The sequence below is a fragment of the Martes martes genome, assembly GCF_963455335.1.
Source record: "Martes martes genome assembly, chromosome: 5".
NCBI lineage: Eukaryota > Metazoa > Chordata > Mammalia > Carnivora > Mustelidae > Martes > Martes martes.
Window position 1 is genome coordinate 36,206,667 of NC_137892.1, and position 144,179 is coordinate 36,350,845.

Sequence of the window (144,179 nt, forward strand, 5' to 3'; positions counted from 1 at the left end):
TTTTTTATATGCACAGTGCCTGGCACACCTTCAGAAAGAAAGGAGAAATAAAGGGAGGGAGGCAGAGAGGGCTCCCTTAGAAACCTGCTTTTGCATCACATTAAGAATTAACCTGAGACATTTGTGCTAAGTCTCTGCGATTTACAAAATGCAAATATACACTTGAGTCTGTAGAATAATATGTCATAGATTGGAAGGTATAATTTCAACAGGGGAAACCTGGTTTGAAATACTAAATGTGTCTCATACCTCATTACCATTAAAGCTATGTGTGTCTGTCTTATAGGCCTCATGGCATGAGTTTTATTAGAGCTGTTTCCTCATAGACATGGCAAAAATTGAGATGCTGAAGGTATGATAGAAAAGGAGCACCATTTACTACTCTGCTAGGTGACTAACATAGCATTGGGTAGAGTTTGTCTTTACTTACAAAGCTTTAAAGGGTTTCAGTTATATGTTACTAAGTCTGTTCTCTGTACTATATAATATCAGAACAGTTTTAACAAGGATCATAACAACTATCACTTAGTGTAGGACCTCAAGGAACAGACACTTTGCTAAGCCTTTTTTTTTTTAATTGTCATACTCAGTGTGTTACAATAGGCTTCCATGGTAGTATTGTTATGTCTGCTTTGAAGACAAGGAAATAAATGTTAAATAACTTTGTAAGGAGTGGATCCAAGATTTCAACTCTAGACCATTAGCCTCAAAATTCCTTCTCTTTCCACTACCCCTACATTTATATTAAAAACCATTATCTTCACTGAAGTTAATAAGTGGCCAATACCATAAATAGTATTTGGTATAGTGTACATGTGAGTTCCCACATTTATTTAGAGAGAACTACCACTGAAGTTCTCCTATGAAAGTCCAATCCTGAGAACTCATTTCTTCTTTCTTTATCAAAGTCAACTGATATTTTTATAACTTCTGTAAGACTATCTAAGATGCCCAAATTTGAGGACTCTAAGAGCAAATGTTGGATCTCGTAATTTCAGGACAGGATTGGTTCATTTATCCCACACTTAGTATGTGGATCTGATACAGGGGGATCTGTCAGATGTAATATGACCTACAGATAGCCTTGACCTTTATGAGCTCACAGTGATGCTCTCCTTTAAAATCCAATGAAACGAAATGCAATAATGTTACTGGGGTGGGGAGAATGAAGGGAAGAAATGACACTAATCATTGGGAGGTCCTGAATTGCTAGGTCTTAAAACTGTTGAACTACTAAATTCAGTACCAGATTATCTTAGGGCAGGTAAAAATATTGATCTCTCCTACAACCGACACTTAGGCCACCTCTTTCAAAGTAAATGTCAAAATATCATTCTGTTATGAATTTCTAGACAGAAATTGAAGCTCGCTGATGCACTTTAAATTCCATCAAAGGATTAAAAAAGAGAAGAAATATAAAAGAAGCTCGAATGTGGTTGGGTACTCTTAGATATGGTTAATGCATCTAAATTCTGTTTGCAAACACTCTTGATATTGAATAACAAAGAGAAATTAAGATGTGGTATTTTGAAGCATGCTTTTCCTCTGGAAGAAGCAGTTGAATCTGTGACCTATGACATTGGCTTTCTCATCTAATGCTTTTTTGGGGAATCTTTCTCTGCTGTATTTCCGCATAACTCTAAAGACATCATCCTCTTTATTCCTCCTGCTCTGTGCTTCTTATTCACGTGTCTCCTTCAAGTTAGGGAAATTGGCCACCCCTAGAGTAAAAATATTACTGACAACCCCAAAGTGAAGACAGTTCTAATGGAAAATACCTTGGCACTCTTGCAGACGCTGCCAGCACGGCTGTTTCTGGCTATCAGTTAGGAGCTGGCAGATGTTAAATTGACATATGTTAGGAAATAGCTTTCGGAGGCTCATGTTTCAAAACGTATAAAAGAAAAACAGATGATGCCACTTTTGTGTGTGTGTGTGGCTTAAAGTGGATAACTAGAAAATCACACCAGATGTGTTAAGACATTTCTCTTTAAAAACATTTTCTTTCCTAGGAAAGAATGAGCTAAAGCAGAAGTGTGAGACATGCTCCTCAGAGTATACGTTAGTATTCTTTCATGGATTTTGAGTTTCTATTGTGTTTAAAATATTTGGCCAAAATCGATGGAGAAAAAAAAAACCCAAAAAACAAAAACAACAAAAAAAATGAGTTCAATATTTCTACCACTGTTATAGATTTTCTAAACTGATGAATTAATCAGTGTCCTGTAAGAATCGGTTTGTGGGAGATGGAAATAGAATCCTGAGGGAAAACACATCATGGAGAGGCCCAAAATAGGTAAAACCATTGAATAAGTTAGCTTACTCAGTAATAATTGACATGTTAATCTGACTTGCCTTACGTTTTTACCTCAAGTGATTCATTGTCACAATAGTAAGGTAATCACACAAGAAAACATACTAAGTCATTCGCATTTTCACTGTACAGAGCAAGGACATTTGCTGTTTTTATCTACTTTGTCATTCCCCTCTTTCAGGTGACAGCACTTTCAATATACATTTGAGGAACGGTCCCTTTTCTATACTCCATGTAGCTGTTCTCCACAAGTTGGCTAGCCAGTCTCCAGGAGTGAATATGTGATCTGAGACTGGCCAAAGAGTGAATTCTTACCTCATGACTACAATGATTGATTCAGTGCTGAATACATAAGCTAGGCCGTGGGACACATTCTTGGAACTTTTAGTAGGGTCAAATCATTGAGCTTCCAGAAGACATTTTGCCACCATGAAAGAAGTGTGTATTTAAAAATTAAGCCAACATAGAGGAAAGCAAGGGAATGGGGGGCAAGGAGAAAGAGGGAAAGAGAAAGACTGAACACTGATGGTGGGTTTAGTTTGTGGATCCAAACCATTCTTGAACTTTTAATTATTTGAGCTAATTCTCCTCTTTGCTTGTGCCCAGTCTGAACCAAGTTTCATTCAGTTGCCATCAAGAGAGCATAACAACTACATGAGAAATCACTTGAGGCTGAGGAAATGAGGGACGGTTCCATGGAAAAAATAGCGCTGGACAGGATCTTGAAGGAAACTAGAACAGAGTAAGCAGGGATGGAGAGAAGGACATTGCTGATGGTGCAGCTGTATAATCCAAGGCATTGGGGTCCAAGGTGCTACAGGGTCACTGAAGCTCAGGATCCGCGAGGGACCACAGGTTGGTCCGTGGTCCCATCACCCCAACTAGACTCCAAACTGTCCTGTTGACTATTGGGGTGGAATGCATTCTCCTAAAAAGAATGAGTGTGCTTTCATGTGAGGAGACACACAGCCTAGACACTCTGTACAGTTGTAACAGAGACATAAGCAGAGGGACCAGGCTGCAAAGGCGGGAACCCCACATCCATGGTGTGAAATTCTGGCCCCACCATGATGCGAACTTCCCTATTACACACTGGTTGCTCAAGAGGAACTATAGAAGTCTAGATAGACTAAGAAAGGTTACCACTGTGGATGGTGGCTTTCTAACATTGGTGAGCACAGTAAGAGAGATAGGTTATGTCAGAACACATATGCATATAAAAGAATCAAACAAAAAGTTCTCACAACAGGACTTACCTTTACTACTGGTTATGTACTCTGAAATTTTCTGTTCTATGTGATTTTTCTCTTTCTCTTGAATGCTAGTTGGACTCACTAACTTGATTGCATGGCCCACTTTCAAAATAGCAGTTTGAAAATCACAGACCTAAAATAGCTGTCGGGAAGCACCAGCAGATGTCACTGTAGGTGACCACACCAGTGTGACAGCTGCGGCAGGTGACTATGGCAACAGCTGCTCCCTGCCGGGAACCACCACATCTGCTGTCGTGGGTTTATTTTTATTTAATTTTATAGGCCATATAGTCATAAGGTTTTACATTTCCAAAATAGAAAGGGCACACGGTGAAAACTCTGCTTCCCATTCTTGCCTCTCAGCTACCCAGTTCCCCTCCTCAAGGGCAAATCAATGTTACTAGTTTCTGCTGTTGTCGCCCAGAGATACGTATCTAGTAGACACACACACATCTTTTTCCCTCCTTTTACACAAAGAATAGCATCATTATAACAAACTATTCTTTACCTTTCCTGTCTTTTCTTAGGATATCGTAGTGATTCTTCTTCCACTAATACAAAAAAGAAAACTTCATTCTGTTTATGACTGCACAGTGTTCCACTGTACCAAGTACCATTCTTGAACCAGACACCTACTAACTGCACATTTAGGTAGTTTGATATTTTTCTCTCACAAACAATGCTGCACTGAATAATTTTGCCAACTCACCCTTTCCCACATATGAGAATATTGATCCTAATATCCTTAGAAATGGAATTCCTGAGTCAAAAAGTGACATTTGTCACTTTGATACATACTGTCAGATTGTTTTCCAGAAACTACTATTCTAGTTGGCGCAAGTTTTTCACGTGAATGTTCTTAAAAATACTATTATGTTTCCTGATCTTTGCCAATAGATAGGTGAATGATATCTCAATGTGGTTTTAATTTACACTTCTTTGATGGTGAAAGAGATTGAGAATTTTTCTAAGAGCCAACATTGTATTTCCTGTTACTCTTTTTTTCCCCCCACATTCGTTACATTTGCTTTAAAGAGCAACTATGAGCCATCAAGTAAAGCAAGCGCTAGCACTTGGCTTAGCTTGTTTAAATGGCAAGTAATTGTGTATTTGTTGAGCAAAAACTATATCTTTGCAAAGTACTATGAAGTAGATGAAAAATGTACCCTAGTAACGATTAATTTGTGCGGCGCTAACATAATTATTTCAGTGGCTTTCATAATCAACGCCCTCTCAAAGTGCAGATAACCACTAGTCCAACATCAACCACTGTGGCAGATAAAACTTCCATCATCTAAATCCCTATTAGGAAAAGATACTACACTAGGGGATAGTAATACAGAGATGAACAAGACAGAATTTTAAGGGGGAAAAATAAACAATATTAAGCAATAAAATTCAAGGTAATTGTACTGAAAGCTGTTCATGGTACAGCTGGGATGGGGGGAAGTCAGGTGTGGTCAATTCTGCCAGGGTGGACAAGTTCGGTAGTCGTGGTAGGTAAGCAAAGCTCTTTCTGGAGAGGGCTCTTTGATTCCACAATCCTTCCCACCTCTCCATCCTTGCTTGAATTCTCAAAACACACATAATTTTTTCCAAAACTGAATCTTAACTTCGCTCATTCCTTCAAATTAATTGCACCTTTGCCTCACATTGATCATTTAGCTTCCTTCTAAGTTATCACCATCTGAAAGACAACGGTGTCAGTCTTACTCATGCAAATGACTGCACAATGTAGGCGATTAGTAGATATTCTTGAATGTGTTGGGGTAGATGGGCGAATACATTCCTTCCTAAAGGCCTCCTCTAGTGATGGTTACCTACTTATCATGTTACTCATCAGTTAAGCCATTTTTTGCAGGTGCAACACCCCTCAGATGTCAAAGCCAGGCCCAACCTCTACTCAGAAGACCCTGAGGAACCTTCTCTCTACACGTGTCAATTATGGAATAATCACTGACTATGGACTATTATGAAGACACTAGATTATCAAATGGCTACATCTGTGTCAGGTAGGTATTATAGTTTTTATAATACCTCAAAGGTTTTCTAATTCATATTTTGGAAAACAGACAGGCAAATAGTAAAACGTACACCGAACCACCAATTTAGGTATAGGCTATATATATATAAACTATATAGGATGGTCTATGAAAATAACTAATATGTCTATTGCAGATACAGTCTTATTAACTATTAACCTCAATTTACCTGGAAGTTATATGACTATAATATACATGCACATATATACATTTTTTTAAACAATAAATGAGTGGTGTGTCTTCTACTGATCTTTAAAGGGGTTACAACCTTGGACCACCAGCTAGAAGACCCATGACTTTGTTCTTCAAGCCTTACATTTAAGGACACTTCCAGACTTCTCCCAATCTCTCTTATCACTCTCGTGTCTTTTACCATCTTCTTTTATCCTATCTTGACCAATGGCTATGTTCACCACTGGAAGATTTAAACCAATTTGGTCACACGGCTGGCTCTCTCTTGGCTCCCCTGATCATTGGGTTTAATGATTCCTGTGGCTTATATTTGAGAACATTGCAGATAGGTGTTTTCTGTTCCTTGTTTTGAAGGCTAGGAAGAATAGCTTACAGAAGAGAGCTACTTGTTCTGAGTTCTTTTCCTCTTTCATGCAACAAGTTCCCTAGGACCCTTGCCCACAGTTATGACTTTACAACTAAAGGCTGCAGGAATTAAACAAAAAACTTTATCCTTTTGTCTCCCTGTTTCTCAGTCAATAGGAGCTAAGAGCTCAAAATGTGCTTTTTCCCATGTTTCTCCTTTCTTAGTTAGCTTTTGTCATCAATGTTTTTAATAGTAATGTGAGATAAGAAATCTCTTTTGTGGAATTTTTTAAAAGGTTTATTTTCTTGCTTCTTTCTCTGTGTATTTATTTATTATTTTGACTAAAGTAAAACTTTGCATTACTTCCAACAATAAAGTTACTTTTGGGGATTTCACCAGTTACTTATTTGAGACTATAAAGAGTCTAGGAGCAAAGCTGGAACTCATAAATATTATACCAATGCTCAGACCTGCCAGGCCAGCTACCATATATAACCCTTATGTGGTACCCAGTAGGTCAACCCACAGACCTCAAATGACAGCTATATGGTCTGTTCCAAGTACCCTGTGTGCCAAGGAAAAGTCTAGGTAGGTTAGATATATAGCCTTTGATTCTCTTTTGTGCCCAGGATGTCTTCGCATTAATACAGCAAACCAACATCAAATATTTCAACCTTCTCAGACTACACTTTAAAGTTTGGAAAGTAAATTTTTGTTTAAAAAAAAAAAAACTTTCTGGTAGAGTTCAAAGTAGCTGGAAACTATAAAATTCGGGGACAATTTTGGTTCTTATTTTATATTTAAAATGCTCCCAGAAGAGAGAGAATTTTAAGTTATGAAAATACCTCATTTATCTCTGTGACATTTATAGAGTATTTTTATTAGATATAATTTCATTTTTGTTAATGTAGGCTCTCAACTCCATCAAATGCTTAATGCAATAAAACTTTTAAGACCATATTTATTATCAGAGGCATGCATCAGTTTTGATGGTAATATTTTCAAAAGGGAAACTAAAGTCATGGTGAGAGACTCTCTCTGCTCGGCAATACTATGAACTGCTACATTCTTACATCTCTGTTCCCTCCTTAGTTGCAATATCCAATCAAAATAAAACAAAGGTTGACATTAAATCTTGAAGGCAGTTATAAGCCAGGGATGTTCGCAAATCCCATGATTGGATGGCCAAATGTATGTAAATACATGGTCACTGTAACATTTTCCATCATGAAGAGAAGGAATCAGAGATGAGTAACAGCTCTAATTTGGTTTCAGTCTTGGAGGTTGTTCTTTTCCAAGGATATCTGGCACTAGAAAAAAGTGCTCTCAAAGGATTTACACTTAAAACTGCAGCAAAGGCGATCTTTGTGTTCATTTTCTCTTCCTGAGTGTCAGAAAAATAACATTTTATAACTTTCCTTATGGTTAGATTGTGGGTGTGGAACTGATTCTGGTCAATGATCTGTAAGTGGAGTTCAAGGTGCCTCTGACACAGCAATCCAGGCCACATGTTGAGATGGCAAAACCACAGGATGGAAGCTGCCTGGATTAGAATTTTTATAAACAGGAAATAAACCTTTGTTGCGTTACGTTACAGAGAGTCCAGGATTAGTTTGTTACTGCAGGATAGCACAGCCTGTCCTAACTCAATTGGGGAAACAGATTTTCAGGATAAATAGTATAAAAAATATTTGACTGGGACTTTATCTTAAAAAGAAAAGCAAAATCTGAAAATCAGTTTATTTTCTCTTATGGTTAATAAAATGTAGATTATGCTGTTATTATAATTTTGTTTGAAATAGCGAATGACTCAAATCTTGGGTTTTTGACGTGTTTTTTCTTAAGAACTCATATATGCCCGCTAGGCTTTACAAAACTATTTGAAGATGGATTATCACCATTTGGAATTACTAAATTGAAATCTAATACACATCCATTTATACACCTGAAGGATTTCTCTTAGGTAAAAGTATGAAATTTAACCATCTGATGAAAATCTTACTTTTTAAAAAGTTAACTACTAGGTTCTTAGAAAATCCTTCTGAAAGCCTTAGAAAAGTCAGTATAAAAAAGAATATTTTATATACTTCTTAAAAAGAAGAGGTATTAGATTTTTACTGAACTTCAGGGAATTTTCCAAATTTTGGATTTTTATAAAAAAAAATTTTTAATTAGAATTTATTTCAGTCTCCTCAACTAAAATCAGTGAAAAACAATCTTCTGTTTTGATATAGATAAGCCCCAAAAGGAGGATTTGATGGGTTGGGTGTCATCCTATGACCCCACAAGGGGGTCTCGATACAGAAAGCAATACCAACTACAACAAATTGAATAAAAACATGGTGAAAGCTTTAATACACAGAAATTACCACATGTACCCAGCACATTGAAAGAAGTTTTTCAATAGGCAGTACTAAGAATCCATAATCATAGAATACACCACATATAAACAAGAAAAAATCCTTAGCTTATCTGATGGGATCTTTTGAATACAAATATTTTGACAAATATATCTTGAAAAGCAAAAAATTCTGTATTTTCATTGCTTCCCTGTCCCCGAACAGAAAGCTGTCTTTTTAAAACATCTTAATTTTTAGACAAACTCCATGAAGAACATAAAGCTTTGATCGCTCATTAGATATACATAAATCTGGTACTGCTGGTACACTTCACCAATTTTTACAAATGAGTCATTGCACAAATTTCAGTAAGTGTTGCTTAGATCATTTGACCAATTAAACTCAATTTTAATTTCTTATGAAAATTTTGGAAGTTTATATATTTTGCTAATTTGCTATGAACATTAATAAGAGAGTTATAGTTAGTCTAATCAATGTTAATTTAATTTACTGAATATGTATTACATTCACATAATTCAAAACTCAAAAACTTTAGAAGATATGCAAAATATAAATATAAAATATGCAAAGATATGCAAAATATAAAAGTCAGTCTTCTGGGGCGCCTGAGTAGCAGTTAAATGTCTGACTCAAGGTTTTGGCCCAAGTGGTGATCTCAAGGTCATGAGATCAAGCCTCACATTGGGCTCCATGCTCAGCAGGGAATCTGCTTATAATTCTCTCTCCCTCTTACTCTGCCTCTCCCTCTGTCTGTGCTCTCTCGCTCTCTCTCTCTCTCTCTCTCTAAAATAAATAGATAAATCTTTAAAAAAAAAAAACAAAAAGGTCAGTCTTCCACTCCTATCCCTCATCGGCCCAGGGTCTACTCTCCCCTGCGGATAACCCTGTTCTTAGATTTTTATGAATGATTCCAATATTACTCTATGTGCTTACAAGCAGATACAGACCAATGATGGTTTTCATTTCTTAACTTAGTTGTCTTCTCCGAAGCAGTGAACAGGGCTGACCAGCTCTGCTCCTGGAAACAGTCCTTCCTTGGCTTTTTTCGCTTTTTTCCTGGCTTCTTTCCTACATTGCTAGCCCCCCCTACTCCATCTCCTTGGCAGGCATTCCTTCTTTCATGCATCCCTTACAAACCAGTTCTTCTGTTTTCACGACATGTTCTTCCCAAGTGATCTCACCTAGTCCCATTGGGGAGTAAATAAAATTATTGGCAGCAAAGTACTTTCGTGTGCTAAGAAAGTCTTTTCAGAGAAGAGTATACAGGCTAAGGAGGAGTTAGATAGGAAAGAAAGAGTGGGGAGACATCTAGAAGGAGGCAAGTGTACATAGAAAGACACAAACTGAAGAAGAGGGTCAAGATTTCCTTTTTTTTTTTAATTTTTTAAAAAATTATTTATTTATTTATTTGACAAACAGAGATCACAAGGAGGCAGAGAGGCAGGCAGAGAGAGAGAGGAAGAAGCAGGCTCCCGGCTGAGCAGAGAGCCCGATGTGGGGCTCGATCCCAGGACCCTGGGATCATGACCTGAGCCAAAGGCAGAGGCTTTAACCCATTGAGCCACCCCAGAACCCCATAAGAGGGCCAAGATTTCCAAAGAGTGATCAGTCCAATGTGTAACTTAATAAGTATTTGTTGTGAATACCAAATGAAAGAATGAATAATATCTCAGGAATTTGTTTTATCGGGTTAAAAGTAATTACTTTGCTAAATCAGCCATGGAAATTGTAGAACCTGGATGAGATTGAACTAAACCTAAAAGAACTGGGTCTCTGAGTAATTTGAAGTATGAATAGAAGTGAAACCCATCACACGTTCTAACCAGTACACTTGCATCTCAGTCTGCTGGTTATTACGAACACAGTACTCTGCTTTACGTCGCTTTAATGCGGCAAGGTCATCCAGACAGCTTTGTGGGTTGACAATCTGTGAACCTGTCTCCAGATGCTTTAAAAGATTTTGCAGCAGAACTTGAAAGTACACTTCCCCGTGGGGTGGAAGACCTTCATTTCCAGTTGTACTGCTTTTTAAGTCTATCAGCCATAATGAGGGCATGTCAAAACCCAGTTGCTTTCTAATCTAACACCCCAACCACACATGAAACAGTATGAAAAGCATTTGTTCCCTTTTTGGAAACAGTTTTAAAAAATAAACATTTTCATTTTCTTACACCAGCTGAGAGAATAAAATAGTCTCCAAAAGTTATAAAGTTGTGCCCAAAAGCTAGCATGAAAAGAAGCCACTTAGTAAATTTAGCTGAAGAACATCCATGCCTCTGTGAGGACAGCGTTTTGACGGTCTAGGTGATGGGATTTTTGCCCTTAACGGAACATTTTCTGTGGCTTAATCTTTATGTTCTTCTGAACTGATCATTTTTATGTCTGTAAGATCCCTAAAGCTTCATCAACAATAGACAAAGGGCCTGAGGAGTGGTTCCTCATGCAGAGCCAGAACTGTGATCAAGCCCTGTCACTTCATTTCTCCGGGCCTCGTTGCCCTCATCTGTGTTAACGTCACAGAACCAATAAGAGACTCACATGAAATAAAGTTACCTTTTACTTTTTTAATTTTTTTGAAAGATTTAGTTATTTATGTGAGAGAAAGAGAGAGAGAGAATCTCAAGCAGACTCCCCACTGAGCACAGAGCCCCACATGGGGCTTGATCCCAGAACCCTGAGATCATGACCTGAGCTGAAATCAAGAGTCAGCCACTCAATTGACTGAGCCACCCAGGTGTCCCTAAAATTGGTTTTGTGTTCATATAATTCTATCACACAGTGGCTGTAAGGATCTCTTAACTCCAAACGTGGAGTTACCTCCTGTTTGGGTTAAATTTCTGTTTATTACAATGAGAAGGAATTAACATGACACTGTAGACCATTTCATACTTCCTTCAAACCCTGTGAATTCCCAATCAATAGCCACATCACCTCCATTCCTCTGCCTGAAGGTGAGAATCTTCATCTGTCTGGCTGTACTGAGCCTGGGATTGAGGTCTCTTAGCTGGCAATCAGGGAGTATATGACAGAAAATTTTTTCCTTGGTTTCTAAAACCAAGTCTCTGGGACCTCCACATAAAAAAAGGGTGTATCCTGACCCACTAGGCAAAACTGTGGCCTCAATGAGATATTCAATTACAGCTTCATTGCAGGAGATGCACAGATATTATTCATGTACCCTTACTGCGGACATACAGCCTTCTTTTCAGACAGGGCCCATTGACCCTGGCATACTTTGCCAAAGAACAATGGTCACGAGCTAATAATTCTATGTTCCTAGAAGAGAAAAATATCATTACATGGAAATGCCAGAGGTCTTGAGCCCATTTGGAAGTTTTCAGGAAGCTCTCATAATAAGTAGTGTGGTGTGATTGAACAATACGGCCCCAAAGTGAAAAGAGCTGGAGGTTTATAATCCCATTTTTGTATTGTGTAACCCTGACAAGCCACAGCCTTTGTAGCACCTGTTTCTTTACCAGCAAGTCTATATGACTTCCAAGATCCCTTACAGCTCCAACATGCCAGGAGTTTTCTCATTACAGCTTTCTTTAAATGTATACATCCTGACGTAACATGTTGAAGGGGAAAACAGAATGGAGTTTGAGTCTCTCAGTCTATGTCAATGAGTTTTAAAACCTACAGTTTTTAATCAGAGAGGCAAAATCTTTAGTGGTGCTAATAAAGTCCTGATAACGATTTTCTCTTATTCATGCAAATGTAGAAGGATGCTATCTGCATATAGGCTAATTTTGTCCACCACTGAACCAGAACAGATCCAATGACTGTCTCAACGTCTATCTCAGTGAGACTGCAAAGGGCATGGATGAGAGAGATGAGAGGAGATGAGGCCTCTGTTTTGAATAAATTATCTATTTGCATCAAAAAGCTGTGGTACCTATTCAAAAGCCATGTTTCAGAAAAGGGCATCTATTCTTTGGCTAGTCCAACAACTATGAAGCAAATTTGGGATTTCTATTCAATAGAAAAAAAGGCAAGAATCAAGAATTCTAACTTTGGTTCAGAATTGGAATACCCCTGAGTGTCAGCATGCTGCTAATATTGCTAAATGCATGACTTCCCAGGCATCACTATGTCTCTCAGTTTGCTCATAACTTTGAAAAATTAATTTGCTTTAGCATCAAAGATTTACTTTAAGGTAATGAGATCAGTGTTGAAGTATAGGAGAAGTCATCTTGCAGAAAGGTTACATTTAACAGCCAAAAATGCCTTGATTTCCTGTACACAAAAATAATCTTACTAAATTCAGATAAATAAAAAATAAAAATTTTAAAAAACTAAAATCACCTGCAAACCCACTAGTCCATTACTATTTTTATGAGTCTTCTTAAATTCTTTTTCATATATAAATGGGGATTCTTACTTTTTTAACAACGATGGGACCACAGTGCATCTACTGCTTTTTAACTTGCTTTTCTTACCAATACTATATATTGAACATTTTGACCTAACCCTGGATTTTCATGTATAAAGAGACAGTTTCAAATGGGCACGCTAAGGAGACCTAGAGCTTCCTGTGAGATGCAGGAGGGATTTTCAGGGTTAGGAGTGTAGCTGAGTGGGCAGAGTTCCATTCCTACTTCTCCAACCCGGATCCTACCTTCATCATGTGGAGTTTTTTGAACAGTGTGCTTTACTTATGTGCATATATATGCATACAAGTATTTTACTTTTTGAAAAAAATATAGTAAATATAGTTAAAAAATAGTAAAATATGCAAGTATATTTTACTTCTTGAAAAATTCATTTGTTTAAAGATTTCTGATGTTAAAGAGAAAACTTGAAAAGTATGTCTCTATATTATTTTTAATGTCTATAATTTTTGGCACACATATACATACTATAGTCTGATTCATGGTTCCTTTTTGGCATAGTAGGTAGGATTCAGACTCCCCAGGTTTGAATCACAACTCTGTCACTTACCACCCATGTGACTGTTATGGTTTTAAAACACCAACAAATTCTTTGACACTCCACAAATATACAGACATAGATATTAACCAAGAACCTACATTAATCAGAATGCCTTTAAGTACAATGACAGGTAATCCAACCCAAAATTTTGTGTAAAAAAAAAAAAAGATTGTATTTATTGGCTTACACATCTATTCATAGCAGCTTCAAAAAAGGTCTGGATCCAGGCACTCGTCAAACCTCAGCCTGTCTCTAACTCTTGATCTCTCAGCCATTCTTTCTTCTATGCTAACTTCATTTTCTTTTCTTTTTTTTTTTTTTAAAGATTTTATTTATTTGACAGACAGAGATCACAAGCAGGCAGAGAGAGAGGAGGAAGGAGGCTCACCACCAAGCAGAGAGCCCGATGTGGGGCTTGATCCCAGGACCCCAGGATCACGACCTGAGCTGAAGGCAGAGGCTTTAACCCACTGAGCCACCCAGGCGCCCCTGCTAACTTCATTTTCAAACAACCTATTTTCATGTCAGAACCCCTGAAATTCCAGGTCTATATCTACAGTTGTACATTTTAGTCAAGAGTTCTTACTTGTAACTACAGACTCTGACTCTGAGGATTAAACAGAATGGAAGTTTATTAAAGACACTGAGGATTAAACAGAATGGAAGTTTCTTATTTGTGGGCTACAGAATTGTTGTAAAGGCTGGAGAACTAGACCCACAGCTAAACTTGCAAAAAGAATGGTATAAAGAGACTAACACCAGTTATCTCACCGCCACCACCAACACCATCTTCCCTACGTAGGGACCCTCAGAGTGACTGCCGAGGAGTTACTGGCTTAAATACAGAGCAGTTACTATGTGGACCCCAAATCATAGTTCTTCTCCAGGCTGTAGAGTCAGAATTTTGGTCTGTGTGAACGAAAAAACAAGATAGAAGGATGTCTTCCTTTCCAGGACCCTTCCAGCAGACAAGCTATTTAGTACAACTAACATATTGTAAGCTTTTAGAAAAATGTTCTAAATAAAAGCCATGTGACAAATGAAGTTAACTTGGCTAATGGTCAAAATATAAATTGCAAATGAGTTGATGGCACTTCATAATTTTAAGCTTTGCCTAATTGAAAAATAATTGAGACTTGGCACTATCTCTTACATGAGACTTTAAGAAAGATAATATGCAGACAATATCATCCAAATAGTTTTTAGTTGATAATAAAGTTTCTTTTATACTCTTAATGTGTTTGGGTCTTTCACTCAAATACAGGCCATGGTTTTCAGAAAAGGATTTTAGGACATTGTTCACTCATTCTAGAAAAAAATTTAACTTTATCTAATGCTAATTACTTCTATACACTTATTAAGATAAAAATGCTTCTAATATTTAAAATCAGTTAAACTGAAAAAAACATGAGGAATGTTCCAAAAGGATTGCATGCCATCTAGACTAGGAACAAATGTCTGCCTTACTTAACATACATATCTTTTGTAATTAATTTAACTTGGCAACTCAACATTTTTGCACCTGTCTAATGCATTTCATGATATAAAGATAAATTTTTAAGGCTATTTTCCATCATTTCTTACAAGTTTTTCTCCATATGGCAACAAATTGAAAGTGCTGTGCTTGTCAGAAGCTGGATGTGGTGTGTATTGAGAGCTATATATAGCAGTGGCCCTCAAGAACTTAGAAAATGAAGGAAATAGATTGCCTCATGAGAAAAACTGCAAAATGAGCGTAATTACCCTATCTTTGGTGGGCAAATCCTCCTGCAAGAGAGACAATTTTCTGGGCCTTCAGAGCTATAATGTAAAGGTGATATTGACGTATATACCCGACAGATCAGCCAAGTAGTTTGAGGTCCCTCACAGCAGACACACTCCCCATCCACAGACACAAAGGAAAGTTATAGGGAATAATGGTGGTGGTATCCATCCCAATAGGTTCTTGATGAGAGGGAGTTTTAGGCATCATATTTTGAGTACCTTGGTAAAACTATGTCTATGGAGACATGGACACATCTGCCCTGATAATAACAAACATTTGGCTGATCTACTGACTCTTGTTTAAATTCCTGTGTTCACCAGGCAACCTTTTAATCACATGTACCTTGACTACAGAGGGAGAATAAGTTCTTCATTCTGACTGTGGGTCTTTCTATGACAATTATTTTTCATCTGAAGTTAATAAACTCACATTCTGATATCTCCCTCAGTCTCCTGGGTGGCTTAGGTTTAGTCAGTGTCACAGGCCTTCTAGAAATTGACTGTTGTTAGGGGCCTTTCCTTGAGCCTACTTGCAAAAGCTGACCTATCCAGAGATTTCTATGCTGGAATCTAAGACTAAGCCACCATAGCTAGAATATTAGAAATCAAAAAGACGCCGATAAGCAAAGTGAGAAACCATAATTCACTAAGAAAAAAAGAACTGGGGATGAGTTGTGAGTTGGACTTCCGCACCCACCACCAGGTAGATGGCTCAATTCTGTGAAACCTACCAATAAGCATCTTCTCAGGGCCTAGGACAGAGATGAATGAGGCCCAAGCAGCCTTTGAAGTGAAATATTCTTCCCCAAATATGTCTTAAGTTTATGGTGAACAAATTGTGTGTGAGAGAGGGCAGAGACAGAAGTAGAGAGGAAGGGGGGTTGGGAGGAAGTCCCTTAGTAGATTTTCCCAATGGCTGGCCTATAAATCAAATACCAGTCTGAACTTTTCACGGTGGTGGCCAGTGTGATAGGTCTCAATCATGGGAGCAGGAAAAGGAGAGCAGTGGCAGGTGCCTCCCCATGCAGTTGCATATCATATATCCTGGGCTTGATCCAATATAGCATCCCAACATATTATATGTATAGTAGGGTATGTCCTAATATTTGTATAACTCTTCTGCCAGCATTGCTGCCTCCATTATGATTGTTCTAGTGACTATTAACCTCTTTCCAATCTCCCAGCACTAGGAGGAGGGCCATGTTTCAGTTTCAAGCTAACCATGAATAGAAATTTTCTCAAGTGTGGATTCTGCTACGAGTCAGATAACAGTTCGTTAGCCAACAATGACTGAGTGCTTACTATGTTTCTAGTGGTTATGGTAGTTTAAACTAGAACCACAGGGCTACAGCTGGGTAGAAGAACACTTTTTTTTTTTTTTTAACAAAAGGGGCCATAGTCTCCAGAAGAGAAAAAATGTTCTGAAAAGACAAAATAAGAAATGTTTTAATTTGCATTTCTCTAAACGTGAGTGGAATTGAACAGCTTTTCATATAATTAAGGGAAATTTTTATATCCTCTTTGCGAGTTGTCTGTTTCTATCTTTCCCACATTTTCTAGTGATTTTGATCTTCTTCCCCTCTATTTTTTATCTTTTTCTTTAAATAGACTTCATGTTTTAGAACAATTTTAGATTTACAGAAAACTTGAGAAGATAGCACAGAGCGTTCCATACACCCCATACCAAGTTTTCCCTATTATTAACATCTTACATTAGTATGGTACATTTCTGACAGTGAGCCAGCATTGATACATTATTATTAACTGAAGCCCATTGTTTATTCAGATGCTTTTAGTTTTTACCTAATGTCCTTTTTCTATTCTAGGATCTCATCCAGGGTACAACATAACATTTTGTTGTATATTTTCTAGGGATCCTCTGAGCTGTGCAGTTTCCCGGATTTTACTTGTTTTGGATGACCTCAACAATTTTGAAGAGTACCAGTCAGATATTTTATAGGATGCCCCACTATTATTATTTGTCTTCTATTTTTCTATCTTTCCTATTTTCTCTTTCTTTCTTTCTTTCTTTCCTTCCTTCCTTCTTTCTTTCTTCCTTCCTTCTTTCTCTTCTATTTTATTCATAGGACCGCGGTTACAGGCTTTTTGGAGGAAGACCACACAGGTAAAGTGTTATTTTCATTTTCATAACATTGTATCAAGGGTGCATACTATCAGCAAATGATCTATGAATATTGATGTTGAGCTTGATTATCAGTCTGAGTTAGTGTTTGTCAGCTTTCTCCATTGTAAAGTTACACCTTATTCCCCACTTTCTGTGGAGTACTCTTTAAGAGGAAGTCACTGTGCATAAGCTACACCTAAAGAATGGGGAGTTATGCTACCCACCATTGAGGGTGGAGCATCTACATAAATTGATGAGGAGAACAAAAGTTAAAAAAAAAATGTCATTTAAATTCAATCTCCTTACAACTTACAGCCCACTGATAGATACCTGAGACACGCAGAACATGACATTCTTCAAGGAGTTCATGACTGTCTTAATGCTTTAATGTTTCTGTTTCACTAAAGACTAAAGGCAACCTTATCCTGACAATAGCTAAATCTTCATGGTCCTGTAAGACCCTGCTTTCAGCATACAGAAGTTCCTTAGAAAGCTATACTATCTCTACCACTCCTTCCTCCACAAAACTGAAAATATATAATGAGCCTCCCCTCACCCTGCATGGGTCTGCCCATGGGTCCTATCTCTGTACTATAATAAAAACACCTCTTTTGCACCAAAATTGTCTCAAGAGTTCTTTCTTAGCCATTCCACTCATGAACCCTGGACTTCCAAATTTCATCAGAAATTGTTTGGAATTCTTCTACACAGATTTGTCTGTGCAAAAAAAAAAAAAAAAAAAAAAAAAAAAAGTGTCCCTCCCACTTACTACTTTATTTAATCATTTATTATTTCAATATGAGCTCAGATATTTATTTTATACTCTGAACTATAAACAATACTACTTTTTTTTTTTAATTATTCCAGCTTTGGCCATTAAAACCATCTGGCATGGAGATTTTGGTTGGGGGGGGAGATTATTTAAACTACTAATTCAATTTTTTTTAGTAGTTATAGGACTGTTCATTATATATTTCATCTTTTAGTTTAAGAATTTGTCCATTTTATCAAGTTATTAAATTTACGTGTGTGGAGGTTTTTTGGTAGTGATCCTCTATTATCTTTTAATTTCCACAAAGTCTGTATCTCTTCTCTTGAGTTCCTGATATTGGTAATTCATGTCTTCTATTTTTCTTTATCAGTCTTAGTAGCCATTTATCAATTTTATTAATATTTTTAAAGAAGTAGCTTTAATTTTCATTGATTTTTCTCTATTGTCTTATAGACAATATTACACCTTATAGACAATTAAATTTTTAATGTCACTCATTTCTTGTCTTAATGTTATTGTCTTATGTTATGATTTATTTCCTCATACTTGCTTTGAGATATTTTGTTCTTTTTCTAGTTTCTTGAGGAGGAGGCTTTGATTATTTATTTGAAATTTTTTCTTATATAAGTATTTGATACTATTAATTTTCCTCTAAGTACTGTTTTAGTGGTATCCCACAGATTTGGCTACATTGTATTTTCATTTAGTTTAACATTTTTTTATTCCCCTTGAGAATTATTCTTTGATGAATTTAGAAGTGTGTTTTAAATTCCAGATGTTCAAAGATCTTCCTGTCCTTTTTTTCTTTTATGGATTTCTAGTTTAATTCCATTATGGCTAGAGGATGTATTTTGCATGACTTCCACTCTTTTACAGTTGTTCATATTGTTTTATGAACCAAGATATGATTTTCTGGGTAAATGTTTGTGCACTTCAAAATAATGTGTATTCTGCTGTTGATGGGAAGAGTGCTTTATCAGTGGCAACTGGGTTCTGTCGGTTGGTTGGATTCATGTTCCCTTTCTCCTTGATTTCCTTTCTACTAGGTATATTTTAATGAAAGGAGAATATTAAGATTTCTCCTGTTTTTAGAAACAAAACTTCCAAATTATTGCTGGGCCTTTTCCTGCTGAGCTTGAGGTCACATTACCTAGCTTCTTTACAGTTGAGTGTGAACTTGTGGTTAAGTTCTGGCAATGGGATATGAGCTGATGTAATGTATGTCCTTTCCTAGTTATACCAAAAAACCGATGGAACTACCTTACTCTTATCCTTACCATCTTAGTTGTCTGGGAAGAGGGGAAGAGCTAGAATAGAGCTGTCTTCATCCCTCGGATGGAAATCACATGTTGAAGAGGGGAGAATAGCCTGTATCACCCACCTGTGGATCATCATGTGAGAAAAAAATTATACTTTTACTTAGCTGTAAGCCAATTTATTTATTTATTTATTTATTTATTAAGATTTTGTTTATTTGAGAGCTCAAGAGAAAGCACAAGCAGGGGGAGGGGCAGAGGGATAAGCAGACGCCTTGCTGATCAGGAAGCCCAATGCAGTGCTCATTCCCAAGACCCTGAGATCATTCCTGTTCAAAGGCAGACTCTTAACCTACTGAGCCACCCAGGTGCCTAAGCCACTCTATTTTGAGGGTGTTTGTTACTGCTATTTAGCTTATATACTATCATATACCATTTTTTTAAAGATTTATTTATTTATTCGAGAGACACAGAGAAAGAGAGAGAGAGCATGCAGAGTGAGAAGGAGACGGAGAAGCAGACTCCCCTCTGAGTAGGGAGCCCAACGTTGGGCTCGATTCCAGACCCTGGGATCAAGACCTGAGGTGCAGGCAGATGCTTAACTGGCGCCACACAGGTGCCCCAGATAGCAAAATTTAAAAAAATAAATTAGATTTATATATTTCATCATGAATAAAAGTAAAAAATACAATTTCCAGTGAAAAGAAGTAAGTTGCTGAATGATTAACTGACAGGTTTGTGGAGGTGAAAATGTGAAAGAGAAAGTTACATTGTTTAGATATAAATAAAATTAAGAAAAGTATACACAGGAATGTTACATTCAGTTTAAGAGATACATTTAGGGAAGAGGGGGCTCAAGGGACTTTGTTACATTTTATTTGTTTCCAAAAATACCAAGCAAATATTGCAAATTTTATAATTTGGCAAAACTGGGTGGTAAAGATGTATATTCATGATAAATTTCTCTCAATTCATACAGATGTTTGAGACATTTCACACCTAAAAAATAATTTAAAATAAAAGACTTCATGGAGAAAGCATTATTTGCCTTGAAAGATATATAGGTTTTACATATACATATTTTATCAGTCTTTATTAGTTTCCTACTGCTATTGTAATAAATTACCACAAAATTAGTGCCTTAAAACCATGCATATTTATTATCTTACAATTTTGAAGGTCAGAAGTCCAATATAATTTTGGACTAAAATGGAGATGTCAGCAGGGCTGTGTTTTTCTGAAGGCTCTAGGGAAAAATCCATTTTATTACCTTTTCCAACTTTTTTAGAGGCTACCCACATTCACTGGCTCATAGTCCCCTTCTATCTTTAAAGTCAACAATAGTGGGTCATGTCTTTCTCAAGATGCGTTCTCTCTCTTTTGGACTCTTCTACTTCCCTCATCCCCATTTAAGTACTGTGTGGTTACATTAGTTTCACCTGGGAGAATCTCTTCATCTTAAAGTCAGCAGAATCCTAATTTCATCCGCAACTTAATTCCTCCTTGCCATGTAGAATAAAATATTCACAAGCTCTAGGGATTAGGACATGGACATCTTTGAGGAGCCCATTATTCTGCCTACCATTGGGTCCATCATGTATTCTTTGTTTACAAGCAATAGAAATTGTCTCTAACTTAAGCAGATAGGGAATTTATTAGGTGGATAAAGGTTTAACTGGTAGAATTACAGAGAAGCTGAATAAGTTTGTATTGGAAAAGATGTGGAATAGCAGCTTTGGGTGTCTAGAAAGTGGAAGATAATAGACAATCTTTAATAGACACTATTATCTTAATGAATCAGCTCTAACTGTGTTTTATTCTTATGTTGCTTGAGATTCAAATTCCAAAATCTGACTGGTTTACCTTAAGTAGTGTGTCCACTCCTTGACCAGAGCTGGAATGAACATCTCGACTGAGGAACCCACCAAGTTTGTATACAATGAGGGGTGGTTCTTCCCCAATAAAAAGTAGATATTATTATTAGAAGAAGGAGAAATAGATGTCAGGCAGACGAAACAGGAGATGCCCACTATAGTACAGCAGTGTCAGCTATGTTGTTTATAGAATCATGAAAATTTGTATGTTTTATGAAAAAGTTTAGTTTGGAAGCATCTGGGGCATGGTCAGTCTGTTGAACATTTAACTCTTGATTTTGGCTCAGGTGATTTTAGGGTGATGGGATTGAGCCCTGAGTCAGACTCTATGCTCAGCAGGGAGTCTGCTTGAGATTCTCTCTGCCTCTGCCCCTCCCCTCTCAAATAAGTAAATCTTTTTTTTTTTTTTAAAGGTTTAGCTTATCTAGCATAGAACATGAAGATAACAACAGGAAAGTAGGCTCAGCTGTGTAGCACTGCTCCTGAGTGCACAAGTGAAAGATTTTACCTAGTGTCCCAGGGAATATATAGCAATGGAATGTTTTAGGATTGAGGAGTAATACAATTGAAACTAGTTGAGGAGGCTCAGGTTAATGGATTTGGGACCAAATGGAATAGGAAGTCAGATTCAGAGATACAGTTATGCCATTAATAGTACAGAACAAATCCTACCTAGTTATTTTTACTTTCTCTTCCATTAGAAGCTGAATTTCTAGTGAAAGATGAGTCTGATTTCCTAGAAATCAATTATTATTTTTTTCAGATCTTGGGAGAAGGATGCAAGATTCAAGATTTTCTGTGATGATATATCTACAAACTCCTACAGACAGACTCAGCATCATCTCCTATAATAGCAACCAAAAAAGCAAGCATACACCAACACCTTTATTGTTCACTCCTCATTTTTATCTATCAGATTCCATAATTATTTACGTCATTATTCTACCTATCCAGTACTCACTTTCCCCAGTTATTTAGCAAAAGAATTACACATTCATCCTAACCACATCTTCAACTAGAATATGTTCCACATAAAATTTTAAAGATGATTTTCAAGGAAAGTAATAAAGTCACACATTTGAAGGTTGATGGCTAGGCTTTAAAAAAAGAAATTAGTAAAATAAGTTGTTTGAAAGTCAAAAATGTTTGCAACTTACATACGTGATGAATATAAAAAGAATTCCTGGTCAGAACTACCAAGGAATCCTAGAAGCAATATGAAACTCATGCTGTGAATCTGAAAAGGAATGTAAAGTATTAACAAGTACTATCAATGTACCATCATCACTGCCTAGAAATATTTTCCCCTTGCTTCTGAAACATCATCCATTTTTATCTGGATTATAACAGCTCCTCTTCTATCTCCCTTGTTTTTCTGGCCAGTGGAATCGATGAGTCATTTCACCATCTGGGCTAGAGGAAAGGGAGATGTATGGCTGAATAAAGCTCAGTATTATCTGTGTAATGATGGCCCTGTGGTCCAAAATATCTCTCTTTCTCAGTGTCCTCATCCACACTTAGTTTCTCTCCAAAACAAAATTAGGGGGTATTCTACAAGAGCAATTTCTGGCTACTTATGCCCAGTTCTAAGTCAACATTTCCAAACTCCTGGTAATAGGAAGAGTATGCAACATTGACTTTTCAAAGGTTTGGTAATGGCTATAAAGGTTGGATTCAATTAGTTTAGCAAAATATATAGCACCATATTTTTTTGAACTGCCATTCAAAATTCTAAATAACACCACTCCCCAAAAACAAGGTCAACACTTGAAAAGGAAAATGCCAGTCTTTGCCTAGAGCTAGAGTTAGGGTTGCCCAAATGCTACAAGTTTTCAATTCATCCTGTGTGTGTGTGTGTGTGTGTACATACATGTATACTCTGCTAAATACCAGGGTACAGTGGTGAACAAAGTCAATATTTATCTTGTCTTCATGGAGTTTATAGATGAGTGGGATCAAACATATAGATTATATATAAAATATATATGTATATATATCAAGGAATCTAAGACCTTTATTTAAAACATAATGGGGGTGCCTGGGTGGCTCAGTAGGTTAATCCTCCCACTCTCAGTTTTGGCTTGCGTCATGATCTCAGAATTGTGGGATGGAGTCCAGCATCAGGGTCTAATGCTCAGTGTGGAGTCTGTTTCAGATTCTTTCTCCCTCTCCCTCCTCCTCTGCTCTTACCGCCACACCCCGCACTCCCTCTTTCTCTCTCTCTAAAATGAATACATAAAATCTTTAAAAAAAAAAAAAGGTGAAACATTACAATGCCAATTGTCAAATTTTGCTTCTGTAAGATTACTTTCTTTTCACAAAGAGTTAATGCTTTATACTGCTATATTTCGTATGTATGGCCTTATGCTCTGTTTTCAATTTTAAAATATGGATAAGAATTTTGTAGAAGAAAGAAACCTACTAATAAAATAATTGGCTGAACACTGACAAGCATTACTGAGGAAAGGTGATAGAGGCTATGGTACATCTGTTGATCAAGATACATGAGGTATAGTTGATGATACTGGTAATGTTCAGTAATAAAAACAGATGACATAGTGCATATAGAGTTTCAGAAATTTAGAGCTGAAAGGGATCTTATTAAGAAAACTTAATCCAAATATTTCATTTTGTAAAAGAAAATAACATGGTGACTTCTTTTAGGTTAAGGAATCAGTCAGTGGTAAAATCAGAATTACAACTATTTTTCTCCAATATCATTCTAAATTTCCATGGCAGCTGATATCAATTTCAGAAGGGCTGTTGTTATCAATCAATCAATCATTATCATCACCAATATTTGTTGAATGTTCACTATGTGCTGGCTACTGATTTAAGCATGAAATGATCTCCTTAGACTTTACAATAACTCTTTAGAGTAGATGCTGTTATAATCCTCATTTTTCAGATGTAGAAAACAAGAATTAAAGAGATCACTCAGTTACTAAGAAACAAGGCCAGGATCAAATATTGGTCTGACCCCAGTAGTTAAAATAAAACCTTTAACTACTCTGCTCTGTTCTGAGTAGCTAGAGTTATCAGATCTAGGTCTCATGGGCGGATGTTATAAAAAGGAAATTTTCATCTTATATAAGGAGGAAATTTCTAATATTCCACTTCTAGTAATTTAGAATTGAAATGAAACCCTATTTCAATGAGCTCCCCCAATACTATAAATGTTGGAATGGGTCTTACAGAAGGACTTCTGCATTAAGTAAGAAGCTGAACCAATTGGTATCAACTCTTCCTTCTAAATTTTCAGATTTTTTATCTTTTCACTAATGGTGTGATAGTGTTGTAGATCTCAAAGCCCATTTGTTTATTTTGCAGCTACTAAACTTAGAAGAATGTATTTCTAAGGGTATCTAAACATTCACATTTCTATAAGTTATACCGAATGTTGGTTCTGAATATTGGCTATGTTCTCTGCAATGTCATTTCTTCTGAAGCTTCTGTGTCATTTCTTTTGGTTGCCTCCAACCTCAACCTGCTTCCTGTTTGAGGGATTCCCTACTATACAAATCTTAAGGGAAGACAGAGCTTCCCATTATACTCACAGAAAATGCCAGATACTTGCTTTCCTACTCTCTACTGGAAAATGACTTGGGCTCTCATAATCAGGTGCCCTCTCCAGAGACTTTGACTCAGAAGCTAGTAGGTGCAAAAAAGCAGTCAGGGAAGAATTTGTTTGGCAAAAACAGCAGCCAATTTTGAGTGGCAGGATTGCCACAAGCACCATTCTGTGCTGGCGTAGGCTGTGTCATACAGTGCTCAGTGGGGTCATAGCAGTGTCCTCACCTGGCTGGTTATGTGGCATGCCTCAGGCTATGGTTCTGCATGCCTAGCCTCTGTTTGTTCCCACCAGTTTCCCAAGCTTGCTTCTGCAGTCTTCTTTACACGTCTCTATAGCTACCCAATATTTTTTTTCATGATTTTTTTTCTTTAATTAACCAGTTTTTGGTCAATTACAATTGTAATTTAATGATATAGTCTCCATCATAAGGAAATAGTATTCATCACGTTCCATTTAACTGTATCGTTTCTTTCTTTTACAAGTATGAGATTCATTAGAAACTGAATCTCTACTGTTTTTAGTGCTCTGTGCCAAGCAATACTAAGGGCATACCCAGGTATATGATCCAGAGAATGTTCTCTAGGGTGAAATAATGTATTGTGTCAAAGACTATGTTCAAACCACGCAGATTCCCCTCATGAATCTACATGAAAGTAATATTAAAGAAATTTAAAAGTGTAAACCACAAATTATAAAGATAATGGGAAGAAGGGCATCAGCACATGTGAGATCTCAATTTTTTTTTTTTTTTAATTTGACAGACAGAGATCACAAGTAGGCAGAGAGGCAGGCAGAGAGGGGGGGGAAGCAGGCTCCCTGCGGAGCAGAGAGCCCTATGCAGGGCTCCATCCCAGGGCCCTGGGATCATGACGTGAGCCGAAGGCAGAGGCTTTAACCCACTGAGCCACCCAGGCGCCCCGAGATCTCAAAAATTTTTAGAAAACAAAGATCAAATGGAGGAATTAACTGACTGGAGCCAGGCAGGAAAAAAAGCTAAATACTCAAGGATACTTGGAAGGAGTTATTACAGCTGAGCTGGGAAACGAGCACACTTAAAGAAGCTCAGAGACACTTGATATTTCAGAAAGCTAGGTATGAGTACTATGAAGAGCAGAAGATACAGGACTGAAGAAAGATCATTGAAAACTCTTTATAAGTGCTGAACAGTAGAAATACACTTTGAGCCAAAGTTACAATTTTGAATATTATCAAAGACAAATTAAAAAAATAAAAAGAAACAGTGAAATTAATGTTGATATATTTTAATTAACCCAACATATCTAAAATATTACTTCAACATGGAATAAAGATAAAAATCTAACAATTCTTGGGATATTTTCCTTTTTATTGAACTCTATCTTTACAAGCTATTGTGTATTTTACCCTTCTGTGCATCTCAATTCAGAGCAGCTACAATGCAGAGCAGCTACAATGCAGGTGTTCGGTAGCCATGTGTGGCTAATAGCTCCTATATTGCACAGTGTCATTCTATATGAAAGCTACAAAATGAAGAAAAATGAAATAGTCAAGTATCTCTTCAAGATGAAAAAGTTAAATATGTTTTCATTCCCCTGAAGAAACTAGATGGCCCTGGAGCAAAATTTTGCCATCTTAGTATTTATGTTTCTTTCAGCAAAAGAGCTCGTGGCCCTTAAGGTGAGGCCTTCCCCTCAACAGGCCCCACTCAGATTCACTTGACTTATAATTTACTTATTACTTTCAAATAAGAACACAAATCAAGGATTATCGTATACATGAAGAAAGCTCATGTTAAGAAGAGTACTGATTTAAAAATATTGTACATAACACTGAAGGAAACAGAGTTCCTTCAAAGAATGGAAAGAAACTTTAAAAACAATAAAATAAGCCTCTAATTAGAATCTTTAGGATCCGTGAAATGGCAGAATAGCAGTTTTCTATTGTCATTCACCCACATAATGCTGAGTTTTGACAACCACGCACAGATCAGAGTACTTTGGTGGGAGTCCATGAGTCTAGAGAAGACGTTGAAGCAAAAAATCCAAGAATGTGTTGTGTCTGTTGAAGAGGGTAGGAAGAACAGCTTCATTTTACCCGTGACATCCCTCTCCCAGGTAGCACAGCCCAGGGCCAAGAGAGATCTGTTTAATCCACAATTTCTCCCATTGGGGAAAGTGAGAACATAGTGAATGAATACCTCTGAAAAATGGAATATTATTTTGCATCAAAAATATAGAAATCCTGCTATTTGTACACCATGGATGATCCTGGAGAACATTTTCTAAGTGAAATAAGCTAGATACGGAAAGACAAATATTGCATGATCTCACTTACATGTGGAAAGTCAAAAAGTCAATTCATAGTAACAGAGAGCAAGATAGCGGTTATCAGGGTGAAAGAATCAGGGTAAAAATGTCATAGGGTACAACTTTCTAATTATATGAACAAGTCCTAGAGACCTAATGTACAGCATGGTGACTATAGTTGATAATAATTTTTGTATACTTGAAATTGCCGAGAGGATATATATCAAAAAAAGAAAGAAAAGGTTATTGTATGATGTGATAGATATGTTAATAAGTTTGACTGTGTTAATTGTTTTACAATGTGTATGTATAGCAAAACATCACATTGTATACCTTAAATATATATATGATTTTATTTGTAAGTCATAAAAGTGAAGAGGGGGAGAAACTTTGGAACGATTCAAGAAAAATTATATCCCCCCAAAATAAGAACGGTATGGCAAAAGGGAGAAAAGTTAGAAATTTAAAATGCGATGACTGAAAAATTATTTCAATGGAAGGAATTAAGGATAAAGTTTAAGAACTCTAAGAAACCTGGAGAAAAATAGAGAAGATGAAAGTGTGAGAGAAAAGAATTGGAAGAGATCTAAAAAGCAAAGAGAGGGGAGGAAATTAGCAATCTAGTAATATAGAAAAATGTTCCGGGACTCAAAGATTTAGTTCTCTATACAGAAAAAATTTACTGAATGCCTAAACAGATGAATCAAAATAGACCCACATTTAGAACAAATTGTTACAAAATTTTAGAACAAAAAAAGATACAGAAAATGTGCTAAAAGCTTTCAGAGAGAAAAAAGCAGGTCACCTACTGTTATTATTCAAAAATCAGTTTCAGAAAACTTAATACATTCTTGCAAGTTTAAGCAGAAAAAGGATTTATTATATTCTATAAAGTGGCTGGTAGAGCGGATGAAATAGGCTCTAATTTGGGCATCCAAGAACAATCTCCCAAATCACACTGGAAAGCTGGACCACCAAGAGAACTTCTGCCCTTGCCATCAGAAGCAAAACAGAGCATCAAGAGCTGTTCGGTGAATCAAGGAAATCATCACTGTAGTTCCCAGCTCCAGAACCCCAACCTATGTTGGAAGGTTGGAATGAAGGCTGAGAAGCCAGTCTTTATTGTCCATTATAGTACAGCCCACATTCTTCACGATTAAAGTTTCACAGCTGCCATATAACTGTGTTTAGTCTCTCTGGGAAAGGAGAGAACCACTATCTTTATCAATCACCACATCCACTTCTTAGTCCTATGTTGATGTCCTGAAACCCAGTGGTTCTCAAATCCTAGCCTGCATTAGAATCACCCAGAGGGTTCATTAATCACAGTGCTGGGCCCCACTCCCAATGTTTCTGACTCAGTAGGATTAGGATACAATATGAAAATTTCCATTTAGTTCCTAGGGAATGCTGATGCTGCTCCTGAAGTTTCAATAGTATGAGAACCACAGGTGTAACCCATAGAATAAATTATGTCACAGGCTGTAACTGGTTAAGTATTTATATTTTCTTCTTTCAACTATTTCATGTTCTTTGCTCTGTCTCTCTCTTTTAATTTAAAGTCAATTAATTGGGGCACGTGGGTGGCTGAGTCATTAAGCAACTGCCTTCCACTCAGGTCATGATCCCAGGGTCCTGGGATTGAGTCCTGCATCGGGCTCCCTGCTTTGCCCTCTGCCTGCCTCCCCCTTCCTATGTTCTCTCTGCGTCAAATAAATAAAATCTTTAAAATAAATAAATACATAAATAAATAAATTCAATTAATTAACATACAATGTATTATTTGTTTCAGGGGTACAGGCCTTATATAATAACCAGTGTTCACTATAACACATAACTTCCGCAGTGTCCATCACCCAGTAATCCCATCTCTCCACCTCCCTCCCCTCCAGCAACCCTCAGTTTGTTTCCTATGATTAAGAGTCTCTTACGGTTTGTCTCCTCTGGTTTTGTCTTGTTTCATTTTTTCCCTCTTTTGTTCTCTTGCCTTCAACCAGGACACAGCTGGTTAAAGTTCTTTAACTATTTGGTGGGGATTCTCAGCATAAACTTGGAACACATGACTGAAGATGGCTCCTCCTCAGCCAGCATGGGTAAGGAAGGACCTCTCCCCATCACATCTCTCTCTCTCACCACTAGGTGGACCTTACGTCTTCAAGGAATGTACTTCCAGTGTTTCATAACAGTTTAGTCTTTGTTACGTTATCTAGGGTTGCTTAATTAATACATGATTTTTTGTAACTAAATATTGTAAATACATGGCAGTGACTTAGTGGTTGGTCAGTGAGTGGTGAAGCAACTGATTTCAGATGCTGGAAAGATGGAGATCCTTGCTTTGCAATGTCAAAGCATTTGGTTAAAAAACAGCTATCACTGTAGTAATTTGGGAGGCAGATAAAGTGTGTGCAGTCTGTAACTCCAGGGGAAAAGTTTTGAAAACAGAATGTTAGTGCTGTATATTGTTGCCACTGACTGTTTGGCAAAGTATGAGATCAAAGAGATGAAGTTAGACAAAAAAAAAAAAAAAAAAAGTAATATGCAAATAGAAATAAAATAGAGAAATTCCAGAAACTTTGGGATTGCAAATGACTGGAAAAGTGGACTTTCACCAGACCCTAACTTGTAGATAAATAACTAAGAAAAGTTTTGATCAACACAGGACAATGAAGACTAATCTTTTGGGAGAAAAAGTCCAGTTTAAGAGTATGACTTTCTCACCCAAACCTGACGGTAGTCACCATTAAATTAAATGATAGGCATGGAGGTTAAGATGCAAAGAATTAAACCAGACTTGAGAATTAAATCTGGCACAGAACTTTGGATATGGCTAATCATAAAACTGCATGGAAGAAAAATATCAGAACTTTCATTAAGATTTGGAAGGAATTCTATTCATAAAGAACTATGAGTCTAGACTAGAAAAACATTTCCCTGTTCGAACTTTAAAACAACCATTTGGTGAACTTTTGGTTGCAAGCACAATGAATTAATTTCCATCCGACTAACCTTCCCACTGAAAGCAATGATGAAAACTGGGGAAACATGTAAAACAAATGTTTGAAGGCATTGAAGAGTTAGCAAAGCAGGTAGGACTTGGTAGCCTATGATTCTTGAGAGAAGTTAAGCACAAGGTTAGCTTCACATTATTCTGTCTTTTTTCCTGAGTGTATACACCAAACTGTGGTACCAAGGACTAGAGTTCAAGCAGAATGTGGTATTCTTAGTACATGGTGAAGACAAGAAGTCAGAGTACAAAGTTGTCAAAATGGCTGAACCATAGTGGAACATCCCCAGGAGGAAGGAACTGCATAAAAGGAACCTCAAAACCTTCATATAAATTCCCTTTAAGTTGTCGGCTGATTCTTAAATGATGCAAGCAAAGAACAAGACTCCAAGAAACCCAGCAGAAAACAGTGACTGAAATTATAAAGAATGAAGCAGAGGTTTCAGTAGTCATACAGTTTGGGAGTCAAAAATGGGAATTTCAGTCCTGCCAAGAAGAGGGATCTTAGTAAATATCCTAAGTTTCCAGTTGAGACACCTCCCAAATGGTCACACCCTAAGAGTCAGAACCACATCCTAGGTATAAGGTCTATATCCTAATAGTAAGGACAAAACCAAAGTACAGTAGACTAACAGAGCCTAAAACCAAGCCTCCATAAGTTCAAGGTGACCTGCCAGTAGATCATGATCACCAATAACTAAGCTATATCCACGCTAGGCTAATAAAAAACCTCAGAAATCCTTCACATTCTTTCCTCCATGTTTCCTTTAGTCTATCAGGTAAATGTTGGCACTCAAGCTTAAAATGAAAGCCTGTATTGAAGATGATAGAGCTCAGGTCCTCAAATGTGAAGCAGAGCTTCCCATCCATCCTACTGGATGTAAGTAATCTCATATAGGTTCTATCTTAATAAGGACTTCAGTTGTTTCAATGGCTAGAGTATCTTAATATACTTAATATATACCTAATATAACCTCTCTATTACTTTATTTAAACATATGGCATAGTTTTTATTATATCTGTTTTTTAGTTGAAGAAAATAAGGCTCAAGACAATTAAATGACCAACCTAAATAAAGGTCATTCAGTTCATAAATGACAAGGCTAAGGTTAGATTTTCTATTCCTTCTTGAGTCAGTTTTTGTGGTTTGCATCTTTCTAGACATTTGTCCATTTTTGTCAAGGTTTTCTACCTGTTAAGCATACAAATGTTCTGTTTTCCCTTATAATTTTTTAAAATTTCTGTAGGCCAGTAGTTGTGTTTTAGTAATTTGAGTATTCTTTTTTTCTTGTTCAGTCTAGCTAAAGGTTTGTCAATTTTGTTGATCTTTTTGAAGAAGCAACTTCTGGTTTTGTTGAAAACCAGACATTTAAAAGAAACATAATGTAGAAACTCTGGAAATCAGATTCTTCTTCCTTCCTGGGGTTTCTTGTTGTTATTGTTTGTTATAGTTGCTTTTTGTTTGTTCAGGGCTTTTCTGCACTACCTACATAAAGTCTGCATTCTTTGTTGTGTGTGACCATGAAAGATTTTACTTGGTTAGTTTAGTGCTCAGCTTATGATTAGACAGACTTCCTTAAATGTCTGGAACCATTATGTCTTCTAGTGTTTACTGAAGGTCTGGGTGTGTTGGGACATGACATCAACACTAAGCCATGCACTGCCAACTCTCTCTTAGCCTTCATTTCTGGCTTTTACAGAGCCTCAAGGTCAGCCTATGGTAAATGCTTCTGGCCTCCTTGGGTTTTTCCTGATCTTATGTACAGGTTAACACAGCCCTGGGTGTGTGGGGGTTTCTAGATTCCTGTGAATACGCTGGAGTTTTTCAAAGCCCCTACAGACATTCTCCAACTTTTCAAGCTTTTTGATTACTCTGTTGTTTGTCCCAACTATTTCCACTGCCTAAAGTGACTGGAAAGTCCATCAATTCCCTCTCATTCACTGTTTTTGACAAATGCGTTTGGAGTAAAGGCTTTTTGCACTGGTTTGGCTCTGAATCAAATCAAATGAAGACAGCCTTGCAAGTGAGATCTTCTAGGGAACCATCAGTTAGGTGAAACTATTCTCTTAGAATTAGGTTTTGAAAGCACTCCAATGTCATTCAGCCTCATTCGGTGGCTGCCAGGTGACTGGTTTTCACCATGATTGTGCGCTGTTTTTCAGTGCAACAGCCAAGCTGGAGCTGAAGGGATTGGGTTAAAACAAGTCAAAACATCACAAAAGCTTGCTGTTCTTACTGAAAGATTCAGCTGTTTTCTTGAAAAAAAGATTTCCTGGATTGCTGCAAGCCTTTGGTTAATATCCAGCATTCAGAAGAAGTTTATTCTGACAATTTTGCCAGTTTTTTTTTTACTATTTTAGTAGACAAAAGAATTTTCAGAGGTCTTTATGTCTCCATTCTGCTGATGTCACTTTAAGACTATATAATTAAAACTCAGGCCCTCTCACTCCTTGTCCAATCAGTCCTCTTTCTATGTTATCTGTGGTCATCAAAGTATATATGCATCAGAATCACCTCGAAGGCTTGCTAAGCTACAGGTTGCTGGGCTCGACACTTAGAGTTTCCAATTCAGGACCTAACTGAGAATATGCATTTTTAAGACGTTCCCGGGCAATGCTGATGCTGTTGGTCTGGAGATCACTCTTTAAGAACCACTCTTTTACACCAGACCTTCAAGCCATTGCCCTAGGGAGTGCTTCTTAACTCTAGAATCAATAATTATTATATGTATAAGCTAATAATACATATTATTATCTCTATATACACATAATAAAATAATACATAAGCTAATATGTATTTAGTACTTACAAGATGGTAGGTATGATATGCTTTACCTTTATTAGGTTTTTTAATCTACTCAAAGACTCATGAGTAGACATTATCACTTTTCCCATATTTAAGTTGGAAATCAAGGCCAGAGAGGTAAATAGATTGCTCAGAGGCACAAAGCTACAAATTCAGGAATTATTATAAAGAATATGGTCGGGGGTGCCTGGGTGGCTCAGTAGGTTAAAGCCTCTGCCTTCAGCTCAGGTCATGATCCCAGGGCCCTGGGATCGAACCCCGCATCAGGCTCTCTGGTCAGCAGGGAGCCTGCTTCCCTTCCCCTCTCTCTGCCTGCCTCTGCCTACTTGTGATCTCTGTCTGTCAAATAAATAAACAAAATCTTTCAAGAAAAAAAAAAAAAGAATATGGTCTGTTTGATTCTAGAATACATGCTTTAGACCTCCACAGCAGTGTTTCCCAAAGAGTAACATAGATCATTTCTGATGCCTTGGATGACTTCACTTGGGGCATGCATGCAGGATTTTAAAAAGTGACTCACATAGTGAGAAAGTGATTCCTATTTTAGCTCTAATTTTCTATCCTTTGATTACATCACAATAAAAACACCATTTGCATGCTTGATCTTTAATGTGTCTAATGCTTGGTTACCTCCCCTTTTAACAGGCTCAGAGTTCAGGCTGAGACATTAGTAGGCAACTGTTTCTAGCTATTACGTTAAAAATGGTTTTGTCAGGGGCGCCTGGGTGGCTCAGTGGGTTAAAGCCTATGCCTTTGGCTCAGGTCTGGGATCCAGCCAGGCATGGGGCTCTCTACTCAGCAGGGAGCCTGCTTCCTCATCTGTCTCTGCCTGCCTCTCTGCCTACTTGTGCTCTCTGTCAAATAAATAAATAAAATCTTAAAAAAAAAAGAAGAAGAAGAAGAAATGGTTTTGTCTACTTTTCTTTCCTTTGCTTTCAACCTAGGATAGATGATGGAGATTTTCCATCATCGTCTTTTTATAAAGTTTCCCTCTTAAAGAAATTGAAAGAAAAAATACATTTATCTAAAGAAAATAATAAGTAATACTGTTAGTAGTATACACACAGAGATATGGTATGAAAAAGATAGAAATTTGAGAAACCCTGCCTTAACAAACTTGTCAGTATATCCAATTGAATCAATATGCAACATCCCAAAGGGAGATTAGAGAAGTGTGATTAGAGTATGAATTATCTTTCAAAGAGGGAGAGACTTGGATGGAAAAGAGCCACAGCTTCTAGAGCAACATGTGTAAAGCAGAGAAACATCAAGTGAGAAACGATTTCTTGGTAAGACATGTACTACAAGGGTGGGCTGAGACTTAGATTTGATTTCACAAAATGTCTATAGCAAATTCTTGTAACTGAAATTCCCATAGTAAATTTTGGATAATTTGCTCCAATCAACAGGAAAAAAAAAAAAAAGAGTAAAGTCTCAGTTCACTAGCAGATTTTGCAGTTGCCAGGGACAGCACAAGAAGTGGGGCGCTTAATTCTTGGGGGAGGGACGCGATAAATATATCCTGGGCACTGGGTGTGTAAGTGGAAAGAGTTGAGGGGGTTGGGGAATAAGGTGGGAGGAGAGCAGGACTGTAATCAGAGAAGCAGACATGTTCAGGATGAAAAAAAAGGACATGTGTGGGATGAAGAAACAATTTAGCATCACTGACATGATTAAGTAAACTGTTACCCGTGTTTAAATTAAGCAAGATGTCCAGGGACTACAGCTGTTGTATTTATTTTGGTTGCATGTGATGGGAGCTGTTACTTCTCGGCTTGACTGCGGATTAGTCTCTAGATGCAAACTGGAAGGTTCTGGTCAGGCCAGGGCTCTAGAGAGGAACCACAGACATCCCCCATCCCCCGCGCCAAGAGAATGAGAAATGAGGATGCAAGGGTCTTACTGCAGCCTGAGAGGGGAAAAGGCACTAGCTAGTGTTCAGAGTCAGGGTGGGGAAAAGTGCCCTTCTTCTATTTTTTCTTGTCCCACCCATATCTGAACTGCAACGGATTGAACCTTATGCCAGGAGACAACCTTGTTACTCAGGTTTCCAGCTCAGTTAGGATTGATTTTAATGCCTCCATTTTGGTTGTTGCTTTGGGATTTCTGAAAAAGTCTAGCTGCGCCAGCCTTTTCCTTAGTTCTCCACACCCCTTTCCCTTTCCCTGAGACCCCGCCTTTTCTCCCAGCCCAAACCACAAAAGGCCGTGCCGGTCCCAGCCCCAGCACTATGCCCCGCCCCCTCCCCGAACGTCGCAGTGCTGCAGGGAAAGGAGGTGGGCCCAGACGGGGACCTGGTTGGGGGGAGTGTAGCTTCATCCTTCCGCTCTTCGGCCAATCGGTGGAATCCTTCTGAGCCAGAAGGGGTCCGGAGAGTAGACACAGTCCAAGTATATTTCCCTTTTTCTGCCACGTCCCAACCATTGACGTGAGCCCACTCCTCGGCTTCCGATTGGATAGGTGGATTTTTCCCGCAGAGGTCCTTTGAGTCTATTGGTCGGTGCTGTTCGGGGGCGGGGCTTGCATGTCCTCCTCCTTCGCCTCTACCGCGGCGCTAGGGGCGGGACGCGCCGCGGCCGCCGCCTCTGCTTCCGCCGCCGCCGCCGCCGCTGCCGCCTGTCGCTGCGCGTTCGGCGGGGGAGGAGTCGGAGGCGGAGAAGAAGGCGGTGGTGGCGGCTGGAGGATCGAGCGCTGTTCTCGCTCCGGAGCCGCTGCACGGTTCGGTGAGGGGATTTTTTTTTTTTTTTTTTAAATCTAGCTTGTTCTGATGTCAGGAATGTGAGGGTCGGGGCGAGGAAATTGCTGCCTTCACCCCCTCCATTTCTTAATTTCTGTCCTCGAGAAGGAGCAGGGCCTGTCCCTGCCCGCTGCGCCGGCCATGGTGGGTGGGGTTGATGGCTGTGAGAGGCCTTCTTCGCGTCCTGGGCCCGGTCCAACCCGGACCTGAGGCCGCGCTCGAGTCCGTGGCCGCCGGGCCCGCACCCCCCAGCGAATGGCATCGATTGATCTGGGGGTCTCCACCGGCCGCTGTTCCCCGCTGCCTCTTCTGCTGTCCTTGGTGCCGTGGCCAAGGACCCCGCTGCCTTTCTCCCGACACTGGCGGCTGTATGAATGTGCCCCCACCAAAACCTCACAGCCGCCTTCTCAGCCCATTTCCAATCATCCCGCATAGAGCTGATCCGTCTTACGCCACAGGCCTGCAGCCCCCGTCCCCCGAGAAACCTTCAGCTGCGGCCGCTCTCTTGGCTGTATTTGCATTTTTTCCGATTGTCACCGAACCTCGGGCACGCGGACACCCAGTTCAAACCATAGCAGTCGTTCTCCCAATATTAGCACCATTCCATCAATGCTGGTGCCAGTTAGCGATGTCAGGTCAGAGCACTCTAGTACATCTGCCTTCAGTTTCGGCCTCCCTCAGATTACTGCCTGTTAATCATTTTGCGCATATTCAAAATGGTGAGTTTAAAGTCGCCCAGACCAAGTTGAAAAAGAAAAAGGGAGGAGGTAAATACCCCTTTTGCAAGGAGGAGGAATAATCTATTTAGGAGATTTCCCTCTCCAGGCATAAAAATTTTTTGCGTATGCATGGAAGCTGCTTTGAGTCTGACGGTTCTGTGAAGTTTACGATTAAAAAAAAAAAGGCTTATTGTATTGTTATTTTTATCATGACCCATTTGGTCAGTTAAATTTCCTTAAAATGGCAGTCACCTCTGCCGAATACTACAGATCATTTGAAGAGTATGTAAATAAATATGAAGATCACAAATAAACGTTTTAACTTTTTTTTTTTAGTTTTTTGTCTCCTAGAATTCATGTCATTTTTATATGAAGTTTATGTTTTGAAAATTAACCACAGACATGCAAGTGTGACGTAAAATTGAACAATATAGAAAAAGGACTACTAGGTAAAATGTGAACATTTCTCATCCTCCAGTCTTAATTCAGTGTCTAAAGTTAACCATTTACTGTGCATCTTTATAAATGCGTTTTTAAGCACATATACGTACATATGAAGTTGGATTTTGTAGGGGGGGGGGCGCGGAGGAATACCAGACACATTGGTATATCACTTGTTTCTTTCTCTTGTTTGTGTGTCTTGCACATTTTTATTTGTTATGTTTAGGTCTCTCTGATACTTTTATAAAGGTTAAGTAGGATTTCATTAGTTTGAATGAGAGCTATAATTATTTAACCTATTGAAAGACATTTAATTAGTTTCTTTTTGCTATCACGAATAATGCTTTATTTGAAGTCAACATTAAATTTGATTAGTTTTAATTACAAACTTTAAATCTTAAAAAAATTTAAAAAAAATTGGAGGAATGTAAGGTGAAAAGTGCAGCTCTCACTTCCCCCTTGTAGTCCTACCTTTATTTTAAAAGTCGGCTATTAGGAAAACTTCCTCTGATTGTTTCTGGAGCATAGATTCCTGCAAATGGAATTGCTGGGTTAAATGTTACGCATATTTTAAATTTTGATAACCATTTCTCCCTCTTTTCAGAATTATTCTTGACTGTTTCTTATACATTTCTTCTCCAGATAAACTTTAGACTGAACTTATAAGTTAAAAAAAAAATCCTTTGGTTTTTTGAGTGATGTTACATTGAAATTTTAAGATTAATTCGGGGCAAACTGACCTGTATGATACTGAGTCTCTCCCCTCATTTCTGTATGCATATATGGTGTGTTTTTCGCTTTTATTCACATCTTGCTTTATATTATTTGGTAGAGTTTTATAGCTTGTTTTTTTTTTTCCCCCTCCCCCATATGTATGGCATTCCTTCTTAGTATTCCTAGCTATCTTTTGATTTCCTCTAGTGGATGGAAACTTTCAGTGACATTTTCTCTCTCTCTCTCTCTTTCTGGTTTTAGGAAAACTTCTGGATTTTTTTCTGTTTATCATGTATCTGATCACTTGAGCTGATAATTATCTAAAGTATTCACAGCTTTCTGGCTTACTTTTCATATTTTATAACTTAAGTGTTTTCCTCATTGCTTTGGCTAGTATACCTCCTATATAATTTTGAATAATAGCAATGATAGCTAAAAATGTGTTGTTTCTGACTTTGAGAGAATTATTCTGATGTTTTAGCATCAGGTATGATGTTTTCTGAAACTTTCTGGTAAATGGAGAATACTAAAATACTTTCTGTTCTTGGCTTTCCAAAATGATTTTTGTTCTCTTTTATTTCTGATGACATTTTTAAAAACTATCAGTGGATGTTGAATTTTATTGATGTTTTTGACTTTTTTAGTGATTATATAAGGGCATCACCAATATTCCCTGGTTAATAATTTCCCCAAAGAGCTCCATTTTAAAGACTCAACTTTATAGAGGATAATTTAGATACAGTAAAATGTGTGTGTTTAAAATACACAGTTCAGTATCTTTTGACAGATACGTACATCCCTGTTAGGACCTCCACATTCAAGAGTAGAATGTTTTCATTACCACAGTCAAAAATATCTGTCATTCCCAAAAGTTCCCTTTGCCATGTACAGTAAGTGACATTGGTATCCCTCAGCCCCATGAAATCATTGTCCTCTCTTTCTCACTATAATTTGGTTTCATTTGTTCTAGAATTTCATGTACATGGAATTACATGATATGTACTCTTTTGCATTTAGCTTTTTTCTCTTAGCATGATGTTTTTGAGAATCATACATGCTTTTGTGTGTTTAACTGATTCATAACTTTAATTTTGAGTAGTGGTCTGTGGTGTTGATTTAGTGCAATTTGTTGACCATTTTACCCTATTTATAGATATATAGACTGTTTCCATTTTGGGGATATTATTGATAAAGCTGCTATGAACATTTATGACATTTGGTTTGAAGACAGAATTTTGGTTCTCTTGGGCAAATACCTAGAAATGCATTTGTTGCACTGTATGGAAATTAATGTTTAAATATAAAAACCTGCCACACTGTTTTCCTATTTTACAGTTCCAGTTGCTCTATACCCTCATCAACACTCGGTTATTTCAGTCTTTTAATTTTAGCCCTTCTAGTGAGTATGTAGTAGTATCACACTGTAATTTTAATTTGCATTTATTAAATTTGCATTTATCTGATGGTTAATGACACTGAAAATTTGCTTTTGGTCGTTCGTGTGTCTTTCTTTGTGAAGTATCTGTTCAAATCTTTTTAAACATTAAGTTGTTTTGTTTCATTGAGTTTTAGGAATTCTTTATATATTTTTGTGTAAGTCCTTTGACCCACACAGACTCATATGTACACAATGCAGTCTGAGGCTTACCTTTTTGTGTTTCCTAATTTTTCAAATTAGAGGATCTTTTAGTTTTGATTAAATTCAGGGGCACCTGGGTGGCACAGTCCATAAGCGTCCAACTCTTGAGTTTCAGTTCAGGTTGATATCTCATGGTCATGTGATCAAGCCCCTCATCAGGCTCTGCACTCAGCTGAGAGTCTGCTGGAGATTCTCTCTCTCCCTCTTCCTCTCGCCCTACAACTTGGGCTCCTCTTTCTTTCTCTCTCTCAAATAAAATAAATCTTGAAAAAAAAATTCAGTTCATCAGCCCTCCTTTTATGAGTTGTGTTTGTGTTCTAAGTTTGGTCAATGCAAAGTTGTGCAGCTCTCCTCTGATGTTTTCTTCTACAGGCTTTATAGTTTTAGCTTTTATCACAAGGTGTATCATGCATTTTGGGTTAATTTTTGTATATGGTGTGAGAAGAGTTAAGGCTCATTTTCTCAGTTCTAGCACCATTTGTTAAGAACATTTTTCTTTCCTTATTGAATCAACTTAGTCAAAAATCAATTGACCAAATACAAGTGAGTCTATTTGTGGACTAACCCCTTGATCTTTCCACATATCATTTTGCCAATACCATATTGTCATGATTATGTTGTTGCTTTATAATAAGTCTTGAAATCAGGTAGTGCAAGTACTTGAACTTTGCTCTTTTTTTTAGTATTTTTGTTGTTTTGAAGTTTTTATTTGAATTCTAGTTAGTTAACATATGGTGTAATAATTAGTTTCAGGTATACAGTACTGTGATTTGACACGTACATACATCACTGGTGCTTATCATAAGTGCACTCCTTAATCCCCATCACCTATTTAACCCATCCCCTCCCCACCTCTCTTCTGGTAGCCATCAGTTTGTTGTCTATATTTAAAAGTGTTTCTTGGTTTGATCTCTCTCTTTTTTTTGGTCCCTTTGCTTGTTTGTTTTATTTCTTAAATTCCACATAGGAGTGAGATCATGTGGTATTTGTCTTTCTCGAACTGACTTACTGTTTTTCAAAATCATTCTTGCTATTCTAATTTCTTTGCTTTTCCATAAAATTTTTTAGAAGTGACTTAGTGGTTTCAGTCTTTCATGATTAAATATAATAGGGCCTTTCATCAAGCTATTATTATATATTAAGTATTATTTTGTATATATTACCATGTTAAGTATACTAGGCCTTTTATCAAGTTAAAGATGTTCTCATTCTGTTCCTTAATGTTGGGAATTTTTATGAAGTGGACATTGAATTTTACCGTATTTATTGAGATGATCATATGGCTTATCTTCTGTGGTCTGTTAATAAGTTGAATTACATTGCTTTATTTTCAGATATTAAATCAACTTTGCGTTCTTTGGATAAACCTCATATGGCCATAATGTATTATCATATTCATAAATTTGTGGATTTGATTTGCTCAGTTTGTTGAGTACTTTTTTGTATTTATGTTCAGGAAGGTTGCTTTTTCATGTGATTTTTTTGGTATTAGGATCATGCTGGTCTTACAGAGTTTGAAAGTGTTTCTTAACATTTTCTGAAAAATTTCGGTTGAGTGGTATTTGTTTCATAAATCTTTGTTAGAGTTTGCAAGCTAACCCATCTGGGCCCAGAGTTTTCTTTTTGAAAGGTTTTAAAGTATTAATTCAATTACCTTAATAGTTGTAAGATGATTAGGGTTATCTGCTTGAAAGCTTTTGGTTTTTGACTACGTGAATCACTTTTACTCACTATGTGAGTGTTAGTGGTTTTTGTCTTTGAAGGAGTTTGTCTTTCATCTGTTCATCTCCATAGAGTTGTTTCTTTATTATCCTTTTAGTGTCTGTAGTTACTGTAGTGATGTCTTTTCATTTATTCTTTATGTTGGCAATGTGTCCTCTCTAGTCTTTATTAGTTTGTGTAGAGGTTTATCAATTTTAGTAATTTTTCCAAAGATCCAGTTTTTTGTTATATTGCATAAAAAAAATACAACTTTTCAGTTTCATTGATTTTTGGTCTTTACTATTTATTTTTGTATGCTTTTGGGTTTAAATCCATTCTGTTAAAATTCTGTAAGGTATAAGCTTGGTCCATTGATTTGAGACCTTCTTATCCTTCTAATAGTGCTTTAGATTTTCTTATATTGGTATTTTCTAAGTTGTTTTTTTTTTTTAAGATTTTATTTATTTATTTGACACAAAAAGAGAGCACAAGTAGGGGGAGCAGCAGACAGAGGGAGAGGGAGAAGCAGGCTCACCGTGGAGCGGGGAGCCTGATACAGGGCTGGATCCCAGGACCCCAGGATCATGACGTGAGCTGAAGGCAGATGCTTAACTGACTGAGCCATCCAGGTGCCCCAGTATTTTCTAAATTCTTATGTGACTTTCACTTTGACCCATGATTGTTTGGAAGTATATTGTTTAATTTCCAAATACTTGGTGATTTTGCTTAAGTCTTTTTGTAATTGATTTCTTTGTTTAATTTTTCTGAGGCAGATAACATACTTTGTATAATTTCCTTAAGTTCTTTGAAGTTTGTTTTATGGCCCAGAATATGTAAATGTTTGTAATGTTCCATATGTATTTCAAAATAATGGGCATTTTGCTGCTTTTGAGTGGAGTATTCTATAAGTTCTGTATTTCATATTATATATTTTACATTAAGTATTCTGTAACTGTCAGGTCAAGTTGACTGATGGTCCTTATTAGGTTTTATGTTTCTTTACTGAGGTTTTGTCTGCTTGTTTTGTTGATCATTGCAAGAAGAGTTGAAGTCTCCAAGTGTAATTGTGGATTTGTCTATTTTTCCTTTTCTATCAATTTTTGCTTCATGAATTTGGAACCACTTTTGTTATGTGCATATATATTTAGGATTCTTATGTTTTCTTAGTAAATTCACCCCTTTATATAATATGCCTTCTTATTTCTGACCGTATTCCTTCTTCTACAGTCTGTTTTATCTGATGTTATTTGATATCACCAGTCTATCTTTTGGTTAGTGTTTGCATGATAAATCCTTTTACTTTACATCTATGCCTCTATATTTAAAGTAGTTTTGGTTTTGACAACCAACTTTTTTTTGATCCATCCTGACCAGTCTGGCTTTTTAATGAGGTTGTTTAGATTGTTTATATTTAATGTAATTATTAATGTGATAACATTTAAATCTACCATCTTAGTAGTTTTTTAGTTAATCTATCTGCTGAATGTTCTGTATTTTTATCTTCATTATTAGCTCGCCACTTACACTTATTTTGCCTCTTTAAAAATTTTATACTGGTTTCTCTATGATTTGTATTATACATCTTTACTTCCACTCTATATTCAGGCAATGTTATACAACTTCTTATATAGTTTTAGAGCTCCTCAGCAGTATATTGTCAATTTCTTCTTAACTATTTTTTGCACTGTTATTGTCGTATATTTTATTTTTCATAAGCCATAAGCTCATAATACCTTGCTACTATGATTGCTTTAGACCTGCTTTGTCCATCATGTCACTAGCCAGTGTGACTATTTAATTTGAATTTAGAATAGTTAGTATTAAGTTTAAATTAATTTTCTCTGTGTACTAGCCATTTTGTAAGTGCTTAGTAGCCACTTGTAGGTTTTAGCTTTCAGATTGAACCACCTAAGAACGTTTCTATCATCTCAGAAAGTTCGATCAGTGAGTGCTACTTCACATACTTCTGTTTTGAAATAATTAAAAAGTAAGGCAAAAATATGTTTTACATTTATCTTCACATTAAGTGAAGATAATTTAGAGTTCCACATTTCTTTGTAGAATCAAATGTCTGTTTTCTACCCTTTCGTAGTTTCGGTCTATTGGTAACAACATCTCTTGGGTTGGCTAAAATGTACTCTTTTTCTTCTTTTTTCTTTTTTTTTTTTGCAGAGTATTTTGCTAGGTATAGAATTCTTTGTTCATAGTGTTTCTTACATTAAAGGTGCTGTATATATTCTTTTCTTGATTGCATGGTTTCTGATGAGAAGTAGGTTGTAGTTCTTCATTCCTCTGTATCAAAATGTTTCCTTTATTGTTGGGTTTTTATTGCAGGTTGAAAATGATTTGTATTGAGGTGTGCATGTTTTCTTTTTATAGGGCTTTTTGTGAGTTGTTGCTGAACTTTTCTTAGATATAAGGTTTGATCTCTTAAATCATATTTGGAAATTTCTCCAGATTTTCTCTTCTAATTAGTTCTTCTGCACCACTTACTCTCTCTTCTTGTGAGAATTCCATTGCATAGCTGGTAGTTTTTGATAAAGTCCTACAATTCTTGGAGGCTCTGTTTGTGTCTTCGCCACACTTTTTTTTTTTTTTTTTAATTACTTTGTATTTCAGTTTGGGTAATTTTTCATGATCCCTCTTGAAGTACATTTGTACTTCCTCCCCCCTGGTCATTTCATGGACCCATAAAATGCTTTTTTTGGAGGGGGGTATCACTATTATGTCTTTTGTTTCTTACAGTTGCATTTCCATCTCTTGAAATCCTTGATCTGTTTCCTGACTCTATTCCAGAAGTATTTTTTTTTCTTTTACTTATCCCCTAACCACAATGGAAGACAGTGATTAGTGTCCTTCTGTTAGTAGTGTAAGGTTTTCTCCCCAGTATGGGTGAAAGGTCCAGGTAGGACTTTATTCTTTTCTTTGTTGGAAGGCAGTACCTTCCTTCCCTTCTGAAAGATACCTCCTTAGTCTCCAGCCTGGTTCCCAATTTTTTCAGCATCCCTGGGTAAGAGCCTTTGAGTGGGTGCCAACTTTCTATGTTTCTGCAGTTCTCAGAGATTTTGTACTCTAATTCAACCCACACTTTGTCTTTACTTGCAATATAATTACCTGAGATGAGGAAATGTAAAACACTCTTTAGGGAAGGTAAATTATCCTGATCCTCTAGGAAATAACATTCAACATATAGGAAGGATGCATTTTGTAATTTCAAGGGGAACCACTTAAAGATTGGTACCAAAAGGTACATCAGACAAGCTAATAGGTGAAGTAAAATGGAATAGTTACAAAAAAAAAATGGTTTTTTGACCAGTACCAAAGTCAAGAAAGGAAGGATAAAGGAACAAAGAACAAATGAGAAAGATGATACTTAAACTCAACTATATTGATAATTATGTTAAATGTAAATGGACTGTGCACTTCAGTCCATTTATATTGTAATACATATATTGTTAGGCCTTATAAATAAGACCCACCTATATTCTGCTTATAAAAAACACTTTAAATCCAAAAGTACAAATAAGATGAAAGTAAAAAAAATTGAGTATTGTCTGCAAACACCAAAGGAAAGCTGATGTGGCAATATTAATCCTGTGCAAAATAGATATAGGGCAAGATGTATTATAAGAAATTGAAGAATATATTCTAATAAGTGGGTCAATTCATTAAGAAGACATAATAATTCTGTGTGTTTAGCTAATAATACAGCTTTTGAATGTAGAAGTTAGCATAAATAACAGGAAAGATGTGTATGTATTCATAGCTGAGATTTTAAATATACATGTAAAGTCACTGATAGAACAGTTACAAAAACTATCAGTAAGGGAATAAAATTGAATAACATGATTAATCACTTTGACATAATTGACATTGATAGAACATCATATCTAACGACTGAAGACCATACTTCTTTTTTAAGTGCACTTCTGACATTTGACAAAGTAATTCTTAAAGAATTATCACATTTCAGATTGATATTATATAGTGTATGTTTTCTGATCATTGAGGAATTAATTACAGTTCAGTAGCAGAAAAATAACCGGAAAGCTCCAGATGTTTGGAAGTGAAGCAAGACCTTTCTAAATACTGCATTAATCAAAAACAAAGTCACAATAAAAATTAGAAAACATTTCAGTCTGAAAAACAACAAAAATGTTCCATCAGAACTTATGGAATGAAACTGAAGCAGTACTTTACGAGAACTCTGTAGCTTTCTGTGCATATATTAGTAAAGAAAAAAGGTTAAAAATTATTACTCTAAGCTTGCAACTGAAGGGAACAACAAATCAAACCCAAAGAAACTAGAAAGAAGATAATAGTATATAGAAAAGTAGAAATTAATGAACTGCAAATGTTTTATAGTCAGTTTGTTGAGAAGACTTTTTAAAAACAATAAATGTGTAATGAACTAATGAAGGAAAAAATGGGAAAAGACACAAGTTACCAATACCAGGAATGTAAAGGGCATTAATACAGATCTTTTGGATAGTAAATTGTTAATAAGAAGAAATTATGAGCAGCTTTATATTAATATTTGATAAGTTGAATGAAAGATCATAATCTTTGAAAAACACAACTTATGAAAACTGACATGGGAAATGGAAAATGAGTTGACTAATGTCTAAACAAGTTGACTTCATTGAAAACTTTTCTGTAAAACCCCGGGCCGAGATGGCTTCACTGGTAAATTGTAAACATTTAAGTAAGATACATTGCCACTTTTACACAAATTCTTCTGAGAGAAAGTATAAACATCAACCACAACATTTTATGATTTTAGTGTAATCTTGATAGGAAAAGCTAACAAAAGCATGACAAAAAGGGGAAAATTATAGGCCAGTATTTATCATGAACATAGATACTGAAATAATCCAGTGATATATACAGAAATTTGTTCCAGGAATGCAAGGTTGGTTTAATGTTTTTAAAATTAATCAGTGTAGTTCATCTCTTTAACAGAACAATATAGAGAAACAATAGGATCATTTCTGCAGATAAAGAGAAATAATTTGACAAAGTTCAACATCCATTCATGATAAAAATCCTCATCATCTTAGCAAATGAAGAGAATATCCTTTATTTCCTCAAGATTATCAGAAAATGGCAGCACCTGGGTGGCTCAGTCAGTTAAACATCTGGCTTTTGCTCAGGTCATGATCTCAGGGTCCTGGGATGGAGCTCCATGTCAGGCTCCCTACTTAGCGGGGAGTCTGCTTCTCTCTCTCCCTCTCCCTCTGCCTCTCCCCTCCCTGTTCATGCGTGTGCACTCTCTCAAATCTTTTTTTTCTTAAAAAGAGTATCAGAAAATGTACAGTTAACAGCATACTCAATGAAAACCCTTGTTTCATGTCTAATATCTTTCCTTCTATTCACTGTTATATTGTTATATATGTTTCACAAGGCTTGTATGCAAAAATGAATTTTAAGGTGTATATTAGCAACAAAAATGTGTAAAATAAAATTAGAAAAGTATCTTTAGAATAGCATTATGTAGCACCTGAGTGGCTCGGTTGGTTAAGTGTCTACCTTTGGCGGAAGTCATGATCCCAGGACATCGGGCTCCTTGCTCAGTGGGGGTCTGCTTTTCCCTCTCCCTTTGTCCTCTCTCCCAAGTAAGTAAGTAAGTAAATAAAATAACATCAAAATATGTGATATCTCTAAGAATAAATATGATAAAAATTGAGGAAAACTTCTATGCCAAAAATGATAAAACAGTGCTCAGGGACATCTTATTTTATTTTTATAAGATTTATTTTAGAGACAAAGAGTGTGGAGGGTGAAGGGGCAGAGGGAGAGAGAATCTCAAGCAGATTTCCTGTGCTGAGCATGGAGTCTGACTCAGGGCTCAGTCTCTGTCAGCCCTTCGATCTTAACTAGAGCCAAAATCAAGAGTCAGATGCTTAATTGACTGAGCCACCCAGGTGCTCCTAGAGACATCTTAAAATATTTTAATAAATAGAGAAATATTCCATCTTTATGTAGTAGGAAACTCAGTATTGTTACCATGTCAGTTTCCCTTAAGTTGAACTATGGGTTAAATACAATCTGAAAATTCCAGATTTTTTTCTTTTTTTTGTCAAATGGATTCCAGAATTTATATTAAAATGTAAATGTCTCAGATGTCAAGACTTACTGTGAACCTATAGTCATTAAAACCGTGTGTATTGCGGCGCCTGGGTGGCTCAGTGGGTTAGGCCTCTGCCATTGGCTTGGATCATGATCTCAGGGTCCTGGGATCAAGCACTACATCGGGCTCTCTGCTCAGCAGGGAGCCTGCTTCCCCCTCCCCCTCTGCCTTCCTCTCTGACTACTTGTGATCTCTCTCTGTGTGTCAAATAAATAAAATCTTAAAAAAAAACCAAAAAACAAAAAAAAAACCCATGTGTATTAGAACAAGGTAGATAAAAAGGTCAGTGGAAGAATATGAGTGTCTAGAAATAACCCTTCATATAAACTGTTCTTGGTTTATGACAAGAGCTCCATGAAATTAAGAAGAGAATGCATTTACTTTTAATAAATTGTGTTAGATAAAGTAGATATCCACATGATAATGAAATGAATCTTGATTTATACCTGATGCTATATCTTCAAAAGTTCATTTGAGTTTCATCAGATCTAAATGTAAAAGCTAAAATTATGAAACTTGTAGAAGAAAAGCTAGATGAATATCTGTATCACCTTTGCAAAAATTTCTTAAGTAGAACATAAAATTAATAAATTAGACTGTAGAATTAAGAATTTCTATTTTTCGGGTGCCTGGGTGGCTCAGATGGTTAAACGTCTGCCTTCAACTCAGGTCGTGATCCTGGGGTCTTGGGATCGAGTCCTGCATCAGGCTCCCTGCTCAGTGGGGAGCCTGCTTCTCCCTCTGGCTCTCTCTCTCTGTCTCTCATGAATAAATAATAGAATCTTTAAAAAAAAATTCTATTTTTCAATCTATCATTAAGAAAGGAAAAGGCAAGCCACAGACTGTTAGAATAGTTGAGATAAATAAGTCGGGTAAAGGACTTGTATCAAGAAAATACACGTAAATTACAAGTCAAAAAGAAAAAGGCACACAGCTCAGTTTTTAAAAACATGCAAAAAAGTGACCAGATTCTTTACAAAAGAAGGTATACAAAAGGCAGTGTACACAGGTAAAGTTGCTCTATGTTATTATTCATCAAGGAAATGTCATCATCACACACCTACCAGAATGGCCAGTGTTAGAGACTCACAATAACAAGGGTTGCTAAAGATACAAAGCAGCTGATAACTATTATATGTTGCTGGTGAGGACCACTTTGGAAAACTGGTAACAACTGTTATAGTTAAGCATGGCTCTGTACTGTGACCCGGTAATTACAGGTCATACTACCCAAGAAAGGTAAAAAATGTGTATAAGAATATTTATAACAACATGAATGAATCTGAGAAACATTGTGTTGAGCAAAAGTAGACAGACACAAAAGAGTTCATACTATATGATTCCACTTGTGTAGTTTAAAACAGGAAAAACTAATCTAGGCTAGAAGTCCAGAAAGTGGTTGCCTATGGTTTGAGAGAAGTTTAATCAGTTCGAAGGGGTGAGAGAGAACCTTCTGAAATGATGGTAATGTTTTATATCTTGATGTAGGTGGTAGTTATTTGGATATATGACATAGGAAAAAATTCATTGAACTATAATGCATGCTGAAGAGTTTTGTACTTTTTAAAAAATAGTTCTTCAACAAATGATTGCAGAGAAAAGGAAAATATTTGAAAAGATTTTATCATGAAAATTTCTAAACAAATTTCTGTAGAGTACAAGGAAACCACATTTATACAACATCTTGCATCAACATTTTGCCATGCTTGTTTCTTCGTTTCTCCAAATCCACTCAAATAAGCTCTTTTTTTTTTTTTTGTAGTTAATACACATCGAAATGTCTAAATATCATAGGTATATTAATTTGTTTTGGACACATTTTGTGAATTTTTATCATCACGTGAAATTTGCTACACTTAATATGCACAACATTGAATTTTCTATTTTTCTTTTTTCCTGTACTTTTTTTTTCTTTTCTTGGCTTATTGACACGGAAATAATTCTAAGCTGTTTCTTTATTTGGAACTGATTTGATTTGGCATCCCAGAGGAGGGTGGGTTGAGCAGGGCCCTTCTTAGGTCACATTTGAATCAGGTCTTCCTATCTAAATGAGAGGTAAATTTGAGAAATAGCCTTCATCCTGTTTTTTTTAATGGATTGGTATTTTATTCTTCCATCTCAATTTGTATTTGACTTTAATCTTTTTTTTCCCCTTTGCCAATTATATTTGCAGTAAACCATAAAAAGTTCTCTATTGTTCTACTGTGTTGGCTATATGCCTATTTAATTCTTTCTTTACAGATTTCTCTCTATGAATATTCATTTAAACATGGCATTTTGTAGCAGTTATTTATTTATTTTAAAGCTTTATTTATTTGAGAGCAAGAGAGCACTCACATGAGAGAATGAGAGAGAGTGTGCATAAGTGAGGGGGGTGTGGGGAGAGGGGCACCAGGAGAGGGAGAAGCAGATTCCCTGCTTAGCAGGGAGCTCAACATGAAGCTCCATCCCAGAACTCTGAGATCAAGACCTGAGCCCAGGGAAGACCCTTAACTGACTGAGCCACTTAGGTGTTCATTTTCATAAAACTTCTTAAAACAATTTTTTAAACAATTTTTAAAACTATTTTTGATGAGATAGAGGCTTTCCATAACAAGTTGGAAATACAGTTTTTTTTCTACTTAAATATAAAAATTTTGGATTATCTAAAGGTCTGTTTCCAATTATATATATTTTATGTTTCTTAGTGGAATTTTCACTGTATCCGTGCTGAGTTTATTAAAGCTTTTACAGTAATTGACAGAAAAGTCATGAAAATTGGTATTTCAGTAAGCTTACTAGCCTTTTATCAGATTATCTCTTTGTGTTAGTAGGGATAGTAAACCCATTTGATCTCAGAAGTTTAACAGTTGTACTTTTAAAATTTCTCTCTGAATTATCTATTGTCATTTCTACAGTTGTTCATTTACAGAATCTAGTAGTCATATCCCGAAAGTTTTCTTGTGTGTCAGCTTGTAACTTCGAAGTCTAGTGGCTGATAGTACATTATTTGATTTGCTACAATTGACTTTATTAATGAGTCTTCTTGTTTGTAGCAGTATATAGGAATAATATCACCTTAGTCCTTAATTATTGTGTATCTGCTAGTTACATTTAGTAGAATATTTTGCAGTTACCACCATGTACAAGCAACCTTTTGTGCTTGTGCCTAGAAGATATGAAAAATCTAGAGAAAAATTAAAAAGAATATGTAAGTATGAGAAATAATTTAAGTGTAAGCCTAGATTGTTATTCAGAGTAGATACTTTGAGTAAGTAGATACTTTGAATCTCTTGGAATGTTTACTTTGCCTTAGCAGCTAAAAAAAGAAAGATGAGATAATGTTAGTAAACAAAGTTAAGGAGCCTCTGAGTGGCTCAGTCGGTTAGGGGTCTGCCTTCAGCTCAGGTCATGATCTTGGGGTCTTGGGATAGAGCCCTGTGTTGGCCTCTCTGCTCAGCGGTGAGTCAGCTTCTTCCTCTCCCTCTGTGATCTCTCTTGCTCTTTCTCAAATAAATAAAATCTTTAAACTAAGTTAAAATGTAATTGGTTCCATCATATACAAAACAGGTTTCTGGCAGTACTTGTTATAGTTTGTCATAAACTCATTTTGTCATAAAGTTTGTATTACTGAATTTATAACTCAAGTTTGATAATAATTAACCAAAATTTTGTATGACTAAGTAATTATTTTACTGAAGGGAAATACAGGCTATGATGTAATTTTAGAAGTTTGTTTTATGAGGAATTTTAAGAAACATTTTTAGGGTATTTTGTAGGCATTTTTATAAGGCAAATATGAGAGAATATAAAACAAATTTTCTAATGGGCTTGGAAGAGTAATCAAGACTTTGCCTTTCAAATAGTTGGATTAAATTATATTTGTTTCTCAACTTACTTTTCTATTTCTAGGAAAGATAGTTGGACAATGAGTTATTTATAGGCAGCCTGCTAATTGAGAGAAAGTAGTTGAAACTATATACATGATAAAGGGTTAATATCCAAAATATATTAAGAATCATGCAACTTAATAGCAAAAAACCAATCCAATTAGAAAATGGGCAGAGCATATGAGCAGACATTTTTCTAAAGACAACATACAGATGGGCAGCAGGTACATGAAAAGATGCTCAGTGTCATTAATCATCAGAGACAGGCAAATCAAAACTACAATGAGATATTAACTCACATCTGTTAGAACGGCTTTTATCAAAAAGAAAAGAAATGACAAGTGTTGGCGGGGATATGAAAAGAAAAAAAAAAAATCCTGTGCACTCTTGGGGAGTTTGTAAACTGGTGCAGCCACTATGGAAGACAGAATGGAGGTTCCTCAAAAAATTAAAAGTAGAACTACCATATGATCCAGCAGTTCCACTTCTGGGTGTTTATCTAAAGGAAACAAAAATACTAACTTGAAAAGATAACTACACCCCTAAATTCTTTGTAGCATTATTTATAATGGCCAAGGTATGGAAACAACTTAAGTGTCTATTGATTGGTGAATGAATAAAGAAGATGTGGCATAAAGCCAGGGAATGCAAAGGTTTGCTGGCATTCACCAGAAGCTAGAAGTGAGAAAGGATTCTCTTCTAGAGCCTTTGGAGGGAAATATGGCCCTATTGACACCTTGATTCTGGACCTTTAATCTCCAGAACTGTGAGAGAATGTTTTAAGCAAAGAAGGAAAGACAAGAAGAAGGGATTTTCCTAGGGAAGGAAAAAGTTGCAGTGTGTGTGTGTGTGTGTGTGTGTGTATACACGTACAATGGAGTATATTCAGCCATGAAAAAAGAATGAAATCCTGCCATTTGCAACAATATGGATGGACCTTGAGGGTATTATACTAACTGAAATAAGCCAGACAGAGAAAGACAAATACTGTTATGACCTCATATGTGGAATCAGTAAAAGCTCATAGATAACAGAGACCAGATAGGTGGTAGCCAGAGGTGGGAGTGGGAGGCAGGCAAAATGGGTGAAGAGGGGCAAAAGGTACAAACTTCCAGTTACAAAGTAAATAAGTCATGGGAATTAATGTACATTGTGGTGTATGTAGGTAATAATACCATATCATATATTTGAAGGTTGCTACAATAGATCTTAAAAGTTCTCATCACAAGAAAAAAATTTGTTACTATTTATGGTGATGGATGTTAACTAGATGGATGTTACTTTGATGATCATTTAGCACTATATACAAATATCAAATCATTATGTTGTATACTTAGTACTAATATGTCAGTTACACCTCTGTTTGTTTTTTGTTTTTTGTTTTTTTTTAAGTGAGTTATTTTTGGCTTCCAGCAAATATGTCACAGGGGTATCGATCCAAGCTTTTAGTTGAAACTCTCCTAGAAGTTCAGCGGATTTCTCCTTTCCTTTGCCTAAAACTTCACTTAAATCAGCTAGATTTAAATTCTGAAAGTAAGTGTTCCTGATGCAGTAGGTATGTAGTGAGTATCTGTTAGAGAATAGGTAGAATATAGGAGCTAAGCAGCAGGTCTGACATTGTCCGCCAGCAGAACACCAGGATAATTCATTTTGGTACTGTTGATCCTAGCATGGCACTACCTCTGCTGCAAATAAGCAGATCTTTTATTTTATTTTTTTTTTAAGATTTTATTTATTTGTTTGACAGAGAGATCACGAGTATGCAGAGAGGCAGGCAGAGAGAGAGAGAGGGGAAAGCGGGCTTCCTACTGAGCAGAGAGCCCATTGTGGGGCTCGATCCCAGGACCCTGGCTGGGATCATGACCTGAGCCGAAGGCAGAGGCTTTAACTAAACCACTGAGCCACCCAGGCGCCCCAAGCGATCTTTTAAAAGGGAGAAAATATGCTTTCATGAGTTGGCGGTAGGAAATCTTTGTTCTAATAATAAGTATAAGTATAAGAAAAATTCAGTATCTTAGTGCATGTAATTTAAATTATTTGTGTTTGTTATTTATTGCAGGGTAATTTGTTATGCTTCAGTAGAACTAATAGCTGGGAACATTTATTATATCTCATAGTTTCTGAGTCAGAAATTCAGGAGTAGCCTGTCTGGGTGATCTCAAGGTCTCTCAGGAGGTTGCAGTCAAGATATAGGTTGGGACTACGGTCACCTGAAGACTTGATTGGGACTTACTGAAGGTGCTGCTTCATGGGTGATTCATTCACATGGCTGTTACCAGAAGACGTGAGTTCCTTCTGGCTCTTGGCAGAAACTGCCAGTTCCTCAACATGTGGACCTTAGGATTGCTTGAATGATCTCCTGTGTAACAGCTTGCTTCTCCCAGAGAGAGTGAGCTGAGAGACAGCAAGGAGGAAGCCGCAATGACTTTTATGCCCTCATCTTGTACATTATACATTGTCTTCAGTAGAAACAAGTCACTAAGTACAGCCCACACTGAAGAGGTGCAGATTCGGCTTTGCTTTTTGAAGAAGTGTCAAAGAATTTGTAGATCAGAATTGTTTGTTCATTCATTCATCCTTTTGTTCAACAGACATTTGAATTCATACTGTGTTAGACAATGTGTTAGAACCAGTACATTTAATAGATTGCATTAATAGTGCATTCAAGTAAGAAGAAAAAAGCAAGGTCTTTGTCTTTAAAATCCCTACTCTTTATTTATTTTTTTTAAAGATTTTTTTTTTTTATTTATTTGACACAGAGAGAGATCACAAGTAAGCAGAGCAGCAGGCAGATAAAGAGGGGGAAGCAGGCTCCCTGCTGAGCAGAGAGCCCGATGCGGGGCTCGATCCCAGGACCCTGAGATAATGACCTGAGCCGAAGGCAGAGGCCCAACCCACTGAGCCACTCAGGAGCCCCTAAAATCACTACTCTTTAAATTCTGCTGTGGGAGGTGTGTATCCCATAACCATGCTTTCCCTTGTATTCTTTTGAAGGTTGTTTCTATTGTCTCTCTGTAGCTGCTGGCATATCTTTCCTAGTCAAAATGATAAAGTGATGACTTCTAGGTTAATAAGATCTAGAATTAATACTTTGCTGATTCACTCTTTTAATTCTTAGATAGCAACATATTTATATAGTTTACTTGATGACAGTTTGTAAGAAATATATGAAAGTCCCAAAGCATTTGAATTGAATAATTGAATCATATGTTACTTATTACATGACTAGTACAAGGAGCAAGAGACTAATTCAGCAAAGCAAACATCTCTTCAGAAAGAACTGAGACTGAATGGTTCTGATTTACTTGAGATACAAGTTTGGGACTGATGAATTAACTATTTTAATCTTGACACACCACTGTGGTTTTTATTTCTTGCTCTTCATCCTCTCTCCTCCCTGTTCTGCTTTTTTTTTTTTAATTTTTCATACTTTTTTATTTGGAAATGAGATAACACTGTTATAGATACCTGACTATAGCTGGCCTTAGGTGAAATAAAAATAATTAGTATTTACAGAGGGATTCCATTCTACGTTTTATTCATAAGGCATGAGCTACTTTTGAAAATAATAAAAGAAGCAGAGAACAAGAAAGTACAAGACATTTAGAAGATTATTACAGAGAATACTGGAAGTAAAAGTAGATGAAGTTTACCAGCTCACAGAGTGAAAATGAGAAAGAAAAGTTTGCAGACAAAGGATTAATCTGTGTAGGCAAAATACAGAGAAAATACGAATTTTGAAAAAGGACATCTTTGAGACAAACTGACACAAGTCTTTAGAACAGCCCAATTAAGGCCATGTAGGAGAAATTTTTAAATGGCCTGCCCCTTAAAAAGTCCTTGTGGCATTATAGAATATCATTTATTAAGAGGATAACCTAAATATTCCAGGGAGAAAAATTAGTTTACATAGGAGAAATAAATTGGCAGAATGGGATGCCATATTCCAACGTGGGATGTTGGAAAACAATGTGTCTCAGAGTTTGGAGAAAGTGGTTTTGTGCTATACCTAAAGTATGAGGGAGGGATGAAATGTTTTCAGGCATGTGACCCAGAGTTTACCTTCTTAGGTAAAATTTCTGAAACAGTTACTCAATCTTCTAGTAAAGACAGACACACACGCACATGAGAACATGGGATTCAAATCAGGGGACTTAACTCAGAAGTACAATCAAAAGATATCAGAGCCAGGGTCATAGGCCTTGAAAACAAGTAGACTTGTTTTCAAAAGTATAGATGAGGATGTTGGAGGGCTCAGAAGAGAATATCTTTAGGAAGCAAGTGGAATCACATTAAAGACTTTTTTTTTAAGATTTTTATTTATTTGACAGACAGAGATCACAAGTAAGCAGAGAGGCAGGCAGAGAGAGGGGGAAAGACATTTTTTAAGGGGTGCCTGGGTGGCTTAGTTGGTTAAGTGTCCTTGATCTCAGCCCAGGTCTTAACTCCAGGTCTTGAGTTAAAGCCCTGCTTTGGACTCCATGCAGGGTGTGGCGCCTCTTTAAAACAAAACAAAACAAAACAAACTCTCTTACTCAGAAACAGTGGTTTTCAGTTCTTTGTACTCTTTCCAGTTCCAGCTCCTTTTCTCTCACTATCTCTTTATAGCATTCTGATCAGTCTTTTACATCTACCATTCTACCAAAGGTGCCCTTGTCAGGATCTTCAGTATCCTCCATGTTGCTGAGTTCAGCAGCCAGTTATAGATCCTCCTCATACTTTATCTCTTAGCAGCATTTGGCACAGTGGATCCGTTCTTCTGTCTGAGGCACTTTCTTCATTTGGCATCCACACCACTGGGTTTTCCTTTTCTCTCATTGGCGTATGCCAAATTTTCCTGATATTTCTTTTTTCCTGGCCTTTTTGTGTTGGATCATCTCAGGTCTCAGCCCTTGAAATTTTTTCCTTCACCAAGTACACTTAGATGTCCAAGTTCACGCCTCTTTGAATATTATTTACATACCGATCACTCACAAATAATACTGGCAGCTCAACATTCTTTAGTCAACTCCAGGTACCTATTGTCTGTTGTCCTATTGTCTGATAGATACCTCAAATTTAACACATCTAAAACTAAACTGAATATATTTTCTCCAAACCTTCTTCCACAAAATTTCCTACTTCAGTTAATGGTAACTCTTTTATGTTTCTAGTTGTCCAGACTATAAAGCTTAGAGTCAACCTTGACTCCTTCCTTACCTTATTTTATAACCTGTATCAGAAAATTTTGCTGACACTGCTTTCATAATTTATTCAGAATCTGACCATTTCTCACCACCTTATTTTTACCCTGGTTTAAACTACTGTCATCTCTTGCCAGTATTAGTTTGATAGCTTTGCAACCAGGTTCCTTGCCTTTGACCTTGTTCCCCTTCCGTCTGTTCAAAACAGTAGCCAGAGTGTTCCTCTTAAAACAGAAGTTAGGTAGTATCTTTTCTGTGTTCAGAACTCTGCAGTGGTTTTCCAGCTCACTTAGAATAAAACCTGCATTTCTTGCATTATCCTATAAGGGCCTATCCCCACCCACCCACCCTAATTAATTTTCTAACCTCATCTGTTGCTTTCTGTCTTATTCTTTCCATCCCAGACTTCTTGCTATGATCACTTCTGAAAGTTTTCACCTCAGGAACTTCCTTTTATTCTGCCTGAAATGTTCTTTCCCTAGGTTTACACATGGTTCTCTCCCTCACAGGTGTGGGATGATCAGATGATCACTTCCCAGTGAGGTTTTCCCTAACCACTGTATTTCTAATTGCATACCCTCAGCAACTCTTGTCTCTGTTTTATTTTGCTCCACAGTATGTATTGTCTAACATATATTTATTTACTTCTTGTTTTGTTCAGTGTCTGTACCATATACTGTAATTTTAAGAGGTCAGGAATATTTGTCCACTTGGCTCATTATCGTCAGCACTAGAAGTAGTGCCTGGGAATATGGTGAAATAAAGCTTTATTGTAAAGAAAAGACTCGGTAAAATACTCGTGAATTTAAATCCATGGTCATGCTTTACAGTTGCCATGTACTATACTGTGAATATGTGAAGATTCAAGTTATTTCAGATCATTCAGATTCAAGTTATTTCAGATCATTTTTCTTAGTATTAAAACAATGTTAATTAGAGCTTATGTTTTTGCCAGTATGGTAGCTTTGGCGGGGGGGGCTATTATTTATCCTTTAGCTGTTGCTAATAGTCTGACTTGGTTCACAACCTGTTGCTGAATTTGTAATTTATATTGGAGAATGTGTGTGTGTACTCTTATGTGTGTTAATATATAGCTATCTATGGCTAGACAGATAACATGTACAGTTAAGCTCATTTGCAGAACTATCATCTTCTACTAAGTGATGATAGGCAATTAACAGGTAATTAGCCATAGTTCCAATGTTTAAGTAAATAAGGTGTTTAAATAGAAATGTAAGCCCTTACCACACTTTTAAAAGAAGCACAGGTTGCAACTTTTGAGATAGTAAATGAATTAATTGCAAATCAGAAGAAGGTCATTTTGTATTTGTTACATGATAATAAAATATTTAGTTTTAAATTAGAGTAGGTTCTAATTTGGGATTAAAATATCTGAATGAGGGTCACCTGGGTGGCTCAGTGGGTTAAAGCCTCTGCTTTCGGCTCAGGTCATGATCCCAGTGTCCTGGGATCGAGCCCCGCATTGGGCTCTCTGCTCACCAGGGAGCCTGCTTCCCCCCACTCTCTCTCTGTCTGCCTCTCTGCCTACTTGTGATCTCTCTCTGTCAAATAAATAAATAAAATCTTTTTAAAAAATCTGAATGATAAGTTGACTATTTTTAAACAATATCATTGTTTACACATACTAATTTTTAATTGTTATAAACCATTATGCATTTTTAAAATAAAGTTTTTATTCCTAGGGTTAACTTCTTTTAACAGTGCCAGGGCTAAAGGAATTCCAGTGCTTGATGGAGAAGCTGAGAGAGCATAGTGTGGTAGACCCCCAGATAGTTTGGTTACATACCTCAGTAAACATTTCTTCCAGTTTGTCTGCTTATTTACTTTTAAATTATATGTGTGTAATCGTTGTCAGTCTTAAGGATGATATATACTTATAACAAGGTTTTTTAAGAGGAGATGTAACTTTTCAAATAACCATCTTGATAGTTGTAAGGTTTCTGTGGACTTGTCAGGTCACATTGTATTTTTCTGATATTACGGGGCTAACAAAGAGCTTCACTAGGAGGAGTATTAGTTTTGCCATTTTTGTTTTGTGTTCTGTATTATTATTTTGTTTAATCCATGGTTTCTTTGTAGGAATCTTCTGCAGCTTATTCGTTGTGTGAGTAAAAACTAAGTCATATCCATAATTGCACTGAACTGGGCACAAGAAAACTGCCATATATGTCACAGTATACTGAAAAAGAGCCAGCAGGTAAGCAGAGTTTGTCAGTTCCTCTACATTGAGGACTTTGTATTTTTCTCTCTAGATACCTTGAATAGTGTACATGACATGGAGTCATGGTCTTAATTTAAGGCCATTTTTGATTGGTATATTGAATATAAAGCTTAATTTCCAATTTTTGATATGAAAATATGTATAAATAAAAATTCTTATTTTCTTTCTGTACCCCCTTGGCTACTATTGTGCTTTCCATTTTGGAGACTATTCCTTTGGAGGAGTTGTTAAGGGTACTGGTTCTGGAGTCAAACTCTTCAGTTACTGGATGATTACTAAATACTGAATTTTAACTTTAATTTTTTTTGATCTTTAAAATGAAGTACAGTATCTACCTCATAAGTTTGTTGCAGGAATTAAATAACAATGTAAAACTTGATTACTCTATGTTATAAATAATGTGGTTTTTTATCTGTGCTTGGAAGCAGTTATATTTGTTTTAATGCAATAAAACAAAAATATGTAATTGTTCCTTTAATTGTTTCATATACCGTGAGAAAATTTTTTTTTTTACCTCTTGTATAATAGATGTAAAATCTAATTGACTAAAGAAATGTATACCTTTTATATATAGATGTGATAATGTTCTTAGTTAAAGGTGCTACTGTTTACTACTATATATCCTTCAGCCATCAGAACTTAGTATTAAAGTTGTTCAAATGTTGATGGGTTTTGCTACCATAGTGTATACCATTGGTAGTTTTGGAAGGTGAGGTAGCATGTCTTTGACTTGACTCATTGCTGTTTTCTTTTGGAGAATTTTATCTGACCCTAATATTTGGAGTATGTTTTATTATGGTCCATTTGGTTCTTCATGATAGTACACATGCCAGTTAAAGAAGTTACCTATTACCTTGGATAGGAATGCATTCACTTTTAATGAAATTGAAACCATCGTTTCATGTACTAGTAATTCAAGTAAGTATTAAGGAGTTATACATAAGGTACTTTACTTAGATAATTTGGAGGATCATTGTCCAGTCCTTAATGAGCTTTTGCAGTATGGTATATGAATTTTGCACATGAAAAATTGCTTTTATTAGGTTACATCATAAAAATCTAAAATATTTTAAAGGTACCAAACTTTAAAAGCTATTTTTGGGGGTAAAGAGGCGTATAACTCTCATAATATTTCATGTTTACTTTTGAGGTATGTTTTACAGTATTAATAAGGTGTACTGAATGTTCAGTAGCATATGATTTGGCAAGTAATAGCATTTATTATGTCACGAGAATAAAAGTCATTGTATGCCTCTCTTATTTTTAACTCTGTTTTTCAGCAATGGATCAAGAATCCAGCAAGGCTGCCTGGCCCAAACCAGCAGGAGGATATCAGACAATCACAGGCAGGAGATATGGAAGAAGACATGCATATGTCAGTTTTAAACCATGTATGACCAGGCATGAAAGAAGTTTAGGTCGGGCTGGTGATGACTATGAAGTGTTGGAACTAGATGATGTTCCGAAGGAAAATTCCTCAGGTGTGCAACATGGGATTATATAAGAGCTATCAATAAGCATGTAGGAATTGATCTTGTAGTATTTGAGATTGTGTGTGGGTTTTATGTGTCTATGAATACAGATATTTTACATTTCCTCTCAAGAATTCTGTTTTGATATTTTAATTGAATTTAATATTAATACTATATACAATTAAACATAGATGAAAATAGAATACAGCCAGTCATTAAAATACAACTACATTGCCATGGCAGTGATTACCTTATCACATCCCTCAGCCAGTGGAGATCCTCAGCTTTCAATAAAAAAACTTCTTAATGTGAACTGAATATATTTTTCTTGCATATTATGTTTAATAGCTCTTTTGTTTTAATTGTATCTCCAAATAATTTAGGTTGGCTAATTTGATTTTTTAAATCATTTTATGAAATATGAGTGTCAAATAATAGCTATTTAATTAAAATTTCTTAATTATTCTGTGGTCTGGGAAAGTATTTTGCATATATCCATGTACTTTAATTACACATCTTTGGGCTGGACTGTGGTCATCTTCTTATCCTGAGCAAATTTGATAATTCTAGATTATTTTTACTGTCATTTATAAATAAGAGCCTAAATTATTAGCTAATAAGTTCATTCTGTTAAAGAAGACTTTCTCTGATATGATGAGACTGCTCTTTAGTTATTTATAATTTATAAATTTTTGTTCCAACAAACCGGCATATCCTCCAGCAAAACTCAGATGTCATCATTCTTTATTATTACATTAGTAGTAATAAAAGGTAATCAAGCTTAAAGTGATTTATAGAATAGATATGATTTTATTCTTGTCTCAAGATATGACAGACTATGGCAAAGAGATTCAACTTGTTGACTTTTGTTGTTTTGCAGTCATAGCTGTAATGTATCTAAAGTTAACTCATTATTATAGATGCATTATAAGAATCCATTTTGGGAGTAGAAATCTAATATTATATATCTGGGAACTGAGATATAATCTTCTGAATTGACATCAAACACAATCGAATTTCATTTCTGTTAGATCTGTAACCTGTTCTTTTATCTCTGAAAAGTACTGTTGCAGTTATTTTAGCTGCCCATAATAAAAGAAGTTAAGTTTGAATTGTGCACCCTAACAACTGGGAGGGCAGATTGGTTACCCTGTGACTTGACTTATGCCTCTCCTTTTAATGTCTTTTACAGAATGTTTTAGGTATCAGGATTTAGGCGAAAAACCTCCAAAAGACATCTGAGGGAGAGGATACTGAAGGGCTATACAATGGCATAAATGAACTCATAGGGTAATCGGTGTGCCCTCTCAGTTAAGGGTGGGAGCATAGAAGTACCTGCCAGAGAAATTCACTTAGATTCAAGCGCATAATTATTAGTATAATATCTGCTTAAGTAGTCATTAGTAAATCAAATTATATTTAATGTCTCCAAATATGTTTTCTTTATTCTCTATGAAGGTTCCAGTCCATCGGATCAAGTTCATTCTTCTTTACCCAATGACACTTTATTTGAAAAAAGTGAAACAGAAATTCCCATTTGTGATACAACATTGAATCAAACCACTGAGAGCAGTCCATCCTTTGCTGCAGTACATCATAGCGAGGAGGGCAGGGAGACTTTAGGAAGCAGTACAGATCTTCATAATCACTCTGAGGGAGAATATACTACAGAAGCTTGCAATGCTTCAAGTGTACAAAATGGAATTTCATTGGTTCAGACTGACTCTTATGATCCAGATGGCACGCGTGGAGAGGCCAGTGACCGTCTTCAGCTTTCTGCAGAAGTTGTGGAAGGTGGTGGCTATCAGGAAGCATTGGGCAATACAATATTTGAGTTGGCAAATGGAGAGGTAGAGGCATACACTGGTCTTTCACCACCAGTTCCCTCTTTTAACTGTGAAGTAAGAGATGAATTTGAAGAGCTAGATTCAGCACCTTTAGTCAAAAGTTCTACCGGTGATACTGAGTTTGTCAATGAGAACAATCAGGAATTTCAGAGGTCCTCTTCTGAAGATGAAGTCGTTAGAAACAAACAACAAAATGATACTAGCCAGGAGAGTCAGAGAGAAAACGCAGCTGAAGATGCAGTGTGTGCTCCTGGGCATATCTGCAGTGAACAAAATACTAGTGATAAGGGAAAGAACCAGGGAAGTTTTCCTGAACAGGTAGTGAGGCCCAAAGTTAGAAAACTGGTAAGTTCAAGCCAGGTGGACCAAGAAACAGGTTTTAATAGGCATGAGGCTAAACAAAGAAGTGTTCAGAGATGGAGGGAGGCTTTGGAAGTTGAGGAAAACGGCTCAGATGACCTATTAATAAAATGTGATGACTACGATGGAGAACATGACTGCATGTTCTTGGATCCACCTTACTCAAGAGTTACGCATAGGGAAACAGAACATAACCAAATAACAGCGGAAAGTGGAGCCACAGCAGGAAGGCAAGAAGTGGTGGATAACACCTTTTGGAATGGCTGTGGAGATTATTACCAGCTGTATGACAAGGATGAAGATAGGTAAGATTTTGTACTTTGTCACATTGTGTGGTAAGCAAAGTGGTTTATTTCTACTAACCATAATGTTTGATGGATGGCTCTTTGACATGGTCAGGGAATTAGGTACTTTGGCCAAATATTCTTATTTTCTCAGTGCTAACCACGCATGCAGACTGCTGGTTAGTTATTTACAGAAACTTTCTTTGGGGCATTTCAGGAGTTTATAGAAATTGTAATTTCAGATCATGATGATTAGTTATTAACAAAAGGACAAAGATACTAATTATTTCAGTTGTTAGTATTTCATATTCATTGTATTTCAGTTCATAAACTATAAGGTAAACATTTATTATATTTTTTTAAAAATTCTGTGTTAATTCATCCTGGGCTTAAAAAGTGATTTAAGATCACAGAAAATTTTGATAATATTGTATTAACTTTGCCAGTACTTATTAATGTCACCTGTTTCTCTGTACCTTTTGTTGCTTTTTTTTAAATTTTTATGTTTTTAAAGATTTTATATATTTATTTGACAGAGATCACAAGTAGGCAGAGAGGTAGGCAGGGAGAGAGAGAGAGAGAGAGAGAGAGGAAGCAGGCTCCCTGCTGAGCAGAGAGCCCGATGTGGCGCTCGATCCCAGGACCCTGGGATCATGACCTGAGCGGAAGGCAGAAGCTTTAACCCACTGAGCCACCAAGGCGCCCCCTTGTTGCTCTTTTTATCATTGGGTTTATTTTTTTACCTATTTATAGGTAAAATGTATATATAAAAATATATACCACACTTCAGTGTGGTATATATTATATCCCCCATGTATAGACCTGGAAACTGAAGCACAGGAAAGTTGATTTCCCAAGGTAACAAAGCTAGTAAATTCTGCAGCTGGAATTTGCATTTCTACTTACTGCCCAATACAAATGGGTATCTCAAGAGAACGTACAACTTTTTTTTTCTTTTTTATAAGAGGGAGAGAGAGAGAGCGCGCGAGCGTGAGCAGGGTGTGGAGTTGAGGAGTGGATGGGCAGAGAGAGGGGGCGAAAGAATCTTAAGCAGGCTCCATGCCCACGGCAGAGTCAGATGCTTAACTGACTGAGCCACCCAGGTGTCCCACAGCTTTTCATAGAGTAAGCATTCTGTGTTCCTCATATATAGAATCTTCCCCCCCCCCCAAACTGTAAGACCATAAAAAGAAGAGAGAAATGGAAAATTTCTTTGTCCAGCTTCTGACTTTTCATTACCCTGGAGTCCAGATTTTCACAGACTTTGGAGCTAATTGGAACAGATCTTGCTCAGTTACAGTGCAGTTTCAAGATCTTACTGACTTGTAGAAATAATGGTTACTTTTTTTTTTTAACTAGAGAGTACTACAAAGGAAGAATTTTTTCCTCTTAAATATGAATACATTTTATATATTTCATGTCACAAAATTAATAAAATGTATTTGGTTTTCTTTGGACATAGGATAAAGCTTGTATAATGTAGCATAAGTAACTTGTAGAAACAGTTGAAATATAATTTCTACTACTGTCTTGAAGTTGTAAACTTCAAGGGCTAGCAGACAATATTTATATAACCTACTGTTTTTTAAGTCTAAGGGTAAAATTCATTAAGAACTTCTCCCTAACTTATTTGTTTTTTCAATTTAGGCCCACAGTCTTTTATGCAAAATCCACAAAGTTCTTTTTAAAATGGAAATTGAAATCAGAACTTTAATTGGTACTAACTTATTTGATGCAGATCTGGATCTGAACTAACAAGAGGCCTTTTTCTGAAGCATTCCTAACATTTATTGCAGAAATATGAGTGTTTGATTACTGAGTTTTGGGGTTAGACCCCACTGGGAATTATTAAATAATACATCTAAATCTCAGCAGGAAAAATCTGACTTTTAAAACATACTCAGCCCTAAGATTTTTGGATTGGATTGTGAACCTTTACTATACCTCTTAGGTTACTATTAAAAAATAATAATGTCAACTTACCATTTTAGATAATTTATCTTTTTCAAAGTATAAGATTATTGCATTTTTACTCCAGTTACATTTTTGCTTTCTTGAAGAAAATAATTTAAGTTGGACATGCCTTCATCTTTGGAGACACACTAATCAAAAATAACCCCCCCCCCTTTTTTTTTGCTTTTTATAGTCAGGCCTAATGTCATATAATAAAATTGGTGAAACTTTTGCATCATTTATCAGCCTCGAAAGTAGTTTTCTTGGCTCTTCGTTTAAATTGGTGTTGTGTGTGTGTGTGTGTGTGTACGATTAGTATTTTATTTGCCTAGAATGACTGTGGACTTTGAATGGTTATAGGGTGTTGTCTTAATATGTTTAATTATAATTTGGTTCCTTAAGTGATACACCAGTATTCTGAATAATGGTAGATTTTTTTTTACAAATAGAATATACAGAGGAAGGAAACACAGTTAGTAGAAACTTCTTTTTCTTTCATTTTTTGGTAATATATTGATATACAGAACCTGAAGTTGAGTTGGCCTTAAAAGACAAAACTAATTTTGGAGCAGTCTTTAAGAAACATTGGAATGCCAGAAACACTTAGGGATTTTTTATTTGTTTAAGACTACCATCACAGAATAAATTCTCAAGGATAATGATTTTACCTAGGATTCCACTCCCTTTTGGATCTGTAAGCCTTGAGATAGGTTTAAGACCAAATTCCAACAGTCTAGACGGATTGAGGAGTATTTCTATGCTGTTTCCAGTTCTTCTGCCCTCAACTCCCTGCAAAGGATCACAGTTGCCAGAATGTCTTTTACTATGCTGTCAGATAAAGGTTGAAATTTAATAACCATACATTCCTACTTAGTTTCATTTTGTCACTTGTTCATCTACTTGATGTTGATGCGTAGTCCTGCTGAGTTCTGATAATAGCAGACTGAGAAATGGGGAAACAAAGTGACTACACAATGCGTGTCTTGAGAAAGAAAGTATAAATACCCTTTAACTTGAGTCTGAGATTCTTTTTGAGTTTTCTTTGCTTTGTAAAACTTAAAGATACTGTAATTGAAAATTATTCTTGTGATGTTTATATTATAATAGCTACAAATAGGACCCTCTTATCCAGAACTTAACGAAAATCACCGTTACATTTTTAGTTATAGAAATTTTGGCCACTTTTTAAAAATATAGTTAAAAAAATACATAGTTCATATATTCTTTAAAAGTGAAAAGTATTTGAATGAATGCATGATCGATTTCCATCCTGAAAACTTTTTCAAATGATCACTTAATCATATCTGAAACATTACACTCTATGGAATAAGCATTGCAGCTGGTAGAATTGCTCTGAGCTGTTTGACAGGAACTGAACACCACCTTATTAAATTAGAATTGCAAGGGGAATTTTAATAGGCAGTATGTAATTACCAGACTTGGAATTAGACCAAAGAGCTAAGGTTAACATCCTGCTCTTTTGAAATATACCCTGAGAACTTTAGTAACTGTTAGATGACAAGATCTTGAGTTTAACAGAACCTTTTAACCATGCCAGCACATTTTAACCTTGGGTCTAAGTGAAGGAAGAGGCGTGCCATCCACTGACCATTTCTTAGAGCAGTTGAGGTTTCCTTCACAGTTTTTCTGTCCCTAAGCCTTGACATTGCTTAAAAGGTTAAAAACAAAAAACAAAAACCAAAAAACTTACCTAAGATAAATGTTGGACGTTTTTGTTGTGGATGATGTTGAGAAAATAAAAGGAGTATTAGCTCTTTAGTTGATTTCGGTTTGTTATATTCAAAAAGGATTCGTTGAAATCTTCCTAAGTGTCAGACTTTCTGCCAGGTACTCTGTAAATGGAAATAATGATCCCTGTTCCCTTGGTGTTCACCAGCTTTCTGAGGAAGATAAAACATAAAGGTAATTATCAGGAGACTAAATTAAGCTCCTTGCAGAAGGAGCTTCCTCTGATATCCCTACAAATAAAGCATCTATGAGCAGCCAGCAGAGATCCTAAAGCATATGCTGTAACATTTTAGCAAACCTTTTTATCTTATTTCCAAGTTCGTAAAAGTTTAGAAGGAGTAAATTAGGGGTAAAGAGCTTTGTTCCTCAGGCATGTTAGGGAGTTACAGATGACAACATTCTGATATTTAGGGAAAAGACTGGAAAGTTGTAAAATGCAAGCACCGTTCAGAACCATCTGGGCCTTATTTACTAAATGAAGCAGACTTACAGATTGGAACAACTACCATTTGTAGCACTGTATTACAGCATAGTTCGTTGTTAATGATAAAATGTCCCAGACTGCTTGGATTATATTCAGTATACTGTCTGAAAATGATATGTCCTAACATCATTTCCATCCAGAGTATTTTCAGTAAAATTCAAAAAGTGTTTTTGATCCTCAGCTAGTCACATAACAAAATTATCCAAAATATAGTTCAGTTTTTATGGATGTGATAAATGCTAGAGAAGACTAACAAACCAATTCTTTGGGGGAATTTAAGGAATAAGATTGCTTATGGATGCTTTTACTTCTGTATCATATTTCTATCTAAGATTCGTACTACACAAATTCTTATTTGTGTAGAAATCACATGTAATTTTATTCTATATGTGAGAAAATGTTTTTGGTTCACAATTGAATGTGTAAAATGTAACATTGAAGTTACAGTTGACTGCTTTTGAATATAGCTCTAAATGCTAATGGGAGACAGTACCAATGAGAGACCATATGAAAATCGAAGTGGTACTTAAGTTTTATTTTGAGAATTTAAATTTTTTTTTAACTCATTTGCTCTTATATTCAAGGACAAATGGGTCCTCACTATCCCATCATCGTTTTGTATCCTATTTGTTCTGTTGCTTATTCTACTTGAAAAATTATTTTTAAATCTTTTCTCTCTCTGCTTTTAGTTCTATACACTCCTGTCACTCTCAGTAAATAACTTTGTTTCTTGCTTTCCTGGAGATGGTAAAATGATTAAATCTGAACTTTTTCTTATTTTCCTTTTCTCCTTATAGCAACATATTGTATCCTTTCCTGTTTTTTTCTTTAATGAAGAGAGGTGACTAGTCTCATTCTGTCTGTAGTCATATCTGACACCTGACTTCATTAATCTTATACCAAAGTTGCTTCCCTTTACCTCATTCTGTAATTTTCTAAACCCCAAGGGGAAACCTTCACTTGATCTTGCTTTTCCTTTAACCACTTGCCTGTTTGTTTTCTGTTCTACTGCTGAATTTTCAGAATAAATATTGCCTACCCACTGTTTCTGTTCCTGCACTCTGCACTTTTAAATGCCTTGAAATCTAACTCCCAGTGTTATTTCTATATTCTCTGATGTTAACAGTGACCTCTTCTTTGTCACATCCAGTTGACTTTTCTTGGTACCCGTTTTTTTTGTTGTTTTGTTTTGATTTAATGCTTCTGTTAAGCAGTTTGTTCACCCTTTCCTGTTCTGTGATTTCTCTTCCATTGACCTATGTTTGGTTTCTCTTTGCTGTGTCTTCTCTGAACCTCAGGGGTCTGCAAACTCTTTTAAAAGGGTGACCAGATAGTAAATATTTTAGGCTTGGTGGACCAAAAGACAAAATCAAGGATACTATATAGGTACTTACATAACTGTTTAAAAATGCAAACAAACAAACAAAAGGCAAAAGACATTCTTAGCTTCCAGGCCATTAAAAAACAGGTGGCCAGATTTGGTTAATGGGTCAGAGCATAGTTTTCTGACCCCTGGTATAAAGAGAGACTAAGACTAAAGCAGATTGGGTGACCAGGAGGCTGATCTTGATGTTCAGTAAGACAAACCAAGGGTTCAGAATAGATTTCTTAGGTAGAGAAAAGAGGAAAATGGTGGTGTGCTGGTTGGAAATCCATTTGAAATGTCTAAGCAGACAGCTTATATAATAAAGTAGCTACCACTTTTACTAAATGTTTGTCATTTTCCAAAAAATATTCTAAACATTTTATCTACAGTATTCATTTAAACATCATAAACCTGACCTGAAAAGGAAATAACAGTATTTGAGTTAAAAAAAAAAAAAAGTTGTTAAAAAAAAGATCTGCTGGGGCGCCTGGGTGGCTCAGCGGGTTAAAGCCTCTGCCTTTGGCTCGGGTCATGATCCCAGGATCCTGGGATGGAGACCCACATCGGGCTCTCTGCTCAGCAGGGAGCCTGCTTCCTCCTCTCTCTCTGCCTGCCTCTCTGCCTGCTTGTGATCTCTGTCTGTCAAATAAATAAATAAAATCTTTAAAAGAAAAAAAAAAGATTTGCTAACAGTTACTGATGGCTTATTATTTACCAGGCTCTGTTAAAATGTTTTGTAGGTATTAATTCATTTACTTCTCGTATGAGCTCAGTGAATTATTAGGTACTGTTACTAAATTCACCTGATGTGTGCGTGATAAAGGCACAGTATGGTTAAGTTACTTTTTCACAACTACTAAGTGGTGGATTCAAATCCAAGCGGACTGACTCCAGAACCTGTGTTCTCAACAACTGTACCTTAAGACATAGCATTAATATGGGACTGCAGCAAAAATAGGGAAGGCAGTAGGTAAATGGTTTAATTTTATGAAATATTGCTTTAGTAAAGTGAAGGATTTGGGAGTAATATTATGTATGTACTATTTGATATAAATTAAAGCAATAGTGATATTTAAAATGAATCTTTTAAGTGAGGGGAGGGAATGAGATTAAATTTAGGGACACCAATTAATAATTGACTTTCAGGTCTAGGTTTGGAAAAGAATGCTGGAGCCAGGGTTTTTAGGGGAAATGGAGACAAAGGAGACATTTTACAGAAAGAATGGAATGTAAAAAGGATTTAAACATAGGAGTTTATGAGGTGTCAAAGATACGTGATTTTCAGCTTGTGAGCAGGGGAATACCGTTAACAGATAGAAAATCAAGAAATTTACCTGTCAAATAAGTTTTGTTTTATAGCTTTTGAAAAGGAGGGTGAAAATCGAAAACTTTCTAGATGACTAGGTGGTCAGGGCTAGTATATATATTTAAAAGTTACCTATTTAGGGGTATGGATTATATATAATAGAAATAATGATACAGGGCAGGGATATGCAGATTTTTCCCTAAAGGGCCAGATAGTATATATTTTAAATTTTGTTAAGAGGTAGAATTAAAGACAAACTTATAAAAAAAGAAAAGAAAAGAAAAAAACATTTTTAATGCAGAGACCCTAGGAAAAACAGGTAGAAGGGCCAAATTTGGCCAAAAGGCTGAATTTACCAAATTGTGACATAGACTTCTTAAATATATTGACTATTGATCATAGGCATTCTTTTTATATTACAGTTTGGAGATAGTCCATCAATTATTTCACTAAGTTAAAAAAAATTCGGAGGTTTTTAGGTATTGTTTTTCTGGACAGGATCATAACATGCTTAAAATATGAGGTTTTCTTTTAAATAAGTTAAGTTGCCAGAAATTAATAAAGAAAGCTTACTGTAATTGTTAATGAGATACCACAATTAGAAGTGGAATATAGCTTCAAATTTGAGAGGCTTCATAGTTGAGGAAACTTAGTTCAAGAACTCTTTTAAAACTATTATCTATGTTAGATTTTTACACTGATACAAATCTAGAAATGATTACTTAGATTATTTTTGGATTACAGAAAATTTTACAAAATAAAAGCGATTAGGGTCCTATTCAACTGAAGGAATATCTTTTACTTGCTATGCCAGAGCTATATAGCATTCCTTCTCCAGAATGCTTGTGCTTTACTGCCTTTCATTTACTGAAGATTGGAAGTTGATTTTACTTTTTTACGTCTAACTTCTCAGAGCTTACATTACGTTAGTGCTACTCTTTTTTAATAGCATTTTGATCTCTTCGGTTTATCTGCCTATAGAAGGAGGAACTCATTAACTAGTCTAGTTAATATATCATTATTAATATAACCACTAGTAATACATCATCATAAAGAAAAGTTATTTCGTACTAATTATCACTTCTTTCAGAAACAAACTAAAATTTATAATTTTTTTTTCTTAAAAATAATGGCACAAAGGGAAATCTTTAAGAGGAGTTTTTTTTTAAGTTTTTATTTCTTTATTTGACAGAGATCACGAGTAGGCAGAGAGAGAGGGGGAAGCAGGCTGCCTGCTGAGCAGAGACTGATGCAGGGCTTGATTCCAGGACCCTGAGATCATGACCTGAGCCGGAGGCAGAGTCTTAACCCACTGAGCCCCCCAGGTGCCCCAAGGGGATTCTTGACCAGAATGGTTGATATGGTTGGAAAGGGCATTTAAGATTTATTTTCACCATTAATAAGTACAAGATAACTGTATTTTAAGAGTAGTTAAATGTAACCAAATTAACCAAAGTTAAAAATATAACCAAAAGTCATTTTCTGAGGTTCTTCATTAACCCTTCTATAGTATGTTTTGGTTCCTTATCTACATATTTTCTTGCAGTGAAATTTATTTTGTGTTCACAGTTCTACCAAAAGACTTTAGTAAAAATTAGTGCAGCTTTTTATGAATTTGAATCTCATTTCACTTTAAAGTCTTTTGTAAAAAAGGAAGGAAAAAATAGTTAAGCTTTTGAAACATGGTAATAGTGGAAATTTATTCAGAGGATATGTCCCCAGTTGTCAGTATGTAATTAGAAAGTTGTTTTAGTTGGGGTAGATGAGTAATAAATCTATTATTTATTTCAGAAAGCATTTAATTTATGATTACCAAATTATATTTAAAATTTTATTTAGATATACGTCTACAAAAATAAAGAACCCTGTATCTAAGCACCATGGATTTACTTACTTTAGTGAAGAAAATAATGAATCGACATTTCTGTAACTTGCCATATGCTTTATTCATCGGAAAAAGTTACATTCTGCTGAATGTATTTATTTCTGTGTTTACTTTTAAAATATTTTTTTAAAATTGACTTGGCACCTGATAAAGCATGTGTGGCATAGTCGTACACTGTATACTGTGATGCCTCCAAATGACAAATGCACAAATAGTGACAGTTACTGTATTTCTGTTCTGAATTTGCAGTTCAGAATGCAGTGATGGAGAATGGTCTGCCTCATTGCCTCATCGGTTTTCTGGTACAGAAAAAGATCAGTCATCAAGTGATGAAAGCTGGGAAACTTTGCCAGGAAAAGATGAGAATGAACCTGAATTACAGAGTGATAGCAGTGGTCCTGAAGAAGAAAACCAAGAATTGTCTCTACAAGAAGGGTATGTTTAACAGTGAGATTTATTATTTTTATGTGTATCGTCTGAGAATTGTATCCCATCACATTCAGATGTTGGGGATGCTGTTAATTTGCATGTACAAGCCCTGTGTAGGACCAGTAAATCCTACTGATTTTTTTTTTCGTTATGCTTTTGGTATTTTACAAAGATCAATTAGATTGAAAATTCTAGTAATTTCATTATCTTTTCTTGAGATACAGTATATATTTCCACTTTGCGTTAAAGAAAACTTGGGCATTTAAAAGATGTTTTGATGGGGTGCCCGGGTGGCTCAGTGGGTTAAGCCTCTGCCTTCAGCTCGGGTCATGATCTCAGGGTCCTGGGATCAAGCCCCGTATCAGGCTCTCTGTTCAGTGTGGAACCTGCTTCCCTCCTCTCTCTGTCTCTGCCTCTCTGCCTACTTGTGATCTCTCTGTCAGATAAATAAATAAAATCTTTAAAAAAAATAAAAGATGTTTTGATTGAGTTAGGTTGTGTGAGTGAATTGGAGCTGCTGTTGCTCTGCAGTGGAGGTGATGGTGAGGGAAGAGGTAGACACAAGAGGGAGATCAGTGATTTATTCACAGATATGGAGAAAGTTACAAAAGTTGAAGTTTTAATATTTCTGTCTAACTGCAGCTGACGATAGCTCTGAAATCAGTGATTGTTAGTAAGCGCCTTTGTCTTTTCCTAACTTTAATAGGAATGCTCTAGTTCTAGGGGTTGTCAGATTTAACACTGTGAAAGGCTGGATAGTAAATATTTTCAACTTTGTGTGCCGGTCTCTTTTGCAGCTACTCAACTCTGGTGTTTTAGTGTAAGAGTAGCTGTAAGACGGTATGTAAATGAATGGGTGTGGCTGTCTTCCAACAAAATTTTATTTATAAAAACAGTTGGCAGGCTGAAAATAACCCATGGGCATGGTTTATCACCCTTGCTCTAATATTTCCCAAGTAAGAATGATTCTGGCTGATTTACACGCACAAAACAACACAGGTTGATTTATACACACAGACACACACACACAATTTTTTTTTCTAAATCACACTAAGGAAATATCCCCATTATTACTTGATAGGTTTTTAGGAGGAATATTTGTCAAATTTTATCAGTTTTTTTTTAAGCATCAGTGGAAATTACCATAGTGATTTTTCATCTTTGACCTGATGATAATGAGAAATTATCTTTTTAAATATTTTTACAATATTTTTTAAGATTTTATTTATTTATTTATTTGACAGAGATATACAGAGAGCCAGAGAGTACAAGCAGGGGCAGTGGCAGAGGAAGAAGGAGAAGCAGGCTCCCAGCTGAGTAGGGAGCCCAGTGTGGGGCTCAATCCCAGGATCTTGGGATCATGACCTGAGCCAAAGGCAGTAGTTTAACCGACTGAGCCACCCAGGTGCCCAAGGAATTATTTTGTTACCAGATTTCCTGATAGTTATCCTGGTTTCTTGAAATAAACAAAAATGATCACATAGTCATAGTTTGTTGTTTTAATGAGCTGCTGGATTCTGTTTGCTAATATTTGACATAGGATTTTCCCTTGAGATGCGTAAGTGCGATTATGTCTTTTATCCTTATAAGTGTGATACTTGCTTGGCTAAAACAATGTATATGTGCTTCTTTTTAGCCCTTTGATGTTTATCTTATTTATTCCTTTAAAGGTTGTTTAAATATTTTACTTAAATAGCTTATTTTAAAGATTTTTAGTATTTTCTTATGAAAGCTAGGCTTGTGTTTTATTGTGAGGTAGTATCTGTTAATTTAAATGTTTTTTCTGATAATTGGTTAGTTCTGATTTTTAGTCTCTCATGAAATCTATTTTGGTACATATATTTTCATAACTTTCACCTTGGACTAACATTAAAATTTGTACTTCTCAAAAGGTATAAATTTCCAGCATGAGATGAATTCTGTAAGGTATAAATATATTAGAAAATCTGTAAAGAAAGAAATTTATGAACGTAGTTGTTTTGACAGTGATTGAAAATGGTGGTTTTTTCCCTCATCTGATTTTATGTTTGATCTTCTTGAATCAATATTAGTTTACTAAGTATTATTAAATTGTGATAGTAATTATTCATTCATCAAATATTTATTTAGGATTTAGTATGTACCAAGCATTGTGCTGGATTCTGGAATTAAATGAGCAAGACAAACTAAGATTCCAGCTTGAAGCTTACATGGTGGTGGGAGAGGCAGGTATTAAGCAAAATACAAACTTGATGAATTACAAACTGTGATAATGACTGTGAAGGAAAGAAAACACTCATATGATAGAAAGCAACTAATAGGCACCTGTGTTTTTTTTTCCATTTTATTTTATTTCATTTCTTTTCAGTGTTTCAGCATTCATTGTTTATGTACCACACCCAGTGCTCCATGTAATACATGCCCTCCTTAATACCCACCACCAGGCCCTCCCAACCCCCGCCCCTCCAAAACCCTCAGTTTGTTTCTCAGAGTCCACAGTCTCTCATGGTTTGTCTCCCCTTCCGATTTCCCCCAACTCACTTCTCCTTTCTATCTACCACTGTCCTCCGTTTTATTTCTTTGCTCCACAAGTAAGTGAAATCATATGATACTTGACTCTCTCTGCTTAACTTATTTCACTCAGCATAATCTCTTCCATTCCTGTCAATATTGATACAGAAGTTGGGTATTCATCCTTTCTGATGGAGGCATGATACTCCATTGTACATATGGACTGTATCTTCTTTAAACATTCGTCTGTTGAAGGGCATCTCGGTTCTTTCCAAAGTTTGGCGACTGTGGCCATTGCTGCTATGGGGTACAGATGGCCCTTCTTTTCACTACCTCAATATCTTTGGGGTAAATACCCAGTAGTGCAATTGCAGGGTCCTAGGGTAGCTCTATTTTTAATTTCTTAAGGAATCTCCACACTGTTTTCTAAAGTGGCTGCACCAACTTGCATTCCCACCAACAGTGTAAGAGGGTTCCCCTTTCTCCACATCCTCTCCAACACATGTTGTTTACTCTCTTGTTAATATTGGCCATTCCCACTGGTGTAAGGTGGTAATCAATGTGGTTTTGATACGAATTTACCTGGTGGCTAACGATGATGAACATTTTTTCATGTGTCTGGTAGCTATTTGTATGTCTTCATTGGAGAAGTGTCTGTTCCTGTCTTCTGCCCATTTTTTGACATGATTATCTGTTTTGTGTGTGCTGAGTTTGAGGAGTTCTTTATAGATCTTGGATATCAGCCCTTTGTCTGTAGTGTCATTTGCAAATATATTATCCCATTCCGTGGGTTGCCTCTTTGTTGACTGTGTCCTTTGCTGTAATAGGCACCTATATTAATTAGAGTGGCCAGGGAGTACTTCTCTCAGGAACTGACTTTTGAGCTGGGATCTAAAAGATAAGAATTCATGGTTGAGAAGAGCTTCCTGGGCAAAAGGAAAGGTAAGAGCAGAGGTATTAAAAAGGAAAGGGCTTGATATGTTTAGAGGTAGTGGGGCTGAAGTGAAGGAGTGAAAAGAGAGTGATAGGAGATGATGTGGCAGGTACCAAACTATGCAGGATATGTAGCATCTGGAATTTATTCATAGAGCAGGGAGATTTAAGTGGACAGTTATAATTGCATAATTGATCTGACACAAATTTTTAAAAGATTCACTGTAGTTGCTTTGTCTCCAGAATGAATTAGAAAGGTATTAAAGTATAAAAGAAAAAAGAAGTTGGGCTAGCCCTTGGACTAGTGAGGATTAAAAAAAGTAAACAAGTTTGAGAATATTTTTGAGTTATAAATAATAGGAGTGGTTGAGTGTGAGATGAGGGAGAATGAGATATCAGTTATGGCTGGGTTTTTTGGTTTGAGCAGTGGGTAGTTGTTACTGTCATTGAGATGGAAAGTAAGAACTCTTTCTGGAAGTTTTAAGTGCCATTTAGACATGCAGTGTAGAGGATAAGTAGATGCTTGAATATTTTAAAGCTTGAAGGAAATGTCCCAGATTATAGTTAGATATAGAAATGTATGACTATAAACAGAAACATTTATGGTAGTCATTAGCTACTTGCATTGATACCGTACAATAATAAAGGCCAGTAATTCATTAAAAAAAAATAAAAGTGAGGGGATGGTTTAACAAGCACTCCACCCTGTGGAACACACAAACACAAAAAACTGAGCATGTAGTAGGCTACAAAGCACAGATTAACACATTTCAAAGAATCAGTATCCTGCAGACTATATTCTCTGACCACAATGCAGTTAACTTAAAAATAAATAATAAAAATTTTAAAAATCCATACATTTTAAATTGTTCATCCTTCTAAATAACCAGTAGGACAAAAAAATTATAACTGAAGTTTAAACTGCTCTCTACTTGCTGATAATGAGAATACCACCACAATTAAAATTTGAGGGATGCAGTGAAATTGGTAAACAGAAATTTATCTTTCTAAGTGCGTAAGTTAGAAAAGAAAAAAACCTGAACATGGAGGAACTATGCATTTAACTTAAAATAGAAAAGGAATAGAAAATAAAGAAAATAAGGAAATAAGAATTAGAATTAGGAAAGATAAGAACATAACTCAGTAAGTTAGAAAACAGTTACGATAGAAAGGATCAAAGAAATCAGAAGGTGATACTTTGAAAAGATTAAGAAAAATAGATAATCCAGTTGTATAGTGAACAAGAAAATAAAGACAAGGCACAAATAAATAAAATGGAAATACAAAAGTGTACACAGCCACAAATACAATAAAGACTGCATAGAGTAAAAAGAGTACTGTGAATTTTGTACCAGTAAATTTGAAAACTTAGAAGAAACTGATAAATTTCCAGGAAAATAGAACTCACCAAAACTTATGGGAAGCCTGAATAATAATATAAGTATTACAGATATGTAATCAGTACTTTAAAATCTTACTGTGAAGGGGCGCCTGGGTGGCTCAATCAGTTAAGCATCTGCCTTCAGCTCAGGTCATAATCCTGGCTCCTGGGATTGAGCCCCACGTCAGGCTCTCTGCTTGGTGGAGAGCCTGCTTCTCTCTCTTCCTCTGCCTGCTACTCTGCCTGCTTGTACTGTCTCTCTATCTCTCTGTCAAATAAATAAATAAAATCTTAAAAAAAAATAAGATAAAATCTTACTGTGGAGAAAACAACTAATCCATATGGTTTTAGAGTTAATTCTCTTAAACTAAACTTTCAAGGATCATGCCACTTCACTCTACAAGAGAAAGAAAAAGAGCTATTTCTCCAAATCATTGTAAAAGGCCAGTGTAACCCTAACACCAAAAGAGTATGTGAAGGAAAATAAAAACCTGTGGCTTTCATTGGGGCGCCTGGGTGGCTCAGTTGGTTAAGCGTCTGCCTTTGGCTCAGGTGATGATCCCAGGGTTCTTGGATTGAGTTCTGCATCCGGCTTCCTGCTCAGCGGGGACCCTGCTTCTTCCTTTTCTGCTCTCCCTGCTTGTGCGTGCGCTCTCTCGCTCTCTCTTGCTCTTTCCGTGTCAAACATAAAATCTTAAAAAAAAAAAAATAAAAAAACCACATCTTTATTAAATGCATGTCAAAATCCCAAACAGAATTGGAAATCTCAATTTGTAAGTGTATATTTTGAAGATGGAACTCAATTACCAGTCTGAGTTTATTCCAGAAATGTAAAGGTGTTTTAATATAAAAATACTCGTAAATGTCATTCACCATATTAATAGAATACAGGAGAAAATCATATGATAGATTCTACAGATAAAGGGGAAAAAAACCACGTAGTAATGTTCAGTACCTCAACATGATAAAAACTCAGAAACTAGGATCAGAACAGAATCTCTTTGACCTGATAAAAGGTATCTACAAAAAAAAAAATCGGTAGTAATCATTTTTGGTAATGAAGCATTAAACCCTCACCCCTTAAAATCAAGAGCAAGACAAGGGTGCTCATAACACCATTTTAGCAGCCATCGTGGTAGAGGTCTTGGTGGGCATGATATGATGGGAAAATAAAAATAAAATACGATGGGAAAATAATAAAGGAGAAAAAGCTGTAAAAAGCAGAAACTAGCAGAAAAGAAAGAAACTAGTAGAATATACTTATAGAATAGAAATTGTTAATGTGCAGGATACAAATAACTCCTAGAAATCAGGAAGAAAAACTGACAGTCTAATTGCAAAATGTTCAAAATATTGAGCAAGTAATTCACTGAAGAGGAAATATTAATGGTAAGTAAAAATACCAAAAGGTACTTAGATCATGAGTAATCAAGGGAGTATATGTTAAGATCATAAGGAGGTATCATTTTTTACCTACCAAATTTCCTTGGTAGGTAAAGGAAATTTTCCTAGTGTTTGTTAATAACAAACACTAGGAAATTTGACAATGTCAGGTGTTTTGAGGATGTGAATGCTTGTTGAGGTGTGAAGTAGGTCACATGCACTGAAATTATGTAATAATTTTAACATGCGCATGGTAGACTATCAGCTGTATCACTTTTACGTGTGTACTCTGGAGAAACTTCCCCATGTGGTGTAGGAGTTGTGTACAAGAATGTTCATTACAGTATTTTTCATGAAACCTATAAAACTGGATATTACCCAGACACTCATAGGAGAAAAGTTAGTGGTGTATTCATGCATGGAGTATTACACAGCAGTGGGAATGCATGAGCCACACTTAAAGGCAAAAAAAAAGAATGAATCTTAGATACAATGCTGAATGAAAACAGTTGTTTCTGGAAGAATAATGTGTATGACATCTGTTTCACAAAGTTAAAAACAAGCAGAAGTTAAATATCATGTTTAAGTATACAAAACTAGTGAAAACTTGTTTCAGAAAACAATGGAATGACAGTGGCATCCAGATAGTACTTTCCTCTGGAGGGCAAGGCCAGAGCATAGGATAGGTGTAGGACACAAGGGGTTTGCTAGTCACTGATAATATTCTTTTTTTTTTTTTTTGAAGATTTTACTTATTTATTTGACAGCCAGAGATCACAAGTAGGCAGAGAGGCAAGCAGAGAGAGAGGAGGAAGCAGGCTCCCCACTGAGCAGAGAGCCCAATGTGGGGCTCGATCCCAGGACCCTGAGATCATGACCTGAGCCGAAGGCAGAGGCTTTAACCCACTGAGCCACCCAGGTGCCCCTGATAATATTCTAGTTCCTGGTTTGGGTGGTGGGTTTATGGATGTTAAACAGAATATGCTTTATAGCTTAAATAGATGGTATATATTTTACTTGGGGGGGGGGAATTAAAGGGAATTGAAGGTGAGAGAGTAGAGACAGTCACCATACCTTCTTCAGAAAGGGAAGGAGCCACAGGTAGATGTTGGGCCTAGGAAAATGTCCTCACCTCCCAAAACTGGAAGCATGATTGTTTGCTTATAGAATGTTGCAGAGGAGAATAACTGGCTAGTAATTAGAGGAAAGGTGGAGTTTTTGAGAAGATGGGAAGGATTAGGATCCACATCTAAGCAGAAGGCCTTTAGGAACCGAGACTGCCATTGTAACTAATGAGAAGGTACAGGTATAGGTAAGTCTATAGGTTCTGTAGTGAGAGGAAAAGATGAGTCACTGGTGACTGCCGTATTCTTGTTGTTACTAGATATTGCGAGTGGGGAGGATAGGATGATTGTGAAATTGAAGGAAAGAAGAAAAGGTGGGAAATAGGCTTTGAGAAAGCTAGATAACAAACATTAGGTAAACATTAAATAATTGCTGGACAGTGTTGAAATTAGAATTTTAAATTAGTATTTTTGAATGTAGATTAGTGTATCACACTTGTATATTTTACTTTAAGTTTTTCCTGCTGTTTTGGTGACTTTACAAACTTTGTGAATAAATATTCTTAAAATGCTTTAATAAAATTTAGTATTTTGCCTTACTATTCTATTTATTAGAATAAAGAAATAGTTCTTCAGATTAGGTGCTAGGGTTCCATCTTTGTGACTGGATGACATGGAACAGGGTACCATTAATTTTATAAGCTCTAATTCCTTTTGAAGCTTTTTTGACTTTTTAATTCAAATTTCAGTTATTTTCCTTTATACTTTAATTCTAGGATAGGGATTTGAAATCTTAAAAAATATGCTCTACAATTAGACTTATTAAAAATGAGCTTATGCCTCAAGCTTAGCAGCTACTTAACATGTATCTTGACTTAGAAAATGCAAACCAATTAATTAAATATCAGTTAATTAGGAATGCTTATTATGCTGTCCAGGATTTTATAAAGTTTCTTATAATATAGATTATTTCATGAAAACCTCAGCCCTTTAAAATGTTGGCATTAACCCAAAGGTTTAAATTTTGTGTTCCAAATAATTGATACTCAAATTGTTGATCAGTTAGCTAAAGGAAACCACTCAGAATGTAAAGTCGGAGTAGTATTTTCAGAGGTTTTATTTGATTTGTCTGCTTTTCATTTTCTTCATTTCTCAGAAGATTCTGTGATGCATGGTTATATAATAGCATATTCTAAAACTTTTAAATGAAAATTTCTTTAAAATATTCCATGTTGACTTAATATATTTTGATAATTTTAATATTGTTATTCACATGTTATTAAATTTAGTTTCTATTATTGAGGAATGGGGATTTTTAATCATATATCATGAAGAGAACATCAGTCTATTTATCTGAAGCTTTGAGTTAAAGCATAGTCAAGAAATTCAATGATGCTGATGGTCTCCTAGGATTTTAACTGGAAGTAGGTTGTGGGGATACATTTTGAAGCATTTTCAGCTTCCTCTCGTGGCAGCAGCATTCATTTCCTCCACTGTGCTGGGAGTGCTCAAAAGGACAACCTGGCAATTTCCCTTTCCAGTTGAAACACCAAGGGACTTTAGTGGTGGTTGTGGTAGGCACAGGCTTCTACATCTTCTATCTACTGGAATTCTTTTTTAGAATTGAGCATTTGGAGACATGATTAGATAATATATCTTTTTAAATCTCATAAATTACTGTATAACATGATAATGGCATTTTATTAATTTTTGAGTTACCAAAATGAAGAAAGGTCTAAATTTTTGTGAATGTGCTACAAATGGTATGTCTGGTGTGTGTGTAAATGTGTATGTATAAGGAGAGAGAGAGAAGACTAAGATACTGCTTTAAATATTTTCAAGGTTTCTGAAGCATTTGAACTTACCTTATATGCTTACCTTCCTATAGAGATATTTGTTTCTTTTATTAGCTCACAAAATGAAAGATACTTTTGACCCTATTTGTCAGAACTTTTTGTTGTTGTTGTTGGGGGTAAGGAGCAAAATTTCTTCTGTTAAAATATCAAGCCAAGGGGCACCTGGGTGGCTCAGTGGGTTAAGCCTCTGCCTTCAGCTCAGGTCATGATCCCAGGGTCCTGGGATCGAGTCCCGCATCGGGCTCTCTGCTCGGCAGGGAGCCTGCTTCCCACCCCCCCCACCTCTGTCTGTCTCTCTGCCTACTCGTGATTTCTCTCTCTCTGTCAGATAAAGAAATAAAATCTTTAAAAAAAAAAAAAAATATCAAGCCAACTTTCTGGCCCAGCATAGTGCCACTCTTCTAGCCTGGTAAATTTTGTGTAAATGATGTGAACTTTAGGTAATATATTGCAAGTATATACTGTATACTACTTATTTTCTGTTACTGTGACTACATTATTATGAGGCATTAGAGACAGAATCAAATGTTTAAGCAAAATATGTAGCCAAGAATTCCTCATATGGTAAAAGAGTATTAATGAGTGTTGTAAGTTACTTATATTCAGAATAATTTCTTATTTTAGTTTTATTCTTTGAATTGAAAAAACATAATATTTATTTCTTATACTGAATCATTTTCACCAGTATATTAGAGTTTTATGTTCTGTGTCTAAGTACAGAGTAGTAACTGAGTCATTTTGATGTCTGTATAATAGGAAAAAGAAAAGCATTTTTTATAGGAGTACATTAGAAATAACAAAAATTTCCAAGAACTATTCCAGGCTTAATCCCCAAAGTATTTATTTATTAAAAGATTGTTTTTCAAGGATTTGTTCTTAACATTTGCAACACAAATAGAGAGAGTACCTATTAAGTGCTAAGCATTTATTGCAAAGGGGTGAAGCTACAATGATGAGAGACAGCACTATATGCCTTTGGAAAACTCTCAGTCTGGGAGGAGACAGGTGAGTCACCAGAAAGGTTATAAAACAATATGGTGACTGCTTTCATAAAGGTATAAACAAAGAACTATTGGTTAGGAATTCTTGATTTTGTATTTTAAATCCATTTTGGGTTTCATTTTTCATTGGACCTAAGTCTAATGCATGAAAGGAAAATATCCACTATCTTTATATATTAGGTATTAAACCTTCAACAAATTAAGCATGTTTTGTTATGCTGATTTCTCTGATTTTACTAGACAGACAATATTAGATACTGAATCTTATAAACCTGTTATTTTTGAAGTGTTGCTTAGGACCTGAGATTAAAGAAACGTGTATGGGTTTAGGTGTATAAAGAGATACTATTTCTGTGTCTTTAAAATGTGTTGATTCTTATATGTGGGCATCATCTACATCTCTTTCATAAATGTTTTTATCCCCATAGTTAAATTTGCACATTAGAATGAATAAAATTCTAATTAGAACTGCTCTTACAATATATATTATTGTATGATATTTTTCTTCTTAAAATCCAAAAACTAAAATTCATCTTTGTCAGAACTATGCTCTTATGATTAACCTCCTTTTGATATACTAAACACTATTTTCTGTTAAATAAAATAAATATAAATAAAATCCTGCCGGTATAATTTTCTTAGTTATAAATTCATAAAGTACCTTTTGTTTAGTCATTGCAGCCTTAACTTTTGTTGCTCATGTGTTACAGTTAATTCTTCTCAGTGTGATCTTTGTGTCCATACTTTTCTTTAATGTATGAGTTGTGTAATTTAACAGTCTTGTCTGTGGCTTCTAGGTTTTACATCATGGTTACAATGACACAGAGATTTTTGTAAAAATTTCTCTCATGATTCTTCCAGTGCTTTTATTGTTTTAGAAATGATGGTGGGTGCACATGCATTTTTAAAATGTAGATTTAGAATTTGCTAACAGGTGAATAATGACAGAGATTTAACCTCCTTCCCTCCAGATGAATACTTAGTTGTCCTAATGTCATTTACTGAATAATTCTTTTTTCTGTTGTTTTGAAATGCTTCTTTTTTCTCTTCCTTGTTTTCTTTCTTTTTTTTTTTTTAAGATTTTATTTATTTGACAGAGATCACAAGTAGGCAGAGAGGCAGGCAGAGAGAGAGGGAACCAGGCTCCCCTGCTGAGCAGAGAACCGGATGTGGGGCTCAATCCCAGGTCCCTGAGATCATCACCTGAGCCAAAGGCAGAGGCTTAACCCATTGAGCCACCCAGGCACCCCTCTTCTTTGTTTTGTTTTGTTTTTTTAAATCTATACAGTTGGTTTGTTTGTCCCTGTTCCTGTGAGCTTATTTTCTAGTGAGAGAAAGACTAACAATGAACAAGAAAATGATAAGTGGAAGTAAGTTCTGTAATGGAAATAAGCAGAGTTATGTGGTTAGTGACTGGACAGCTACTTAAAATGAGTGGTTAAGACAGACCTTTCTGAGGAGCTGACATTGACTTTGACTTGAATATCAGGAGGGAATAGCTGTGCAAAATCGGTGAAAGAACATTTCAGGTAGAGGAAATGGCCCCAAGGTGGAAATGATCTCCAGGTGTTCCAAAGGTAGAAAGCATAATAAGAATAAAGTAAATAGGGGGAAGAATGGTGAGAGGTAACAGTTGGAGAAAAGGGCCAAAGAGAAAGCATGTTATGATGTAGGGATTTATAGGCCAGGCTGAAGAATTTGGACTTCAACTCTGAAGGGAAACTACTCAAGAATAGTGTTTATTTTTATTACTTATTTATTCATTTTTAAGAGAGATACTGAGCATACATGAGCAGGAATGAGGGTGTCAGGGTGTGGGGAGAGGCATGAGGGAGAGAGAATCTTAAGCAGGTTCCACGAGGAGCCCAATGCAGGGCTCAGTCTCACAACCCTGAGATCATGACCTGAGATGAAATCAACAGTTAGACGCTTAACTGACTGAGCCAGGTAGGCACCCTCAAGAGCAGTGTTTAAAAATTAAAATAGTCTAGAATGAATTTTTCTTATTTTTTTTCTGCACGAAGAGGAAATACAGGAGCATAGGTAATTTGTATGTCAAATAAATAGGTTCTTATGTAATTGGGAGCTACTTCTACATACATATGACCCTGTAACAAATGTGCTTACCTTTTAAACAACTTTGCAGTTAAAGAAATCAGACTTTTAGAATCATGTAAGTACTAAGAGTTTAGAACTCAAAAAATAAAGAATCTGTTTGCCCTAAATAGAACTCTTTTTAGAGAGCAATTTTATAATGTGTTTCAAAATAATATTTTTTTCTTCCCTTAAAATGTTTGTATTAGGGAACAGACATCCTTGGAAGAGGGAGAGATTCCTTGGTTACAGTACAATGAAGTCAATGAAAGCAGCAGTGATGAGGGTAATGAGCCCGCCAATGAATTTGCACAGCCAGAAGCTTTTATGCTGGATGGGAACAATAACCTTGAGGATGACTCCAGTGTGAGTGAAGACTTAGATGTGGACTGGAGGTATGTAACACATGTTATTACCATGTTTAATTGTTAATTGAGTAGAATTTGTTCATGATTCTAAATTATGAAAGCTGCGTCTCAGATCTCTCAGACGTGTGCACATTTTCCCATCTGTCAGTCTTCTTCAGGGCTCAGTCTGATGTCACTTCCTACATAGACTCCCTCCTACTTATTCTAGGTAGTGACCTCTTTTCCTCTTTGACCTTTGACTCTCTTGAAGCCCACCTTATAGCCTAGTTGTTTATAAACTCCTGGTTTGAGGTTTCTAACTTTTAAATGTAGCACTTCATATAATCCTTAAAAAAAAAAAAAAAAGAGTCCTTAATAAATATTACTTGAAGAATTTCAAAACCTGTGATTAAATCGGAAGAATTATCAGAATATAGTTATCCTTCTCTGTATGTAAAATATGGAAAAATAATTGTACCTTCCCAGAAATGCTGAAAGTGTTATTTACTTTATGCTGAAAAAGAATAATGAACTTCAAATAGAAGAAGCCTGTAAATGAAGTGGATTATAGAATTGTTATGTCTCATGATGTAATGGTCAGAATTGAATTGGTTTGGCTTACAGTTAGATTTATCTTCCAGACGTGCAGGAGGCCTCTGGAAGCAGCTAGTCTTGAGATGTAGAAAAGATCTACGGTCCAACTAATCTCTTGTTACTTTTTCTGAAGAAAATACGGCTTGGTACTACCTTTGTTTCCATCTCTACACAGATATATTTTTAAGAATTTATTTTCTTTTTTTTTCTAGCTAAAATTCCATTACAGAAATTTTAGAAGAATAAAGATACAAAAAAACTCATTCATATGCCCTGATAACTGCAGACTTCTAGAATTTACGTTTTTGAGTCCTCCTCTGTATCTTTAGTGTCCCTTTCTGTGTATGTAGTTACTTCTTTGTACTTCTCCAGATTGTTCCAGATATGAAACTCAGCGTCTCCTTGAAATCCTTACCATTTCCTATTCTCACTTCCCAGGGGGGCAAAAAAATTCTATGTGCAGAGCAGACTTTCATTAACCATTTTGTGGAGGTAGGAAGTAGTGTTTTCATCACAGCCACACAAACAGTTTATAATTCCATTTTGAACATTCCTGGCGCCAAAACCCATGTTCTGGCTTCCCAAACTTTATGGAAAAGCAGTGGCTCACCTGGTCCTGGTCTTGCTGATCTTGGTGCTCTCATCTCCCCTCCCCCATGCCTGCCTGTTACCCTCTTACTGAGCTCCTTGTTGCTGTCTTCTGTCTCCTTTATGCAAAGTCATTCCTCCTAAGGTTCAGCAGATGACAGAATTGCTGATTTAGTTAGCATCATCTATGCATATTGGGAGGCAATTATGGTTTAATATGAAGAAATGTTTTCTTTTGCACATTTTTAAATTTTTATGAAAATAATTTTTTACAGCTCCATTATGTAGATGCTCTACTCTGTAGTTGTACTAAAATTTAATTGATCATTTCTCTATTGAAATAGTGCAGTAAACCTTTCCTCTCATATAACTTGTTCTGTACTTCAGGTTATTTCTTTAGGGCAGCTTAGTAGAGGTGACATTACTGAGATAAGATTAAGATCTTGATACATATTTTAAATAACTTTCAAAACACATAAAAATTTGAAGAAATAATTGAGGTCTTTCTTGAATATAATTTTTAAACTTGAAAACTTTTTATTTTGGGTTCTAATTCATTGATGATCTTTCCGGACACAGCTGTTGTGTTAAGATTTTAGAGATGTTGCTGATCCCAGATTTGGGGAGCTTCAGGGTAGTTGCGCTTTTTGGTTTTGTTTTGTTTTATTTTGTTTTACATATGGAAAGCATTTTAACTTTGGTTTTAAAGACAAAATTCTGAAGGTTACTCTTTTGAATTTTATGTAGATTTGTCAATACCTCATTATTTGCTTATGGGGTACTATATTAATTTATGTGGCAATCGCTGCAAGTTGATAAAGTGAAAATATGATTTGATTTTCATACTAAAATAATGTCATTTTGACAACTAAAAGGAAAACTCATGGCAAACAGCAGCAATTCTTATCTCTAAAGCCAAAATTTAACATATTTTTTTGTTGTTCCACCACAACTTAAAAAAAAGTTTGTTTTTTGATTCTTTATTTTAGTTTAAAAGAAAATTTAAAAAATCCTCTATCAAAATTTATTTTTTTTGATGATGTCACAGAAATGTTGTAGAATACCCAGAGAGCATATAAACTAGTGTGGTGGGAGTTGTTTCAGATTTAGACAAATTCCAGCTATACCATTTATTTATTTTTTGATAACTACTTAACCTCTCTATCTTCCTATAAGAAACTAGGGTTATAATTATTAACCTAATAAGATTGTGGGAAATTAATTCCCTGTGGATGTGACCATGAATTTTTTAAACCAGTTTGAAATTACTTCAAACTTACAGAAAAGTGGCAAAAATAATAACAAAGAATTTCCATATACTCTTCACTAATATTCCCTAAATGTTAACATTGACCACATTTGTGTTATTTTCTCTTTCCTTTCTTTCTCTATATTTGTGGTATTTTTTTCCCCACCACTTATGAGTAAGTTGTCTCGTTACCCATAATCTAGAGTGAAGTCCTGAAGAACAAGAACATTTTCTTAAATAAGAAAGTAAAATCTTCAAAATCAGGAAATTCATACTGATAACAATACTATTCGCTAATCTGCAGACATTGTTCAAATGTCTGTAGTTGTCCTACTAATGCCATTAGAGAATTTTTTTTTAGTCCAACCAAGACCACTCATTATTCTTGCGTAACATGTTTCTTCACTTTTAATCTAGAACATTTCCTCAGTTTTTCTTTGTCTTTCATAACCTTGACATTTTTGAAAAGTACAGGCCGTTTATTTTGTAGAATGTCTCTTAGTTTAGATTTGATGTCATGATTAGGTTCGAGTTACAGATTTTCAGCCGAACCACCAAAGAAATGACATTTTGCTTTTCTTAGTTCATATCAGAAGGCACAAAGTGTCCCACTACTGGTGATGTTAATTCTGATCAGTTGGTTAAGGTGTTATCTTTCAGGTTTCTTCACTGTACAGTTGCCATATTTTTAAATAAATAATTGGCCTCTAGAGGGAAAATACTTTGAACTAGGTAAATAACCTGTTTCTTCTCACACTGTCAAATGTCCATCTACTAGTTTTAGTATCATTAGTGATTTTTATCTGAAACACTTAATTACCATGGTGATTGACAGATGAATGATACTAGAATTTTTAATATTAGCTGATTATTTTGCAGTGACCAAATTTACAAGCAGATATTCTGCTTTGAATGTCTAGCTTTGTTTTACTCTAAAGAAGAAAAGAATTAGGAGATAGTTGACTCTTAACCATTTGAAGGAGTTTTCTGCAAAGGAAAAGTAGACATAGTTTGTGTTGCTTCGGCAGGCAGAACTAGAGTACTTACTTCACATGAGTCAAATTTCTGATAGGGTTCTTCCACATGGAAGAAATAGTTTTGCTGTTTCTTGAATGCCTTCTCTGGTGCCATCTCTGTGCCAGGCATGTGTATGCATCGACTCATTAATTTGTTCTATAGATGAAGAAACAGAGTAACAGTTCAATAAAATGCTCACATTGTCTAGCTCTGAGTTAAATGTGGAGTTAAATCCCTATTTTATTGACTCCAGGGCTCTTCGTCTTTGCACTGTATCTCACTGCTAGGTGCAGGAGTTCTAGTGTTCCAGGGGAGGTTGGATTCACTAATTTCTAGTTTTAATTTTAAAATCTGTGATTATATGAGAATGATTCTTCATACTATGTGGTCTCTGCTAGTTTTTAAATACTACTGAGGTTTAATCTTCGTAAGAATATGTTTGTATCTTTTGGCAATAGATTTGTAATTTTAATGATGGCACGAAAGTTGACATCAAAATTATTTTGAGCTAACTTGTATAATTGGATATTCCTGACTGTATTTGACTTCTCATAGGAACACAGAAGTCAACGGAAGTTTGCCTTTAGGTAGACAAAATAAGCTCAGTTTTAGAGATACTGGATTTGAGGTGACAGGAGTTAATCAAGGTAAAGTGCCCCTCAGAAAACTAAAAATGTAGGTCAAGAGCTGAAGAGGGTTTGGAATTAGATGGAGGTTTAGGAATTAACCTACAGAGAGGATAACTGAGGAAATGGACTTTAATATAATTTCCAAGGAGGCAAGATTAGAAAGAAGAGGACTGAGGATATACTGTGGTTTCCAAATTTTGAAGTATACGATATTTCCAAGACTAGAGAAAAAGGAGGAATCTATGTATGTCTAGGGGTGGAGGAAGGAGATTAGGACCAGAATAAAACTTACTTTCTACAAGGGGATTATAGTCCTTTCGTTTAAAAAAAAGGGGAGGCAGTTAAGAGCTACCTATTTTTTAGTCTGAATAATGACAGAGGAGGCCTACTTCTCAGGAAAATAGAAGAGAGATTAAAGAGAGAGATTTGAGGGGTGCCTGTGTGGCTCAGTGGGTTAAAGCCTCTGCCTTTGGCTCAGGTCGTGATCCCAGGGTCCTGGGATCAAGCCCCGCATCAGGCTCTCTGCTCGGCGGGGAGCCTGCCTCTCCTCTCTCTGTGCCTGCCTCTCTGCCTGCTTGTGATTTCTGTCTGTCAAATAAATAAATAAAAATGTTAAAAAAAAAACAAAAACAAAGAGAGAGACTTGAGAAAATAAAATATTTTTTTAAGGCCTCAGTAATCAAGCAATAAAAGGTGAGAAAAGAAAAAGAGGCTTTGACTATGATAGAATTGAAATAAATGTGCAGTAACTGTCTTTACCATGATCTCATGTAAATTTAGGTTTGCAGTTCAAAGGAACAGAAGGGGAAATTATGGGAAAGATAAGAGGGAAAAGTACTACCTTTATCCCTGCCCTAAGCTATCCCTGGAGCTAGAACTAGAAACGTAAGAATTTTCCTATAAATTTTATGTCATGAATATGGCAGCGTATTGGGAGAGATAGTGGTATTCTAACTTCTTATGCTTAGTATTTTACTTTTCTGTTGGGTTCTTCCTGCCCCTTATCACACAAGATTTCTATTAAAGGATTTTGTTTATTTTAAAATATTTTTATATTTAAAATATCATTAAAATATTTAATGTTTTCTACTTACACTGTTGGTGTGCTAATATAATTGTGTCTTCATAAAGATTTCCCAAATCATGTTTGTATTTTTTTTTTCCCAGCCTGTTTGACGGTTTTGCAGATGGACTAGGAGTTGCTGAAGCGATTTCTTATGTGGATCCTCAGTTCCTCACCTACATGGCATTGGAAGAACGCTTAGCCCAGGCTATGGAGGTATTTTAATGACTCACACTGATGCCCATATTTTAAGTTGGTGGGATGCAAAATAATAAAAATTGAAGGTTTTTATAACTGCTTTTAGGAAAAGGTGAGTAGTTTTTTGTCAGTAACGTTTACTGAATAGTGATTGCCACTAGTATATGTACATAAATTACTCTAGACATTCTGCCAAATTGCCTGTAATTTGTAGTATTTCCTAGTTAGTGCAGAATAGAAAATGTTTTGCTTACATTTAGAAAATACACTTTTCCTTTATTGAATTAACTGGTTTGTGAATCTGAATATTTTATACACACACACAGGTATATTTGTGAAATGAAATTGACAATCTCTAAGGATATATTACAAATCACTTCTCTTTTTTTGTCCTCATGGCTTCTAATGCCACTTAACAAAGTTAGAAATTTTACTTCCATTATCTCCATACACGTATATACTTAAATAAGTGTGGCACATAATTTTGTCTTGCCTTCTTTTCCTTATTTGACTAAAACACAAATACTTACTTGTAATTGTATTTGCATAAGGTCAGAAGCCCAAACTTCTCATGTTTGGAAACTTCCACTGCACTAGTGGATTTCATTATTAAAAGTCTTTTTTCAAATTATTATTTCTGAAGTGATTTCCAAAGTAGAAAAATAATAGTGTGAATCAGTCAAAAGTGAGAGAACAAAAATGAATGAGAAAACTTTCAGAGACATTATAACAGCATCTTATCTTGAAATTTTCTGAGGTTAGAAAGTCCAGTTTAGACTCATAAATTAGATAGTAGATAGGTAGGTGGGTGCATAGATAGACCGACCTATCTATCTACACATACACACTTAAGATAGGTCTGCTTTGGCATCACTTTTTTTTTTAAAGTAACCATAGCGGGAATACTGTGTATACTAGGAGAAAAGTCAGAAAGAACATCTTAAGGCAAGACACTTAGGACTTTTTGCAGATTATTTCTTGCCTTACTAGAGTCCAACACATGAAATAGTGGCACAGTATGATAGCTTGTATCAGAAATAGAATATGTAAAGATCAAGGATCACTAACTTCCTTGAGTTCAGTAATTTTAAGTGACTACAATGGAATATATATACCCTAGAGTCTGGTTTCATAGTTCTTAAACAGTTTTTCCCATTAGTATGCTAGTGGTTTATGATTTCCTGCAGTATAGAGATATCTTTAAAAAGAAAGAGAATTAAAATAGAAGTTTTATTATTTGTTACCAATAGGAAATGTGACATTTGATTGGCTTCTCGAAAGAAGCCGCAGAAAGATTGGTCATACTGTGTAGAAGCACTAGCAGAGTGGGCAAAGAAAGAGTTAAGAAGACGCATAGAGTGTCCAGGGAACTTACAGTCTCCACAATGTTGGCTGATGCTCTTAGGGAACCCAGTGACAGGTCATTCTGACCTATCTGTCCTCCTGCTTCTGACTGATGGTGTTAAGTGTCTCCCTTCACTACAGTTTAACAGCTTCCTCAGCTTTAATGCTCAGCTTTATTTTATTTGAATTCAGTTGACAATAAATACAGTTCAGTCTTCTTACCATTCTAGAAATCTTTCTTTTTCTATGTCTAGTATCCAGTTATTTAATCATGAAATAATTTATAATTTATATTATTATAAATTATAATAATTTATCTGAAATAATTTATAATTTATGATTTTTCCTTTTAAATTTAACAACAGTTTTTAAATGAAACAACAACTAAAAAGACAGACTGTGTGCTTTTATTTGTTTTTTTTTCTCAAGCATTCTGATCTCTTTGCAGCACTGGTTGTTTTCATTTCTGTTATTTTCCTAATACCAGACTGGTCTGTTTTTCCAGATGGAGGCTTTTGGTGAAAATATTGACAATAAACATGTGTCTCCTATCTTGTCTCAAATTTGGGTGCGAACAGGACGAAATATTTAAGATCTTTAACTGTTTAATACAATGATAATAAAGCTTTTTATTCCAAACCGGTTTTGGAAAAAAAATATTTCCCTTTGCACATTTCTATTGACATCTAAAATTTTTTAACATAAACCCTAAACAGTATTGTTTACCCTGTCATATCTTTTTGCAATAAAAACATGTTCAAGATGTTTGGGTGGCTCGGTGGGTTAAAGCCTCTGCCTTCGGCTCAGGTCATGATCCCAGGGTCCTGGGATTGACCCCCGAATCGGGCTCTCTGCTCAGCAGGGAGCCTGCTTCCTCCTCTCTCTCTGCCTGCCTCTCTGCCTCCTTGTGCGCTCTGCCTGTCAAATAAATAAATAAAATCTTTAAAAATAAAAAGAATTTAAATAAACAAAATTGGTTTAGATTGAGTTGAAATTGATTGTGGCATCCAACTGATCAAAAACAAATTTATAAATGTTGATAAATATTGAAACATAAAGTAAAATTTTACCATAAAATTAAATTTTATGTAGTCCTAAAATGAGATATAGTTCAACATCAGTTTTGCTTTTCATCTTTATGAATGTAAGCTTGAGAAACCTCATTCACATAATAAATTGGTGGGAATGGAAGGAGTTTATCATAGTAATATCATTTAGTTTTTCTGAGCAATTTGCCAGAGTCACATCAACTTGACAGATTATCTAGATCCTCCAGTTTTCTTGAAAGCAGGTGACTGGAGCCTGCCTACAAAAATGTTACTCATGGGGTGCCTGGGTGGCTCAGTGGGTTAAAGCCTCTGCCTTCGGCTCAGGTCATGATCCCAGGGTCCTGGGATTGAGTCCCGCATGGGGCTCTCTGCTCAGCAGGGAGCCTGCTTCCTCCTCTCTCTCTCTTTCTGCCTGTCTCTCTGCCTACTTGTGATCTGTCAAAAATAAATAAATAAATAAATAAAAGTTACTCAGTCATTACTTCAGTTTGACCCTAGTATTTCATATTGCCCCTTTGAATGGGTAAAAAGTATGCTTTTATTTATAAGGTGAGAGAAGATTAATATAAAAAGGAATATGGGAATGTAGAACCAGCAATGATTCTTTGACTGCAGGTACATTTTTAGGCAGATCGGTTTGAGAAAAGGTTATGAAAGAAAGTTCATTGAATTGAAATTGAGTCTCTTAAGACTCTCCACGCCCATGGGCCCCTGGAAAGTCTTTACACACTTACAGAGCACCTCATATATACTGTGTTATCGGCCTTAAGAAAGTAGTTCATGAGGGAAGAGCATGTGCTTTTGAGTTAGATGGATTTATTTTGGCAGTGTGACCTTGCACCATTCATTTAACCTCCTCAAGTTTCAGGTCCTCGTTTATAAAATGGGAATAATAAAATTTACCTTATGGATTATTTCAGCATTATGTTAAAGCACATAGTAAAATAGCTGGTGCAGTGTAAGTTCTAAGTAAATGGCTGTATTGAAAATTTATTCAAATCAGTCAAACAGGTGGTAATCATCTGGCAAATCTGGATTCAGTTATCATTCAAAAATCAGTATTAAATCACTTGTTATAAATCTTCATTCTTTCAAAACTAAATAGTGTTTTATTCTTTAAAAACCAGATTTTGTACTGACAAAGGATTATGCTACTTTAAACCTAAGTATGTTCCAGTTGTGCTGTTTAGTCTATTTTGTCTTTCTGACATTTGGACTAACTTATAAAAATATATTATACTGCTTGAGGTGTAGATAGATTTTTGTATTTTTATGGATTTTCATAGCAGTGGTTTTAAAGGAGTCTCTCTTACTCTTGTTACTTAAAAGTGACTCCAGATCACCTTAGGTATTTGTCAGTACCAAGCCAATAAATTATTTTTACATATGTGAAATTCCACGTATGTATTAGCACTGCAAATGGGCGGATAATCATCATAAAGGAATAATGAACCTATAGAGACAAACATGTATCAAAGCATAAGTATCTTACCAAAAATGGAATTTGCTTTAAATAGTATCCCCCCCTTTTTTTTTTAACGTGTGGTACTAATACATATGAATTCTTGCATTCTGTCTTGAGAAGTACGCAGGGAATTGGAGGAGATTCATGATTATAGTTATATGAGAAAGAAGGGACAAGTAATAGGCTATTACTTTCCATTTTCTGTTTCCTGATGGGGAAGTTTAATATAAAGAATTGTTAACTATAATTGGTGATTAGAGTAATAAGGATTTACTTAGTAAGAAATAAAGATATTTCTAAAGAATATAGAAAAAGCACATACAAGGAATGGCCACCACATGTTGGGCTCAGATCACCTAAGAAAGAATCCCCACTCCACTCCAGGGCTGGGATTCAAACTTTGATGGAGTTGGCACAGCTGTGACTTGCTGAATGGCAGAGAAGTCTAGTGCTGCACTGGCAGAACTTGCTGGAAATCAGCCCTGGGGTGCTGCCGGGGAAGGCTATTTATAGGGAGATGTCTAACTGGAAGCAGTCTGCTACAGAACTGTCCAAGGTGGATGCTGGGGGAGCTGCTGGCCCCTGAGTGCTGCTGGCAGCATGCATTACAAGAGCTAGATGCTGGAGAAGCTGTGGGCATTGCCAGAGTCTGCTGCTGGAGAGAACCACGCATGCCATGGAAGCCTGTGTCAAGTAGACACACTGGGATTAGAAGCAAGCCCTTTTCCTTCTGCAGTGTCTCTGCAGCGTCTTCTGTGAACAAAGCTTAATTAACAGTGTGACAGCTATCAGAGGAAAATACTTAAATAGCCCAAATCCATTTTCACAGAGCTGACAAAAACAGTGAACTTGGATTTGAGGAGCAGTAATAACTGGAGAACAGTCCAGTTGGATCCCATACACCTTTCTACACGCATTTGAGCTCCTTTCAACAGCAGTGCAACTGTTCCACCTAACGAGATACACCTATTCTTAAAATGGAGAGGTTTTCACCCTTTCTCAAGAATGAACAGATGAGCAGACTCCCAAGGGTCATTATATCCATCACTAAATATTAATTACTCTACAAATTCAGTCAGTCACATTGAACATTCTCTTATATAAAGATTAAATTGTAAAGTTAACTGCTATATGAAATAAAAATGGGAAGGAAAAAGAAAATGGTTAGCAGATGCAAATAAACACATAACAAGCTCATAGAAAATATGCAAAGCCTACTAGTCCTTGTTTTTATATTTGGTCGCAGGCTATAGTTGATACCTGTGGTTTCCTTCTTCTGTAACCCATTCCATATTTTGTGTGCCTTCAGCAAGAATCTCAGCTGGTTAGGAATCTTTACCTGATGGAGTGACCTAAACCTACATTGCTGAAGAGTATGTGTTCTCGATCCTCCTGCCCTTTTTTTGAATGATGTTGTTTTCGATAATTCACTGTTGGGCATAGAAGTAATAAGAGATACACACTCCTAGCGAGATTATCACAGGATTCTCACGATGAGAAAAGCTGGTCTATGGAAGGTATGCTACTTCTACTGGAAGAAGGAGGCTCTGAGTGACTTGGGAATTCAAAATAGTCTGTTTCCACTGAGTCCAACCAGATGTTCCCATTTTAAGTATCAGAATCCTCGTTAAGCCAGTGACACAACTTTTGAGAAACTTGCAGGACAACTCTCATTTTAATTTAGCAGTTCACACAATTAAATTTTGTGTTTGATTTTCAGAGATAAGATATTTGTTCTAGGGCTACCATGGAAACTGTGGTTCTTACACAGTACCTTGCTCTGAGAGTTAGTGGCCCTGAGTTTCTTTTCTCTTCGTATGAGCAGGGACACTCTAAAGGATCTCATCCCACATTAGATTTTATAGTCATCATTATTGCCATAAGGTGAAGTGCAGCAGGCACCTGGGCTCCCAAGACACATGTATTAGTTGGCACTTCATTGCAGTGGACCCCAGTGGTAGTTTGATTGTGATTAATGTGATTATTTGTAATCAGGCTTTGTATTGATAACATTTCATTTCTGTTGGCCAGAAGCAGAAATAGCAGATTTAAGGAATAACCTTAGGAAGAGCACACACACCCCACCCCCACCTCCGCTTGGGGCTGAGATCCAGGGTGTTGGGAGGGCACAGCTGTGGCTCTTAGAGAAGTGCTTGTGCTACTCTGCTGGCAGAACTTGCTGGAAATCCGCCTTCTGGAGTGCTAGAGAAACTGTTTACAAGGACGTGACTAACTGGAAGCACACTGCTGCAAAGCCACTGAAGATAGGTGCCAGGGTTAGCTGCTGGCTACCTTATACAGCATGTGTCAAGCACTGGAGAAATGACATGTGCTTCTGGAGCCAGGCGATGGAGAAGCCACTGGCGCTAGAGGTGCCTCGTGCTGGAGAAGTCATCTGTGACACAGAAGCCCACCATAGGAAACCCTTCCACACTACAGGGGCCTGCCCAGTAAGCCCACTAGAACCAAGAAGCAAAGTACTTCTGTGAGATTTTGCCAGAGCCCCCTACTGACAAAACCTAAGGTCATGTTGGCCAACAAGGGAAAAATTTTCAAAAGGCCCAGATCTATTTTAACAGACAGAAATGGAAGGTGAATTTGGAGCTAAGAGTCAATAATTCCTTTTCTGGCACACTCTTTTTCTTTTTGCAGTTTCTGCAAACTCAGAGTCAAATTGGTGTTCAGAATTATTAGGTGTATTTACTAACTCTTATGATGAACCTTTTTTGCTTTCTCCTTTTCTTTGTTCTGACTTTGCTTAGGCCTTGGCCATATCGTCCGTTGTAAGTTACCTCAAATTCTTTTTGGAAAGACATAATTCACTGTGAGATTATCCAGGCTAAATCCTGAAGAGTATACAAAAGGTTATGTCTGCCATCCAAGAGAGGGCAATGTTAACTGTCAGGTAGAATCCTCCTACATGGGAGGCCCAGCCTCCTTTTTATTGTGGTAACATACACATAATGTAAAATTACCTAACCATTATTTAGTATACAGTTAAGTAGCATTAACATTAAGTACATTGTAAACAGTAACTCCCTGCTCCCTCCTCTCCCCAACCCATGGCAACTACCATTCTACTTAGGCTCTGAGTTTTACTACATTTGGTACCTCATTTAAGTGGCATCTGTATTTATCCTTCTGTGACCAGTTATTTCACTCAGCATATGCTTTAAAGGTTCATCTGTGTTGTAGCATGTGTCAGAATTTGCTTTTGAAAGCTCAGTAATATTTCATTGTATGTATATACCACATTTTTCTTGGCTTTATTGAGGTATAAGTGACATATAACATTTTATAAGTTTAAGGTGTACAAGGTGTTGGTTTGATACACTTACATTGAACAAAATGATTATCACTGCAGGGTTAGTTAACACCTGCATCACCTCACATAATTTCCATTTCTTTCTTGTGGTAAGAACATTTGAGATTTTTACTCTCAGCAACTTTCATGTATATAATACAGTATTGTTAATTATATCACCCTGTTTGCATAGATCCCCAGAATTTATTGATCTTATAACTGGAAGTTCGTACCCTCTGGCCACCATCTCCCTGCTTCCCCTATTCCTCACCCTTCTACTCTCTGTTTCTGTGAGTTCAGGTTTTTTAGATTCCACCTGTAAATTATATGATTGGGTACTTACGTTCTCTGTCTGACATATTTCAGTTAGCAGGAATTTTTTCTTTCTTATGGCTGAATAATATTCCAGTGTGTATATATAGGTACCTCATCTTTATCTGTTCATCTGTCGATGGACACTTAGGTTATTTCCATATCTTGGCTATTGTGAATAATACTGCAATGAACATGGGAGTACACATATCGCTCCAAGATCCTGACTTCATTTTCTTTAGATGTATACTCAGAAGTGAAATTGTTGGATCATACGGTAGTTCTGTTAATTTTTGGAGGAACTTTTATACTGTTTTTCATGATGACTGTACCAATTTATATTCTCACCAAAAGTTCCCAAGGGGTTCCCTTATTTCCACATCTTTGCCAATACTTGTTCTTTCTTGTCTTTCTGGTGATAGCCGTTGTTAACCCTTGTGAGGTGATACCTCACTGTGATTCTCATTTGCATTTCTCTGATGATTAGTGATGTTAAGCATCTTTTTATGTACTTACTTGTTTGTATGTCTTCTTTGGGAAAATATGTGCTCATTTCCTCTACCCATTTTTAAGTCAGTTTTTGGTTTTGGTTTTGGTTTCTTTTTTACTGAGTTGTAAGAGTTCCTTTTATGTTTCAGGTATCAATGTCTTATCAGATATATGATTTGCAAATATTTTCCTCCACTCCGTAGTTTGATTTTTCATTTTGTTAATGGTTTCTTTTGATACACAGGAGCTTTTTAATCTAATGTCGTCCACTTAGTTATTTTTGCTTTTGTTGCTGTGCCTTTGTTGTCATACTCAAAAAATCATTGGCAAGATCAGTGTCATGGACCAGTGTTTTCTTCTAGAAATTTTATGGTTTCAGGTTTTATGTTTAAAAAGTCCTTAATCCATGTGGAGTTAATTTTTGTGAGTGGCGTTAAGGTAGTGATACAGTTTATATATGCAGTTATCCTTCTATGTGTGTTTATCTGGTTTTTCCAATATCATTTATTAAAGCCATTATACTTCCTCCAATGAAAATTCCTGGCTCCCTGGTCAAAAATATTAATTGTCCATATATGCCAGGATTTATTTCTGGGTTCTTGATTCTGTTCCACAGGTCTAAGTGTTTTTATGTCACTACCATACTGTTTTCAATTACTGCAGTTTTGTAGTATAGTTTGAAATGAGAAAGTGTGATACCCCCAGCTTTGTTCTTTGCTTTGGCCATTCAGGGCTTTAGTGGTTCCATACAAATTTTAGGAATTTTTTTCTATTTCTGTCAAAAGTGCCATTGGAGTTTTGATAGGAATTGCATTAAATCTGTAGATTGCTTTGGGTAGTGTGGACATTTTAATATTAATTCTTCCAGTTCCTTAACATGGAATATCTTTCCATTATATCTTCATTCTCTTTTGTCTTTCAGTTTTCAGTAAATGGAATCTTTCACCTTCTTGGTTAAGTTTATTCCTAAGTACTTTATTGCTTTTGATGCATTGTGATTGGGATTGTCTTATCTCTTTTTCAGATATTTCTTTGTTAGTATACAGAAACACAACTGATTTCTGTATCTTGACTTTATACTATACAGCTTCCCTGAATTTGTTAATTAGTCCAAACAACTTTTTGGTGGAGTCTTTGGGATTTGCTATGTAAAAGACAAAATCTGCAAACAAAGACAGTTTTACTTCCACCTTTCCAATTTGGATGCCTTTTATTCCTTTTTCTTGCCTGATTGCGCTGGCTAGGACTTTCAGTACTGTATTGAATAGGAGTGCTGAGATTGGGCACCCTTATCTTGTTCTTGATCTTAAAAGCATTTAGCCTCTCACTGTTGATTATGATATTAGCTGTGGTCTTGTCATATATGGATACCTTAATTACGTTGAGGTACGTTCCTTCTGTACCTAATTTGTTGAGAGCTTTTATTGTGAAAGAATGATAGTTTTATCAAATGTTTTTTTCAGTGTTTATTAAGATAATCATATGATATTTATCTCTTACTCTGTAATACCACATTTATTGACTTGCATGTGTTGCAACCATTCTTGCATCCAGGGATAAATCCCACTTAATTGTGGTCTATGAACCTTTTCAGGTGCTGTTGAGTTCAGCTTGCAGGTATTTAGTTGAGGATTTTTGCATCTATGTTCATCAGGGTGATTGGACTTTAATTTTCTTTCTTATGTCCTAATCTGACTTTGGCATCAGGATAATGCTGGCTTTAAACAGTGAATTTGAGGGTATTCCCTCTTTCTCATTTTTTTGGGAGAGCTTGAAAAGGATTGGCTTTTAATTCATTAAATGTTTGATAGGATTGTCCAGGGAAACTATCTGATCCTGGGCTTTTTGGGGGGGGAAATTTTTGACTACTGATTCAATATTCTTACTTCTGTTAGTGTGTTCAGATTTTCTGTTTCTTCTTGATGTCAGCATGTTATGTACGTTTCTAGGAATCTACCCATTTCTTATAGGTTATCCAATTTGTTGGTGTATAATTATTCGTGGTAGTCTCCTATGATCCTTTGTATTTTTGTAGTATCAGCTATAACGTCTTTTTTCATTTCTAATTTTATTTGAGTCTCTTCTTTTTTTCTTAGTCTAACTAAAGATTTAGCATTTGGGTTTATTTTTTCAAAAAACAACATTTAGTTTTGTTCATATTTTGTATTTTTCTGATTTCTGTTTCATTTATTTCTGCTCTAATTTCTGCCAACTTTTGACTTTGTTCTTCATTTTCTGTTTCCTTGAGTTGTAAAGTTAGATTGTTTATTTGAGGTTTTTTTTTTAATATGTAGCATATTTAGGCATTTATCACTATAAACTTCCCTCTCAGAACTGCCTTTGCATCATCCTGTAGGTTTTGACATGCTGTTGTTTCCATTTGCTTTTATTTCAAGATATCTTTTGATTTCTTCTTTGACCCATTGGTTTTTCAGGAATGTGTTTTTTAATTTTCACATATTTGTAAATTTTCCCATTTTCTTTCTGTTGTTGATTTTTTTGTTTCTTGCCATTTTGGTCAGAAAGAAAGTTGGTATAATTTCAGTCTTCTTAAATTTGCTAAGACTTGTTTTGTAACCTTCCATATGATCTATTCTAGAGAAGGTTTTATGTGCACTTGAGAAGAATGTGTAGTCTTTTGCTGTTATGTGGAATGTTTTGTATATTCTTAGATCTATTTTAGCTGAAGTGTAGTTCATATCTAATGTTTTATTTCTCATTTTCTATCTGGATGATCCATTCTTTAAAGTTAGGTATTGAAGTCCCCTGGTATTATTTATTGTTGTGTAATCTCACTTCAGATCTACTTTTATTTGCTTAATATACTTAGGTGCTCTAACATTGGGTGCATATTTATTTGTCATTATTGTATCCTCTTGATGAATTGACCCTTTATCATTAAAAAAATAACCTGGTCACTTGTTACCATTGTTGGCCTGAAGTCTATTTTTTCTGATACAAGTGTAGCTACCCCTGCTCTCTTTGGTTTCCGTTTGCATGGAATATCTTTTTCCGTCCCTTTACGTTGAGCCTGTGTGTCCTTAATGCTGAAGTGGATCTCTTGTAGGCAGCATATAGTTGGGTCTTGTTTTTTCAACCCAGCCGGCTACTTTCTGCCTTTTGCCTAGAGAATTTGGTCTATTTACATTTAGAATAATTGTTCATAAGTAAGGACTTTACTTATACCATCTTACTAGTTGTTGTCTAGTTATTTTTTAGTTCTCTTTTTCCTTTCTCCGTCTCTTGCTGCCTTCTTTTATGACTTGATTTTCCGTAGTGGTATTGTTTAATTTACTTTTCTCTATCTTTTGCGAATCTAACATAGATTTGTGCTTTGTGGTAACCATGAGGCTTATGTAAAATATCTTAACACTCTATTTTATGCTGTAACAACTAAACTTATATTACATACAAAAACTCTACTTTTGGGGTGCCTGGGTGGCTCAGTGGGTTAAGCCTCTGCCTCCGGCTCAGGTCATGGTCTCAGGGTCCTGGGATCGAGCCCCGCATCTCTGCAAAGCAGAGAGCTTACTTCCTCGCTCTCTCTGCCTGCCTCTCTGCCTGCTTGTGATCTCTGTCTGTCAAATAAATAAGTAAAATCTTTATTAAAAAAAAACTCTACTTTTATTCCTCCCTTTTATGTATTTGATGTTACAGTTTACCTCTTTTTATATTGTATATTATTAACAAATTATTGTGCTATAGTGATAACTTTTCCTTTAACCTTTATAACTAGAATAAAGCAGTTGACACATTACATTATAGTATCAAAGTACTCTGAATTTGACTGTACACTTTACCAACCATATTTTGTTCATCCATTCATCTGTTGATGGGTGTTTGGGTTTCTACCTTTTGGATCCCATGAATTTAAGTCCTACCTGTAGTTCTAATTGTAGCCGGAAGGGCTAATCAAGCCATAGAAGGATTATACTAAGATGTTATATGATCTATTGTTCCTTTCATCTTTGTTAGAATGGTAAATTTATGGGGCGCCTGGGTGGCTCAGTGGGTTAAAACCTCTGCTTTCAGCTCAGGTCATGATCCCAGGGTCCTGGGATCGAGCCCCACATCGGGCTCTGCTCAGCAGGGAGCCTGCTTCCTCCTCTCTCTCTGCCTGCCTCTCTGCCTGCTTGTGATCTCTGCCTGTCAAATAAATAAATAAAAATCTTTAAAAAAAAAAAAAGAATGGTAAATTTATATAGACATTGAACCCCTAATTAAAGTTCACATCTCAGATAACCCAGTAATATTAGTAAAAATAGTCATGTGGGTGTCCTCTTTGCCAGTGCTAGATACAGCCATTCAGAAATACATTATTTGTTTGCTTCTATAACTTGAACATCATTTGGTAACCTCGGTCACATTTTATCTTTCATATGTTGAGCCTGTCCAAAAGTGTTCACTTTGTTTCATGTTATTGCTTTCACACAGAAACTCATAAGTTGGAAGAGGTAACCACTCTTCTGAAGATATAGATATGGTGGGCAAGTAGATGATTCTTGAGACAAGATAGATTTTTGTTGTTCTTGTGAGAAGTACGGTGCTTTTTTGGCTACTTTTTGATGTTTTGGTGTGGCGATGATTCCTTTTGGGAGGAGACAAAAAGGGCAGGGGACTGAAGCAGAAGAAACTAGTGGTGGATATAATTTTGAAAGATACCTTAAAAAATTGTTTTTTATTACTGTTTTAAAGTTTTTTACTAACAAGGAGCTGTGACTTCTTTTTCAGACTGCACTGGCACATTTAGAGTCTCTGGCAGTGGATGTTGAGGTGGCCAATCCACCAGCCAGTAAGGAAAGCATTGATGGTCTTCCAGAGACCCTTGTTCTTGAAGACCACACTGGTAAGGACAAAGATGATCTCTCATGTCAGATAACACATTTCATGTTTTCATATATTATCAATGTACCTGAAAGATAAAATACTGACTACTAGAAACTTGCCTTAGTTTTTCTATGGAGCCAGATTCTGACAAACTTTCACCTAATGGAAGAATATTTTTAATTTATTAAGTCATGGGCTGGAACAAATGTGCCCCAGCCAGCTTTTCTACAAAAGCAGTATTTATTAAATTCCAAATTGTCATGTATTACAGAAACATGTTTGGCAATTACTTTTTCAAAGATGGCTCTTCTGTCTGTCATAGGTATCATCTGTGAGTTAATATGTTGGTTTTCAGTTTTATTAAAATTGAACTCTATGGGATTGATCAGATTATTTTTGATTTTCAGCAATTGGTCAGGAGCAGTGCTGTCCAATCTGTTGCAGTGAGTATATTAAGGATGATATAGCAACAGAGCTTCCCTGTCACCATTTCTTTCACAAACCTTGTGTCTCAATTTGGCTACAGAAGGTGAGTTTTATTTTTACTTTTTTTGAAATTAGTATTTTAATAGTTCCTCCTGAAAGTTAGTGATGATAGTATCTTTTAAGCCTATTTTATTCAGCTACATACTTGTAGTACTTTTTAATTAAGTGTTAAAGATTGATTACAACTTAATGATTACAGATTAATGATAATGTGAAACTACTAATGTTTCTGAAAAACAATATAGATAACACTGATTGCTTGGTATATTTAATCACTTTTAGAAATGATTAAATATCAAAAAATCATTTTAGGATAAACCTAGTAGATCTTTAATCATATCCCTGAAATTTGTGTTTTCAAAAATATCACAAGCAAAAAAAAGCTTTTGGCACCTCTCAAAGTACTATAATAATATACATATATTCTGCTAATATAAATCAAGGTCTTTGAAAATGTGTATGAGAAATATGTAATCACCTACAGGAAACCTCCTATTCCAACTATATATATTCTCCCTAAATATTTACCCAGTAATTTTTAACTATATTTGAATTACTTAAGGAAAAAAGAAAGAGTATTATTTAAATCTTCTCTGTGAACTCTGTTTTTACACAAAGTATTTTTATAGGCAGTAAGGTAGACATTCCCAAATCACTTTCACAGCTTATGTACTTAGGGATATAACTCCCTCTGTTCCCTATAGCCACTCCCTCCCTTTTCCCCTTCTTTCTTCCTCCTCTCCTTCCTCCTTTCCTTTCTTTCCTTTTGCTTTCTTCGCTGTTGCTACCCTTCTACTGCCACTTCATGGTTGTCAGAGTTCTACTTAAGATTTGTAAGATCCAGTGTGGAAATGTTCACCATTCCGCTATAAAATCTAAAATTTCTCTCTTGGCTTTCAAGGCGTTCTGTGATCTAGCCCCCAGCCTGTCTGTTCACATTGACTCCTGTGTACATTTGTTTATGTTTGCTTAGCTGGTGTAGTTTTCCCCCTATACCATCTGCAAGATTAGATGATCTAGGCAGGGCCAGCTTAAATTCCACCTTTTCTGTCCTTCATATCTCCTTTATTTAAATTCCCATGTATTTAAAATCCCATGTATTAAGTATCTAAGCCTTAAGAAGGATCTAAATGTTCCTGCTATGTGTCAGGCACTGGTAGATGACTTGTATATTTTCTCATTTAATTCTCACAGTAACTCTGAAACATACTGGGATATATCCTTATTCATTTTCCAGTGATTGTTACTCATCCAGGGCTACACAGCTGGTATGGAGTTAATTGAGACCACATTCATCTGACTAAAATGTTGTTCAGGCTCAGTCCATATGGCTGGTGCACAGTGAATGCTTGTTAAATTAAATCCTTGAATTATAAACATTTTATATGTTGTACAGCTTTGAATTATCATTGACTTGGTTATAACCCAAAGTAATAATCTCCTCAGTCTCTTTCCGTCAAGAAAAAGCCTTTCCTCTTTCCTCCCAAGCCTTCCTCTTGGGAGAAGATCCCCAAGATACAAATCTTTGTTCAACAGCATGATTTCTATCAGGGCTATCTCTTTGGGGGAAGAAACATATTCTCAAGAGGATAATCATCACCAGGTGACACATCTCTATAATCTTTGGTCCAAAGATGTACTCACAGTATGACTGTTTTCCCTGTCCCATCTTCCTTCCTAGTTCTACCGTTGATTTTTCATCATTTAGAAGGCACTTAACTCTCCATATCTTTTTGAAAAGGGGTTTTATGGCTAATAAAGAAGGTCTGAAGTCTACCTGTTTTGACACACACTTAAGTGAGGCTTCGGCATATGTAAGGGAAGTCCGTCCTAGGGGATGGTTTGTTGTTACAAATATGTGAATTGATTAGGTCTGTGGTTTCTCTAATGTAAGCATCATGGAGTAAATATAAAAACTAACTCAGTTCAGGTGAGGACACACGCTGTGACTCCTTGCTCACATTCCACAGCGCTGAGCAAGGAGTGTAGTAGACTCTCCACTAATCCTGAGTGAAAGATGACTGACCTGAAAGATACAAACATGATTAGGAGACGCTGTTCACCCTCAAAGAAATTAGAATCTGATTGGGATAAAGAGGAAATAGCATCACACTTTTGCCTCCCTGGATTATGTGGGTTTGAAGTTGATTCCGTTTTTGTTTTTAAGTTATTTGATTTGATTTTAGGATAACAGATACCATTGTTTCTTTGGGTTTTTTTGTGTTTTTTTTTTTCCTTGCTAAGATACTGTGTGGCAGTTAAGACCTTTTCTTTGGCTCTGACCTTGTTTTTTTCCCCCTCCAGTCGGGAACATGCCCCGTGTGCCGCCGTCACTTCCCACCCGCTGTCATCGAAGCATCGGCAGCTCCGTCCTCTGAGCCTGACCAGGAGGCCCCCCCTTCCGCTGACAACTCTGCAGAAGCCCCTTAAACTTTAACCCTTGAATGAGATCACTATGTCTAAAAGTCAGTCTGCAAATTCCTTCTCAATCTGATGTGCAAATAATTATATATAAATAAATTTAAAATCCTATATATAGTCTATACCATAGTTTAGAAAGAAGAATATTAACCTTTCTAAACTAAATTTAGGTTCGCAGAAAGTACTAAACATTTTCAAGCTGAATGTTGAAGCAGTGCATCCATTTTCTTTCGTTGAACATGTTGGTATTAATTGTAAAGTCAAGCTTACCAGTTAACTCTCTCCAGAAGAAATAATCATGTACGTGGCACATATTACTGGTTTTGTCTGAAGTACTGCCACTAAGTGATTATAATTAAACTCTCCTATTTGCATCAAATGTGAAGACTGTGATCACAACAGTAGTAAAATTTGGTTTCATTGGAAATAAAAGGAATTCTAAAACATGCTTTTTTCATGGGTCGCTTTGCTTTTGCTACATCAGAACCTCTTGGTTCATAATACTGAGTGGTTTTTTTTTAGGAAGGTGTCTACTCTTCCATCTTTGTTTAAAATTAGGACTTTTTAGAATCGAAACAAAGGCCAAAATTTTGGCTTAAACATCACAAAATTTTAAGATCTTAAATGTAATCCCCTTGGAATGGTTAGATAGTAAAATAACTTTTTTTTTCCTTTTTCTTAATGGTGGATGTGCTTAAAGTAAGGTTAGCAAAGCATGAGTGTTTTACTATGGTTGGTGCTTGAGGTAAGGTTAGTAAAGCTTATGAACAATCTAGTGTGCTCAGTGTTTGGTATGATGAGGTGAATTAGATGGCCTTATGAAATCCTTTCTCCCTTTCTACCTGGTTACAATTATACTTGAGAAGATTCATGGCACATTTCTTAGATAAGTGTTGTTTTTTTAATTTATAAATTTATAAATATGCTTGTTTATAAATTTATAAATATTAGATACAGTTTGTTTAAAGTAATTTTGGTTCAGAAATATTTTAGAAAGTCTGAAAACATGCATCACGTGTTTAAACATTCATTCTATTGTATCCCAAGAGGAAATCTGATCCTTAAAAGACTGGAAGGTTAATTGTACCAACTTGTGTAAAGCATAAAATTAATGGGGTATAGGACAGATTTGGCCACATCTTTTTATAACATATCTAAACCTTACTGTGTTATAATTTATTTCTTTAAAGTATTCCTGAATAAGGATTATTCATAGTACATTTGTTTCTTTACACTAATTTATTTTGATAAAATTATTCCCCTGGAAATAAATAATAAAAATGGGTTGTTTCATATTAAACCAAATTAAGCCCTGGGTGAAAAAGGAGTAGAGTGATCACCTAGTGACTGTGAGCAGAACTGAACATGTAACATGGTTCCTTTCTTATTTTCCTTTCTCTAAAAGAGAAAAGAAGACCCTGACCCCAGATTTGCCCTCCAAAAGAGTTCCGTTCAGATTCTTCTATAAAAGTGAGGAAATGAGCTTTGTTGAGTTGTTTTTATGGGAAATTTGGCCTTTAGGGTCATCCATAATTATATAACCCCAGAATAAGATTGCATAGCTTTCCGTTTAGGTGATCACACCCAGTAGGCAAATATGTACAAAGATGGACATAATATTTAACTTACAGATGTGATTTGCTATCAGTACCAGAGAATGATAGGTGTTAGAATACCACATTTGAGCAAGTAAAATTGTAAAGCATGTAGCGAGTGTACATCCATCTGAGTAGTACATTGGTAATTTAGTTGGGACACATAAAAGGAATATTTATATGGCTTCCCAAATGCAAAATTACATTTTATTTGTGTAATTTCTCTGAGTATTTATATTCCATCTCTTTTCTCCGTTCTTAAATGAATTTTCACTGTTGGCACATTTGAGGCTTAACTATAAGGAACATAACACTTGCATTCTAATTTTTGCATATATTGTAAATGTGTGTCTGGTATTTACAGCAAAATACTGTGTATCCTTTTATGGGTAAAACAAAACTGAACATTGCATGCATGTAATGTGGTGACTTTGTAATTTAGGGGTTCTTTGGGGCTTCTGTGACTTTGGAAATGCTTACATTCAGGCCTTAATGTTGCATTAGCTAGCATGTTTTCCTTCTGATGTATATAGTCACTGTTGTATAAACTAATCTTTGCTTGTTTTCTACTCTGTGATCTTTCCATACCATATTTCATTGACGATCAGTTAGTGTCAAGGAGTCAAATCAGATTAAACCTAATTCTCATGTGTATATTGTGGAACTTTGTGGCTAGTGTGATTTTTAATTTTTTTTCTTTTTCTTGTTTCTTTTGTGTTGTTGTTTGTTTCCTTTAAGTAATACTGATCAGTTGTGATGCTTACTGGTTAAACTGACATTGCTACAGATTGCTCTGTAGTAAGCCACAAACTATATTTAGGCAGTATTTTTTTTTAAGATTTTTTTTTTTTTAATTTGACAGACAGAGATCACAAGCAGGCAGAGGCAGGCAGAGAGAGAGAGGGGAAGAAGCAGGCTCCCCGCTGAGCATAGAGCCCAATGTGGGACTCGATCCCAGGACTCTCATGACCTGATCCGAAAGCAGAGGCTTTAACCCACTGAGCCACCCAGGAGCCCCGTTATATTTAGGCAGTATTAAGGGACGTCAGTTTTCTTCTCCTAGTAGCAGCTGTCCCAAAGAAAATATTTCTTCTTTGCCTGTTAAGATTTAGTTATTATATGCCAGTTGTTAAGAGGTTTTGGTTCCAAACTCAACCAGTAGTGTTGAGAGCTGAACTTAAGATAGCGGTTGTACTTTTTGCTTTCCATCTGTTTCTATCCTTCATTCTTGGCTCCCTACTATCTATAAACAGCTGCTGTGAAGGAGAAAAGTTGAATAAGAGTTGGCTTAAAATTTTTTTTTGAGAAAATTGGGATTTTAGGATTTTCATTGTAACAAGTTAATATAAGCAGAAGTGGAAAAGTTCAGATACAAAAATATTGTTTGACTCTCTGAAATAGTGTTTGGATCCTTTTGGAAAAGTTAAGAATATATGAAGGTAAATTAGGAATAAGTATAAATATTGATAAAAATATTATTTCTCTTCTCTATGTTATGTGACTTGACCTAATAATTCTATTTTTTTTAAACATTTTCTTCTTCCTTGTAATATGAATGCTGATATTTAAAGGTAGATCCATGTGGTTTTCTATTGTGTTCCTTAATTGTTTATCTCTGAGCTAACTAACTCTTAAGATTATTTGTGATTTGGATTTATATATAAGCTGTTAAATATATATGAACTGTTAAAATGGAATGCAAGTTTTCAAAAGCCCAGGTCTAAATGTAATGATTGGTTTATTGTTCAACAACCCCAGTCCATCATTTTCCGTGTAAATCATAAACAATAAACAGGATGTACTCAGTGGTCATTTCTAATATTTAATTGTGCAGTCACATCACTTCTATAATTTAAACCCCTGGAGGATTTAGCATTAATGGCAAAGAACACAGCTATTAAGAAAGTCTGGAAGAGTCTCCTGGGCACATGATTTCATTGTCCTTGAATTGTGGCCTAAGAAGGCCCTAACAGATAGCCCAGCGATACGGAAGTGGTTGATGGACTTCGGAAAGGGCTCTGAAGGAGTTGCCACTGCCCTCTCCTGCCTAATGTTCTCAGCAGTCCTGTGGGTTCAGCAGAGCCTGATTTCCACACTGACTCAGGACTGCAGAAACCCTCAGAGTTCCCAGATAGAGGCCCACTTCCCTCAGTGGCTTCCTCCAGATCAGGCGTAGGACTGTCACCAAATCTACCTGTTGAGGAAGATTTCTCATGACTTCCAAAGGGTTCCAAGTCTTCACTCACTTCAGAAGGGTACATTGAGTGCTGATAGGTTATGCACATATTAAGTTAGAAAACAAATCATTTTGTTCAGAAGCTTTAGAATGTTTAGAATTGTGATTCCCACTTAATAGAGTAGACATGTACTAGAAAACTAGTCCTGGAGCTAGAGACAGGGTTGGCACACCTCTTCTCTAATGCCAAATCCTCTTATAACTGTCATGTGATTTTTATCCAACCCCTGCTTCCAGAGTTAGAGCCACTCAGCACTCCTACAAGGGATGGGTTTCATTGTTAGAAACGTGTCACCTACATGTGTTTATAAATAGCACACTTGTGACACTGGACAGAAAGGTCCTGTCTCTTCAGTGTGGGCACCTCTTCACACCTTCCCTCAGATTTCACATTTTTCTCAGTTCTTAAATGTTATCCATTCCAGCCCAACCTGGCGTTGGTCCTTCCAATCCTTCTCTTAAATACACTGCTCAGCACTAAACACCGTTCTTCTGTGGTCTGACAGCAGGGTCCAGAGGCTGTATTGCCGACGCCAGAATGATTCTCCTGACTGTTAGGATTGGAATATGTTGATGTTATCTGTTACCATCACCATTAGATAAACATATCCTACTGTTAACTCTTGTTGAACTTTACAGGCATTGCTGGCAAGCCAAATCCATTCCTTAAATTACTTAAACAATCTCTCCGTAACCTAATTGAAGCACTGCATTTGTCCTTATTTGATATAACTTGTAAAGGTCCTTAGGAAGGAGTTCTGATTCTTTCTCTTTGCCTTGTGTCTGTTTCAGTTTTGATGAAGCATGCCTTTAGTATTTAGTGGCTTTGTTCAAATTAATGATAAATAACAAGATGAAATGCATGCAGACCCTTGTGAGAATGTCACTGTAGGCTGTGCTCCGGTGACTTGGATCCGTTAATCAGTACTTTAGGTCCAGTTGTTGAAGCAACTGCCAATCACTGATGTGCTTATGGTTCTTCATCTTCCCTAAAAGGACACCATAAGAAATTTTATCATGTTTGGCAGACAAGCAGATTGCGCTGTCTATGGAAGTAGCCTAATCTGCTAATATATTAAGTCAAGAAAGGAAATGAAGTTAGCTGGTAATGCCTTTATTCTTAGTGAAACAACTGCTCACATGCCATCTGTTTATTAATCTGCCCTAGAATTTTATAAGTGATAATGTCAAGCTCATTTTTATAATTTTTTAAAGATTTTATTTATTTATTTATTTGACAGAGATCACAAGTAGCCAGAGAGGGGGAAGCAGGCTCCCCGCTGAGTAGAGAGCCCTATTTGGGGCTCGATCCCAGGACCCTGAGATCATGACCTGAGCCAAGGGCAGAGGCTTTAACCCAGTGAGCCGCCCAGGCACCCCCCATTTTTATAATTTTTATAATCTATTTTTCCTCTTAAAAATTGTGATATTTGATGTAACATGACCTTGACAAGATGCTTAATTGTTCTGCTTGTTTTCTCTATAAAGTGCTGAATCTAAATTACAGGTTCAGTACTACTGTTTGTGCATGGGAAAAGGTTTGAAAGAAAAGTTCTTTGTTGATATGCAAAGTCACGGAGAAATATGGTTGCTTTCCATCATTGTTTGATTTTGGCACTACCTTTGAGGATTGATGAACATTTCAGATGAAAATCATAAAAGCATCTTAATCTCTCAGAAGTTGAAAGATTTTGCCAAGGGAACTTTATTAAAATAAGTAAAATTTAACCAATAATAATTTTACTTAAAGGCTGCATGCCTGGATATGGCAATTTATTCCATCTTGTATTTTTAGTTCATAATCAATATACAGTTTTTATAGTGAAAACTGGAAGGAGATCTTTATCTTTTTAGAAAGATAGCACCTGTTAGCCATTCACTGCAATAAGAAATTCTGTAAGCACTGTGATTCCTTTTGATTATAACACAGCATCTCTTCTTACTAAGATTCATTGAGGAAAATGCATTTTTATTTATGCTTTTTAGTTATTTATTTGAGAGAGAGCATGAGCCAGGTGCGGGGGCTAAGGGAAGGGGCAGAGGGAGGGAGAAGCAGACACCCTGCTGAGCAGAGAGCCCCAGGTGGGGCTAGATCCCAGGACCCCAGGAACATGACCTGAGCCAAAGGCAAATGCCTAACTGCTGAACCACCCAGGTGCCCAGAAAAAAAAAATGCATTTTTACATTATAAGAATAGTTTTATTTGGGGTGCCTGGGTGGCTCAGTTGGTTGAGCAGCTGCCTTCAGCTCTGGTCCTGGAGTCCTGAAATTGAGTCCCACAATGGGCTCCCTGCTTGGCGGGGCATCTGCTTCTCCCTCTCACCCTACCCCCCCTCTCATGCTCTTGCTCTCATTCACTCTCTTTCAGATAAATAAATAAAATCTTTTTTAAAAAAAAAATTTCATTTATGAAGTGCTAAGTATTAGACATTGTGTTAGGCTCTCTGTTTTAATCTTAATAATGAATTTGCAAAGTAGGTTGTTTGGTTCTGACTTTACAAATTAAAAAATTGAGTCCTGGTTCTTAAGAATTCAAGGGTTCTTTGTTATTCATGCCACCTTCCTGGATAGGAGCAGCCTAACTGATCATTGTTAATATTCAAATAACTTTTTTGGGATGCAGTCTGAATTTTAAAAATGAGGAAAAGAAATGGTAGGGGATGGAGGCTGTTCAAAATTCTGAAAAAAAATTTTTCTTTGCCTTATTATTTTGCTAAATTGTTACAGAGAGATATTTTTGCCTTAAGTTATGTACTGCTGACCAAAGTTCTAATGTCCTGGTGCGTAAAGTTTCTTAGTCACTATTAAGATCTGATGAAGGGCACCTGGGTGACTCAGTCTGTTAATTGTCTGCCTTCAACTCACATATGATTTCAGGGTCCTGGGATGGAGCCCTACGTCAGGTTTCCTGGTCAGCGGTGAGCCCGCTTCTCCCTCTCCCTCTGCTGCTTGCGTTCTTTCTCTCTGTGTCAAATAAATAAAATAAAATCTTTTTTAAAACAACAACAACAACAAAAGATCTGATAAGAACCTCCTAACTGCCTGATAATTTGGGATCCTGAAATTATTCTGAGAGTGGCCCGAGATGGTGTCATGCTAGTATATTAGTTATTATATCAATTATTAATTATTATAATATTGTATAATTATATATAATATACTATATTATTAATTATTATATATTATATTATTATATAGTATAATAGTGCCTTCAGCCAGTAAGTCCTCACTAATGTAGACACCTGTCTGTAAGTGACTCAACCCCATCTTTTTCAAAAGTCTGTGGAAGTCTTCCTTAAAAAAGCCATGGGCATTTTCCATCAACAATTGTAATCACGCCAAAGTGTAGAGAACCTTACCCCAAATTGTTTCATCAGTAGGAATAGATACTTGACAGAGGGTTTCCTTTAAATTTCCATTCTTTTTTTTTTTTTTTTTTTTTTTTTTTTAAATTTTTTTTTTTTTTTTTTTAAAGATTTTATTTATTTACTTGACAGATAGAGAGATCACAAGTAGGCAGAGAGGCAGGCAGAGAGAGAAGGGGAAGCAGGCTCCCCGCTGAGCAGAGAGCCCGATGCGGGGCTCGATCCCAGGACCCTGAGATCATGACCTGAGCCGAAGGCAGCGGCTTAATCCACTGAGCCACCCAGGCGCCCCTAAATTTCCATTCTTAAATGTATTTTAAATTCTTCCCAGGGATTTAAGCTATGCCCTCCTTGCATTTGCTTCCTGGTTTTTGGTTTTTGGGGGTTTTTGTTGTTGTTTTGGGGGGTTTTGTTTGTTTTTGTTTTGTTGTTGTTTTTAGAAGAACCACTACAGGGGCGCCTGGGTGGCTCAGTAGGTTAAAGCCTCTGCCTTCGGCTCAGGTCATGATCCCAGGGTCCTGGGATCGAGCCCCGCATCGGGCTCTCTGCTCAGCAGGGAGCCTGCTTCCCTTCCTCTCTCTCTGGCTGCCTCTCCACCTACCTGTGATCTCTGTCTGTCAAATAAATAAATAGAATCTTAAAAAAAAAAAAAAAAAGAACCACTACATACCATCCTACTGACTAGCCTTGGCCTCAACAAGTAATCCTTCCTCTTGACCTGGACTAAGGATCCTTCAACTGAGATAATTGCAGTACCTTAAGTTTGATGCCATTACAGAACTTCAGCTTCTGTATTACCTTAAATTCATGTATAAGGCAGATGAGGATAGGGTGGGGGAGCTTACAAAATCAACCTCTTGTGAATAGCAAGCTTTAGTCTAGTATAATGGGAAATCACAGTTGAATCCCTTAGTTATGACCCACATCTAAATAAGTAGCACCTGAAAGAAGATGTTTAAAGTTTTTTTTAATTTTTTTTAAAGATTTTATTTATATTATTTATTTGACAGAAATCACAAGTAGGCAGAGAAGCAGGCAGAGAGAGACAGAGGAAGCAGGCTCCCTGCTGAGCAGAGAGCCCGACGAGGGGCTCGATCCCAGAACCCTGGGATCATGACCTGAGCCGAAGGCAGAGGCTTTAACCCACTGAGCCACCCAGGCGCACCTAAAGTTTTTTTTTTTAATAGAAATTAGTCCACTTTTGGAAATAGTATATTAGGACATATCAGCCTGGCATCCTTTCAGAATCTGCTGATAAAATGGCTTCAGCAAACCCAACAGATGACCTGTTTGCAATATCCCAAGCTACTATCTGCTTAACAAACATTTACCAAGTGCTGCTCTGGCACAACTATAAACAAGATATTCAAATTCTCTGACCTCCTGAAGTCTCCATTGCCGTGAAGAGGCTCTATTCCATGCCCGTCCACCCCTCCCAAGCCACTGGAATCACTAGATGGGAAGGGTTTCATCTCGGCCCAGGGAATGCCTGGCTCACAGAGCTTTAAGAACTCTTCTATGGGGGCACCTGGGTGGCTCAGTGGGTTAAAGCTTCTGCCTTCAGCTCGGGTTATGATCCCAGGATCCTGGGATCGAGCCCCGCATCTGGCTCTCTGCTTAGCAGGGAGCCTGCATCCCCCTCTCTCTCTGCCTGCCTCTCTGCCTACTTGTGATCTGTCTCTGTCAAATAAATAAATAAAATCTTAAAAAAAAAAAAAAAAAAAAAGCTCTTCTATGGTTATCAAAGCTAGAAACAAACCAAACCAAGAAAGAGCAACAGATACTGAGTCCCAAGGTGACTAGCTCTCCCAAATCCCCTCAAGCTGAAAGAACCTATAGCGATGGTGCTATATGTACAGGTTGAAGATCTCTTTGGAGGGATTGGCCCTGTGGCTCCCAGCAGCAGGTCATGGTATCTCACAATCAGAGAAGTTGGAAAATTGATTTTCCAGAGATGGGGCTGAGCAGAATGGAGGGAAACAGCAACACTTAAAAGTGTTTTACCTTCCTTCCTGTGCTGTATTTTTATTCTCTTTCCCTTCTAACCCTGGTGTTCTGTGGCACATACACATAAGCCTTCAGTGTGTTTTTACCTGATATTGGAACAAGAAGTAGGCAGTTCTGAAGCTTGGCTTTCCTGCTGGCTGTGCGGCATCTGGGTCAAAATATCTTACACGTTTTGGTTACTGTGCTAGTGGGCCAGAAATAACAGACCTGGAAACTGCCTTACTTGGGGCTTGACAAGGAGTAAGCACCACTGTCAAACTGTCAAATTTGCTACATTGTAACTCACAAGAGCTGAATGCTGTTTGGGTTATAAAGAACAGAGGAGGAAAAGAAAGATGTAGGATAGTGAGTAAATCAGCTAATATTTGTTGAGTGCATACTATATGCCAGGAAATTTTATAGGTAGACTTATATGCATCATCTTGGTTAATCCTAATAAAAATTGTTAGAGGTAGGGGCACCTGGGTGGCTCAGTGGGTTAAAGCCTCTGTCTTTGGCTCAGGTCATGATCTCAGGGTCCTGGGATGGAGCCCTGCATCAGGCTCTCTGCTCAGCGGGGAGCCTACTTTCCACTCCTCTCTCTCTGCCTGCCTCTCTGCCTACTTATGATCTCTGTCTGTCAAATAAATAAAATATTTTTAAAAAATTGTAAGAGGTAGACTGTTCTAATCTATAAAAGGCATCAAAAGTTCAGTAGCTGCCAAGGGCCACATACATAGCTAGGAAGTAGGGGAGTCAGGATTTGACTCCAATGCTCTGTTATATTGCCTCCTGCCCAGGTGAGTGAGTTAACACTCAAGTATCGATAAGATAACTTCCAGCTGCAGTACTGATAGTCCTTGCAGACTCACCTGCAAGTTCAGTAACCCTTTGTAACACTGTTTCAGTGGAGATGAAAACACTACATCTGGATCAAAAATGATTTGGAAGTTGGGAATTAACCGTATTACACAGAGAATAAGCCCAGAGAGGAGCCTAAACATATTACCTCACTTTATTCTCCTACCTGCAAAACATGATCTCAGCAGGTGCAGATGTTTATGTAACTCTCAGATCCACTATGGAGAGAACTCTGTCTCCACCATTTTTTTCTCTTATCAGCGTCTGTGGCCCCCACAGCGTCAGTGACCACTATCCACATCTCCAAGCAAGATCAGTGATGTGGTCAAAGGAAGCCTGGTGTATTTTTACGGACTGGTAAGGCCTAAGTAGAAAACAAATAACTGAATCGGTGTAAATATTGAGTCCCTCCTGTTATTTGTGCTAAATCCACTCTACATGGTCTTGCTCTGCCCTAGTTCGTCCCAGACAGCTAATCCTTTTGGTTAATGAAAACCCATGGCCTCATCATCTCCAGTAACAGATACCATGGAGGCTGGGAGAGCATTGCCAAAGCAACCTGGCAGAAGGAGCTTATGTATTTATAGACTGCTTTGTACTTAGGATCATTGAATAGTTAACGATTAAATCACTGATACATGACATCCCTTTAGGAGGAGGCAGTGGCTGGCCCATGTGCGCACAGCCAGAAAGTGCTAGAGCTAGGACTTAAATCCAGGTGTTCTGACCACAAACAGTTGTCCTACTTGGCCAAAAGCTGTGCTCCTACTTTCTTGCCCAGTGTAATCCTTTGGTGAATCAGAACAGCTGCTAAGGTGAAATGAGAAATTGGTTGCATTTGCCTGCTTTGTGCATAGGTCCTCAGCTGCAAGCCCACCAAGGGGGAAAATAGTGACAAATGAGCAGATCAAGACATTTACTTGTGAGTTCCTTTTATTTTTGCTTCCATTTTGGGGTCAGTTTTAAGCTAGGAAAGTCTTGACATGGGGAGAGAGAACGGGTGTGCAGAGCAGGAGAGCAGGAGAACTACAATGAGACAGAAAACAAAAGCAAATGTCAGTGGTTCTCTAGGTTCCAGCCACTGAGACTTTCTCCACAGGTATTTGCCACATTTGCAGAGCACAAATGTTAACCTTCTAAGGGATTTTTAAAAAGATATGTCAATATTAAAAAAAAAAACTCAACATTTTAATAACATTTCAAAAATACATGAGCAATTTGAAGACTATATAACAAACCCCTGTGTATCCATCATCTACCTTTATGGCTTTAAAAAATTTAAGAATTATTAACATTTTATCATATTAGCAAAAAATGCACATGTGTGTATTTGTGTAGGTATAATTGTACCTTTGCCTCAAAAAAGTGCAGCATCCCCTAGGAAAGTTGACTTCAACCTCCACAACCTGACTCATTCTCAGAGGCCCTCCTAAAACCCTATGGGTCTCCCACAGTCAAAGGCACTAGGTGGGCTTTGCGTAGCTCCTCACCTCTGATCAGTTGGCTGCAGGGGATACTGTTAAATATTGGGTCAGAAAGCGAGTGGCAGGACTGGGAATGTATATCCACCTGAGGTTCAGGAAAGGCAGGGTAGGGGCCTGAGATCTGTCCCCACTCACAGCTCTACTTCATTACTCCCCACCACGTCTCTGCTCACAGGGGGATGTGCCACAGTCCTTCACCTGGGAAGCAAGAGAACCTTCCTTTCCTCTATGCTTTAATAGACTGCATTGTTGTAATGCTCTGCTCTCAAATCACTGAGAAAGTTGTGTCACGCTGCATTCAGGAAGACATCCATAATTCATGTCTGAAAAAAATGAGCTTGTTCTTCTCTGGTTGGACTCTCTCTGCAGAAAATTCCACCATCTAACCTCTGGTCTGGTTGCTGCCACCACAGTTCACCCCTGCAAAGTCAGCAGAAGGCGTCATGGGAAACCCTGTTTCTTCAGCTCTGGGCTTGAAGGTTAAGAGCATCTCTTCTATTCTAGACCAGAGTCCAGCCTGCCTTGGCATTCCCGACGGCTTGCTCTGCAGCAGGCCTGCTATTAAAATCAAAGTACAGGGTGAAATTTGGGGCTTTTTAAGTATGACAATACTGATTAATAATCCCTAGGAGCCCGGTGATTGCATCATGGTCCTGAGCAGGAAACCTGCTGGGTGGGGAAAAAAGATCACAATGAAGAGAACATTTTGCCTTGTAAATTGGGTAACAGCATTCCTTAGTGACCTGTTAATGTCGAAGATGATGTCTACCAAGGTGAGGATAAGGTTCTTTGCACCCGGGAAGAATATTTTTTCTTTTCAAATTTAAGGTTGTTCTGGGCAAACTTTCTTGAAAGAGCCTGAAAAGAGGGAAGCTGCGGCAATATTGACACGCTCGAGCCTGCCCGTTACTCCAGAGGCAACAGGTCCTCGCCTTTGCTTACTCTCCTCTGCTCTTACTCTCCTCTCCTCTTTCCTTCTTCTTCTTTGTTTGCTCTTTCTTTCCTCCCTCAGCCAGGTTGCCGGAGTTTAAATCCCACATCTGACCACGTACTAGCTGTGAGCTCGCGGGTAGCTTACTTGACCTCCAGGTGTCTGCTGCCTCCATCTATAAAACAGGGGGCAGGTGGCACGTCTCTTGTGGGGCTGAGCGAGTTCAGACATGCGCAGTCCTTAGAATCCTGTCAGGTACACAGTTTGGGTGAGGTGGGAACACTTAGTCTGCACCCCCCCGGGTTTCCGTGCACGGGGAGGGAACCCTACTGCTGAGACACGCCTGGGCTCTCTCCATCCCTCACTTCTGGTTAGAATTAAGGTGAGTCAAGCGAAAGCTCCTTTCCTCGCTGAGAAGTGAGCCCTTGCCTCTGCTCTCCCCAGGGCAGCGCTGCTTGGAGACTGCTAACGCTGGAAGGACCGCTCGGTCACGCTAACTCTGGGGTTCACCACTGAGGCACTGCCCTCACACCTCCCCCCTACCCCCAACGCAGGGGGGTCCCGCGCCTCCAAGTCCCCTTCTCAAAACGGGAGGTCCCTTTCTCCAAGTCCCCCTCCAGGGCCTGGAACTGGCCTGGCAGGTGGTGCCATCTGAGCAGGGGTGAGTGTGGGCGCCACCCCTGGGTCTGTCTCCGGGGTGCCCTCTGCTCCTCTCCCCTGCACGTGAGCTCAAAGGGACGTTCTCAGGGCTGCCTCGGACTCCCACGCGTGCGGGCATTCCGGGATCCCGCAGCCAGGCTCTGGTTCCAGAACGGCGTCCTCGGCAGCAAGTCTCCCGCTGACGGGCAGGATGTTTCTTTTCCAAGAGTAGGCAAGATCGGGCCCCTAAAATCAAGCTGATTTGGATCAGAGGCAAACCAAGTTGAGGTCTTGGCTTGAGCTCCATGTGTGGACCTACATCACCAAAAAGTGCCACCTGGTCTACCTGACTCAAGGTGGGGGCCGCAGGTGTCCTTTCCCTTGTTCCACCCCCACCGCTAGCACGCAGGGTGCCAACTCCCATCAGGTATGCCCATCCCCTCGGAGGACACGTGAGACCATTCCTCCACAACACCAGCAGGCCCTTTCCATCATGCCGTCTCCTGCCTCCAACAGGGACGATGCAATGCTCTCACCAGTTGGTTTTAAACCGTACTGCATGAGGGAACTGCTTGTCACCCTTTCTCCCTGCTCATGGTGTGTGGAAGGCAGGGGTGCTGTCCCCATGGAAAGAGAGGACATTCTAGAAATGCAGAGAATATAGCCTAAGGAATTCAAGAGAGGATGTAGTTGGGAGACATGATGTTCTGTTTATGCTGTAAGATTCACAACACTACATGTAATGAATTTGGAAAATGAAATTATTCATATTTTCCTGCATATTCTCAATGAGAGTCACATATGTGGTCATCATCAACAAAGCACAGCAATGACCTTTGATATAGTCTATCATTGGATGCTGCTATTCTCAGGTGACACGTTGGGTGATGCAGCATCAGAGATAATGATGTAACCAGCATTAAGTAAATGGAATTAGGGAACTGCAGAGACAAGACGACCTGTATTGTTTCAATACAAACAGGTTCTGAAAGGCCATGGCATCATGAGTAATAATGCTATTCTCATTACCTCAGTGTGAGAGATATGAAATTAGCTAGGAACATCACATAGGACAATAAAGAACATGGACCTGGACAGGAAGAAGTGATGCCTGAATTGTATGAAAAATCCTCACGTGCCCTGACAGGACCACAAACAAGTATGTAAGTACGTCTTCTCTACACATTATTTGTTCTAAATCTTGATTGATAAATCATAATACTGCACTTGGTCCCATGAATGTTATAATATTTTTAAATTCAAATTGTCTATATAGACAAGAGCCCAACAAAAATATTTTCCAGGGTCTTGCCCATCCTAGGGGTGGTCCTGGAGAGAAGTATTTGCTCATAGAAACAAGCCATTTCCCGCCCCTCGCCTCTATCTGTAATAAGGTGCTACTTTGGCCACTATCAGCCACTCTTTTGTCTTATTTCTCAGTTTGTTTAGAATTTGATCAGAGAAAAGGAGTGCTATTTATTCATATCCTCTCAAAGTTCCCAATTGTAAGCACTCCAATAAAACTTGCCTGTTACCATTTTTTACACATTTGGGTTACATTTTTTTAAATAAGTTATAATTGACCTATAACATTACTTTCAGGTATATGGCATCATGATTCAAACAACATATATTTGCATATATTGTGAAATGATGACCACAATAAGCCTAGTTAATGTTTGTGTCATACACAGTTACAAATTTATTTTTCCTTGGGATGATGCCTCTAAAAATGTATTAGGAACTTTCAAATATGCAGTATAGTATTATTCACTAGAGCACAATACTGTGCATTATTGCCAGGACTTATTTATTTTACAACTGTGAGTTTGTACTCTTTAACTTTGTGTACCTGTTTTGCCTATACCCCAAGGCCCTCCCACCCCTGCCAACCACCAGTCATTTTTCTATATCTCTGAGCTTGGGGCTTTCTTGCATTTTGGTTTTTGAGCTGTTTTAGATTTCACACAGAAGTGAGATCGTATGGTTTATGTCCTTCCTGTCTGATTTATTTCACTTGACATAATGCCCTCTAGGATTCATCCATGTTGTTGCAAATAACGAGATTTCCTTCTTCTTTGTGGCTGAATAGTATCCCAGTGTGTGTGTGTGTTTATACATTATATTTATTCATTCATCAGTCGATGGACACTTAGGTTGCCTCCATGTCTTGGCTATTATAAATAATGCTGCAGTAAACATGGGGGTACATATATCTTTTAGAATTAGTTTTCATATTTTCCAGATAAATACCCAGAAATGGAAGAGCTGCATCATATGAAAGTTCTGTTTTTCAACTTTTGAGGAAACTCCATACTGTTTTCCATAGTGGCTGCACCAGTTTATATTCCCACCAAGAGTAAGGGTTTCCTTTTCTCTGAATCCTTGTCAGCACTTATTATTTCTTATCTTTTTGATGATAGCATTTCTTATTTTTTCTTTGTATGTGATTTTTTTGTGGTTTTTTCTCTTTTTTTAAATTTAAATTCAAATTAGTTAACATGTAGTATACTATTAGTTTCTGGGGTAGAATTTAGTGATTCATCAGTTGCATATAACACCCAGTGCTCATTACATCAAGTGCCCTCCTTAATGCCCACCACCCCATTACCCCATCCTGCCAACTCCCTCCCTTACAGCAACCCTGTTTGTTCCTATAGTCAACAGTCTCTTATGGTTTGCCCCTCTCTCTGTTTTTATCCTATTTTATTTTTCCTTCCCTTCCCCTATGTTCATCAGTTTTGTTTCTTAAATTCCATACATGAGTTAAATCACATGGTGTTTCTCTGATTTATTTCACTTAGTGTAATACCTCTAGTTCCATCTACACCATTGCAAATGGCAAGCATTCATTCTTTTTGATGGCTGAGTAATATTCCATTGTCTGTATATACCACATCTTCTTTAATCATTCATCTGTCCATGGACATCTGGGCTCTTTCCATATTTTGGCAATTGTGGACATTGCTGCTATAAACACTGGGGTGCATGTGCTCCTTTGAATCACTGTTTTGTATCCTTTGGATAAAATACCTAGTAGCTCAATTGCTGGGTCATACGGTAGCTCTATTTTTAACTTTCTGAGGAACCCATACTGTTTTCTAGAGCGGCTGCTCCAGTTTGCACTCCCACCAACAGTGTAAGAGAGTCCGCCTTTCTTTGCATCCTCATTAACATCTGTTGTTTCCTGAGTTGTTAATTTGAGCCATTCTGGGGACATCTGGGTGGCTCAGTTGGTTAAGCATATGCCTCAGGCTCAGGTCATGTTTCGGGGTCGTGGGATTGAACCCTGTGTCCATCTCCCTTTGCTGCTCCTCTAGCTTGTGCTTGCTTGCTTGCTTGCTCTCTCTCTGTCAAATAAATAAAATTAAAAAAAAAAAATGTTTTAGCCATTCTGACCAGTGTGAGGTGGTATCTCATTGTGGTTTTGATTTGTATTTCCCTGATGCTGAGTAGTGTTGAGCACTTTTTCATGTGTCTGTTAGCCATTTGTATGTCTTCTTCAGAGAAATGTCTGTTCATATCTTCTGCTCATTTCTTGACTAGATTATTTGTTTTTTGGTTGTTAAGTTTGAGAAGTTCTTTATAGATCTTGGATGCCACCCCTTTATCTGTAATATCATTTGCAAATATCTTCTCCCATTCTGTGGGTTGACTTTTAGTTTTGTTGATTGTTTCCTTCACTGTGCAGGAACTTTTTATCTTGATGAAGTCAGTAGTTCGTTTTTGCTTTTGTTTCCTATGCTTTTGGAGACATGTCTAGCAAGAAGTTGCTGTGGCCAAGGTCCAAGTGGTTGCTGCCTACATTCCCTTAGGATTTTGATGGATTCCTGTATTACATCTAGGTCTTCCAACCATTTTGTTTTTGTTTGTTTTGTTTTATTATTGTGTGATGTTAGTCACCATACAGTACATCATTAGTTTTTGTTGTAGTGTTCCATGATTCATTGTTTGGGTATAACACCCAGTGTGCCATGCAATCTTTGCCCTCCTTAATACCTATCACCAGGCTAACCCATCTCCCCACCCTCCTCCCTTCTAAAACCCTCAGTTTGTTTCCTGGAGTCCATAGTCTCTTCTCTCATGGTTTGTCTCCCACTCTGATTTCTCCCCCTTCATTTTCCCCTTCCTTCTCCTAATGTCCTCCATGCTATTCCTTATGTTCCACAAATAAGTGAAACCATATGATAATTGGTTTTCTCTGCTTGACTTATTTCACTTAGCATAATGTCCTCCAGTCCCATCCATGTTGATGCAAAAGTTGGGTATTCATCCTTTCTGATGGCTGAGTAATATTCCATCATATATATGGACCACATTTTCTTTATCCATTCATCTGTTGAAGGGCATCTTGGTTCTTTCCACAGTTTGGCTATTGTGGACATTGCTGCTATAAATACTGGGGTGAATATGGCCCTTCTTTTCACTACATCTGTATCTTTGGGGTAGATATCCAGTAGTGTAATTGCTGGGTCATAGGATAGCTCTATTTTTTAATTTTTTGAGGAACCTCCACACTGTTTTCCAAAGTGGCTGCACCAGTTCGCATTCCCACCAACAGTGTAAGAGGGTTCCCTTTTCTCCATATCCTCTCCAACATTTTCTGTTTCTTGCCTTATTGATTTTTGCCATTCTAACTGGTGTAAGGTGATATCTTAGAGTGGTTTTGATTTGAATTTCCCTGATTGCTAATGATGATGAACACTTTTTCATGTTATCTGTTAGCCTTTGTATGTCTTCTTTGGAGAAGTGTCTGTTTGTGTCTTGTGCCCATTTCTCGACTGGATTATTTGGTTTTTAGATGTTGAGTTTTAGAAGTTCCTTATAGATCTTGGATATCAGCCCTTTGTCTGCAGTATCATTTACAAATATCTTCTTCTCCCATTCGGTAGTTTGCCTCTTTGTTTTGTTGAATGTTTCCTTTGCTGTGCAAAAGGTTTTTTATCTTGATGAAGTCCCAAAAGTTCATTTTCTCTTTTGTTTCCCTTGCCTTTGGAGGTGTGTCTTGAAAGAAGTAGTTGTGGCTGATGTCGAAAAGGTTACTGTCTTTGTTCTCCTATAGGATTCTGATGGATTCCTCTCTCACATTGAGGTCTTTCATCCATTTAGAGTTTATTTTTGTGTATGGTGTAAGAGAGTGGTCCGGTTTCATTATTCTGTATATAGCTGTCCAATTTTCCCAGCACCATTTATTGAAGAGACTGTCCTTTTTCCATTGAATATTTTTTCCTGCTTTGTCGAAGATTAGTTGACCATAGAGTTGAGAGTCCATTTTTGGGCTCTCTATTCTGTTCCATTGGTCTATATGTCTGTTTTTGTGCCAGTACCATGATATCTTGGTGATGACAACTTTGTCATATAGCTTAAAATCAGGCAACATAATGCTCCTAGGTTTGTTTTTTTCTTTTTCAACATTTCCTTAGCAATTTGGGGTCTTTTCTGGTTCCATACAAATATTGGATTGTTTGTTCCAACTCTGTGAAAAATGTCAATGGTATTTTGATTGGGATGGCATTTTAAAGTATAGGTGGCTCTGGGCAACATAGACATTTTCATACTTTTTTTCATCCAATCCATGGGCATGGAATGTTTTTCTATCTTTTTGTGTCTTCTTCAGTTTCTTTCATGAGTGTTTTGTAATTCCTAGAGTATAGATCCTTTACCTCTTTGACTAGGTTTATTCCAAGTTATCTTATGGGTTTGGGTGCTACTGTAAATGGAATCAATTCTCTAACTTCTCTTTCTACAGTTTCATTGTTAGTGTATAAGAAAGCAACTGATTTCTGTGCATTGATTTTGTATCCTGCCACATTACTGAATTGCTGTATGAGTTCTAGTAATTTGGGGATGGAGACTTTTGGGTTTTCCACATAGAGTATCATGTCATCTGTGAAGAAAGAGAGTTTGACTTCTTCTTTGCCAATTTGAATACCTTTTATTTCTTTTTGTTGTCTATTTGCTATTGCTAGGATTTCTAGTACGGTGTCAAACAATAGTGGTGAAAGGGGGCATCCTTGTCATGTTCCTGATCTCAATGGGAAGGCTCTCAGTTTTTCCCCATTGAGAATGATATTCACTGTGGGTTTTTCATAGATGGATTTTATGAAGTTGAGGAATGTTCCCTCTATCCCTATACTCTAAAATGTTTTAATCAGGAAAGTATGCTGTATTTTGTCAAATGCCCTTTCTGTATTAATTGAGAGGATCCTATGGTTTTTTTCTCTTCTCTTGTGTGTTCTATCACATTGTTTGATTTGTGAATGTTGAACCACCCTTGCATCCCAGGGATGAATCCCACCTGGACATGATGGATAAATCTTTTAATCTACTGTTAGATCCTATTAGCTAGGATCTTGTTAAGAATTTGGCATCTGGATTCACCGGGTATATTGGTCTGAAATTCTCCTTTTTGGTGGGGTCTTGATACCTTTCAAGGTATCAAGGATCAAGGTAATGGGATCATTACCTGGAATCAAAGTAATGCAGGCCTCATAGAGTCTGGAAGTTTTCCTTCTGTTTCAATTTTTTGAAACAGCTTCTGGATTATAGGTATTATTTCTTCTTGGAATGTTTGGTAGAATTCCCCCATGGAATCCATCAGGCCCTGGACTCTTGTGTTTTGGAAGGTTATGCTTCAATCTCATAACTGGCTATTGGTCTATTCAGGTTGTCGATTCCTTCCTGTTTCAGTCTTGGTAGTTTATACATTTCCAGAAATGCATCCGCTTCTTCCAGGTTGCTTAATTTATTGTAATATAGCTGTTGATAATAATTTCTGATAATTGTATTTCTATCCTTGGTGTTAGTCATGATCTCTCCCCTTTCATTCATAATTTTATTGATTTGGGTCCTTTCTCTTATCTTTGGATAAGTCTGCAGTGGTTTGTTGATCTTGTTAATTCTTTCAAAGAACCAGCTTCTAGTTTCCTTAATGTATTTCTAATTCATTGATCTCTGCTCTATCCTTAATTATTTCCCTTCTCATGTGTAGGTTAATTTTAATTTGTTGCTGATTCTCCAGATATTTAAGGTGTAAAGATAGTTTGTGTATTTGAGATTTTTCTGTGTTTTTGAGTGAGGCTTAGATGGCTATGTATTTCCCCCTTAGGACCACCTTCGCCATGTCCTATAGGTTTTGGATCAATGTGTCTTCATTCTCATTGGTTTCCATGAATTGATTAAGTTCTTCTTTGATTTCCTGGTTGACCCAAACATTCTTGAGCAGGATGGTCTTTAGCTTCCGTGTGTTCAAATTTCTTCCAAACTTTCTTGTGATAGAGTTCCAGTTTCACAGCATTGTGGTCTGAGAATATGCAGGGAATAATCTGTCTTTTGGCATTGGTTGAGACCTGATTTGTGACCCAGTATGTGGTCTGTTCTAGAGAAAGTTCCATACACACTTGAGAAGAATGACTATTTTGTTGTTTTAGGGTGGAATGTTCTGTGTATATCTGAGGTCCATCTGGTCCAGTGTGTCATTCAAAGCTCTTGTGTCTTTGTTGATTTTCTGCTTAGTTGATCTGTCTATTGCTGAGAGTGGACTGTTAAGCTCTCCTACAATTAATGTATTATAATCAGTATGTCTCTATTTTGGTTAACAGTTGGCTTATATAGTTGGCTGCTCCCATCATGGGGGCATAGATATTTACAACTGTTAGATCGTCTTGTTGGATAAACCCTTTAAGAATGATGAAGTGGCACAGACAAAGGGCTGATATCCAAGGTCTATAAAGAAGTCCTCAAACTCAACACACACAAAATAGATAATCATGTCAAAAAATGGGCAGAAGACAGGAACAGACACTTCTCCAATGAAGACATACAAATGGCTAACAGACACATGAAAATATGTTCATCATTAGCTACCAGGGAAATTCAAATCAAAACCACATTGATTACCACCTTACACCAGTGAGAATGGTCAAAATTAACAGGACAGTAAACAACAAGTGTTGGAGAGGATGTGGAGAAAGGGGAACCCTCTTACACTATTAGTGGGAATGCAAGTTGGTGTAGCCACTTTGGAAAACAGTGTGGAGATTCCTTAAATTAAAAATAGAGCTACCCTATGATCCAGCAATTGCACTACTGGGTATTTACCCCAAAGATACTGATGTAGTGAAAAGAAGGGCCATCTCTACCCCAGTGTTCATAGCAGCAATGTCCACAATAGCCAAATTGTGGAAAGAACCAAGATGCCCTTCAATGGACGAATGGATAAAGAAGATATGGTCCGTATATACAATGGAGTATTATGCCTCCATCAGAATGGATGAATACCCAACTTTTGTATCAACATGGACAGAACTGGAAGAGATTATGCTGAGTGAAATAAGTCAAGCAGAGAGAGTCGATTATCATATGGTTTCACTTACTTATGGAGCATAAGGAATAATACAGAGGACATTGGGAAATGGAAAGGAGAAGTGAGCTGGGGGAAATCGGAGGGGAAGACAAACCATGAGAGACTGTGAACTCTGAGAAACAGAGGGTTTTGGAGGTGAGGGGCGTGGGGGTTGGGTGAGCCTGGTGATGGGTATTATGGAGGACATATATTGCATGGAGCATTGGGTTTGGTGCATAAACAATGAATGCTGGAAAACTGAAAAGAAATAAATTTTAAAAAATGATATAGTGTCCTTCTGTATCCCTAACTACAGTCTTTAGCTTAAAATCTAATTTGTTTGAAATGAGAATTGCTACCCCAGCTTTCTTTTGATGTCCATTGGCATGAAATATAGTTCTGCATCCCTTCATTTTCAGTCTGGATGTATCTTTAGGTCTCTTATAGACAGCATATGGATGGGCCCTGTCTTTTTATCCATTCAGCAACCTGTACCATTTTATGGGAGCATTTAGGCCATTCACTAGAGAGTGATTATTGATAGATAAGATTTTATTGTCATCATGTTGCATGTGAAGTCCTTGTTTCTATGGATTCTATCTATATATTTCTGTTCTGTATCACTTTGGGGTCTTTCTCCTTTTATAGAGCCCCTCTTTAATATTTCTTACAGGGCCGCCTTAGTGGTCACATATTCTTTCAGTCTCTGCCAGTCCAAGGGGCGTCTTATGTTTTCATCTATTATGAATGACAGCCTTGCTGGATAATTGTGGCTGCATATTCTTCTCATTTAGTACCCTTAATATGTCTTGCCAGTCCTTTCTGGCTTTCCAGGTCTCTGTGGGCAGGTCTGCCATTTTTCTGATGTTCCTCCCTCTGTACATAAGGAATCTCTTCCCCCTAACCGCCCTTAAAATTGTTTCCTTGGCTCTAAGGTTTGCGAGTTTTACTATTACATGCCTGGAGCTTGGTCTGCCCTCATTGATCTTGGTGGGTGTCCTCTCTGCCTCTAGGACATGATTACTTGTTTCATTACCCAGACTAGGGAAGTTCTTGGCTACAATTTGGTCAAATATATCTTCTAGTCCTCTCTCTCTCTTTCTCTCTCTCTTCACCTCCTCAGGGATCCCAGTAATTCTGACATTGGAATGTTTCATAGCATCATTTATTTCTCTAATTCTGTTTTCATGACTTTTAAGCTGTTTGTTCCATGCCTCCTCCAGCTCCTTCTTTTCCATCAGTTTTTCAACATCACTAATTTATTCTTCTGCTTCATTTAACCTAACTCTTAAGAGTATCTAGATTAGATTATATCTCATTAATAGCATTTTTAAAAAGATTTATTTATTTATTTATTTGACAGAGAGAGAAATCACAAGTAGGCAGAAGTAGGTAGAGAGGCAGGCAGATAAAGAGCAGGGGGCTCTATCCCAGGACCCTGGGATCATGACCTGAGCCAAAGTCAGAGGCTTAACCTACTGAGCCACCCAGGCGCCCCTCATTAATAGCATTTTTAAGTTCTGCCCGATCTGCTCTCACTTCTGCCCTTAACAAATTTATATTGCTATTAATAGTTTTCTCCAGTCTGACTATTGTCTTCATAACTGCCACCCTGAAGTCTATTTCTGACATCTTGCTTAGCTCCGTATCCATTAGAACTGCTGGAGAGGCCATTGTCTCTACATCTTTTCTTTCTGGGAATTCCTTCTCCTTGTCATTCTGTTGAGTTGTGGTTGAGCAGATGTACAGCCAAAAACATCAAACACTATCCAGGCAGGGTGCACCCTGGGAAGTTTTGAAGCAATCAGGAGTCACCGCCAAAAGGAAAAGAAAAAAAAAAGAAAAAAGAAAAAAACAAAAACCTCAGCTAAAATGAGCCCTAAGAGTAAGATTCATAAAGTACAAAAACAAAAACAAACAAACAAAAAGACTGACAAAAGAAAAAGAAAAAAATTAATAAAAAGGTTGGGTGATGGGAAGGTTGTTATAATCCCTCAGTATGGGCGAGAAAGGGTATTTCAGTTCTTCCCAGTGTATCTTGTTATCTTTGTTAGAGAACTCAACTTTCCAGAGATACAGGGAAATTAAAACTGGTGTGTATATATATATATATATATATATATATATATATATATATATATATAAAGGTAATATTGAATAGGGAAAAAGGACTACACTGAAGCTTATATCTATATATATAAAAACAAGGGAAAGAAAAAAAGTATATGTATGAAAAAGTTCGAGTTAAAAAGTTACTATGGAATATGTTATATTAAACATCTAGTTGAGATGATAAGTGAGCAAAAAAAAAAAAAAAAAGAATCATGAGAAGGAATTTAAAAGAGAGAGAAGAGTTGTATCTAAGAAATATATAGGCTGTGAGGAAATACCAGGAGCTTAATATACTGTTTTCCCCCTGGTGTTGGGGTTTTGCAGTATTATGGGGACCCTGTGGTTGTTGTCCACTTGTTCTTTCAGTTTGTCTTCTAGAAGAGGGGCCTGTCTCATTGTTTTTCAGTCTGTCCTGCTTGGGCAAAGTTGCCCTGCCCTGTATCAAAGAGCTGGGCTCTGTGGAAACCGGTTTTTCTGGCTTTAGTTCTCTGGAGGCTTTTGTTCTCTGGTGGCTTTTTGGAGGGTCAGAGCAAAATAAACTGTCTGCACCCTGACCTCTGCCTCAGAGAGAAGCCAAAGACTGCTTTTCTCTGAATCCTCCAGAACACACAGTCTCCCCGCTGCAAGCCCCATTGAATACTACAGCCTCCCACAGGCGTTGTGTGCCCCCAGTGACTCTCTCAGTGGTCAACCTAGACCCCTGCTTGTCTCTACACCCCCCGTGCCACCAACATCATGAGCAGTACCTATCCAGGCAAGCCTGGCCTCAGGGTCTGCTATTCCCAGGACCACTGACTCATGCTGGGTCCTCTCAGATGCTGGCGGGCTGCAGCTGCAGCCATTCTGGGGCCATGGGCTTAGGTCCATGCCTGTGACCACCTGGTCCCAGCAATTGTCCCTTAAGTCCCTTTGTTCTGTTTGAGTGCTGTTATCAGTCCCTTCCCATCTCACATCCACTGGTCTCCAAGCTATCGCTGGTCCCCAAGCACAGGGCACTTTTCCTTTGGGGTATTACTTTCCAATGGCTTGCTTCTGGTGGCTCCCTCCCCTTCTGTTTATCATCCCATATCTTTCTGCTCAATCCCAACTCCATTTTTTGTACCTCTCAACTGATGATCCTCTGCCCCCATAGAGATCCAGAAGTGTATAATCTTACATCTCAGGCTGGTTTCATGGATGTTCAGAGTGCTCTGGTAGATATCCAGCTCAATTCAAGAGACCAGTTGAAATAGAGTCACCTACTCCTCTGCTATCTTGCCCCCTTCCTCCCTTTCATCCATTTTGAATTTGTTTTTGTTTATGGTGTAAGAAAGTGGCCCAGCATATTATTGTCCAGTGTTCTCTATAGCATTTGTTGAAGATACTATCTTTTTCCCATTGGATATTATTTCTTGCTATGTTGAAGATTAGTTGGCCATAGAGTTGAGGGTCCCTCTATTCCATTCCATTGATCTGTGTGTCTCTTTTCGTGCCAGTACCCATATAGTCTTGATAATTACAGCTTTATAATACATTCATTCATTCATTTATTCATATATTCATTCATTCATACATTCAACATTACTGTGGCTATTTGGGGTCTTTTCTGGTTCCATATGAATTTCAGAATTGTTTGTTACAGTTCTATGAAAAATGCTGATGTTATTGCATTTCTAACAGGAGGCATGAGGTTATATGTCATGATTTTGATTTGCATTTCCCTGGTGATTGGTGATGTTAAGCATCTTTTCATATACTTTTTGGCTATCTGTATATCTTTTTTTAGGAAAAAGTGACTATTCAGGTCCTTTCTGCTTTTTAAACCAGATTATTTATTTTCTTTCTGAGTTGTATCAGTTCTTTATATATTTTCCACATAACCTCCTTATCAGAAATACGATTTGAAAATTTTTCTCCCTTTCAGTAGTTTTCCTTTTCTATTTGTTGATTATGTCCTTTGCTGTGTAAAAGATTTTTTATTTGATACAATCCTGCTTGTTTATTTTTGCTTTTGTTGTCTTTGTTTTTAAAGTCAGATTCAAAAATTCATCTCGAAGACAAGTCAAGGAGCTTACCATCTATGTTTTCTTCTAGGAGTTTTGTGGTTTCAGGTCTTATGTTCAAGGTTATCTTTTGATCAATTTTGAGTTAATTTTTGTGTATGTTTTAAGATAGGGGTTGCGTTATTCTTTTCATGTGATTGTGTAGTTTTCCCAACACCACTTATTAAAGAGACTGTCTCTTACATATTGTATATTCTTGGCTCCTCTGTTGTAAATCGATTGACCATATATGCATGGATTTATTTCTGGGCTCTCCTGTTTCATTGATCTATGTATCTGTTTTTATGACACTATAATACCATTTCAATTATTATAGCTTTTTAGTACCATTTGACATCAGGGAGCATGATGCTTCCAGCTTTGTTCTTTTTAAATAATATTTATTTATTTAGTTGAGAGAGAGAATGGGAGCAGGGCGAGGGGCCTAGGTAGAGGGAGAGGAGAGAGAGAATCGCAAGCAGACTCCATGCTGAGCATGGAGTCCTTTGTGGGGCTTGATCCCATGACCATGAGATCATGACCTGAGCCCAAATCATGAGTTGGACCCTTAACCTACTGAGCAACCAAGGCACCCCTCTCCCCAGTTTGTTCTTTCTCGAAACTGCCTTGGGTATTCATGGTTGTTTGCAGTTCTATACAAAGTTTAGAATTTTTTGTTCTATTTCTGTCAAAAATGCCATTGGAATTTTGATAGAGATTGCATTGAATCTATAGATTGCTTTCAGTGATATGGGTATTTTAACAAATACTAATTCTTCCAATCCATGATTACAGAATATCTGTCCATTTGTTTGTGTCTTCTATTACTTTCATCAGTGTCTTACAGTTTTTGGCATACATGTCTTTCACCTTCTTGATTAAATTTACTCCTAGGTATTTTATTCTTTTTGATTCAATTTTAAATGAGTTTGTTTTTTAAATTTCTCTTTCTGATAGTTTGTTATTAAAAATGCAACAGATTTTTATATATTGATTTTGTATCCTGTGATTTTTTTCTAAATCCTTTGATTAGTTCTAACACTTTTTTGGTGGAGTCTTTAGGGTTTTTCTATATATAATATTATATCATCTGTAAATAGTTACAATTTTACTTCTTCCTTTCCAATTGTGATGCTTATTTCTTTGTCTTGCCTAATTTACCTGGTGAGGACTTTCAGTATTATGTTGAACAAAAGCGGCAACTGTCTTACTGTCTTATTTATGATATTAGAGGAAAAGTTGAATGACTTTCCTTTTACCTCATGTTGTAAACTAAAAGGCTCAATGAAAATGTATTCAGTGTCTTGAAAAAAAGAAAGAAAGAAAGAAAGAAAGAGAAAGAGATTCTTGCTGTGTTTATCCATGCCTCTCCCAAGTTTAGTCACTGTCTTTAGACCATTACTTTAAACTCTTTATCAAGTAGATAATTCTCTCCATTTTATGAAATTTTTTCCTGACATTTTATCTTGTTCTTCTTTTCCTCTTTTTGCTTGACTCTCTGTGTTTGCTTTATGTATTAGATGAAACAGCCATCTGTCCTCATCTTCAAGGAGTGGCCTCATGTAGGAGATAAACCTTATCATTTACCTTGTCCTAGCTTTTCATTGTCTCTCAAGCTTTCATGATTGTCCAAGCAGCCTATTTGGTTTTTAGTAGCACCCAGTAGTTGAGGGTGTGCTAAGATTTGTCAGTATCCCAAAGAGGGAGATCTGAGTAAGCACCTAGATTCAAGCTGATTAGAAGTCAGATTCTTAGGCAGCAGCTTGTAGAGTATGCAAATACATACATTCCTGTGGGACTGCAAGTGTAAGCCCTAGAAGCCACCAGACCAGGTAATCTGGAGGTATCCCCTGGGCAACAGTCACAAAAATCAGGGCTCTTGATTTTATTATTATTATTATTATATGACAAGCATATAATCTCCTTTCTTAGAAACTGGTAAGGTCTAATGTGGCAGAGGAGGAGCACAGAAATGGTGTGTCACTTGGTCAGTGTTCCCTGAGAACCCCTCCTTAGGCCTCTAGATGTGCTCCAAACCTGAACCCTGCCCCCCAGGCTCCAGAATAAGCAAATAGGTCTCTTTCTTTGAACACCTGGCATTGTATTTCAGTCTGCTATCTGTGCAATGCCCTGGAGGGTGGTAGTCTGCCAAAAACTATCTTTCCAATTATTACAGTCCCAGGAGACCCAGGAAGGCAAACTCCCCTGACCTCCAGAACTGTATCATCAAGGGGCGTCCCTGGCCTGCAGCTGCAAAAATCAGGGCACCAGACATAAGAACCAGGGCTTCAGACATCTATAAAAGCTCCCCTGTAGAAGATGCAGAGGGAGAGTGCAAAGATGGAACCCGCTGGTTAGAGGGTAAAGATGCCACCCACTGAGGAGAAAGGGAATTAAAGTGTTTAAAAAAAAAAAAAAAAAAGCATTCTGCCAGCTTTAGCAAAGTGGAGTGAAAGCTTAAAAAAGGTGCCTGCCATCTTCTTCATCCCTGGAGAGTATCCCAACAGACCCTGCGTCTCTGGTTGATGCTTTAATAAGATCAGCAAATGAATCCCTTTTGCATAAGGTCTGGGCACTTTTCAAATAGCTGCTTCTGCACTGGGCCTAGGAGTGAGTGAGTCCACACATGAGCCCTTCAAGAGACATCACTCAGTTCACCACAGCCTCTTGGACCTTGAGAAAGTGAGTCCCACATTGGTTTTCATGTTTTGGGGGCTCATTTGTCAGGTGCAGGTCTTTAAAAATCTCGAGTGTCTGATGTGGGATGTGAAAAGTTCACTCCTCAGGTTGAAGCTCTGGGTTTGTGAGTTCCCTCCTGATTGTGGGTCGCTGTGCTGAGCGTGTGGTTTAAGGTGAGATTGTGTCTCAGCCCCTTCATTGTGGCCTTCTTCTTGTTTGCCCATGCATAGGAGCAGTTCAGCTAGTTTTCAGAGGAAATTGTTCCAAACGCAGCTGTAGATTCGGTGTGTCCACAGTGGGGTTGATTTCAGGATCTTTCTACAGCACAGAGCCAGAAAAATAAGTGATCAGCAAATCATGAAGATAGGTCACAAAGACTCAGAAACAAGTGAGACAGGCTAAATTGGGACAATTTGTGCTTCAGAAGAAATAATGAACATGAAAAACTATAACCCATGAAACAAAATAGGAGACTATGAATCCATTCAGATATAAATAAGTAAATGGAAGTTCAATTTACAAAAAAAATAGTACTTCAAAGTACTTCTCCTCAGAGCACTAATTATTTGCAAAGGGGAATAAGGTAAGCTTATAGTGAAAACATCTGGCAGATGTCACCTTTTCAAGTTGCCAAAGAGAACAAATACCAACAGTGAGACACATTGAGATCCTGTGCCATCTGAGGCAAGGCCTTTAGAAGAACTTCTGTGATATTCCTGCAAAAGATGTACAATCTCAATCCAACTGTGAGGAAATATCAGAAAAACCCAAGTTGAGGAAAATTCCAAAGGTGACTGGCCTATAATCTTCAAAAGATTCGAGGTCAGGAAAGCCAAAGAAAAACTGGGAAACTGTTCTACACTAATGGGGACTTCTCAGACATGACAAATGCAGTGCATGATTCAGAACTGGACCTTTTTGATTAAACTGGAGTGAGGTCTGAGGCTCAGATGGTAGCAATATATCATACTCGAGTTTCACAAGATGGTGCCTGGTACAGCTGCTACAGCAATTACATTATCATACCCTCCTAGGTTTGAGTCTAGAGAAAGAGGACTGTTTTCAGTTGCATCCCCAGCAGCCCAGACATTCAATATTATTACCATACTGTGGTCGTACTCATTATTCTTCCAATCACTGTGACTAAAAGGAAGAGCTGCTGTAATTTGTCAGGCCTGAGTCCTATATTTGAGCACAAGGACACCTGAGGAGCTCTGGATGGACTTCCATAGACCTATGGACTAACAGTGGGGAAGGGAGGATCTCAGTGGAAAAGTAGGAGAAAGAAGGGAAGATGAATGCTGGGAGGGCAAATGTCCACTAAGGTTCAAAATGAGCCCTACTACATGGTCATGACAACCTATCAATCTCTTTCAAAACTATTAATTTACTTTCACATGGTGCCATTTGGAAAATCTGTGATTTTCATAGGCTCCTGGTAGTTTGACAATAAGAAGTAATTTCTTCTTATTGTCAGTTACTTACTATTTCTGTCCAATTTGAATCTTAATCCTAGCATATTCTAGAATTAGTAAACTATGCTCTTTGTCTTTCCAGACAGGTTAGGTTGTTTTGTTCATATGACTTTTTTCATACCTGTAAGGAATCAGGTCTGATCAGGAGTCTAACAAATGGTCTCTCCAACCCCTTTAAAAAACAAAAAAAATTTCTCTGGCTGAGAAAGTACATCAGTAAATCACTTTAACAAAGATTTGTGTTCTAATTTCTGATTATATTTGAGTTAATATACTCTCTATAACTGCTTCAAGTGTTTCCATACACTTCTTAAGACCCACATTGATAGAGGGGTAAGTTCTATTTGCCTATGAATGCTAAATAAAAAATATAAACGATTTTCCTGCAGTCCTGGACCTTAGACTCTCCACTGCCAAATATTGTCAAGATTTTATACACACTAATGCAATAATGTCATACCAGATTTCCCCATCCTGAATTCCTGATGAGTGAATAAATGAGACGCAGATTTTTTTAATCCAATGAAGAAGATTCTAAAGAGTCTTGAAAGTGGAACTGATGTCATCAAAGCAATTTCCCTATTTTTCTTTTCTATTTGTTGTTACAAAAACATCATATTGAGGCCTCTTTAAAGTTCAGAAGGTAAATTTGATATTTAATAAAGTTATAGCTATGACGATGTCAAGATTTAGAATAGCTGTATTAAAGGACCAGTTCCTACAGCTTTCAGAAACCCTATTTGCTCTGTCCACATCCGATAGTATGTGTCCTTTTCTATCTTTCCAGCTCTGATATTTGCAATGATCTTAGTCCTAATTAATTACTAAAATAGGTTGGTAATTATTTAGTGATGTTTCAAATCCTTAGATTGAACTGAGTGTCCAATATTTCTTTAACAATTTGCACATACATCATTAAATCTTCTCTATAACATTTTGCCATCTCTGAAACAGCAAACTTGAAAATCTTTAATTTAGTTTCTCCAAACAAGCTTCCAGGGTTTGCCGGGAGGTGGATCATTGGGTAGATTTGATGGACCACCTACGTGTATTTCAGCACTAATTACTGGTAACCATTTACAGATCCCCCCCCCCCCCCACCGTGGCCTTACTCAAGCTTCTACTTTCATTCCCTATAGATAGTTTTACCCAGGGAAAATCAGAAATCAGAGAATGTGAAAGCTGGAGGCAGCTTTAGAGATCATGTGAGATACTTCATGGTTACTGGTTAGATTCTTAATGAGAGTTGAAAAGAACATGAGCACACTCCCTGAGAGCACGCACATTAAAAAATATATGCAGAACTTCTTAGATCCCAGAAAAAGAATCTGGGTGTTTTAGGCTTGTAAGATTATTGAGATGAAGTGGCCACCTCAAGGTCACAGATCAAGTTGATGGAGTTGGGGCTCAAACCTAAAGTCGGGGAGTCCTGGCTGCCTGGGATTATTACCTAAGGCCCTGCTCCTTTGCCGTGGGGGCCTTCAAAGGAAGATACTGTCTATGGACCAAAGAGTAATAAAGTTATTCCCTTTCAAATATTCTGCTCCATGCAGTGTTGATTCCCAGCACATCAATGTCTTTGTTGATTGGATTCCAGGATCATTTGTTGTTTAGAATAACCAGCAATTCATTGTTAATACAGTACACATTGATTGCAAAGAGAAAAGGCAAATCTTACCAAAGATAGGGATTTCATGAGGTTGATGGAAGTGATGTTAGAAAACTGCTTATAATCACACAAGCTAAGACTTTGATAAATGAGGCCCTGGTGGAGTTAGACTTACTGACAGCTGAGAGGAGAGAAGGACATGGAGACTGCATAGCTAAGAATATTTGGATATGGACATATGGAGGAGACTCCCCTGAGGAGACTCATGAAGCCCTCATACATTTTTATTAAGAAATCCTCTTTATGGTCATTTAAAGAACAAATGAAATATGGTACATGCTGAAGTACAGTTTTGATGGAAAGTTACACCAAAATCTGCAGGTTTTAATTTCTTGAATCCTATGAAAACTTCTTTTCACTTATTGTACAATTTTTTTCTCTGTTTTAAGTGAGCTCACTTTAGATTGCTGTTTTTTTCTTTTGCCCATTATTCTTAGATAATGAGTGTGTCCTTTACTTCATTCTAACTTCAAGAAGCAGAAACTTCTTTCATGTGTTGATCTTTAATTTCATTCTTCTGATCCCTCCCGAAAAACAAAGTTACTTGAGGACTGTCATTTTGCAAGTCTCCCTCTAGGATTTTTTCAACCAGGTTCATAGATATAGAGTGTCAATAACAACCTCTGGGCAATAAAATTGTTGTGCTACAAATTGAGTAAATTTTGATTAACTGGGAAGAACTTTTCTGAAACTCCATGTGCAGTGTAACTCAATATTGTTTTGAAAAATGAGAATGTCATTGAAACCAAAGGGCATAGACATGAAATAGATGAATTCTGGGTTATTTATTGAATGCCTCTCATAGATGGAATTTTATAAAGTCTTATGTGGTTTGAATAATTTGTAACTATACATGCTTCTGTGCCCAGACATTTTAATCATTAATGATGCTGCAGCATAAAACACCCTCCAAGACGTTTTTACTCCTTTTGGTAATCTAAGAATGAATTATAAAATTAACCTTTATAATTAGATTATTTTGGCTTACCCAGAGGAATGGAATTACTGTTAATTTAGACAGCTGATCAGTTTCTTACCAGGACTTTACAATGGCAGTCAAATTCAGGGACTCTTATTTAGGTACCTTTTCTGCTTAGTTAGCTGTCCAACATCTGTGTGGTCTTTGCCCCCAGTGTTTTTAAGGCTGAATAACAATGGGAACATAGGGCTATTGATAGGGTGACCATATAATTCATCATTTGAACTAGGGCAATTTTGAGGGGGGGACACTTTTAATAAGTACACTGGGACAACAGCTGTAAACAAGGATTATCCCAGTACATAAGACATGTGCCCACCATACCTACTAAGGGCCTGTTTGTTCTTGTTGCTCAGAAACCAGGGACTCGTGACTCATTATTTACAAACCTCTCCAACCAAGATCCAGGTTCTGACTTATCAGAACACACTTATCCTGGAGGCAGCTTCCCCAGGCGCCCACTGTACCCAGGAGAAGGCAAGCTCTGCTGTAGATGGTCAGACCAGGTCTAGCCCTCAGGACCCTCACCTCTACTTAATTCCTTGTCTTGTTGGTTAAATTCTCCTTAATAGATTAAGGCTGAAATGAGATTCCAAGGATGAAAATGGAGTAAATTCCATCTAAGCACAGAACACTGAGCCGTGCTGTTTGTGTGTGTGTGTGTGTGTGTGTCTGTCTGTTTGTGTGTGAGAGACAGAGAGAGAGAGATGATAATGAAGAAATGGGGGACCGGAATGGAATCTTGTCATGAGTTCTGTCCTATTCCTGACTGATGATGTGATCTTTAATCTCCTTGAGCCCCAATTTCTCCATATATAAAATGAAAATGATACTAATCTTTACTTAGAGTGGTTGTTATTAGACCTAACAGTTTGTCTACTATCCTTCACATGTAGTCTCCCTTTCTTCCTTTTAGTAATAGAATTTGTCAAATTTTAATTGGGCACACACTCTCCAAACCAGCTGTTACATCCACCAGCTTGTAGCTCTGGTGAAGGGGATGTATACATCTTCCTGATCACATCTTCACAAGGAAGCTGTGGCCCTCCCTTCCCTCTTTCTCCCTTTATTCTGGTGAGGAAATGGCAATAATCAGAATGAGTAACCTGGACCCAGAGGTGACACCTTCCATCTGGTGGAGACATTCACTTCTATACTAACACATGAGAGAAAAATCAGTGTTGACCTCACTTAAGACTGTACTTGGGGGCCATAACTCATGCGTAGTGGCTTTGAAAGCTCAATAGAGCTTGAGTCAAAAGGTGTGTGTAGTCCTGCTCTATTGCTTGGGTGACCTTGAGCATCTCTAAATGTCATTTTTCTCATCTTGAAATATAAATAGAAATAATACCTGAGAGATAGGTGATATTAAATAATGAATAAATATACCATACCGTTACTACTTTTCTTTCTGAACGAGGGCTCATCTCCATGAGTTTATTCATTCATTTGCAAAGATTTAAGGATCCAGACACTATCCAAGACATGGGGTTATCTAGCATTGCATAAGGCAGTGAAAGTTTCCAAGCATTCTGTGGACAGAGGGTGAATAGACCAACAAGATGAGTGTTACAATGATCATAAAATAAGATGATATTCTATAGATTGAGTAGGAGGGCATTATGAGACATGGTCAGAAAAGGAATCTGACATTTCTGTTGAGACTGACTAACAAAAGGAGCCAGTTTGTGAAGACTTGTGGGGAGAAGATTCTAAACAGAGAGAACACCTAGGGCAAATAACCTATGGTGAGAAGAGCAAAGCTTATTCAAAGACGAGAAAGAAAGCCAGTGTGACTGGAGCAGAGTGAGTAAGTGATGGATAGTAAGAAATCAAATCAGAGGTAGGAAAAGCCAGATCATTTGCCCATATAGTTCAAAGAATTAATTCCAAGCATAATGAGAAGTCATTAGACGGTTTTCCATAGGAAAGATAAAACAAAAGCGCTTCTGTTCAGACTTCCTCAGAGGCCAATACTGTAACTAAGTGCAGGCAGCACTTGTGAAAACACAACCTATTATAAGTCAAGCAGCTTCTTAAAAGAGGGAGAAAGTTCTACCAGTTATCTGAGAAAACACAAGGGTGTTACCAGGACAATGTTTCTACCCAAGGCAGGCACCACTGCTAAGTCCCTTAATGTCATTATTTAAAGAGGTTAGTAGCTTAGAATTTTATGTCAGAAATGCCTGGCTTTGAATCCCAGTTTCTCTAACACCAGGTGTCTGACATTAGATAAGTCACTCCACCTCTTGGAATTTCATTTATTTTCGTATGTAAAATATGAAAAATGACACTCATTTCAGCAATCTCATTGTAGGGTTTCTGTGAGATATTACATGTGAAATAACTGATTGTAAGTATTCAATAAAAAATGGTACATATATTTAGTTTTTATATAGTCCTAGAATTCATTGAGAAATCACTAGGCCAGTCCAGTCCAGTCCATTGCTCCATAGAGGTACTGAGGTGGAGACTAAAGGCTTTAAGACTCTTCCTTGAGTCCCACAAAGCCCTGTTAAAATCCTCTTATGTTCCGCCTGAGCCTACCTACCGTCAGCACCCACACTGACTGCCGCACCTCTGATACTCTCTGCCACACTATTACTCTCAGTGAGCTTTTGTCTTATGAAATTCCACATTGGTATGTCTTGTTTGAACATTCAATAAAAAATAAAAGCTCCTTGAAAGAAGAGACAACTTCTCATCCTTCACCTGTGTTTTCCAAAGTGCTTTCACGTACAGAAGGTGCTTAACTAATGTATGTTTGATGAAGGAAAGAATGAACAAAGAGATGAATAAGAGCATTCATTTGATTACCCTAGCCTCCCTCAATTTCCATCTACTGATATCTTCTCTTTGCCCTGGAATCCATTGTCCACCCTTCTACATTCTGCCCCAGGAGGCCAAATCAACGTGTCCCTTTGTTATCTGACATCTGAAAGGTTTGGCCAATGAGACGCAGTGGCAGGAGACTGGAAGGTGGGCAAGAGAGTGAGGTCTGGACTAGGAGGTTCTCTTTATATAGCTACTTTTTCTGCATTTCTATAACTGTTCCATCTAAGGCCCAGGTATGGTGACTCCCTGCTGTTGCCCTGGGAATTTCCATACTAGTTCCCCAAACCCTTCCCTCACCATGGTAAGTAATCCATTTTTAAAAGTACCCTCAAATTACCCACTTTGGATCTGCCATCCCCCCCGCCAGGGACACTAATATATCTCAAATATATGAACTTGGCTAGATCTAAGTCTATCCTATTCCAGATTAAGACTTGGCCTCTATTTGTTCTAGAAGAGCAGATTCTACCACTCCCCTTGGTAAACTTCCATTGTTTCACAACCACACCGAATTGCTCTGAGCCTGCTGTAACTTGGGCAAACAAATTAGGATGAAGCTGTCCATTGTCTTGAAGAACTAAGCAAATTGTTCATAGGAATTACAGCACTTAGCAGACATGAACCATTGCTGACAGTTAAATGTTTTTAAGAAGAGTAAAAGAAAATGTCACTTCATGGAAGAAACTAAAAATACTTTTTGAAAGTGTATATTGTGCATGAGTTTTTTTTCCTACTCTTAGTTGCCAGGCTGTGGGTGTTGAAAACTCTGGAAGATTTGGTCTGTCATGTTTAGATGGTAGGTGGCAAAAGAAATTCTTTAAAAATTTCAAGATGTTCGTTCCATTGTCTCTTGTTTAAGTGTGAATAATAGAAGGTTGAATCCAAAAATAATTTGTGCTGGTGCAGTGAAGGCCACTTGGCAGCTCCCAGGGGGGACAGGTTACCAGTGGAATGGTATCTCCAAACCCCCTCCTGGCTCTCAGACCACCACCTAGATCACTCCTGCAATGGATTCTCATGAACACAGAGCATTCTCTGTCAAATACAAGCTTAGAAATGGAGAGGTAGTTTCAATAAATTGGAATTTTTATAGGAAAAAGCAGTAAAATATTTTTCATTTGCAACACTGACATGTCCAAAGAAGAAAACTTTACTAATACAGATAAATGAGAAAGTAAAACGAGGATTTGTGCCCAGCTATAGCTACTCCTGTCTCGAGAGACAGACGACAGCTGGGCTGGTGGTGAGTGGCCCAAAACATTTGCTTGTAGTTGAGATGAGTTTGCTCCTCGATCCCAAACCTTTCTTCAGGGATTCATGGGAAAGCCAGTATGGTGAAATTCAAGTGGGGAATGGAGTACAAAGCTACCTGTTATCTATAGCTATATGAACATGCAGGTTGCAAACACAGAAGAATACATAGATGAAACATTGTCTGGACATTTGGGTGAAGTTTTAATACGATGTAATAATGTCCTTTGTATCAGGGATGTTGAAGAAGAGGAAGAAGATGAGGAAATGAGAGAATAACATCTTTTATGAGGAATTTTTAAATATATATTTCCAGACAATAAGCATGTTTTTTCCCGAAGAAGAAGAGGAGGGGGGGGGGGGATGGGAAGGAGGAGGAGGAAAAACAGAAAGAAGAAGAATGTAGCAAAAGGAGGAGATTGAAAGGCTTCTAATTGGTTGATCTTATTCCACTGATACCATTAAACATCTGTCTTCAGTTCCCTGATTTCACAACATGGAGCTTCTTGGACACTCCCATGGACTATCTAGATACTCTGTGTAGTGAACAGCCCTTCACACTTTGCATACCACTCTCACCTTCCCAGCCCCTGGCAGGATGGTATTCACTGGTCTATGACTTTGTTGAAGTTAAAGACCTCAACCAAATGACCTTTTCCCAAGGCAAGCACAGCTTGCAGACCACAAACTCTCTTTGGTATTCATCATTCTGAGAATCACCTGCCCAGAGCTTCTCTCCCCAGAAGGAAAGAGAGAGACGTTGTGTTTGGTCAGGTGGACCAAGTGCATGCAAAGTCTCTGCCTAGAAAGTAAGCAACATCTATAATTTGGCCAGGAATCTCCCTACTGTTTCCAGTTTTCAAGCCAATTATTTTTCTGATTTATGCATTCAACAAAAGTTATAGGTATTGGATATACATCCTTGAACCAATCAAACAAATTTAACTTTCTCATTCTAGAGAAGGCAGTTAAGTAATAAAGAATGAATGAAACAACTACAAAAGTCCAATCCTCTTCCTGTATCCTGGTTTCAAAGAAAATCATGAAAATGAAGGTTCTTTATGAAAATTGAAGCCACGCCTTGGGCCGCACCACTATTACAACCCCTTGCCACCAGGTACATACACACCCTATCCCAGAGAGACACTGAAGCTAGACCTGAGAAAGATGTTGGAGTTGCAGATGCATTTGGGCGTTGAAAGTTAATACAAAATTAAGGGTGGTAAGAGTCTCTGACCTATAGATAAGACTCAGTCCTCTTGGATGTGTAGGATCCCACCTGGTTTCCAGAGATTCTTGGAAAGGAATGTTTGCATATACCCACAGTAGCATATTCCAGGTGTGATGCCTTTTAGTGACACCGTGCTTGTCACTGTGTCTAAACCAAACTTAATTTACCTTGTACTATTCTCAGGTTAGCCGTGCATAATTCTTTAAAAATTCCTTCCTGCTTAGTTTCGTGTTTCTATTCCTATTATGGGAAATATAAGATTTTGGCAAATGAGTATTTCTTGGAGGAACCATGTGTTAGTTGTCAGCTTATCATCCCTTGGAGAGATCCTGGCTAAAAGTGAATCTAAGATGGAGGAAAGCAAAGCATGGATGTGGAAAGAGGAACAGATATCTGATCACAAAGGTATTATTTTTATGATTGTTACTGCTGTTGCCATCACTGTGGATATATGGGTAGAAGTTCAATTTGAAATGGCATCTGAGAGTTCTGTGTTCCAAGTGCTACTCACTGCTGGTGCACATCTGAGCCACCTGAAGTGTTTAGGACAGAACATATATTAAGGGCTTTCCCTGGGATCTTCACACTTGATCTTAGCCAAAAGGCCGAGAAGCGATTCCCTGGGATCTTCAGATTAGTAAGTCTGAAGTAGGGTCCAGGAATCTTCAATTCAAAGAGATTCTCCAGGTGATTCTAAAGTAAAGCCAGTGCCAAGAACCACTGATCTTGGCCAATTTTATCCTCCAATAGAGAAGTACATCCGTGGTTGCTGTGGAAGCAATGGTGCCCCAGAGTTCCCGAGCCCATTCATTCTGTTAGTGGGCAAGTCCACACACAGATTACATGCAATCGTTATAATGCTGAACTTGGTCCTTTGGCACTTCCCCACTTCGATACTAACTTGTGCCCAGGAACAACCCAAGACAGTTTTCTTCCTCCTTTTCTGTTAGCCATTTGTGCGTGTGTGTGTGTCTCTGTGTGTCGCTAGAGGGAAGGAAGAGAGGGAGCTCCTCAGCAGTTTCCTTGTTCTTCATAGGGCAGTTTCTGGACTCTTCTGTGCTTCACCCAGAAGGATAAAGAGTGTTTTAAATATGGTTCCCTGGAAGCTATGTCTGTTGGATTGCGACTATAAGATAAGTTACTCAGGTCATATTCCTAGTGACGTACGCACCTCAGAATGGCCTGTCCTCCCTAATTCCTTCTTCCCTCCAGCTTCCTGAACCACCCTGATCCTCCTTGAACAGCAGCATCAATATTTCCATGTTCTCTGAAGACACACCTTTGATTAGATTCATCATGCCATGGGAAGGGCTGTACATGTCCTGCAGCAGAACAGTATTCAGCGGATATGTAAGAAGTCAGACAAGGTGGAAGGGAAGCAGGAAAATGTCACACTTAAATGAAGGATACATTATGTTCATCAGAGGTGTTTATACTTAAAGGAAAATAAAACTATGGTTGCATGTGAACACAGAAACTGAATGTAACCTAAT

At 37.1% G+C, this 144,179-nt stretch overlaps 1 protein-coding gene and 1 pseudogene across 3 annotated transcripts; both read left to right on the forward strand.

The window, feature by feature from the left end:
* Positions 1-35,486: 35,486 nt before the first annotated feature.
* Positions 35,487-105,646, forward strand: PJA2 (praja ring finger ubiquitin ligase 2). 2 transcript variants are annotated; one of them, XM_080804852.1, is made up of 11 exons: positions 35,547-35,622; positions 53,609-53,800; positions 58,133-58,250; positions 59,555-59,755; positions 61,205-62,258; positions 71,230-71,415; positions 83,821-84,006; positions 89,203-89,314; positions 101,991-102,105; positions 102,494-102,615; positions 104,877-105,646. In XM_080804852.1, exons 3-11 carry the CDS (start codon positions 58,220-58,222, stop codon positions 105,000-105,002), a joined length of 2,133 nt encoding a protein of 710 aa, XP_080660978.1. In that variant the 5' UTR covers positions 35,547-35,622; positions 53,609-53,800; positions 58,133-58,219; the 3' UTR covers positions 105,003-105,646. The 2 variants fall into 2 exon arrangements, with proteins under 2 accessions (XP_080660977.1, XP_080660978.1); XM_080804851.1 differs by lacking the exon at positions 53,609-53,800 and having other exon boundaries at positions 35,487-35,622.
* Positions 105,647-141,480: 35,834 nt separating this feature from the next.
* Positions 141,481-141,734, forward strand: LOC308343526 (small nuclear ribonucleoprotein F-like; annotated as a pseudogene). Its single transcript has one exon. The product of its transcript is annotated as a small nuclear ribonucleoprotein F-like (transcript).
* Positions 141,735-144,179: the final 2,445 nt, after the last annotated feature.

Excerpts from the sequence above, each read along its gene's own strand:
- PJA2 (XM_080804851.1), top strand. The coding sequence starts at position 58,220 with ATGTCACAGTATACTGAAAAAGAGCCAGCAG. Across the intron at positions 58,251-59,554 it reads TACTGAAAAAGAGCCAGCAG|CAATGGATCAAGAATCCAGC; the intron begins GTAAGCAGAGTT and ends TCTGTTTTTCAG. Across the intron at positions 62,259-71,229 it reads TATGACAAGGATGAAGATAG|TTCAGAATGCAGTGATGGAG; the intron begins GTAAGATTTTGT and ends CTGAATTTGCAG.